General features: G+C 43.6%; 3 protein-coding genes and 1 long non-coding RNA gene across 5 annotated transcripts; all 4 read left to right on the top strand.

The window, feature by feature from the left end:
- The first annotated feature begins 5,686 nt into the window (after positions 1-5,686).
- LOC111947407 lies at positions 5,687-23,210 on the top strand. Of its 2 annotated transcripts, XR_002873226.1 has the most exons (4): positions 5,687-5,983; positions 6,138-6,378; positions 11,914-12,012; positions 22,082-23,210. It is a non-coding gene; the product is annotated as an uncharacterized LOC111947407 (long non-coding RNA). The 2 variants fall into 2 exon arrangements; XR_002873225.1 differs by lacking the exon at positions 11,914-12,012.
- Positions 23,211-39,043: 15,833 nt separating this feature from the next.
- LOC105354027 (voltage-dependent R-type calcium channel subunit alpha-1E) lies at positions 39,044-64,427 on the top strand. Its single transcript, XM_023954606.1, has 24 exons — positions 39,044-39,310; positions 39,391-39,471; positions 40,002-40,055; positions 40,137-40,275; positions 45,171-45,651; positions 45,744-45,857; positions 46,753-46,987; positions 47,034-47,348; positions 47,412-47,468; positions 48,497-48,795; positions 48,903-48,969; positions 49,059-49,187; positions 49,348-49,525; positions 49,756-49,896; positions 50,160-50,313; positions 52,716-52,812; positions 53,729-53,834; positions 53,923-54,030; positions 54,127-54,227; positions 55,996-56,102; positions 56,205-56,373; positions 56,443-56,556; positions 56,761-56,908; positions 62,438-64,427. Exons 16-24 carry the CDS (start codon positions 52,738-52,740, stop codon positions 62,491-62,493), a joined length of 984 nt encoding a protein of 327 aa, XP_023810374.1. The 5' UTR covers positions 39,044-39,310; positions 39,391-39,471; positions 40,002-40,055; positions 40,137-40,275; positions 45,171-45,651; positions 45,744-45,857; positions 46,753-46,987; positions 47,034-47,348; positions 47,412-47,468; positions 48,497-48,795; positions 48,903-48,969; positions 49,059-49,187; positions 49,348-49,525; positions 49,756-49,896; positions 50,160-50,313; positions 52,716-52,737; the 3' UTR covers positions 62,494-64,427.
- A 4,596-nt stretch (positions 64,428-69,023) lies between these two features.
- LOC105357932 (centrosomal protein of 290 kDa-like) lies at positions 69,024-123,500 on the top strand. The gene is made up of 19 exons (XM_023954605.1): positions 69,024-69,200; positions 79,256-79,414; positions 86,135-86,284; positions 87,284-87,399; positions 87,467-87,569; positions 87,729-87,959; positions 96,091-96,264; positions 96,375-96,486; positions 97,049-97,254; positions 98,353-98,504; positions 98,960-99,071; positions 99,335-99,790; positions 99,865-100,029; positions 100,405-100,509; positions 101,860-102,129; positions 112,217-112,602; positions 120,775-120,976; positions 121,327-121,462; positions 123,391-123,500. Exons 1-18 carry the CDS (start codon positions 69,126-69,128, stop codon positions 121,438-121,440), a joined length of 3,288 nt encoding a protein of 1,095 aa, XP_023810373.1. The 5' UTR covers positions 69,024-69,125; the 3' UTR covers positions 121,441-121,462; positions 123,391-123,500.
- Positions 123,501-123,605: 105 nt separating this feature from the next.
- On the top strand, positions 123,606-140,625 carry LOC101167767 (centrosomal protein of 290 kDa). The gene is given in 6 exon segments (XM_023954607.1): positions 123,606-124,289; positions 124,816-124,958; positions 125,060-125,087; positions 125,089-125,216; positions 128,900-129,023; positions 133,679-140,625. Coding segments are annotated over 6 exon segments (702 nt in total). The 5' UTR covers positions 123,606-124,079; the 3' UTR covers positions 133,748-140,625.
- The last annotated feature ends 3,554 nt before the right edge of the window (positions 140,626-144,179 follow it).

The raw sequence follows: 144,179 nt of genomic DNA, 5'->3' as shown, positions 1-144,179 counted from the left end.
ATTTGTTAAAATGTGTTTTTTAGCAATACAAGGAGTTATGAAAATTATATTTAATAATTCTCCTTCTACTTCGATGGCACTCATGTCACCAAGCACGCAAAGTGACGGTGAAGCCGTGATTGAAACTTTAAGCCAGACTGATAGATCGGCACATACCTGCTGCCAGAGAACCTGGACAGGTGTGCAGAACCACAGTGCGTGCATGTAACTATCGGGTAGATTACTGTCACAGTGCTCACAAATGTCTGAGTTACTGAGACCCATCTTGAACATCCTCTGTCCAGTGTAGTAAATTCTGTGAAGAGTTTCAAATGGATTAGCTGCAAATTTGGACTTTTTGTCAGTTTAAAGGTGTTTAGACAAAATTCTGACCAGAAGTTTTCATCTGTGCTGATTCTCAAATCATCCCATTTTGATATTGGAAGTGAAATATTATTATCTAAATTGCACAAGACTTTGTACATTTTGGAGAGAGTTTTATTAATTGAAAAATTAATCAAAAAGGTAACTACTTCTGGTAGCTTTAAATCGTTGTGTCTGTATTTAAACTTTTTAGTAATAATAGATTTAAGTTGCTGCAATTCCAAGAAGTTATTTATTCCATGTTTGTCTTGTAGTACCTGGGGTGTTATGAATCTTCTGTCAATAATTAAGTGCTCTAGTAATGTTACCCCCCCTGCTTGCCAAGCTGGGAAGTGTAAAATTTTTTTGTTTACTAGGATATCTTGGTTGTTCCAGATGGGTGTCATTCTGCACGGTTGAATTGACGAGTTACATATTTTAAGAAATTCCTACCAGGCTGTTAAAGTGGCTTTTATATTAATACTTTGGAAACAGTCCTGTTTTTTAACTGTTTGGCTAATAAATGGAAGGTCTGACAGGTTGATCTTTCCACATAACGCCTGTTCCAAGTTTAACCATGAGTTGGTTTCTGGATTATTTTTTAACCATTTTACGATGTATTGTAATCTATTTGCAAGAACATATTTGTGGAAGTTAGGTAATTCTAATCCTCCACAGCTTTTTGCAGATTTTAAAGTTTTTAGACCAATTCTTGCAGGCTTATTGTTCCATAAAAAGCTTGATATGGATGAGTCTAGTATTTTGAACCATTTTAGTGTCGGTTGTGTGGGAATCATTGAGAAGAGATAATTAACTTTTAGTAAGATTTTCATTTTAACTGTGGCTACTTTGCCCATAAGGGACAGAGGCAGGTTGGTCCAGCGTGTTAGATCGTCCTGTATGTTTTTCAGTAATGGGGTGTGGTTTAGCTGCACCAGTTCTGATAATTTGGGGGAAAATAAATACCTAGATATTTGATGTTGCCTGATTTCACTGGTATCGTGAGTCTTTGCTCCGCATTACTGTTCAGTGGTAATAAAACAGATTTATTCCAATTAATGGAGTAGTCTGATATGGAGGAGAATTCATGAATAATTGTTGCTGTTTTATTCACAGAATGAGAATTATTTGAAAACAGTAATATGTCATCTGCATAGAGACTAATTTTATGATGGCTGTGTTTGGTTTTTATTCCTATAATGCTCTCATTCTGTCTTATTGCTGCAGCTAGAGGCTCAATAAATATAGCAAAAAGAGAGGAAGAGAGTGGGCAACCCTGTCTGGTTCCTCTTCCGAGAAAAAAACTGTTGGAAGTCTGTTTATTAGTTCTAACTGATGCATTGGGGTTATGATATGATATTTTAATCCAATTGATGAATGATTTTCCAAAACCAAACCTATGGAGGGCTCGAGTTCTCCAGCAGTCCGGAGGAAACCTCAAGCTTTGCCAAGCCGCGCTTTTACCTCCAGCCGCGCCACAAGCCGCTTTCCTCTCCAGCTGCCCACCAAACCACACCAACTTTCCTGGAAGGAAAATAAAACTCATTTCTTACATTTCACCAATCCTCGTCCTCACTCTGGGTTTCAGCATCTGGGTCTGTCAATCCTTCAAGTCATGACATTAATATATCCATGCCAATCTCTCTACATTAACCCAAAGAATGTCAAAAAATTTAACTCAGTTATTTATAAATTTATTTGGAGAAATAAGACCCATTACATCTCAACTTATTAAGGAATATAATTTGGGGGTATAAAGACGACTGATTTTAAATCAATGGTCGGAACCCTTAGAATAAAATGGTTAAAAAACTTTATAGCAAATCCTGACTCAATATGATTTCATATTCCCAAAAACATCTTCAAAAAAGTAGGTGGATTACATTTTTTGCTGAGATGTGACTTTGAAATTTCCAAACTTTCTATAAAGATTTCAGAATTTCACAAACTAGTACTTTTCCACTGGAAAATGATATTCTGTCACAATTTCCCCCCTCACTGCGCCCCCCTGTGGAACAACAGAGTAATTACCACACACAGGAAGACAATGTTTCATCAGAATTGGTTTGACCACAAGATCTTTTTTGTAAGTGATATTCTTGATTCAAATGGAGAAATTTTTCAGTTAAGAGAATTTAAAAGGAAATATGATATTGAATGTTCAACCAAGGAATTTCAGAAAACTTACAGAGCAATTCCAGTTGCTTTAATACATTTAATAAAAAATACAATATTGTCTTCCTATGTTCAAATTAAACTTCTTAGTAATAGGAGACATAAAACTCAGTTGGAAAAATTAGATAATAAATATCTAAACAAATTCTGTAAAAATAAAATATACCATGACTTTAATAGAAAAGTGAAATATAAAATAACTGAGACACCCGTCACATCAAGTGCTCAACTATGGAAATTCATAGAATGGTCAGTGATCCCCAAAATTAAAGAAATGAGGAAATGCGATCCAAAGATTCTGGCAAAATTTCATAATTCTGTTAGTCAAAAAATTAACAACATACAGTTCACAGAAAGAGATATTTTGTTTTATAACATTAAGTTGCCAAAAGAGACAGCAAAAGTAGTGAACATCCTCCTGATTTTGGGAAAATATCATATTCATAAGAAAAAGTGGAAATAAGATCGGCTGAATTTACTGTGCTTTAAAAATGAAGTCAGACTGTATTTATCCTCATTGAAATGTATTCACAACTCAAATCCTTTCATTGATGACATTTGTAAATCTGCTACAGAATGGTTACAAATCTAGGGTCCAGAATGTTGATTGCCTTGTATTTGAATTTATGCTGAAAGATTTTTTTGATTTTTTCATATATGTATACATTCTTGTTTTTTTTTTATCTTTGTTTTTGTAAAGAGCTGTGGCTTGCATCATTGTGTGGTTGTGTCTGCGAGAGTTTTGTAATGATTATTTAAAAAAAAAAAGACACCCCTACAAAATGGTGACGGCACTATATAGGGGTTAGGGCGGTAATTCGGACACAGGGAAAGTTTTATTTTGCGCTCCTCAAAGTTTCCCTTTCTTATTTCTATTAAATTACAAAAATCAAAATCAAAAAATAAAAATAAAAAATTACAAAAGCACATCAAAAGCATATCATATTATTTGGAGTAGTTTCTGGTGATAATCTATTTGATTTGACAGTCAATAATTTGTTAATATCTGGGAAATTTTTCATTCATAAGAGCAGATTCTTAAAAACCAAACCATTATTCATTACATTTCAATTCAATTTCAATTCAATTTTATTTGTATAGCCCAAAATCACAACAACAGTCGTCTCAATGGGCTTCGAAGTAAAACATGAACTCAAAAGGATCACGAATACAAAGAGTGCAATAGGAAAATACTAAAATGAACTAACAAACTGACTAAGCTATACTGGCATCCCTGCCCTTAGACCCCCTTCGCGGTTAGGAAAAACTCCCAAAAAACCGTAATCCGGAAAAAACGAAGAAACCTCAGGGGTGCCCACATGAAGGAGGGATCCTCCCCCAGGACGGACAGGCGATTTACCAGAACTCTTAGAGAAGAATTAACTTATCTAAATCTACAACTACATATATAAAAGTCCAGCAGACGAGCTTCATCCAGCCGTGGTTATCGGGACAGTCAAAGGCGCGAGTCGAGCCGGAGACAGGAACCACAGCCAGGTGTAGGAGCAGGAGCAAAGGCGAGGTAAACGGTCAGGAACTGGAGCACGGATGAGCCAACTGGAGTCTGGAAGCACTCCCACTCCCCAAGGAGGGGAGAGGGAAAGACGGACAATACATGAATCACTGTACCAAACAGAAGCATGGAGAACTAAATGATAAATGATGATCAAAAATAGAGGAGAGGAAGGGTAGAAGTAGAAAACAGACGGGCCGGCTCTGTCCTGGACTGCTCCCTGGACTCCATCGAGGAGGTGGGTGAGAGGAGGATGTTAACCAAGCTGACATCGATCATGGACAACCCCTCTCACCCGCTGTATCAGACTGTTTCAGACCTCAGCAGCTCCTTCAGTGGCAGACTGCTGCACCCACGATGCAAGAAGGAACGCTATCGCAGGTCCTTCATCCCAGCTGCTATCAGGCTGTTCAACACCAGCCTAAGTAAATAGTTTTCATAGTTTTTGTTTTTTATTCACTGTACAAAACTGTATATACAGATGACCTCTAAATACCTGCACATCTCTTTCCCTGTTTATTTATCAGAACACTCTTACTTTTGTATATATTCTTTCAAATGTGTGTCTGTCTAACTTGTCATTAATGTCTGTACATACTTGTGCCAAACTCCATGCTACTGTGACAAGGAAATTTCCCATTCGTGGGATTAATAAACAAATCTAATCTAATCTAATCTAATCTAATCTAAAAGAGAAGAGGACAGAACCCCGGAGCACCATAGTTACCCCAGCTTCAACTTCTAGCAGCCTTTTAAAAGAAATAGTTATTATTAAGTTTAATTTAAACAAATTAACATTAAGTTAAATAATCTCTGAATACTAACTAGTCTGACAATAAGCCTGTCCACAGAGGAATGTTTTCAGTCTAACTTTGAATGTAGAAACTGAGTCGGCCTCTCTTCCATGAGCTGGGAGTTTATTCCATAAAACAGGGGCTTGGTGGCTAAACGCTCTACCTCCAACCGTACTTTTACTAATTCTAGGAACCACAAGCAGTCCTGCATTTAGTGAGTGAAGTGTTCTCATTGGATGGTAAGGGACTATGAGGTCCTTAATATAGGACGGGGCCATTCCATGTAAGGCCTTCTAGGTTAACAGGAGGATCTTGAACTTGATTCTGGAATCAACTGGGAGCCAATGGAGTGAAACCAACACAGGAGTGATGTGATCTCTTCTGCTGGTTCCAGCTAACAATCTAGCTGCTGCGTTCTGAACAAGCTGGACACTTCTTAGGGAACTCTTAGGACACGCTGCTAACAAGGAGTTACAGTAATCCAGCCTCGACGTAACAAATGCATGGATGAGTTTTTCAGCATCACTCTTAGAAAGTAGATTTCTGATCTTAGCAATATTCCGCAGGTGAAAAAAGGCAGTTCTGCACGCCTGAGATATGTGAGCCTTAAATGACAAATCCTGGTCAAATAAAAATGAAAAATTTCACAAAGAGATCAGTTTATATTTTAAATCTCTGAACGTAATGAAAAACAAAAATGCAATAAAACTGTGTATTTTGATTGACAATCACATGCTGTATGACAATCCCTAGAATTTTAAACTACAATTCATTTTTTTATTTGTTTTTCTTTTTTTTCTTCTTTGTGTCGTTACTATGTGTATGTAAAAAAAAAAAAAGATAGTGAAGAATAAAAAAAAAATACGATGTGTATGTGTTTGCTTGAAGAACAAAGTTTTATTTTGCCCCACAACCTAACCTGTATGTCTCGTTTGTTCATTCTGAGATGTGATTTGTTGTGTTATCTGTCTGTATAATGATCCATCCAATCAGAGATAAGTGGGCGTGTCTCAGAGGAACGATTGAAAAATCTTTTCACAGACGGGCAGAGAGAGTCAGACCTTGGTGAGGAGCGGAGCTGACGCTGAAATGAATGCTTGTTTGCTACGATGTTTTTCAGAGTCAACTTTCTGTTCAGAAATGGGGAAACCGTTGTCATGTAAGCAATGATTTTTTCTAGATGTGTTTACTTTAAACTGCTCGTTTTTTTTATTACAATATATGCAGCAAAATGCTAATTGCGACTAGCTTTAGCATGTCGTTAACTAAACGTTAAGTGTGACGTGTTGTGTTACTTTTTCACTAAATGCTAGGTAAAAACAACCCAAAAAAACGTTCAAAGTTCTAAAGGGACTTTTATGAAATTGACCATAGACGGGTCTTATTTGGACTCTCTGGAAGACCGAGCACACCGTGCCGCTCGTCTGAGCCGATCCCAGCCTCCAGGCCTCAAGAGATTCCCGCCTCTTCCTCTGTCCTGCACAGTCAGATTATGCCGCAGAGTTTGTCTGCAGAGCATTTTCCCCGCCAACAGTTGGCGTGACCATCAGCTACGTGAGTACCTGTACGTTGTATTTCCCTGCTCGTTAGGGTGTGAGGACCCTCTTTGGTTTTTGGCCACAACGCAGCCGAGCATCAGGGAACAGGGGAAAAAAAGGGGGGGGGGGACTGAACAAACCCTTTTTTTCAGTGTAAGGAACTTTTTTCCCACCATTCCTTGGTTAACGTAAGATATATATATATATATATATATATATATATATATATATATATATACACATTTCTTTTAACCATGTGTGTGTATATTCATCAGTTACAAGGGATGGGTGTTACATCTGTGTTTTTAGTTGGTGGAATCCATTCTCACCCAAGAACCTGGTGGGGAACAAATAATAAACAAATATAATGTGGAAGCAAAGCTTTGACAGATGAAACCAGAAGAGAACCGGTTCACATACTGGCTGCTGAAATGACAGAGAAGAATTGGTCATCTATCATTATGGCTTAGTGGACTCAGTGTATGATTAACATGTCATTCTGATCTTTAACAAATGCAACTCAGACATTTGTATATCAAATCAAATCAAACTTTATTTATAAAATGGCGTTTCTCATGCATTTTGTGCAGCTCGAAGCGCTTTAACACACAATATTACAGTAAAAACCCAATCCACCCTTCACCCTTCCCACTCCCCTCCGTTAAAACATATGACCCATGGAATAATGACTATGTAACTTTAAATAAATAAATAAGCAAACAAACAAACAAGTATGTCTTGGCTCTGCTGTGAGGAAACGGTATTTGGGAATCCTTTCATACCAGGAGCCAGCCTGGCCATTGGAACATCTCCACAGTGCCCACCCAGACTGGGACAACACTGGGGTCCACTTCACAGCCGTCAAGCTGCAAAGTTAGTCTCCAGCTGCCCCAGCAAGGGCAAGAACTGCAGCAACAACCACCGACCAAACCGGCAAGCCCTAGAGGAAAACATCCCCACAAGAAACACTGGGGCTAAAATCATGAGAAGATACTAAAATTAAAGACATAAGATCTATATAAGAACATAAAATTGAGAATAAGATGCATACAATAAAAATAAATGCATAAAATAGCCTATACTAAAACTAATAGAATAAATTAGCAGTTAAAATCTACTAAAAGCTAAATTAAAAAGGTGGGTCTTGAGCCTCTTCTTAAAAACCTCTACAGTCTCTGCGGCCCTGAGGTTCTCCGGCAGGCCGTTCCACAGACGAGGACCATATGGCAGAACGAAGCCTCACCATAAGTTTTGGTCCTCACCTTAGGAGCAACTAAGAGGCCAGAACCGGAGGACCTCTGGGTCCGCGAGGGCTCATTTTTTAAAAGGATATCATTTAAATAAGAAGGCCCAAGACAATAAAAACATTTATAAACCATTCAAAGAATTTAAAAACCAATCCTGAAACGCACAGGGAGCCAATGCAGCGATTTTAAAACCGGTCTCATGTTTTCCCGCCCTCTGGTCCTCGTCAGAACTCGTGCCGCTGAGTTTTGCAATAGCTGTAGATTTGAGATTGACTTTTTGGGTAAACCAGAGAGCAGGGCATTACAATAATCTAAACGACTGAAAATAAAAGCATCAGCTAGGGATGGGTATCGTTAAGGTTTTAACGGTACTACTACGCTTATCGATACTGCTTATCGATCCGGTATTTTAACGGTACTCTTATCGATACTTTTTAGGACGAAAAATAAACAAATAAATAACAAATTGAGAACATAAAGTGTTTTATTTCCTCATTATGCAACATTGTTTTTTTTTTAACAAAACATTTTATTTTATACATGTGAATGTTCCAGACAGTAAGACATTAAATAATTAATTTCATTATTTTCATTCTTTATAAGCCCGATATTTCCTTTGAACATATTTCCTTCTTTTGTCCATTTTCCACAACCTTGAACAAATTTTCTGTCTGTCAAACACCCAGAGTTAAGTTAAGTGAGATGATAGAAACAAATTCCCTTTGATGCAGATTAGTTTCTATTTATTTATTTATTTTTAAACCCAACAAATTATATTAATTATGCATGACGAATATCATTAGTTATTAATTATTATTAAGTTTTAGGGAGCAGCCGTTAGTTTGTTGCGGTTCTGGAATCATAAACGCTGAGTGTAAGGCCCACCTCTCTACCTGTTCGTTGTTCGCTCCTCATGCACCCCCCCCCCCCCACCCCCCCCGCGCAGCGTGTTCACACACAGCTCAACGTACGGACATCGTTTAATTAACCATTAATTTTACACGGAAATGGGTGTTCTTAGAGTATGGGGGATAAAAGGATTTTTTGGGGGGGGGCGCTCACGTGTCCCCTACGAAACCACCACGGACTGTGTGCGCTGCCTTGTCTTGTGTGTGTGCGCGCGCGGCGCGTACTGTCTCAACAGCCCCGCCCCCCGTGCACACAAATAGGCAGACAGACCTCTCCTGTTCAGCGAAGGCAGCGAAATTAACATAATTAATTAAAAGAAAATTGACTGACTTGATGAGTTACATATGCCAGATAACGTTTTTATTTTGTGGGACACAAAAAATAAAGCGACTTCTCCAGTACCGATAGCAGAACCGTTTAGGTCAGATCTTAACAATACTGCGGTCTTGAAGAATGTGGCCCCGGGGCGCGTTCAATACCAGGGCTCTGTACCCAACCCTAGCATCAGCACCTCTGTGCTGGCAAGAGAGAGGAACTGGCGGACTCTGGCAATGTTTTTGAGATGATAAAATCCTGTCTTAATGACATTTGTAATGTGTGGGATAAAATTGAGCTCAGAGTCAAAAAGTACGCCCAGGTTTCTCACACATTGATAAGGTTTAAAATTATGAAGATGTGGTAAAATCACCTCTCTTTTCTTCAGAACCGATGATTAGAACTTCATTTTTGTCCTGGTTGAGCTGTAAGATGTTTTCTGCCATCCATGACTTTATATCTAAAATACAGTTTAAAAGATTGTTAACAGGTTCAAGGTCATCAGGAGACACGGCGATGTAAAGTTGTGTATCATCAGCATAGCTGTGAAAGTCAACGCCATGTCTCCTGATGACCTCCCCAAGAGGCAACATATATAAATTAAACAGTATTGGCCCTAAAATCGACCCTTGGGGAACCCCACAACTTATTTCATGGATTCCTGAAGAGCACGTATCCATACTTACATAAAAGTGTTTCCCTGTAAGGTAAGATTAAAACCACTTAAGAACATTTCCAGAGAGGCCCACTAGACTCCTAAGTCTGTCAAATGAAATCTGGTGATCTACTGTATCGAAAGCGGCACTAAGATCCAGTAGCACCAGAACAGAACATTTCTGTGAGTCATGGTTTAATATAAGATCATTAACGATCTTACTCTGTACTATGGTTTGTCTTAAAACCAGACTGATATTTTTCTACAATTTTTGGGGCATTTAAAAGCTCATGCAGTTGAGTAGCGACACTTTTTTGTATAATTTTACTTAAAAATGGTAAATTGGATATGGGTCTAAAGTTATCTAGATTTATTGGATCTAATTGGCTCTTCTTCAGAAGGGGCCTCACCACCGCCGTCTTACAGGCAGAGGGGAAGACTCCAGTCTGAAGAGAGCAGTTAACTATGTTTAAAAGCTCTGACTCAAAGAATCTATAAAATGTTTTCAAAAAGTGAAGTGGGAATGGGATCTAAAAGGCAGGTTGTAGCAGTGTGCTTGGGATACAACTCGACCAAGCATCTCCGCATCAACCAAGACAAATCTCCCCAGTGTCTTCTGGTAAAAACAACGCTGGTTGTCTGTTAAGATTAGTGTATGGCATGTGTAACCCACATGTTTTCCTGGCACTGTCCCTTTAACGAAACACACAATTTTGGGAACTCTCGCGAGACTTCCGAACGTGACAACACACTCAACTTCCGTGTTTCATTGAGTTATAAATAAGTGGCGGGGATGGTTTACAGGAGGCATACATTCGGGAGTTATCAGCAATACCCTTGCTACTAGGGTTGTGCCGATGGACGATATCATCGTCCATCGTGATGGGTGACTGACATCCCGATGGAGAGACCACCATCGTGATGCCACGCCCCCGCCACGTTGCGCGTTGACATCATAAGCCGCGGTTACATGTACAAAATATCTTGATGGGATCAGTGGTCGGATTAGTATCCAACCGTGTAGATGGGCCCAGAAAAATGTTTTCAGAATATAAAAACGTTCACTAAGGTCACAATTTCGGTCGGAATAAATCATTCGCACACGCGCAGTATTCGCACATGCGCAGTTTGAAAACCGGAAGAGGATACAACTTCCGCCGAGCGGCTTTTTTTCCAAACTTTATTGAAGGTAACAATTCAATACAAAACGATAACAGCACCGAGCGGCTATATACATTGACATGTCAGCTCGGTAAAATACGAGACGATCTTCTAAACGTGCTTTTAATAATGTTACGGTTATTATGAAACACCTGTTCGCTCATCATTTGAATTTTAATCCGTGTGGTCAGTGCTTTTTCTGAACGTAGCCAGGATTAGCTAACACGGGCTAACAACATTAGCTTTGGATGGTGCTGCATCCTGTGAATAACATCAGCCTTTATTTAGTCGGGACACGACTGGAAACACAAATCCACGTGATTGATTGAATGTTTTCTAAGGACTGAGCGACATTTCTGCTTTGTGTCCGCTGTGTGTGCTGACGATCCGAACTGTGCTCAGACACACGTTTAGACCCGGTTCTGAGTTTGATAGCTCGTACCCCTAGAGCTGAGGGACGGATCGCAGTCTTAAATCTCCCACACATACCGCTCATGTACCCCCCCCCCCCTTCCCATCAAACATAAAGCTGTAAATCCGCCCTCCGCCGGTCCACTTCGCTAGTTAAGTGCGGGAGCGGACCACTTCTTTTCTATTTTGCTTGTTACTTTTTCTGTTAAAGTCACTTCCCTCAGTTTATACTGGATCATCGCGGATTAACCATTAGTTGGGAAATAAAATGAAAAAAGCAAAATAACGAATAGCAGTTATATAAGAACGAAAAATGTAAAAAATACCCCCCCCCCCCCCCCCCCCCCCGACGATGTCATCGTCCATCCCGATGGTTGACAGCAAACATCGTCAACGGCCAAATTAGGGGACATCGCCCAACCCTACTTGCTACACAACGCCTTGCGTCAGACAGCCTTCTAATTCGACTTCCAACTTTCGTTTTTCTCACGCTGCAACTGGTGAGTGACACAGTTTTCTTTTGTATGTGTGCGAGTCAGCGGGCGCCAGCTGATCTCACAGCTGATCCCGGTTTGAGATCATGTAAACAAAACAAATTGTTTTGAAAAATATAAGAACTGTTTATTTTAAAATCAATTGTGAGTACTCTAAACGAACAGAACTAATAATCATGCGCATGTTAATTATTATGAATTGATGATTATGAATTATGTTGTGGTGATTACATTGTTTCTGATCAGAAATCAGATCAGAAAATCACAGGAAATACGCATATTTGGAAAGCTTTTGTCATGAACTTATTTTTAAAGCATAATTCCATGTTTTAAATAAGTATTTGGTCCTGTTTATACAGGCCAGGTTTTTTTCCATCGGGAGGAATCCTCTTCCCATCTGCTGATGGCGAGCTAACAGAGCCCACCTGGACCAAAAGCCAACTGTCCCTACTAACGCGGTAGGATACAATCACATGAACCCTCATCAATAACTTTATCGGCATTGCTCAAGCACCAATCATTGGAGCTAATTCAGCTGACTCCAAAGAGTCTTTCTGAATCACCCAAAAAGGGTGAACTTGTTGGACACTGGACTAAAAAAAATATATATATATATATATATATATATATATATATATATATATATATATATATATATATATATATATATATATATATATATATATATATATATATATGTATATATATGTATATATATATATATATATATGTATATATATGGTTATTTTGCATTGTACATATTGTCTGTCAATTATTTTGTTGTTTGTTCACTGTAAATACATAAACTTCAAATCAGCTGAAGGAGTCCTGTGTGATTTTGCATCTCCACATTTCCTCGCTGAGACGAATCTGCCCAGTCTAATGTATCCTTAATCAAAAGTGTTACACATGGATGAAATGTTTGATCTTATAGCATTGATTTGACCCATGATGATGACATGGAGGACTCGTTAAAGTCTGTTTGTTAATTGTTTTAAAAAGAAATTTGGGGTTGTTTTTATTTTCTGAAATGATTTTTGAAAAATAGGAGGTTCTGGCCCGTTATAGTTATTGTAGATTTTGAGTTCTTTTAAAATGTCTTTATGAATTATTAAATTTGTCTTCCTGCAGTTCTGCTTCAGACCCTTAATGTCATCAGTCTTCCATGGCATTTTAGGAGTGGTTCTTAATGTTTTTTTTTTTTTTTTTTTTTTTTTTTAACTTGTCCTGTCCAACAGCTAGGCAGACAGATGAGAGCTGAGGGCCTCTTGGGTTGGACATATTTTACTTTAACAAGAGGGGTTATTAATCTTCAGACAAACCAAAGGTATGTCTGAATAAACCCCTTTTGTAATTGAGGCCAAACTTTATTAATTTCAAACATGTCTGAAAATCTTTGGTGTTGGACCGGACGGAAAAGGAAAGAGGGGAAGAAGAAAGAGGGACGTTAGAGAGAGGGGGGGTAGGGGGTGATAATAGGAGGGGAAGGGGGATAAGACCATGAAGCAGCATAAAGCAACAAGTTTACTGGTTGTTAATCATTATGGTAAGGTTCAAATGTAAAAAAAAAACAAAAAAAAAAGGGCGGAGCCTGTCCACACAAACACTCAAATGTTATAAACACACCTGTTAGTTGCAAAAATGTCCACCTGTCGACATGTACACAAAACAGATAGTGTTCACACGCATACTTATGCCTTAAAACCAACTAGTGTGAAATATTTCAGTCATTCAGTCTGTTGAGCTGACACCTGTGCTCAGGTGAGTGTTTATGTTCTTCTAAAATGGATGGTGGAACGTGAAAAGAAGGAGGGAGAGTGCCCAGCCATCCCCACCCCAAGACCCCCACCGCACCAGCAGCGGCAGCCGGATTCCCCCCAACACCACACGGGAACCGGCAGGGAACAACCGCCGCCCGGGCGACCAAGCCCGCCACCCAGGCCAGGGCCAGCAGGGCCGCCGCAAGGCCCCCAGAGCCAGAGAGCAGGGAGGCACGGAGGGAAAGAGGGCGCCGCCCCAGCCCAACCAGGAGAGCAGCCCCCCCGCCGCGCCGGGAGAACCCAACGCAGGGCCCCACCGGAGAAGGACGCCCACAGCCCCAGACGAGCACCCCACCACCACCCAGGAGTTCCGGGCATCCCCCCGCCCCAACCCCAGGTACGGGCCAGGACCCCCCAAGGGAGACCCACTCCGCACTCCAGGCAGCCATCCGCCCGGCCAACGGTTGGTCCAGGGAGGAGCGAGGCAGGGGCCCGCCGCCCCCGCCCAGGAGGGGGGAACCCCGGGGAAAAAAGAGGGCCCACAAGGGGTGTTGTAAATATGGCCCGACCAGGCTCGGCCACAGTTGGAAATTTGGCGGGGCCCAGCACTCAGGAGCAAGGACCAGAACCCACCCCCCAGGGACACGAACACCCCCGGCTCAGATGTAATGTGAACCCCCCCACCGCGCGGAGAGAGCACCGCCGGGCCCAGGAAGCCAGCACCCCGGGGACACAGCCGCCGTTGCAAAGGGGCCCGTACCCCCCACCAGGGAAGAGGCAGGGGACAGATGGTCCTAGGTCCCACCTTCCTTGCAAAATGTGTGTGCGTGTATGTGTGTTTGAGAGAGTGTGTGTGTGCATGTGTGTGTGTTTATGTTGGGATGTATATATTGAGGGGGGAGGGGTGTGTGTACTAAGGGGGGTGCGGTTAAAATTGGCGGGTAGGGCACTAAGGGGACGTCTCCTGATTACTCACAGTGACGTCCCCTCACCCTCCCCACCAAGGGGCCCTAAATGTCTAAGGTGCGGTTAAAATTGGCGGGTAGGGTGCCAGGAGGACATCCGCTGCTTGCTGGCAGTGATGTCCAAGCACCCCCCCTACCAAGGGCCCTACATGTCTAAGGTGCAAATAAAACCGAAAGAGGGGGGGCCCACTCCATACGGCAACCACAGGAGGGGGGTCACTGCCTAGTAAACCCCCCCCCCCCCCAAGGCTCATCGCAGGCTAAGCCCCCCACCCCCTCACCCTATTATGAGGTTATATGAGGAAGGGGGTAAGTTGGGGACAGATGATAGACTGTCCCCCGGTGGTCAAACAGCCGTCCCCCGCCCCCCCCCCCCAGCAAGGGGGCCAGGCCCACCCAGCCCCGGGGCCCCACCCCCGGAGGCGCAGACACCCCAGGCCCAGCACCACCACCCCCACACAGAGAGAGGGGAGCCAGAAAGCGCCGGCCCCCCCCGGAGCAAGCCCAGGCCCCCACCCCCAAACGCCGGCCCTAGAAGAGCTCTGGTCAGGCCTCGACGGGACCGAGGCAGCCAACCGGCCGGGGAAACCGCCGATGGCCTCAGCGGAGACCCCGACCCGTCAACCCCCCCTGCCCCGTACCAATAGTGGCCCCCCCCCTCCCCCAGAATGCCCCCCCACAGGACAGGGCCGACAAGACCCCCACCCCACCCCCAGACCCCGCAGCCGAAGCGGATGACACCCAGAGCGACCGGGGGCCCCAAGAGGGTTGTCCCGTCCCGCCCCAGAGCCAGGGAAGGGCCGATCCCAGCCCCAGGTGTAGACGGGAAGCCCATCCAGCGCCGCTGGGCCCCCCCCCCGAGCAGCGCCCCCCGCCAACCCCCCCCAGCACAGGCAAAGGGACCACCCCCCCAAGCCAAGCCAGACCACCACCCCACCCCCCCCACCACGCACCCCCACACCCAAGCCCAGAGGACCACGCAGCGCCCCAGGCCGCCCCACCCAGGCGCCGGACCCGACCCCCCGACCAACGGAGCCCCCACCACCCCCGGCCAGGCACCGGAGGCCCCGACCCCCACCCCGGCCCACGGCAGAAGGGCAAGGAGCAGCGACGACCATGCCCCCCCCACCCCCTAAGTCACGGAGTTAGCTATGGGAGACCAGAGAGACCGAATTCTTTCAAAGTTACTTGAACTTTGGGCTGACATTTTTTCCAAGCTGATATGATCAAGCAGCAGATTTCTGTGTTGACTTATATTTATATTTTTTTTGCTTTTCCAATTTATTAAAATAGTTTTTTTAGCAATGCAAAGAGTTATGAAAATGATAGAGCCTAATCCTCCTTCTACATCGATGGCACTCATGTCACCAAGCACACAAAGTGACGGTGAAGCTGTGATTGAAACCTTAAGCCAGACTGATAGATCGGCACATACCTGCTGCCAGAGAGCCTGGACAGGCGTGCAGAACCATAGTGCATGCATGTAATTGTCGGGTAGATTACTGTCACAGTGCTGACAAATGTCTGAGTTACTGAGACCCATCTTGAACATGCTCTGTCCAGTGTAGTAAATTCTGTGAAGAGTTTTGAAATGGATTAGCTGCAGATTTGGATTTTTTGTCATTTTAAAGGTGTTTAGACAAAGTTCTGACCAAAAACTTTCATCTGTGCTGATGCTCAAATCCGCATCCCATTTTGTTGTCGGAAGTGAAATATTGTTATCTAAATTACATAAAAGTTTGTATATTTTGGAGAGAGTTTTATTCATTGAGAAATTGATCAGAGTGGTAACTACATCTGGTAGCTTTAAATCGTTGTCTCTGTATTTAAACTTTTTAGTAATAATTGATTTAAGTTGCTGATATTCCAAGAAGTTATATATTCCATGTTTGTCTTGAAGTTCCTGGGGAGTTATGAATCTTCTATCAATAATTATGTGCTCTAGTTGTTTTATGCCCCCTGCTTGCCAAGCTGGGAAGTGGATAATTTTTTTGTTTATGAGGATGTCTGGGTTGTTCCAGATGGGTGTCATTTTGCACGGTTGAATTGATGATTTTGATATTTTGAGAAATTCCCACCAGGCTGTTAAAGTGGCATTTATATTAATACTTTTGAAACAATCCTGTTTTTTAACTATTTGACTAATAAATGGAAGATCTGACAGGTTGATCTTTCCACATAACGCCTGTTCCAAGTCTAACCATGAGTTGGTTTCTGGATTATTTTTTAACCATTTTAAGATGTATTGTAATCTATTTGCAAGAAAGTAATTGTGGAAGTTAGGTAATTCTAATCCTCCACAGCTTTTTGCAGATTTTAAAGTTTTTAGACTAATTCTTGCAGGTTTATTGTTCCATAGAAAGCTTGATATGGATGAGTCTAATGTTTTGAACCATTTTAATGGCGGTTGTGTGGGAATCATTGAGAAGAGATAATTAACTTTGGGTAAGATTTTCATTTTAACCGTGGCTACCTTGCCCATAAGGGACAAAGGCAGGTTGGTCCAGCGTGTTAGGTCGTCCTGTATGTTTTTCAGTAATGGGGTGTAGTTTAGCAGCACCAGTTCTGATATTTTGGGGGATAAATAAATACCTAGATATTTTATATTGCCTGATTTAACTGGTATTGTGAGTCCTTGCTCCGCATTACTGTTCAGTGGTAATAAAACAGATTTATTCCAATTAATGGAATAGTCTGATATAGAAGAGAATTCATTAATGATTGTTGCCGTTTCATTTACAGAATGTATATTACTTAAAAACAGTAATATGTCATCTGCATAGAGACTAATTTTATGATGGCTGTGTTTGGTTTTAATTCCTTTAATACTCTCATTCTGTCTTATTGCTGCAGCTAGAGGCTCGATAAATATTGCAAAAAGCGAGGGGGAGAGTGGGCAACCCTGTCTAGTTCCTCTTCCAAGAAAAAACCTGTTGGAAGTCTGTTTATTAGTTCTAACTGATGCATTGGGGTTGTGATATAATATTTTGATCCAATTGATGAATGATTCTCCAAACCCAAACTTATGGAGGGCAGCAATGAGGAACTTCCAATTTACTCTATCAAAGGCTTTTTCAGCATCCAGTGATAGTATAGTCATTTCCTGGTTTTTGATGGTGGCAAAGTCTATTATGTTAACGAGTCTGCGGACATTGTCATCCGAGTGTCTGCCTTTGATGAATCCAGTTTGATCAAAGTCAATTATGTGAGGAGTGACTTTTTCTATTCTCTGTGCTAGTGCTTTGCAGATAATTTTTACATCTGCATTAATTAAAGAAATGGGGCGATAGCTTGAAGGACTCGTGGGGTCTTTGTCTGGTTTTAGAAGAAGGATAATGTTGGCAGAGTTCATGTTAGGTGGTAGAGATTGGCTTTCATTGATAAATTTTACCGTTTTATAAAACGTTGGTGCCAGTTGTTCCCAGAATTCCTTATAAAACTCTGCAGGAAAGCCGTCAGGCCCTGGTGCTTTACCATTAGGCATAAGTAACAGAGCTTCATGAAGCTCAGACAACGAGAGCGGAGAGTCTAAATTTGTGATTTGATCTTCGTTTAACTTGGGCAGGTTTATATTGTTGAGAAATGAGTTGATGCTTTGTTCTGATGGATTGATCTGTGGAGTGTATAAGTTTTGATAAAAGTCTTTAAACGCATTATTAATTTTTACCGGGTCATGGGTGACATTCCCTGTTTGGTCCATAATCGAAGTGATTGTTGATTTTTCTTTATTAATTTTAAGCTGATTAGCTAGAAATTTGCCAGATTTATTTGAGTTTTCATATCTTTCCAGTCGAAGCCTTTGTATCTGGAATTGTGTTTGTTTATTGATGATGTCATTTAACTGCAGTTTTAAATTTTTCAGGTCGCCCAGTATGTGTTCCTGTGCAGAAGCAGCATAAGCAGTCTCCAGAGTTTTTATTTTATTTCCTAATTCTAATAAATCTGCTTTCTCCTTGCGTTTTTTATGCGTTGAATAAGAGATGATTTTCCCTCTCATGACTGCTTTTGCTGCTTCCCAAAGAATACTTGGTGATATTTCAGAAGTATCGTTGAATTCTAAGAAGGTTGCCCACTCTTTTTTAAAGAATTCAATAAATTCCTGGTCTTTTAACAGAGACGTATTAAACCTCCAGGTTGAACCCGAGGGTCTGGGTACTTCCCTTGAAATAGTAACAGAAACTGGTGCATGGTCACTGATAATAATTGGATGAATGTTGGAACTTTTAATTTCTTTCAAAAGGGAGTTACTGACTAATAAATAATCTAAACGAGATTGTGAATGGTGAACTGGAGAAAAAAAGGTGAACCCCTTAGTGCTTGGATGACATGAGCGCCAAGCGTCGCAGAGACCCAGATCATTCATGTACTGCTTTAGAATACTTGCAGACTGCCATGTACGCTGGTTTGCTGCTGTGCTGAGTCTGTCAAGTTCAGGGTCCAAAACAAGGTTGACGTCTCCTCCTATAATGATTGTGGAGTCAGAGTGAACTGAGAGTGAGGTGAAGAATCTGTGAAAGAAGGAAGAGTCGTCAACATTCGGGCCATAGATGCTGGCGATGCAAAAGTCTTTATTCTGAATGGATATATTAATGATTACAAATCTGCCTTCTGGGTCAGTAACTGTATCCTTATGAGTAAATGTAACATTTTTATTAATCAAAACTGCAACCCCTCTTTGTTTGGAGTTGAAACTGGCAGAATACATAGCTGGATACTGGGAACAGCACAGGAGTTGACCAGCTGATAAAGATAAATGGGTCTCCTGCAGCAGAGCTATATCTGCTTTAAGATCATTCAGGTGATTTAACACTTTCAATCTCTTTGGCCCAGAACCAAGTCCACGCACATTCCAGCTAACGATGTTAAGACTGCTCATAGCTGTTCTAACCGGGAGAGTGCAAGGCTAAATAGTGCGTGTGCCCGTCCGTGTGCGCGTGCCCGCTGTGCGTACCTGCTACACTGACAAGCGCTATGCGTTGTGGGTGAACGTGTCTTGGCTATGAGCTGCATGTTACGTGCGTCCTGTGTGAGCCTAAGTGAGGTTTTTGCAGTTTATCAACGTGTGTGTGCGGGATCGCGTGTGCATGCTCTTATGCGCGCTAGTATGCGCGCGCGCCCGTTCCGTGCATAAATAAATACTCACCATGGTTGCGTTGACTTTACCTGATTCACATATGAGGACATGGGAAGGGGGGGGGACAAGAGAAAAGAGAGAGGGAAAGAGAAAGAACAAAAAACAAAAACAACGAAACAACAACAGAAACATGAATGTGAGAGAAAGAAAAAACACTTTTCCTGAGAGGTGTGGATTATTGATGATCCGATTATTTCCTAGTTAAATAAGTTTGCGGGTTTCTTCTGGGCAGCGCAGATGTCAGTGCGCCTCAGAAAGCCTTCAGCACAGCCAGGGTGTTACCTCTGGGTCCCGGAACAGCTTGCCATTCACAAAAAGTTTATCAACAGCAACCACCGCACGGGCTCCAGCAGACAGGTGCTTCCTCCTCAGCGGGAAGAGGATTTTCCGACGGCGGAGGATCTCGCCTGGAAACTGATCATTCACGCTGTAATGTGTGTCTTTCAGCTCGCGCCCTCTGCTTTTTACCTGCATCTTTTGTTTATAATGTTCAAATTTAGCAACAATAGGACGGGGACGCTGATTGTCCGGCCTTTTTCCTCCGAGCCGGTGAACCCTGTGGAAGGAGATCTTCTGGACTTCTTCCTTGGGGAGTTTCAGGTGGACCTCTATAAAGGACTTAACAATGTTCTCCGGGACTTCCCCTGCCTCTTCTGGAATCCCTGCGAACACTAGATTGTCCCTCATGCTCCTCGCCTGAAGATCCAGGAGGGTTTCCTTGATGGATCGGTTTTCCTCAGAGAGACGGGCGGTGTCGTGGCCCAAGATCTTCACGGTCTCTCTGAGGGCCTGGTTCTCCGCTGCGAGCTCCTGCACCTGCTGTTGGCTGAACTCCAGAGACTCTCGCAGACCTTGGAATTCCTTATGGAGGATCTCCAGCAGATTTAAACGGCAATCAAGGCTGGAGAGCCTTTTATCAATTGAATCCAGGATATCACTCATGTTGCTGCCTGGGGAGGAGGCAGCCCCCGGGGAGTCTTCGGGACGGTTGCGTTTGGTGGACGGAGTGGCGGTGTTGGATTTCTTCATGAGGCAGGTATTGAAACACTCGTCGATGTAATTCTCCAGATCCTCCAGGTCCTCCAGGTCATCCAGGCTGGCAAATGCTTGACAAACTTTTTCAGATTTTTATTTTTTAAACTTTCTGGATTATTTAAATATGGCGGTGTAATTAAATAAATCAAAAATGTTTGTTCACAACTTACGCGCCGCCAAGTAAACTCACCACACTCCTCTCGTCGGCTCTCGCGATACTACAGCATCACGTGCCAATATGATGTTCTGAGGTCCATTCAAAACAAATGTTTTTGTTTTGAATGGAGCCACTGCATCTTTGGAAGACTGAAGTCTGTTATTAAAATGATCAAAAATAAAATCACTGGGTGCAGGTAAAATCTGAGGAGTTTGCTTAAAAATATTAATAAAACTTGCAGCCACTTCAGGAGTTACATACCGTTTCCTCACAGTTCTCACTGAGGTTCTCATCTTAAACACGTCTATCGTTGCATTTTCCCCAACGTGTTTTCAGTGTGTCTAAGACTAAATCTTGTCACTCCCACATATTTAAAGTTCAAGCCCCGTTAGCTGTCACACATGTACGTGTGGGACATTTATTCTCCTCAGCTGCCCCGACTCCCGCGGGAGCGGTGAGCTGCCCTAACAGCCGTGCATAAACCGTTTGTGGTCGGGGTGACACGCCGCCGCGCGCTTAACCAAAACCCTCCGGGTCTGTGCGACCCAGAGAAAAGTTCAGCACAGACTGCATGTATTTAGAAAATTACGAGCGAATAAATACGTTCTAAAGGAAAGTAAGGAACTCGTTAATGTGGTCCGGGGAGGGAGGAGGCTGTCGGGTTTCCTGCTTTCAAGCCCCGTCATTGTCACGCCCCCCAAGAGTCATATACCCCACTGTGGTTGGTTGGTCAGCTCCGCGCACGTCAATAAAAAAGTGTCTTTCATACAAACTGGCAGGCCGAATTAAAATTGAACTTTCATATTGAGGCAGGGGCCGCAAAATATCATCTTGGGGGCCGCGAGTTTGAGATCCCTGCTGTAGACTGTGGCACTGGTACACTCGCAGCAGGTCGGAAGAACGAATCAATAGTTCGCTTACCTATAGCTCAGACGTGCGCACATATCAGGTTGTGATGATATTTGTCTCCGTTTCCTTCCCACAGATGTTTACGCGCGTGTGAATATCTCTAAGCCCCTCCCCCACTCAGTGGCATTCCCTATTCTTCTCACACGCATTAGACCCATGACAGAGGCATCACGCGAGTGTGTGCTCGCGTTTCATGAATATGTGCGCGAGTGTTTGCCTGCGTGCGTGTGGGCTCGCGTCTCATTGATTATTTCATTGATCATTGACGTGCCCCTTCTATGTTTAATGTATTAAAAAAACGAAGGGTGGGGGAGGCATATTGACTGGTAGCACATGTGCGACTGGATGTAAAGTTTAGTCGCACACTCTCAAATTTTGGTCGCAAAATGCGACCATTTGGTCGCAGTCTGTAGAAATGCTTTCTAAGCCTTAAATTCTTCAACAGTGCATTTATGAATTTGATTTGAGGTGTTTAGGGTTGCTTTATCATTTATTATAGAAAAAGGGAAAAGAACATGCATGTGTTTTCCTTGAAAGTAATGTCTTTCTTTTCTCCTCTTTCTAAAGGACCAGCAGCAGCGTGGACGGCCTGCTGCCAGAGGTAAGAAGAGCAGCAAAGGTAAGGGCTGTTCTCCTTCCTGCATCTGTTGTGAGGTTCAGCCAACGCTCTGACATCACAGCTTTTTATAGTCTTTTTTTAAAGTGATGACATCATAACTAATCCAGGTCCTAAAATACAGGGCTGTGATGACTTGTTATGACAACGTGTCACAATGTGTCATAACGTGTCATCACAGCCTTGTTTTGTTATGACGAAATATGACATCACTGATGACATCAAACTCATCAAGCAAAATGTCATTTGACTCCATCATATTTTTTAATATATATCACCCCGACTTTCTAAACTTTAATTGGACAGACTGCAGTTCAAGTACTAGATCCGCAATCAGAGAGCATTTGCTGTTCAAGGTTTTTAAAGCCTTTATTTTAGAACAGTTTTTAAGAACTTCCATGATGAGTTTCTTTAGAAGAACTGCGGTGAACATGGGCTTTCTTCAGGAGGGCCAACTAGATTGTTTGCACCAAGAAAATGACAGTTTACGTCACAGGATCGAAACTCTTCGTGGCACTTTGGGTAACAGCAAAAAGGTGGAGGAAATGCACAAAGACGTCGACAAACGGAAGAAAGCGGCCTCTAAACTGAACAAAAGTTTGAAAAAAGAACTTGACAAACTAAGTAGGCAGCTTCGGATTCAGATCGATTTGGAAAACAAATGTAAACGTTACCAGGACAAGATAGAAACGCTCAACCGCATGAATGAAATGTATCAAAGACAAACGACAAGCGTCATAGAACAACTGTCGGACAAGACAACCCTGGAAAACAAACTGAAGGGGCTGAAAGCCAAGGAAGCGCTTTTGAGAAACAATAAACTCCAAATTGAGAAAGACTTAAGGTGCGCTGACCCTTCACAACACAACGGTTTCAAAAAGATCAAAGAAAAAGAAGTTTTAGTCCAACAGTTAGAAGAGGAAACAGAAACTCTTGAACAAATGCTTAGAGAAATGCAGGTTTCTGTCCAGGAAAAGGAAAACTTGACCAAACATTTGATTCAAAGAGGTTCATTGTGTCTATAAAATTACACTGCGTATTTAATTTATTTTTTATCAGACACTGGTTTGTTTTGTGATGTAAAACGTACCGACATGTTTCGGTGGAATGTCTTCCACCTTCATCAGGGTCGTCATCAGGTGGTGGTGTGTGATGTCTTTAAAAAACAGCTGATTGTGACGGAGGCGGAGTCACCTGTCAAACTTTGACAAGTGACTCCGCCCCTTGATGTCCGTTTTTTGCTGGAGGATATTGCTCCAGGTGTGGGAGAGCAGGAAGGCCCCCTCATCCCTGTTCATGGAAGTGTGGGCTCACTTTCTTATCTCCACCGCCTCCCTGATCCATCTGCGGTGTCTGTTGTCTTCAGTGCGGAGGACTTTGGCCTTTTCCCAGTCCATGATGTGGTTTTCCTGCTTGCAGTGGTCCGTTATGGCTGATTTCATATTTTCTTGTACTGCCTGATGTCGTTTGGCGCTTGTTAGTATTTTATTTGTTTCCTTTTCACATTATTTTTGATGTTCCATTTTTCTTGTGATGAAGGTGCGTCCTGTTTCTCCGATGTACGTTTTATTGCTGGTGTGACATGGGATTTCATAAATGACGTTGCATTTCTTATTTTGTTCGATCTTGTCTTTCGGGTGAACAAGTATTTGCCTGAGTTTTTTATACGGTTTGACTGGGGTGCTGATGTGATGTTTTTTCATAGCCCTTTGGATGCGTTCTGTCATTCCTCTGATGTACGGCAATGTAACCATGCCTTTGTTTTCTGATTTCTTCGTTAGATTTTTCTTCCCTGCTTCCTTGTATTTTTTCTGCTCCACCTGTGTTTGTCCCTTTTTTATGGCCCTTTTTTATGGATATTGACATCTGGTAAGTGCATTTTGTATGTGTTTTTTCTCCTCCGTTTTGTCTTCCCCCTCCGTTACCAGTTCTGCGGGATCAAATAAGGTTCTTACGACAGATATTTTGTGAGTGGTAGGATGTTCTGAGGTCCATAATAAATATTGATCTGTGTGAGTTGGTTTCCTGTGTATTTTTATTTTTATGTCCCCGTTTTCGGTGTGCGTGATGTTTATATCCAGGAAGTTGATGGAGTTGTCTTTCTCCTCTTCATGTGTGAACTTGATTTGTCCCGTATCGTCCATGGTGTTCAGGTGGTCTGTGATCTCTTGCGTGTGTCCTGTTTTGATCTTTTCCAGAATGTCATCGACGTAGCGTTTCCACAAGGTTGGACGGCAGTGCTCTGGTGCGGATGTTATTGCTTTCTTTTCCAGGTCTTCCATGAAAAAGTTGCACATTGTGGCTGATAGTGGGTCGCCCATGGGAAAGCCTTCCTTTTGTCTGTAAATTGTGTTACGGAATTGGAAATGCGTGGATGTAGTGATTAAATGGAGAAGTTGTGTAATGTCGTTTACTGTGAGATTTGTGCGTTTACTGTGAGATTTGTCTGCTGTTAACTGTTCTTGGACTATTTGCAGTGTGGCTTCTACTGGAGTCCTGGTGAATAATGATACTACGTCATGTGAAATGAATATTTCGTTTGCTTCCATTTTTGTCTCTTTAGGTTCCTCTGCCAACTGTTTTGCATTTTCACAATGGTAGTCTGTGTTTCCTAGGAGGGGTTTCAAAATATCGGCGATGAATTTGGAGAGGTTGTATGTTACTGATCCCATGCTGTCTATTATGGGCCTCAGTGGTGCTCCAGGTTTGTGTATTTTTGGAGTGCCATAGATCCGGGGGATGATGTTGGCTGTTGGTATGAGGTGGTTGTAGGTTTGTTTGTCTATTTTCTTTTCGTCCTGTAGCTGTTTCAGTATAGTCTTCAGTTTTTTCTTCTTTGCTTCTGTGGGGTCTTTTTTCAGGGCCTCATAGGTGTTCCGGTCATGAAGTATCTCATCCATTTGTTTTTCATATTGTTCTGTGTCCAGGATGACTGTGGTTCTGCCTTTGTCCACTGGTAATATTGTGATTTCTCTATTGTTTTTCAGATTGTGGATGGCTGCCATTTCTTTTTTGGTTATGTTGCTTGGTGGTAGTTTTGCGGTTTTGAGGATGCCTGCTATTTCATTGCGCAATGCTGCTTTTTCTCCTGGGTCATGTATTCTTTCACCTGCTAATTCAGTGGCTGAATTGATGGATTCCTCATGTGGGATCTGCTTTGGGGTTATGGCGAAGTTTAAACCGTATGATAATACGCTGCGTTCAGCTTCGGATAGAGTGTGTTTTGATAGATTGCAGATCCATTTGTCATCTATGGTGTTTTTGTGTTCTTGCTTTTTTGCTGCTTTGGCTATTAGTTTTTCAAGTTTTTGCTATGTGGCGTGTTTTTGTTTTTTCATACTCACTGTTGTGCACGTTGCGTAGATGTCCTCTCAGGTTTTGCTCCGTTTCTTTAAGCGAGTGTCTTTGTGTGAAGTCCTGTAGTTCCCGTTCCAGCTGTGTTTCCAAAATGTTGATCTTGTTTGTTGTGCACCGGATTCTTTCTTTGGCCAAAGCTATGGAGAGAAATTAGACTCAGTCGGATTTGTGCGTGCGTAATTCTTGATTTGTGCGTAAATTAGGATCTGTGTATGCATATTCTTGCTTTGTGCGTGCGTAAATTTGGATTTGTGCATAAATTTGGATTTGTGTGTGATTTGTTACTCACATAATACGTTTTGTGTATAAGTTAAAAAAATATAAAATGAAAAAAATACAAAATGCGCTGGATGGGCTTCCCGTCTACACCCGGGGCTGGGATCGGCCCTTCCCTGGCTCTGGGGCGGGACAGGCCAACCCTCTTGGGGCCCCCGGTCGCTCTGGGTGTCATCCGCTTCGGCTGCGGGGTCTGGGGGTGGGGTGGGGGTCTTGTCGGCCCTGTCCTGTGGGGGGGCATTCTGGGGGAGGGGGGGGGGGGCACTATTGGTACGGGGCAGGGGGGGTTGACGGGTCGGGGTCTCCGCTGAGGCCATCGGCGGTTTCCCCGGCCGGTTGGCTGCCTCGGTCCCGTCGAGGCCTGACCAGAGCTCTTCTAGGGCCGGCGTTTGGGGGTGGGGGCCTGGGCTTGCTCCGGGGGGGGCCGGCGCTTTCTGGCTCCCCTATCTCTGTGTGGGGGTGGTGGTGCTGGGCCTGGGGTGTCTGCGCCTCCGGGGGTGGGGCCCCGGGGCTTGGTGGGCCTGGCCCCCTTGCTGGGGGGGGGGGGGGGACGGCTGTTTGACCACCGGGGGACAGTCTATCATCTGTCCCCAACTTACCCCCTTCCTCATATAACCTCATAATAGGGTGAGGGGGTGGGGGGCTTAGCCTGCGATGAGCCTTGGGCGGGGGGTTTACTAGGCAGTGCCCCCCCTCCTGTGGTTGCCGTATGGAGTGGTTCCCCCCTCTTTCGGTTTTATTTGCACCTTAGACATGTAGGGCCCTTGGTAGGGGGGGTGCTTGGACATCACTGCCAGCAAGCAGCGGATGTCCTCCTAGCACCCTACCCGCCAATTTTAACCGCACCTTAGACATTTAGGGCCCCTTGGTGGGGAGGGTGAGGGGACGTCACTGTGAGTAATCAGGAGACGTCCCCTTAGTGCCCTACCCGCCAATTTTAACCGCACCCCCCTTAGTACACACACCCCTCCTCCCTCAATATATACATCCCAACATAAACACACACACACATGCACACACACACTCTCTCAAACACACATACACGCACACACATTTTGCAAGGAAGGTGGGACCTAGGACCATCTGTCCCCTGCCTCTTCCCTGGTGGGGGGTACAGGCCCCTTTGCAACGGCAGCTGTGTCCCCGGGGTGCCGGCTTCCTGGGCCCGGCGGTTCTCTCTCCGCGCGGTGGGGGGGTTCACATTACATCTGAGCCGGGGGTGTTCGTGTCCCTGGGGGGTGGGTTCTGGTCCTTGCTCCTGAGTGCTGGGCCCCGGCAAATTTCCAACTGTGGCCGAGCCTGGTCGGGCCATATTTACAGCACCCCTTGTGGGCCCTCTTTTTTCCCCGGGGTTCCCCCCTTCTGGGCGGGGGCGGCGGGCCCCTGCCTCGCTCCTCCCTGGACCAACCGTGGGCCGGGCGGATGGCTGCCTGGAGTGCGGAGTGGGTCTCCCTTGGGGGGTCCTGGCTCGTACCTGGGGTTGGGGCGGGGGATGCCCGGAACTCCTGGGTGGTGGTGGGGTGCTCGTCTGGGGCTGTGGGCGTCCTTCTCCGTTGGGGCCCTGCGTTTGGGTTCTCCCGGCGCGGCGGGGGGGCTGCTCTCCTGGTTGGGCTGGGGCGGCGCCCTCTTTCCCTCCGTGCCTCCCTGCTCTCTGGCTCTGGGGGCCTTGCGGCGGCCCTGCTGGCCCTGGCCTGGGTGGCGGGCTTGGTCGCCCGGGCGGCGGTTGTTCCCTGCCGGTTCCCGTGTGGCGTTGGGGGGATTCCGGCTGCCGCTGCTGGTGCGGTGGGGGTCTTGGGGTGGGGATGGCTGGGCACTCTCCCTCCTTCTTTTCACGTTCCACCATCCATTTTAGAAGAACATAAACACTCACCTGAGCACAGGTGTTAGCTCAACAGACTGAATGACTGAAATATTTCACACTAGTTGGTTTTAAGGCATAAGTATGCGTGTGAACACTATCTGTTTTGTGTACATGTCGACAGGTGGACATTTTTGCAACTAACAGGTGTGTTTATAACAATTGAGTGTGTGTGTGGACAGGCTCCGCCCTTTTTTTTTGTTTTTTTTTACATTTAAACCTTACCATAATGATTAACAACCAGTAAACTTGTTGCTTTATGCTGCTTCATGGTCTTATCCCCCTTCCCCTCCTATTATCACCCCCTACCCCCCCTCTCTCTAACGTCCCTCTCTCTTCTTCCCCTCTTTCCTTTTCCGTCCGGTCCAACACCAAAGATTTTCAGACATGTTTGAAATTAATAAAGTTTGGCCTCAATTACAAAAGGGGTCTATTCAGACATACCTTTGGTTTGTCTGAAGATTAATAACCCCTCTTGTTAAAGTAAAATATGTCCAACCCAAGTGGCCCTCAGCTCTCATCTGTCTGCCTAGCTGTTGGACAGGACAAGTTGAAAAAAAAAAAAAAAAAAAAAGAATCTGTACAGAGAACAAAAGAGGGTGGAAAAAGAATATGAAGCAGCAAAGACTGAAATTAATGCTGTTCGAGCCAGCACTAGCAAACTGAGGGAGGACAATTACATTCTAACCAAAAAACGTGAGTCCTCACAAAAACGTGTGCAGAAAATGACAGAAAAACAGCCAAACCAGGGGGCTTCAAATGTAAAAGAGCCGGTTTTGAAGAAAAGTGTTTCACCAAGCAAACATTTGAAAGAAAACCCTCCACCGAAAACCCCCAAATTGAAAAGTCCTGATCCTGTCTTAGAAAGCTCATCTGATGACGATTTAACCCTCGATGACATTTCAGAGCTTCCTTTTGACACTCCTTCCCTCAGTGACTTCTGAATTCAGCAAACTGATATAAAAGACATTTTTTTAGTTTTATAGATCAGTTATATAGTTGTTAGAAGACTCAGACTCTTTGTTTTAGTTAACTTATGGGCTGTTTTATATTGTTTTATTTTCACTTGACTTTTATTGTATGTTTTTACTGTGTATTTGTCATTAGCTTAAACTAGAAGTAGGTCTTTTACATCTCTATTTTTGTTTTTATGGTAATATTCTGTTTTACTTTAGGAAAATAAATTAAATCAGTAAATTCAAATTAGTGAACCATAATGTACTTTGTTTAATAGGTATCAGTATTATTTAGATGTAGGAATATCTTTGATTAATGTTTAGATGTTTGTATTTGATGGGGGGGGGGGCATGTGTTTGAATTGGATCTCTTTGTGATGGGCCCCTGAGCAGGGGAGACTGGGGCCGTTATTGGGACGATGAGGAGGGGGGGGGGTCAGCCTAAGGGGGGGTACTTGGCAATGGCCCCCTCCCATGCAACCATGGGAGAGGGCCAAGTTTTAATTGCACCTTAGACATGGGGGGGGGGTGCTTGGACATCACTGTGAGAAATCAGGCGATGTCCTCTCAGTGCCCTCCTCTCTAAAAATATTACTGCACATTACCTAATAAAATCAGTTAAACATTTCACTTTAAAATAACTGAGTAAATATGAAAGCTCTCAAATCAGTCAAAAGACAGGAATATTCAGTATATCTACTTAATATTTACGATTCCATTGCAATAAAGTGACTTGGCACAAATGGAATTCAAATGGAGTAGATGTAACTCAAATACTGTGTAAACTACATAGAAAATATATGTAAAACAATTGCGTTGATCTACCTGAAACCATTCACAGGAGATAACTTAAAAAATGAGACCAAGAAAATCTATTTGACACTCTAAGTAAATATGTGCATTACTTAATTAAATCAGTGAAATATTTTTACACTTTGAAATATTGAGTAGATATGAAAGGTGTCAAATCAGTCAAAAGATATGATTATTGAGTATATCTGCTTCATAGTTTCAATTTCATATCAATCAAATGACTTGGCACCTCATTCATACTTCCAGTTAACACCTACGGTCCCTTTGACCGTCACTAGGACATTCATACTCATTCACACAGCAGTGGAGCATCACTGATGAAGTGTCTTGCCCAAGGACACAACCACAGCTGACTGGGGAGAGCGGGGATTGAACTGCCAACCCTTTAATCATTGGATGGCCTCCTCAACCGCTTGAACCATCCATCCATCCATCTTCTTCCGCTTATCCGGGACCGGGTTGCGGGGGCAGCCGTCTAAGCAGAGATGCCCAGACTTCCCTCACCCCAGCCAATTCCTCCAGCTCCTCTGGGGGAACCCTGAGGCGTTCCCAGGCCTAGCAGAGAGACATAGTCTCTCCAGCGTGTCCTGGGTTTTCCCCGGGGCCTCCGCCCAGTGGGACATGCCCGGAACACCTCTCCAGGGAGCCGTCCAGGAGGCATCCAGACTAGATGCCCGAGCCGCCTCAATTGGCTCCTTTCGTTGTGGAGGAGAAGCGGTTCTACTCCAAGCTCTCCGCGGGTGGCCGAGCTTCTCACCCTATCTCTAAGGGAGCGCCCCGCCACCCTACGGAGGAAGCTAATTTCAGCCGCTCGTATTCGGGCCCTGGTTCTTTCGGTCATGAGTCAGAGCTCATGACCATAGGTGAGTATTGGAAGGAAGATCGACTGGTAAATTGAGAGCTTTGCTTTTCGGCTCAGCTCTCTCTTCACCACAACGGACCGATACAGCGACCGCATAACTACGGACGCCGCTCCGATCCGCCTGTCAATCTCACGCTCCGGTCTTCCCTCACTCGTGAACAAGACCCCCAGATATTTAAACTCCTCCACATGGGGTAAGGATACTCCACCCACCGAGAGATGGCAAGCTACCTTTCTCCGGTCAATAACCGTGGCATCAGATTTAGCGGTGCTGACCCTCATCCCAGCCGCTTCACACTCGGCTGCAAACCGCCTCAATGCATGCTGGAGGTCCTGGCTCGATGAAGCCAACAGGACAACATCATCTGCAAAAAGTAGAGAGGAAATCCTGTGGTCCCCAAACCAGATCCCCTCCAGCCCCTGGATGCGCCTAGAAATTCTGTCCATAAAAACTATGAACAGAACCGGTGATAAAGGGCAGCCCTGCCGGAGCCCAACGTAGACCGGGAACAGGTCTGACTTACTGCCGGCTATGCGAACCAAGCTCCTACTCTGGTCATACAGAGACCGGACAGCCCTTAGTAAGGCTCCTCGGACCCCATACTCCCAGAGCACCCCCCACAGGATACCACGGGGGACGCGGTCGAACGCCTTCTCTAGATCCACAAAACACATATGGACTGGATGAGCGAACTCTCACAATCCCTCCAGCACCCTAGATAGGGTGTAGAGCTGGTCCACTGTTCCACGACCAGGACGGAAACCGCACTGTTGTTCCTGAATCCGAGGTTCGACTATCGGACGGATTCTCCTCTCCAGTACCCTGGCATAGACTTTCCCAGAGAGACTGAGGAGTGTAATTCCCCTGTAGTTAGAACACACCCTCCGGTCCCCCTTCTTAAAGAGGGGAACCACCACTCATGTCTGCCAGTCCAGTGGTATAGTTCCCGACTGCCACGCGATGCAGCAGAGACGTGACAGCCAAGACTGCTTAAACCACTGTCACCCAAATAAAACATCGTACCACGTCTACTTTCGTTATGTGGTTATTTCTACAGCCGAAAAGCACATTTTGAAAAAAGAGTGAATGCTCGATCAAATTTCTTTAACTCATTGACACAACATTGAGACATTCATCAACCTGGAGGACAAAGTTTGGCCGGTACTTGTTAAGGCCGTTGAGTTGGCGACTGAAAAAGTCGTGGCGGCCTGAAACTTTCAAGTTTTTACACGGGTGCTCCCACCTGGCATGAGAATGGATTATGACTCTAGTCCCAAACTGTCTCCAAAAAATGTCAAACAACATTTTGAAATGATACAAAATGTTCCAAGTGGTATAACCTATAAAATATGTATATGAGTAACATAAAGTAGCTGCTGCAATGTCAATTGAATTCAAATTTATTAATATAAAACTATTTATTTTCTTCAGTTAGCCAAAGTGCTGTACAGCATAAAACAAGGAAAAAATTCAGACTGATTGATAAAACAAAAATCTTTTTTAGTACAAATTAATATAAAACATTAAAGCACTACAATAAAAAGTAATAAGTACAATTAAAACAAAGATTGTAATATAGAATATTAAGCACTCAAATACATCAAAATCAGATATAAAAATAATATATATAAATAAAATGAAAAGAGAGCCAATAATTTAGCCAATAAAATAAAAGTCACACATTAATCAGAGAGGAAATTAACGAGCTAAGCTAGTTTTGACTCTAAAACAAATATGTTCGTTATAGTCATATTTCTGAATTGATATTTATGCTCACGCTTGTCCTCTTAAACTATGGAAGCAAATGCAGTATTGTCCCACATTACTTATCGTGGTATCAGGTTGACAGTTGTGTCGAGGACCCGGCTATCCTGCTGTCTAGGGTTGGGCGATGTCCCTTAAATTGGCCGTTGACGATGTTTGCTGTCAACCATCGGGATGGACGATGACATCGCCGGGGGGGGGGTATTTTTACATTTTTCGTTCTTATATAACTGCTATTCGTTTTTCTGCTTTTTTCATTTTATTTCCCAACTAATGACTAATCCACGATGATCCAGTATAAACTGAGGGAAGTGACTTTAACAAAAAAAGTTACAAACAAAATAGAAAAGAAGTAGTCCGCTCCCGCATTTCACTAGTGAAGTGGACCGGCGGAGCGCGGACTTACAGCTTTGTGTTTGAGGGGAAAGGGGGGGGGGTGCTTTGTTACATGAGCGGTATGTGGGAGATTTAAGACTGCGATCCGTCCCTCAGCTCTAGGGATACAAGCAACCGAACTCAGAACCGGGTCTAAAAGTGTGTGTCTGAGCACAGCTCGGATCGTCAGCACACACAGCGGTTTGAGCTTCAAAGCAGAAATGTCGCTCAGTCCTTAGAAAACATTCAAACAATCACGCGGATTTGTGTTTCCAGTCGTGTCCCGACTAAATAAAGGCTGATGTTATTCTTACATGTTTACGTGCAGCCAGTAAGCAGCACCACCCAAAGCTAATGTTGTTAGCCCGTGTTAGCATACTGCTAATCCTGGCTTCGTTCAGAAAAAGCACTGACCACACCACACTGATTAAAATTCAAATGATGAGCGAACAGGTGTTTCATAATAACCGTAACATTATTAAAAGCACGTTTAGAAGATCATCTCGTATTTTACCGAGCTGACATGTCAATGTAAATAGCCGCTCGGCGCTGTTTAACATTGTTTTGTATTGAATTGTTACATTCAATACAAAACAAAGTTTGAAAAAAAAAGCCGCTCGGCGGAATTTATATCCTTCCGGTTTTCAAACCCTACTGCGCATGTGCAAATGATTTATTCCGACGGAAAGTGTGACCTTAGTGAACGTTTTTATATTCTGAAAACATTTTTCTGGGCCCATGTACACGGTTGGATTCTAATCCGACCATTGATCCCATCAAGATATTTTGTAAATGTAACCGCGGCTTATGGTGTCGACGCGCAACGTGGCGGGGGCGTGGCATCACGATGGTGGTCTCTCCATCGGGATGTCAGTCACCCATCACGATGGACGATGATATCGTCCATCGGCACAACCCTACCGCTGTCGCTCAATCTGTCTTGTCCAAGCGGTCTCACTGCTGTTAGATGTGACTTGTTTAGGTTAAATTTATTAAGTTTAGGTGGATTTCTAATACAATTGAGTTACATTTTAATTACAATTAAAGCCGCAAATGGCATAGTATGGCCCTTAGACGCAACCCGCCTTGCCCGCCCAACTCTACGCATCACCGCTGCCCTCACCGCCCTCAGTCAAAACTGCATATGCTAACAATGCTAGCTGTGCTAATATGGCCAAAAGTGCTAGCATTGCGATCAGCATCAGCTCAGTTAGAAAAACACTTTCAGTGAGATACTAATTATGCTAACATGCTAATTTTGCTAATATGGCTAAAAGTGTTAGCATTGCGATCATCAACTCTCACAAAAACAGTCTAAAATGCTAATTATACTAACTATGCTAGCAATGCTAATGTGGCTAAAAGTGCCAGCATTGCGATCAGCTTCATCAACTCTCAGAAAAACACATTGCTTAAAATGATAATTATGCTAACTATGCTGATACGGCTGGGGGGTGAAGCATGGGGCAGGACTCCCTTGGTTGGGATTTCGGGGGGTGCCTGGAACCTCCTGGTGGTGGTGGGATGCTTGTCTGGGGCTTGGGTTTAAGCTGTGAAAGGATAATTACATCGGACTTCCACCGCTCCCACGACATTTCAGAGGGCATAGCGAGACCACAGGGGTCTCCGTGGATGGTTCTCCCCAGCGGCAAACCCAAGAGGAAGCGAAAACAAAGTATGCAAAGACGAAGCTGCAGGGGTGGCTGCTAGCGCGGCTGAAGAGACAACCATTTAAGCTGCCTCTCCCCAGCCTTTTCCTCTCCAACACCAGATCCATTTTGAACAGAATTTACGAACTGAGGCTGAACAACGCAACCAACAAGTGTTTGAGACTGCTGCGTCATATTAATCACAGAGACTTGGCTGAATCCCTCAATACCGGACTCTGCTATCGAGCTAGCATGCCGCACGGCCTACCGCCACGACAGGAACGGGGACTCCGGTAAGAGCAGAGGAGGGGGGCTATGCATCTACATCAACAACAACTAGTGCAGGAATGCAACGACTGTAGACAGCTACTGTTCCCAAGATGTGGAATATCTGACTGTTAAATGCAGTCCCTTCTACATTCCGCGTGAGTTTACCGCCGTCATGGTAACGGCCGCATACATACCACCCGATGCTAATGCTTGCGTAGCCATGGAGGTGCTGCACAATACAATTACCACCCAGCAGAACTTTCATCCTGACGCATTGCATATTATAGCCATGGCCGGAGGGCGCTTCACAACAGCTGCAGGATTGCTTTGAGGACATAGACTGGAATGTGTTTGCACACCAGGACCTTGAGGAGCATACTTCATCCGTGCTCTCTTACATCAACTTCTGCATTGACAACGTCCCCGTGGTCAAACGTCACAGGGTGTACTCCAATCAAAAACCCTGGATGACTAAAGAGGTCCAGGCCCTGCTGAAACACTGTGATGTTGTCTTCAGATCCAGTGACAAAGCGCAATGCAAGTGCAGCCAGGGCGAGCCTGAAAAGGAGGCATCAGGGAGGCGCAGGCAGCTTAGAAGAGGAAGATTGAGGACCGCTTCAGAGACAACAACACACGACAGGTTTAAGGGTGTGAAGAGAGTGCCAAGCTTCTAGTACCTTGGTGTGCACATTGATGAAGACCTCCAATGGAGCTCAAACACTAAAGAGGTAGTGAAAAAAGCCCAACAGCGTCTTCACTTCCTGAGGATCCTCAGGAGGGTCAACCTGAAGAGAGAGCTGCTGGTTGCCTTCTATTGTTGCTCCATTGAGAGTGTATTAACATACTGCATCTCTGTGTGGTTTTCAAGCTGCACCATGGCACATAAGAAGGTTCTACAGAGGGTCATAAACACTGCCCAAAAGATCATCGGCTACCCTCTTCCCTCACTGAAGGACCACTACAGCACTCGTTGTCTTGGGAGGGCAAGCAACATAATGAAAGACTGCACACACCCAGGACACCGGTTGTTTAAATGGTTGCCCTCTGGAGAAAGACTAAGGGTGCTGAGGTCACGGACAAACAGACACCTGGTTGAGTTTCTTGGAGGAGGAGGAATGTAGAGTCTGTATATACACCTTGTGTGCATTTGCATATTTGTATATATATTTGTGTACATATATATATATATATATATATATATATATATATATATATATATATATATATATATATATATATATATATACACACACACACACACACACACACACACACACACATATATATATATATATATGTATATATATATATATGTGTGTGTATACACGAATAAAAAAAAAAAAATGCCCCTCTCACCCTCCGCGGGTGGTTTTTCCTCCAAGCTTGGGTCCTCTACCAGAGGCCTAGGAGCTTGAGGGTCCTGCGCAGTATCTTAGCTGTTCCTAGCACTGCGCTTTTCTGGACTGAGAGGTCTGAGGTCTTTCCAGGTATCTGTTGTAGCCACTCCTCCAGCTTGGGGGTTACTGCCCCAAGTGCCCCAATTACCACAGGCACCACTGTCACCTTCACTTTCCAGGCTTTCTCCAGTTCTTCTCTGAGTCCCTGGTATTTCTCCAGTTTCTCATGTTCCTTCTTCCTGATGTTCCCATCGCTTGGCACTGCCACATCCACCACAACGGCTTTCCTCTGTTCTTTATCCACCACTACAATGTCTGGTTGGTTCGCCATTACCATCCTATCAGTCTGGATCTGGAAGTCCCACAGGATCTTTGCCCTCTCATTCTCTACCACCTTCGGAGGTGTTTCCCATTTTGACCTTGGGGTTTCCAGTCCATATTCTGCACACATGTTCCTTTCCCATTTTGACCTTGGGGTTTCCAGTCCATATTCTGCACACATGTTCCTGTTTATTATTCCACCCACTTGATTGTGGCGCTCCATGTATGCTTTACCTGCCAGCATCTTACATCCTGCAGTTATGTGCTGGATTGTTTCAGGCGCCTCTTTGCACAGCACACCTTGGGTCTTGTCTGGTGTGGTAGATCTGAGCCTCTATCGCTCTGGTGCTCAGGGCTTGTTCCTGAGCTGCCAGGATGAGCGCTTCAGTGCTGTCCTGCTGTCTAGCCCTTTCTAGCCATTGGTAGGACTTCTTGATATCAGCCACCTCAGTTATGGTCCGGTGGTACATCCCATGCAGGGGTTTGTCCTCCCATGAGGATCTGTCCTCCAGCACTGTATCCTCTGCTCTCCATTGCCTGAGACATTCACTGAGCACACTGTCAGTTGGGGCCTTGAGCTTGATGTACTCATGCATCTTGGATGTTTCATCCTGGATAGTGACTTCTACGCTCACTAGTCCTCGGCCTCCTTCCTTGCGGCTCGCATACAGTCTCAGGGTGCTGGATTTGGGGTGGAACCCTCCATGCATGGTGAGGAGCTTTCGTGTTTTAACATCCGTGGTCTGTATCTCTTCCTTTGGCCATCTTATTATTCCTGCAGGGTATCTGATAACTGGGAGTGCGTAGCTGTTTATTGTCCGGGTCTTATTTTTGCCATTGAGCTGGCCTCTCAGGACTTGCCTCACTCGTTGTAGGTATTTAGCTGTTGCAGCTTTCCTTGTTGCCTGCTCAAGGTTGCCATTTACCTGTGGAATTCCAAGGTACTTGTAGCTGTCCTCAATGTCTGCTATTGTTCCTTCTGGGAGTGAGACCCCTCCTGTGTGGACTACCTTGCCTCTTTTTGTCACCATCCGGCTGCATTTCTCGAGCCCGAATGACACCAGTGCTTCAGGTATGGGCATCTGGCTGTATCTCTTAGGTACTTGCTTTCTCATTGTACCTCTTTGAGCCTCTGTCAGCCTACTCACATCCTTCCGAGTTGCCTTGATTTTAGCCTCTAACCGTTACTTCCATGGTGGGTACTGTTTTCTTCCATGGTTGCTCTTATAGCCAAGCATCTCAAGGATCACTGCTGCTGAAGTGTAAACCAGTTCATTGGTTTCTGTGATGGTTGTGGTAGGAATTGCCCTCAATGCTTCATTCACAGTTTCCAGTAGACTTTCAGGCGGTACATCACTTAACCGTTGCCTAGTCTTCATTGTGCTGGTGTCGGGGTTGCCTAGTCTTCATTGTAGACATGATCTTGTCTTTCAGGTCAGTTGCTGCCTCGCTCAGCGGAATTGTGGTTGTTGGGGCTGTGTACCCAATCTCAGGGTGGGAGTGTGGTATAACCTCCTCTCTGACCTGTTCTGGCTCTCCTGTGGCATTGTATTGTATCGCTTCAATCTCAAGTTGTGATAGGAGTTGCCGCTTGTGGATGTTAGTACGCTGGGCTACCAGTTGTTTGGCAGTTAGCCTTGATTGTGGGTTTCGAAGCATCCATTCATTCCACATTCTCTGCATGTAACCCCTCTGGGTGGGATTACTCGAGTAGTAGCATTCTAACAGAACCTTGTTTTCACATCTAGTCCATTTCCGTCTTGTTCCAGTAGCCCACTTTCCATCAGGGTGCTCTGGTCCCTCAGCACCTGACGCAGACCTTGTTTGGCTGGGCGACGTCTGAGCCGGCATGACATGTGGTTCATTGTCTCTCATGTTGTGAGGTAGGCATCAGCGTTAAGGGTCTTGCCCAAGGACCCTCACTGGGTGATGTTAATTGCCCGTCATTGTTATGGTAATTGCCTCATTTCCATGGTAATTGCCCCATTTCCGTTGCCATTTTTCCATTACCATTAATTGTTCATTCCGCCCTGGGAATCGAACCCAGGTTTCCTGCATGACAGTCCTGCACCTTACCAACCGAGCTACCCAGCCGGTATAAATAAATATATATATATATATATATATATATATATGTATATATATATATATATATGTATATATATATATGTATATATGTATATATATATATATATGTATATATATATATATATATATATGTATGTATATACACATAAATATTTATATATGTATACATTTTTTTATACTTTTTGCGTGTGTAAGATAATTGTAGTTTTTTTTCTTTTCTTTGCACCAATGTGGGACAGTTTGCAATTTTGTTGTACTGTTGTACCAAATGTGATTGTATAAAGACAATAAAGCTCTATCTTATCTTAACCTAATAGTATTTAATAAAACAACAAAAACATATAACTCTGCCAGAGTGTATCTTTTGCAACACTGCCAGTTCCAAGCCTTGACAAAGGGTATGTTTCTTGTTTTTCTATGCTGTCACATCTAAGCACTGCTCTGTTTCCCCTCTGCCAGCTCTGTAGTAGGTAAATAGATCATGAAGATCTCCTGTGACTGTCCCATCGTTTTTGAGAGATTATTTATTTTTACAGAATGGTTCTATTCTCTGAACTAGCACTTTGTTGACGGTCCCTTGGCAGGCGTGTCGCTGCTGTTTCTCCATTTACAGCTGGAAGAGAACAATTCCACGTGTGAGTTAAAGTGTTGTGTTTTGAGTTAAAGTGTTGTGTTGTGAGACATATTTATTTTGTGTTGTGTTTGGAAATCTGAAGTCTTGTCTTGTGACCCTTCTGGGCCACCGTAGGGATGTACCCGAGGAAGTTAAACACAACTCGTTTACACCAGGGTCCTCGTTCATCTTATTTTGTGTTATCCATCCATCCATCCATCTTCCTCCGCTTATCCGGGACCGGGTCGCGGGGGCAGCAGTCTTAGCAGAGATGCCCAGACTTCCCTCGCCCCAGCCACTTCCTCCAGGTCCTCTGGGGGGACCCCGAGGCGTTCCCAGGCCAGCCGGGGGCTCCGCCCAGTGCAACATGCCCGGAACACCTCTCCAGGGAGGCGTCCAGGAGGCATCCTTGAGTTTTCCTTCTCTCTGTTGTGTGCTCTGTTCTCATGTTCCTTTTTTCCAGGGTCTTCAAAACTTTGGCTTGTCCAGCATTTTAGGCAGCAGACAGGAGAAGTTGTGTCCTGCTTTTTCTGGCTTAGATGATGAAGACAACGACAAAGACGAGCTGTCACAAACAGAGGTGCGTTCCGTTTCTTTTGCTATGAAAAATCAAAGTTCCTTACAGACCTGGACTCCGTCTTTGCTCCGTCTTTCTCACAGCTGAGTGATTGTGAATCAGACGATCCACTTAAGGACCGTCATCTGGAACTGGCTCATCTTGGAGGAGGTCTGCAGTACAAGGTAGACCTTTTTACAGCTTTAGTCTTCTGTATTGTGTGTTTCCTGATACTGATTCAGAAAGCTTTGCGCCTCCATTTGCATGTTTTTTTGTGGCAGGACAGTGAAGGCAGCGCTGCAGCTCCAGCTGAAGAGAGGAGTTTGGCTGTAAAAGGACAGCAGAAACACCAAGAACCGCGTTACCACTCATTCATTTTGTTATACATTCGTACTAACCTTATGATTTTATTTCCAGTGCATGATCTGTTAGTTATGGCATGCTAAGACCCCCCCCTACCTTGCCGTCTGTTCATGGACATCCCCCCTCATCCCCCCCCCCCCTCCCTTCCAGAGCTTGCACTGGCGCTGCAGAAGGCTTGGTTGTGTGCTTGTGCAATCCACACACTACTTGGTCTTGGTTGTGTTTTTGAATATCCGTCAGTCTGCCTCAGCTTCTGAGACTGTGTAGTTCTCTCTCGTTTCCCACGCTTCACCGTTTTTATGTTAGAAAACTTTCTCACCACTGAGTGAATTGTGTGTGTGTGTCAATGCAGGAGTCTGAGACCAGTAAAAACATTGAGGAGGCTCATTCCTCATTGGATGTCAAGGTAATCTGGACTCTACTACCGAGTCATACATTCAACTCTTTGACAGTGTAACTTTTAAACCGATTGAAATGTTGTGACTAGGAGCTGTCACAGAAGGTTCTGGACATCAGCGACCTGTCTGGAACCATGAGCCCAGTGGACAGAGAGGAAAGAGTGGGAACGGGAGAAGAAGAAGGCAGAGGAAGAGCAGCGCTCCAGGCCGGTATTCTGTTGTTTTAAGGTCTCTGTGGAAATGGAGATAGAGATCGCTTTCACTATGATAGAAATGTATCCCCAGTTAACTCTTTCTTTATACCCCTCTGATCATCTTTGGATCTGCTTTCAAAGTGTTCCCAGTGGTCTTTTCATGATGATGATGCTGTTTTTAGACATAATCCAGAAACCTGTGTTGTTTTCTAGGACATAGTGAGACATGGCATAAACTTTCATAGTTATGCTGATGACACCCAGTTATATGTGGCTGTGTCTCCTGATGACATGGGACCCATTGATGACCTTTTAAGTTGTGTTTTAGATATTGAAACATGGATGGGAGAGAACTTCTTAAAGCTAAATCAAGACAAAACTGACATTTTAATTGTTGGTCCTGAAGCTGAGAGAGAAAGGGTCCAATCCTATTTATCAACTTTTAATCTGAATGTGTGCAATAAAGTAAAAAACCTCAGTGTGATTTTAGATGCAGATCCTAACTTTGAAGCACACGCAAACCAAGTTACAAAGACTGCATTTTATCATCTTAGAAATATTGCTCGAGTGAGACCCTTTCTCTCACAAGCCAGTGCTGAAATATTAATCCATGCTTTTATAACTTCTTGGATAGACTATTGTAATGCTCTTCTTTCTGGTGCTAAGAGAAATACTATAAACCCGCTGCAGCTTGTTCAAAACTCAGCTGCACGCCTTTTAACCAGAACCAGAAAGAAGGAGCACATTACTCCAATTTTGAAGTCTTTGCACTGGCTCCCTGTCAGCTTTAGGATCGATTTTAAGGTTCTTTTATTAGTTTATAAAAGTTTACATGGAACTGGATCCTCATTTTTATCAGATTTACTTTTAGTCTATGACCCTCCCAGAGCCCCTCAGGTCCACAGGTGCAGGTCTGGTAGTGGTCCCAAAGGTCAGAACTAAAATTCACGGCGAGGCCTCCTTTCAGCACTGTGGGCCTCGCCTGTGGAACAGCCTGCCTGAGGACGTGAGGGCTTCAGCCACTGTGGAGGTTTTCAAGAAAAAACTTAAGACACATCTTTTTAGTAAAGCTTTTACATAGTTTTTACTTGTCCACATGTTTATTTGATTTTATAAATTTTTATTTTAAAGGAGGGATGTGTATGTGTTGGGTTTTTGCGTGTTTTTATTAATTCATTTATTTTATTATTATTTGCTTTTATTATTGATTTGATTTGATTTGAAATGGTTTATTTCAAGCAATCAAATAGAAATAATACACAAAAACAATATAATCATCAGTTATACATTCATACAGTAACTAATCAAACTTAGGATAATTAGACATAATTAATAAATATTGCTTGAAAGGGAGTGGAAGGAAGCGAATTTATATAATCCCAGCCCGTTATACTATAACCATTTTATTACATGATTTATCAATATCCGGTTCCTAGGTTTTATCAGACAGAATTAATAATCATAAGGTATCAATAAAGCACATGCCAAAGATGAATTACTTAAGTACTACGTCAAAAATAACTATTTTAGAAATCAACATGGCAAATGCAGCATCTGAAATATATGCAAATTATGTTACTTTTAAAAGTCATGCTTTAAAACATAATACTATATCAGTAAAATAGACACAACACTGTTTCAGGAATTTTCATAGCAAAAATTTCATCAAGTATCAAAAGTTAAAAACGTGTGCAAAATTATGCTACATTAGGAAAGATTTTTGAATCAATTTATCAATTTTAGGAGCTAGTGAAGTACTATCATCAAAAGTCAATCAATTTAACAATTTTCAAAGGTGATTAATCAATTGTTTTACTCTTTTTGTATTTTTTTTTTTTTTTTGTATTTTTATTTTATTTTTTTTATATAATAAAGTAATGCTGTGGGGGAAAAATAAAAAGGGTCCATAAACTGTCGAATTGTCCAAGGTTGGCATTTCTTCTTTTACTGATAACAGCCGATTTTCTGGGTTTAAACAGTTAATAGTTTTCTTCCATGTTATGTCTGCAGACATTAGATTCAGGTCCATATCCTTCTTCAGCTGATATCAACTGCGGTGAAAGTTGAGGTCAAGTTGTCTGCATGTCAGAACTCTGCTGTTATTCAGGTTACGTCAGACATACAGAGAAAGTTATGATTCCAGGTGTCATATTTCTTGAAATTATTTGGCTCTTTGATTTGTTACTCCACGTTGTTTCAGACAACCGTAATCAAGCACTTCTCAAAGTCCTTCATGGTGTTCACGACCAGAACCTTGGCCCGGTCCTCTCGACCGAGCGGTTTGACGTAAATCCTGCAGCCTTTAACCCAAGTGTTCTCAATCTACGCTTCCTGAGAAGCCGTGCATGTTTTGAGATTTCAGCATTCCTTCTGGTCAGATGGTCGTTCAGATAAGCAGCCGAACCTTTCAGTTGTTTCCTTTGGTTCATCAAAGCTAGCTTGTGTTTGTGATTCACAAACCTGATGAGGATCGCTGGTTTATCCGTCTCCTTTCTCCTGGAGAGCAGGTGGCAGGTCTCGATGGTATTGAGATCCAGGGAAATCCCTTTAGATGTGAGAAATGAAAGTATTTGCTGCTCCAGCGACGCTGCACCGAACTCCGTATTAGAACTGCTAGCTACGCTAGCATTAGCAGTGCTAGCTCCAGCTGCATTTAGCTTCGCTCGAGGCTTGATTGGTACTCCAGTGAGAATGACATTATTCATCCTTACTTGCTGTTCCACATCGTCCAGTCTTTTCTCCAGAATCTCGACCCGGTTTTCTCGCTGCTCGTTTTGAGCCCGAAATCTTCGGAACTCTTCCATCATCTCCCAGAGCGGTGTTAGCTTAGCCGACACTTGATCCATAAAACTTTTCAGCGTTTCTTGAATAATGTCAAGAGACTTTTTGAGCTCTTCATATTCCTGGGGTTTCTTCGGGGGCATGGTCAGCTATCTTTTTTGGAGAAAATCAACTTTTTAAGTAATTTGAAGATAGTTGTATTCGCAGAGAGGCACGCCACGCGTCCTGCCCGTAACCCGGAACTGGATTATTACATTCTTTTTACTTTGTTTATTATTTTAACTATTATATATATATTTTTATCTTATTTGTTTTATTCTTTCTTTGGGAAACACTTTGAGATGCTATGAAGCATGAAAAGCGCTAAATGAATAAAGTTTAATTTGAATTTGAATATTTTCTGCAGAGCGACAGGAGTTCATTGAAAAGTTCATTGAAAAGGGGGGCCGTTGATGCGGAGCAAACCCGCGCCCCCCTCCCATCACCCCTAACTGAGAGCTGTCTGTTTTCACTATTGACTGTATAGCAGAACTGGACGGACTGCGTGTGACGTCATCCGTGCAACCCACCTTACTTCTGGTTCCAGCCAAGTTTAGTCATGTCAGTCGCCGTTTCCCGCTATACGTCTGTCGCCATGTTGGAACCAGATGTCCTCAGTAATCCTTGATTGAGATGTCGATCTGAGGCCGTTGGAGGGCTGCGTCCTTCAAGGGCCGCGGTCTTCCCGGGCGCCGTTGGTCGGGTCCTTCGTCGAGCGGGTAGGTCTGATGGTAACTGCTGTGAATTTGGACAAGTCTAGCCTTTAGATAATTCCAGCCATTACATTGGTAAATGTCCTGTCGCCTAGCAACTGGGAGTCCTAAACAGAAAGCAGTCGTGAACCAGGCATGGAGCTCAAAGTTTTCCTGGCTTATTTGATCCAACTTTTCATCTTGGAGGTTTTAAATATAAAAAGGCGTAATTATTTCCGTCTCCAGGTCCCGCTTCACAGCCCGCCATTACTGTCAGAAAATCTCTGGGTTCGGCCGCAATGCATCTTGGGAAATGGACAGCATAGAAAAATACACCGGACCAATTCTTAAAATCATGAAAAAGAAGGCCGTATTCGTTGGCCGCATTGGTAGGAGTCGTCGAGTTTGGACAGCACTTGTGGCGGCGCCGTGACTTCAGCAGCCTTTAAATGCAGCCCAGGAAGAACGCTGCCCTCCAGTCTGGACTCAGCATGGTCTACATTTCCAATGCCACCACTCTCCAATCAGGATTGAGCATGTCAGAAGGCCACACCCCAAGCATTGAAGGCGGATTCGGGAGAATCTGTTAAATGCTTCAAACGTTCACCATGAGGCCACCTGCTTTAATTGAGGATTGATCTGATTGCTGCTCCCAGGGGGGAGGGGTCACTCAGTCCAGTTCTTTTATACCGTCGATGGTTTACACCAGGGGTTCTCAAAATGTGGCCTGGGGGCCAATGGCGACCCACGGTAAGATTTTGTGTGGCCCTCAATAAAAGAGAGCCAGAGCAGGTTCCTTTGAGGAAAAACGTGTTGGCGAGCAGAAAAGGCGTTTTCAAGCTAAGTGGACAAATACTTACTTTGTGGTACTTAATGGATAAAGCCCAGTGTCTGATGTGCAAGCAGGTAAATGCAACGCTTAAAGAATTCAATATAAATATTCACTGTGTTACAAATCATAAAAACACTAAGACAAATGTACCGGCGAGGAGTACAGCAATAAGCTCCAACAACTACAACGGGGCTATGCTGCACAGCAAAAATGGCTGAATCCAGTGAAGATGTGACAGAAGCTGATAGCTACTTTGAGGCTTTGGCCCAGCAAACTAAGCCCTTCAGTGACGGGGAGTTTGTAAAAGAATGTATGCTGAAAGCAGCTGACATTGTTTGTCCAGAGCAAAAGAAAGTCTGTCAAATGATACAAATACTAGACGAGTAGAAAACATCTGGAGGACTAATTCGATTTCAGCTGTTCTAAAGGAAATATAGAAGAAGTTCTACAAAGTTGAACATTTCTCGGCTGGAACATTTACTTTAGATAATGCTCTGTTCGGTTTTATTTTAAGTTGACATGTTCAAATTGTTGTGCTTTTGAAAATGCTGAACGTTCTGCCCTCTTTGTTTTGCTTCTTTTTAGGCACATTTTGAGCTGAGACCAAGAGCCTCCCATCCAGAACATTGACCGACTCGTTCTCCATCAGGCCAGCCCAACCCCGTCTCAGTCCTCCCTGTCCGAGCCCCATGTCCTCCATCCGCAGAAGGCCCACAGCTTCCTGCAGAGGCCTGAAACATCTCGAGGCCGACCGGCCAGGAATGTAGAGGAGAGCTCTTTCAAAAAACAAGAGAGCCGCGAAGACTTGGAGCCAAGGATTAGCCAGAAGAAAACCAGCATGGGAAAGAAAGAAGACTGCAAGATGGCGGAGAACAGAGAGACAAGTTTTAGAGAAAGGAAAGAGTCTTGAGAGGAGAAGGAGGGACGCCGAGCTAGTGGTAGAGGAGGAGAAGGAGCCCATGTTGAAGGAAGAGGAGAAGAGGATGCATCTCCTCAAGGAGGAGCTAGCCAGAGAAGAGCAGCAAGAAGAGAGGAAGCTGAGGCTAGAAAGTGATGAAAGGTTTAGGTGTGCCATGATGTCCGCTGTTACGTCCATTCAGGTCAGACTCAACCGTTCTCTGTCGTGAAAGTGCTCACTCTGGGTGTTTTTGTGCCCAGGACTCTGCAACTCCTGTTCCACAGGAGAGAGGGGGAGGCGAGGTTGAAAGAGGAGAGCAGCCGAACACTGGAGGAGCTCAGGGAGGACAGGCAGAAGCAGCAACAGAAACTCAAGTGAGACTCAGACGTTTCACCGCACACGCGCAGTAACCAAACACGTCCAGAGGTTTAAACATGCCTCTGTTATGCTCCAAATCACAAAGATCACACCCTCAATAAGTCCCCAAAGACCCCCAAATCCAGGATCTGCACCCTCAGGCTCCGCCAGGGCCACAAATAAACTTTCACTTTAACCCCCCCTTTTTTTCAAATAACGTGTGTTTTCGTCCCATGAAGCGCATCAGGTGACAGAAAGCAGATGAGATGAGGGAAACTTTCTTCAAGTCGTTTGCAAATAGTAGCCGCCCGTTTCCCTCCGCCAGGCTTCTGACTATGGTGGCCGTTAGGGTCAAACAACCCGTCAGTTTTGGAGTTTACTGAAGCAGAACATCTTGACACGTTTTTGAGGCCGTGTACCACAGAAACATTAATCGAGTTTAGTCAGCGGAATTCATCCTCAAGGAGCAGCAGATTTGACGGTGGATTATTATCATTATTGTCTGTTATTGCTGAAAAGTCAAGGATTTTAGAAGCGCCAGACGGTCCAAAAATATGGTGAGAGTCACATAATTAGCACTGATTTAATTTGAATTTGTTATTTTGCACATTTCTGGCTGAGATGCTCCAACAACAATAAAATGAACGAAGTATGGTATTTTTTTAATGGCTGATGACATCACACCATCTACTACTACATTAGCGACATTGAAATGATCTGATGAGATTCATGGTGTCTTTTATTTTGAGAAGTCATGTGACCCTCTGTTTAAAATGATGAAATATTTTATGTTTAGAAAACAAAAACAATGTTTTTTATGCATAAACATCAACAGATCATTTCTATTTATCATAATTGTAAGAATAAGATAAATACTAAATGGCGCATAATAGTTTAGCACTTTTTTCCTAGGCTCAAAGCGCCTTACAGTCACAAACGGATTCACATTCTGATGGCGGCTTCACAGCCGAACTCTGGCGCCAACCTTCCACCAGAGGCAGGGTGGGGTTCAGTGTCTTGCCCAAGGACACTTCAATACACGAGGTGGCCAAGGTGGGAGTTGAACATCAGAGGTCGACCGCCCTACCTCTTATTTTTCTGAAGGGTGACGTGAGACTGTGGCTTCAAGGAATCAAGCCGTGTGGAGGTCTGCAGACCCCCGCCATAAACCCTTATAACTCTGGTGTGCTCAGGGAGGATAGGGAGGCCATGCTGATGGAGCTGTGCGCTGCTCTGGAGGAGGAACGAGCTGCGGCACGTGAGGAAGTGGAGGCTCGGAAGAAGCAGGACATGAGCGTTTGAAGGTGGAGGCAGAGGAGGAGCTGCAGGCAGAGGAGTCCAGACTCCGGAGGGAGGCGGAGCAGAAAATGAAAGCTGTACAACAGGAGGTGAATGAGTGTGAGGCTGGGAGTCAGATTCTTCTTTACTCTAGGCTAAAACTGAACCCAAACAGTCAGAGGGGGCGCTGGCATCATTGCCAAAACCAGGAGGTCCTGCTGCAGACTAAAGTATGTGTAAGAGGTTCACGTCTGCTCAGAGCAGAACCCCCTCCTCACCCTCTCTCCTGTCAGGCACTAGATCTGAAGAGGAGGAGAAGACGGCTGGAGGGAGAGGAAGTGGATTGCCAGGTCAGGGCAAGGCAAGTTTATTTGTATAGAACAATTCGTACACGAAGTAATTCAAGGTGCTTCACAAAACAGAAAATTGCATCAAAATCACGATACATCATAGAAATAATCAACGTGAAATTTACTTTAAAAGAAAAAAAAAATTTGAAAATTGATTTAAAAATAAAGGAAGGAAAGGAAAGAAAAGTGCAGATAGGACCTTCCAGTCATATACACGGCTAAACAGAAATGTTTTAAGTCTAGATTTGAACATGAACACAGAAGAGGCCTGTCTTACGACTTCGGGGAGGCTGTTCCAGATTTTAGCTGCAGAATATTGAAACACTGATTCCCCTTGTTTAGTTCTGACTCTGGGAATCAACAGGAGGCCGGCCCCTGAGGTCCTCAGAGTACGAGATGGTTCATATGGCACTAACATGTCAGAGATGTACTTTGGTGCTCGGCCATGGAGAGACTTGTACACAAGCAGAGCTGCTTTGAAGTCTATTCTTTGAGGTACAGGGAGCCAGTGCAGAGACCTGAGCACAGGACTAATGTGATCATACTTCCTGGTTCTGGTCAGGACTCCAGCAGCAGCATTCTGGATGTAATGAAGCTGTTTTACAGCTCGTTTGGAGAGGCCGGTGAGCAGGCCGTTACAGTAGTCTAACCTACTGGAGACAAATGCATGGATAAGTATCTCCAGGTCTCGCTTTGAGATTATGTTTTTGATTTTGGCAATGTTTTTCAGGTGGTAAAATGCCGCTGATGTTACTGACTTGATATGGCTGTTAAAGTTCAGGTCAGAGTCCATGATTACCCCAAGATTTCTGACTTGATTTGAGGGTTTAAGAGACAGAGAATGAAGGTAGCTGTTGAGACTTTCTCTTTGTTTTTGTGGGCCAAAAATAATAACTTTGGTCTTGTTTGAGTTTAGCTGGAGAAAGTTGTTCTGCATCCACGCACTGATCTGTTGGAGGCAGTGGCCCATATTCACCTGTTGTCAGTGACACAGGTGCTAACTTTACCCCATGTAATTCCAAACGCAGTTCGGCCATCCGCATTGCCTCACCCGTTCTGCTCAGACTTGACCCAGTGTGATCCGCGACCACGACCAGCTGAGAGAGGAGCTGCAAAGGGGGGAGGAGCAGACGGCCCAAGCCCGGGACCTCATCCACAGACTCCGAGAGGAGAGATATCGAGGCAGGGAGGAGGAGGATAAGCTGAAGGGGGAAATAGACAGAGCCAGGGAGGAGAGCCAAGGAGGACAAGGAGTGGCTGGAGGGCAAGGTGGCACTGCTGGAGGACAGATGCAACTGCCTGGGTCGCAGAGTCAGGTGCTGCACAGGTCTCTGAATCATCTTTGTCTCCCTCCCTAAAAGAGAAATTATTAACCCCTTGATGCCTGAATTTATTCACCGCAAGGTCATCATTGCTGTTTTTGCTTTTGAGTAGATGCTACCAGAAGATGAGTTTGGAGCAGAAGTGGTTTCATGCGTATTTGCATCGCGAGGCATCAAGGGTATAAAGAGTTGTGTGGTTGAGAATCCCACAATAAAGCAAAATGCTTCTTTTATGTCTTCAAGGCTTTACATAGTTTCTTCCTTTTAGTGAGCTGGAAAAGCTGGAAGCACCCAGCGCTCCTCCTAAACCAGAACCAAGCAAAAAGGAGGCAACAGCTCCCTCTAGTGACCAGACGGTGGTCTGCAGAGGCAGGCCAGAGACGAGGTACACGGGCAGGTACAGGAGCACGGATGAGCCACCTGGAATCAGATGAGAAGCTTAATTTTAGCCTTAAACACTGCTTAGTTTGAACAGAAATGGAATGAAATGATGACGGTGATGATGATGAGGTGTTGTCACCGTTTCTCAAACCTTCACGTGGGTTCGTCTCTATAAGGGTTCGGCAGTACATCTCCTCTCACGGAGCGTCCATCCAAAAGACCAAACTCTTCCTGGAGAAGGAGAGCAGCCGGCTGCAGGAGCGGCAGGCAGCTCTGCAGGCGGCCCAGGCCAGCTCGTCTCAAGGCCATCGTCTTCTGGGGGTCACCGAGGAGGTGATGAGAAGCCTTCAGCAGGTACGGAGGGGGGGGCGGAGTGGCTGACTGTAAACAAAGGCCTAAAGAGTTCCCTCCTGTTCCGCCCAGGAACAGGAGGGAACTCCTGGTTTGTATGTACCGTTTGTAGTAGTTTGTTAAATCTAGTCTGGGATCTTCTTCTTTATTTCTTTGATCAGTGCCCCATTGACCAGTAGCATCTCCACCATGAAAAGATAAAGAAACTGAATGTTTTCCTCTTTTTCTGCCAGGAATGCTCAAGTGTGGAAGTGGCTGGAACTTTGAGACCTGAATCAAATCCAGTTTGATTTGTAGGAGTGCATTTCATTCCATATTGGGAAGTGTTCATAAAGCAAACTTCACTAAGCCAAAGGAAAAGTCCTTTTCGTCAGGTACTATTTTGCAGAGTTTTTGAGGATGTGGAGCCAGTGAAATGTGTGCTCAAACACACAGCAAGAAAGAAAAATCTAGTCTGTGCTGCCCCTCAGAATAACAATAAAACCGCTAAGACACAAACTTAATTATGTTACCAGTGTAATTATAGACTAAAAGGCAGAATGTTGTAGATAGAAATAGAGGCTTTTGTCAAAAACTTCAAGGAAGTTTAAGGTTTTCTGGTTAATTCTGCATTTCTTCCCTCTCTTCCTTCCATCAGGGCATCCCACCGTCCCAGCCAAAGTCCTCTCCGTCCTCAGTGCCATTCGTCCCTCACACGCTGTGAGCCTCCCAGATCAACTCTGGAACTGGACCCCTCAGGGCGGCTCGAAACCCGCCCCTCCCATTAGCACAGGGCCCTCCAGACATCTCAGGTCTGCACCTTTGGATCTGCCGCTTCCCTCCAAACCACCTACCTACCCACCCACCCAACAACCTACCTACCTACCCACCCACCTACCCATCAACCTACCTACCTACCCACCTACCTACCCACCCACCTAACAACCTACCTACCTACCCACCCACCTACCTACCTACCCACCCACCCACCCAACAACCTACCTACCTACCCATCCACCTACCTACCCACCCACCCACCCAACAACCTACCTACCTACCCACCCACCCAACAACCTACCTACCTACCTACCCACCCACCCAACAACCTACCTACCTACCCACCCACCCAACAACCTACCTACCCACCCACCCAACAACCTACCTACCTACCCATCCACCTACCTACCCACCCACCCACCCAACAACCTACCTACCTACCCACCCACCCAACAACCTACCTACCTACCCACCCAACAACCTACCTACTCACTCACCCAACTACCTACCTACCTACCCACCCACCTACCTACCTACCCACCCAACAACCTACCAAAACCTACCCATCCACCTACCTACCCACCCACGTACCCAACAACCTACTTAACTACCCACCCACCTACCTACCTACCTACACACCCAACAACCTACCTATCCACCTCCGCTTCGCATCAGACGGTTCAGGCTTCCACCCACCTACCCAACAACCTACCTACCTAAACCACCCACCCAACAACCTTCCTACCGACCGACCTACCTACCTATCCACCTATCTCTACGGACAAATCGCTTTCCGGATGGAAAAATTGACTATAATTGGTGAACTTTCACTTTATTTTCTATATTTCACCATGATCGCTTTTTCTATGGACGCAGCTATCTTGTCTTCCCGACCAAATTGACCAATGATGGGACGTTTTAGTTGCTTTTGGATGCTGTTGCTTTTGTATGTACCGTTTGTAGTAGTTTGTTAAATCTGGTCTGGGATCTTCTTCTTTATTTCTTTGATCAGTGCCCCATTGACCAGGAGAACCCCCCCCCCCCCCCCCCCCCCCCCTTGTAGATTTTTTTGATCTGACCGCAGAATAACCGACCACACTGATCAAAACTGAAGCATTTGAATACATTCCTCTATGTAATTTTTATATTTCCTAATTATAATGATTTAGTTCAGTTTTGCTCAAAAAAATATTATTGACATTAATTATAGTTATTAAGTATTTGGTGGTTTGGTCCCACACTCCTTTAAAAAATAATGTTTACAATGTTTAATTTTGTTTGTATGTTTGTTTTGATATTTCCCAGATTACTAAGTATTGGTGTTAAAGAATTGATGTATTATGTTATAGAAAGAGAGTTTAAAGCAGATCCCATATTTTGCTGTAACTATAGTTTGAGAAAACAGTATTTCTAAAGCAGAATTGTTTCAAATAAATGAGGTACTTTTATAGAATATCATAGTTACTGGTGTTCTTTTTGCCATTTGGGGCTTTGATGTTACTATATTTTAGCAATTGTATGTTTTGCAGACTTAAGGAAAAGCTTAGATTGTAGGATTGTGTTACTTTTAGCAATTATCCAAATTCTTTTTTAGAACCAGCAAGTCCTTAATGCCGATTAAAACTAGGGGTTTGAATTTTGATGAATCATGATGCTCCTATTAGTCTTAGTTTCTTGATTTAGAAGTGAATAACTAGCTGCCAGAATGTACCAGAATGCATCTAAGACCATGTACTTTTCAAAAATTTCGCCCCGCGGCCGCCATATCACTCAAAGAAAAGTTCAGGGATTTTATCTTTGCCTCGCTTTCATCCCTGGTTGATGCGTAGCCCCTGTCTATACAGTGAGCATGCAGGTAAAGTAATGCTATTGTAATTTGTTGCAAATATGCGTTTGGGATTGTATTAACAATCCAATCTTTTTACATTTTCACAAAAAATGCAAAACTTTACACAAAATTCTGTAAATAAGCTGATTGTTTTATTTTGCTATCCTTCAAAAAAGTTAATGACAGAGAGACGGGCGGACAGACGTTCCATTTGCTAAAAACTGCAGAAAGCTTTGCCTTAAACAAAAATATCAACCTGTAAACAAACATGAGAACAGCAAACATGCACTTTAGTCCTTTTCTATGTAAAATCAAGGATGTTTTTCACAAATATCACAATTTTATCTACTGGAATTAAAGAAAAAGTATTTTTATTTTCTCACTTTTTATATCTTCATTTTTCCACTGACACCTCTGAAGTTATACTTAACTCGGTGTTTTGGTCTCAGAATTTTTCTCACTCAAAGAAAGAATGATGCACTTAGACGATGGTCGTCTAAAATAATATTTAATTTTTATATGTAAATGCTGCTCTCCTCAATTGTCAGGAGTAAAAAAACAACCTTACTGTGTCTGTGTGGCAACTAAAGACATGTATGTTCTTTCCAGTGGAAGGATCCACTATAAGGAGATGTACAAAGTTGTTCGCACTATCTCACCTCCTCTGGGCTTTGGAAAGAACTGCCCCCACAGGGTGGCATGCAAGGTTTGGTTCCCCCCATGTCCACCAACTCCCCTCAGCTTATTTCATGTGGGATCCTTCCTTGATCCCTCCTTTCTTTTCCGCCATCCCTGCTTGACCTTTGGGGTCGTCCTCCTCGGGTTAAAGACGTGACTGTAGTCTCGGGGTACTAAGACACAGGATGCCCCGTATCCTATCATAAACACATTTACTGCTAGATAAAAGCTTTGGGGAAAATGTTGAGGAATTTGAGGGAATTCTGTGTCTTCCTACCCTTTTGGATCTGGGGGTTCAGGTTGTGTGATCTAGTGAAGCTTCCTGCAGAGGTAAGTATGGATATTGGAACCAGATCCATTGAGGCTGTCATTCCTTTGCTCCTCCTGTCCACTGAGCTCCTGTTCCCCAGTTTCTATGCTCGGTTCTCGGCATAGAAAGGTTTTTATCTCTCCTGCTTAACTCTTTCCTTATGTGTGATGCCTGAAATAATCCTATCTCTTGTATCTCTTTCACTCTTGTCCCTTTATTTACCCCTCTACCCCTCCTGTGCTTCTTTCCTGCCCCATCCTTTGGGAATGCACCCTCCCAAATGCCTCTTTTCTTTTCCATGTTTTCCCTCTTCTCTCCTCCTCATCATTTTCATCTACATGGCTTCCTGGCACCCACAGTTGCCGCATCCATTACACTGACATGTATGAGATGTTGACCAACATGTCGCCACCTCTAGGCCTGGGCAAGAAATGCCCCTCCAAGGTGGCATATAAGGTAGACTAAACACTAGAGACAGCCACTGCTTTGTGATCTAACCCACAGAGAAGATGGTTTGCTGCCTTTATCAATAAACATTTACTATCAAATTGATCTTATTTCAATCTTATTTTACTTAAACAATTTTGAGTTTCGAGTCATTTCTGGCCCTAATGTGTTCACCTTTTCCTATCAGAGACTTGTTCTGATGAACATGCCTGTGGATGACGACATGAGCGTCCACTTCACATCCACCCTCATGGCGCTGATCCGCACCGCCCTCGAGATCAAGATTGCCAGAGGTTAGTGTGGACACCTTAAATTATTTGCATATTCACCTCTAAAAATGTGTTCCAGTGTGAGAACATGTCTTTCACACTTGGCTTTTAGGAGGAGAAGATAGAAACCAGATGGATCTGGATCTGCAGAAGGAGATCGGCGTTATTTGGCCTCATCTGTCCCAGAAGGCGTTGGACCTGCTGGTCCCGATTCACAAAGGTAACATCTTTGCAGACGTTCAGAACAATTAACTCACCACTGAAAAAGAATAGTTCTGATATGAAATAGTCTCATTCTTTTTTCTTTTCTGTGCAGCAAGTGACATGACCATAGGGAAGATCTATGCTGCCATGATGATCATGGATTACTACAAACAAAACAAAGCCAAGAAGTTGCGACAGCAACTAGAGGAACAGGTATTTCCATTTTATTAAATTTTATATTGCAACTTTTATTTTCTCTTTTTTTAAGCATCTGGTTGTTTTAACAGACTTATCTAGAAGTCCATGACAACTCAGTCATGACGGACAAGGAGGAAACACCAGATTAACGCTCAGGTTTTCTGGATAACAGAAAAAATCTATTATATAATTTAATTTAGAACAGCTTTACCCAAAGTTGCAGCAAGACATGACAAAAATCAAATGAGAAAACCAGTAAAGCTTTTACAAAAAGGGCTTTTGAAAAAACATTCCATTCTATGGTAATCCATAGGATAATAATAAATAATGAATAATAATGAGAAGCCCAGAAGGCTTCTTAAACGGAATCTTTTCATAAAACAAAGAGTCGCTGAGAGGCTGACGCTGGGTCTGATTGTTGAATGAAACTCTCAAACAAATCATGAAGCACAATGAAGTTCGTATTTTGAACTTTTAATAGTGAAAGGGGTAATTAAATCCACTTATTATAACATGATAGAAAAAAGCAAAGAATCAAGAAAAAACACACAAAAAGGTGAGTTAAATCTACTTGATGTTGCCACCAGGTGATTACCGCCAATAATACTATAATCCAAACAAAAAAAATATTCAATCCCCATAATAAAGACCTAACTTAATTCATGGCACCTACAGTCAAAGTGTTTCATTATTAGAATACGCTCAAAGCACATTTTCTGATCCTCTGCTGCAGAACAGTGTCTGTTCAAAGTTCTTAAAGTGTATAATTGCAAAGACATTTTTATGTGATTCTACACCAATGTTTGTATTTGCTGGTAGCACCAAAGGTGCTCTAAGTGCTACAATTGACCTACTTGTATTAATAATCCAAGTAAATCTGCGGCAGCAGGAGGATCTGAATCAACACGAAGTGTATTTTATTTTGAAAGGAGCTTGTATTTGCTGATGTGAAACGTAAAAGAAAAAATACAACAATTCAATGATTGTAAACTAGCTAGTTTACAATCTAGTAAAACAGCTACAATTTGTGGATGAATACCTTAAGGGCCACAAAAGTATAAATAAAGGTGAAGTGGGAATCTGCAGCTCTCACTCGTGTAAGAAACTGGTCCGATTGGTCCTTTGAAAGTCGCAGACCCCGGCCCTAAAAAGAAGAAATGGCTTAACCTCTTAGGACTCAAGCTAATATTTGAGCTAACCTTCCGCCCATGTGGGGCCCAGTTACATAGAATTAACTGCTATGAGAATATAAGCCAAAATGTCAGGTCTGCAGAGGTTAAAGGCAAATAGAGCCACGAAGCAAAACTGCAATTTCTATCTACAAAGACATGGGTTTGAGCCGACTGTTAGTTTTTAAATCAACTGGTGAGATTTGTGGGTCTGGATTGGACTGATGTTCACGTCCTGCACAAAAACACAAACCAGACCTTTTCCTAATTATCTTTTACCTTTTTAAGAGTGCTGACCGTCCCAATTTTGCTTGACAATGGCATTGTCGTCCATCCATCCTATTGACCTGTCAGCTCTGAGCTACACGAGTCAGCTTTAGGTTTGTCAAAGACATGAAAAACGGAGCAAGTTCTGCAGCTTTTATAGTTCTTCTCAACAGTATGTCTGGCAAAGAGTGAACGCCTGCAAATATCTGTGAGTCAATAAAGGTTTTTTTTGTTTTGAATTGCGTCTAAGGGTTTGATCAAGCAGCAACTAAGAAACTTTCTGCCTTCATGATATGTTGAGTCAAAACAAACAAAACTAGGATGGATTTCTCTTTTTCCTCTCATAGAAACACGCTCCCATGTTCCAGCGAATGGATGCATCTTCTCTTCCTCAAGAAATCCTATGCAATGTGAAGTCTCTGTCGTTCCTCGGGCACAGCGCTGGATCTGCTCTGTAAATTCTCACCTTTTTTTCTCCTAACTGCTGTTTTCACCTCTGGTGTTTGGTTTTTTCTGCTGCAAGATGTCCCACCCTGTTCTTGTTTTGTGCCCACAGCACCAGAGGAGGGTTTGTGGCGCTCAGCCCAGTTTCCCCCCAGGAAATGTTTGTGCAGCAGTTGCCCTGCTCCCGGCAGGAGAAGGAGGAAGAAGAGGATGCGGACTACCGTTCCCCCTACCACCCCTACCGCCACCGTCTTCACTACCATCAACATTTGCACACGCTGGTGAATCCCTCGCTGCTTTTTGTCCGCATCACTCCATTTTGATCCTAAATGCAGCCTCCACCTGTGCAGGTGCCAGAGGTAGTGCAGTACAACCAACTGATGCAGCAGACACTCAGTAAATCACCTCAGCGCACTGCATCAGTTAGAGCATCTTCCATGCCGAGACTGGCTATTGACCCGCAGGTAATTCAGAATGATCACCTTCATAATTTCTTTTATGCAGCGAGTAACACTATGAAAAGGAGAAATTCAGAAGTTCTCATCTTCTCCAGGTTCGTCTATCGCCCTGATAGTTCCTGCCGGCAGCAATGGAACTAAATGATTGGATCAAACGGCAGCAGTGAAGGGAATGTGACCAATATTTCTGTCTGTTTCTTATGCATGAAGCCCGGATTGTCAGCAGACACCAAGTCCATGAAACGTTCCTTCTCCACCATCGGAGACCAGTGTGTGAACGGCCTCTGGCAGGAGCAGCACTCTCTGGAAAGAATAAGTCCAGACGCCGCCTACAGACCCCGGCAGAGGAGCTTTAGAGGTCAGTTCCCTCTTTTTCTGACCCGTTAACCACTTGACCATCATAATGGTTAGATACTTCTGCAGACGGAGGTTTGATGGTTACAGTAAAAACTCAGCTTTAGTCAGAATCATCAGTTTTAGGCTGACATGGAAACTCTACAACAGCTCGAGTGACGTTATCTTTTAGGGACATGCTCTGCACTTAATTCAATTCAATTCAGTTTTATTTGTATAGCCCAAAATCACAACAACAGTCGTCTCGATGGGCTTCGAAGTAAAACATGAAATCAAAAGGATCACGAATACAAAGAGTTCAATAGAAAAATACTAAAATGAACTAACAAACTGACTAAGCTATACTGGCATCCCTGCCCTTAGACCCCCCTTCGCGGTAAGGAAAAACTCCCAAAAAAAATGGATTCTGGAAAAAACGAAGAAACCTCAGGGGTGCCCACATGAAGGAGGGATCCTCCCCCAGGACGGACAGGCGATTTACCAGAACTCTTAGAGAAGAATTAACTTATCTAAATCTACAACTACATATATAAAGTCCAGCAGACGAGCTTCATCCAGCCGTGGTTGTGGGGACAGTCAAAGGCGCGAGTCGAGCCGGAGACAGGAACCACAGCCAGGTGTAGGAGCAGGAGCAGAGACGAGGTACTCGGTCAGGTACAGAGCAGAGACGAGCCAGAGGCAGGATCCACAGCCAGGTGTAGGAGCAGGAGCAAAGGCGAGGTACTCAGTCAGGTACAGAGCAGAGACGAGCCAGAGATGAGCCAGAGGCAGGATCCACAGCCAGGTGTAGGAGCAGGAGCAACGGCGAGGTAAACGGTCAGGAACTGGAGCATGGATGAACCAACTGGAGTCTGGAAGCACTCCCACTCCGCAGGAGGGGAGAGGAAAAGAGGGACAATACATGAATCACTGTACCAAACAGAAGCATGGAGAGCTAAATGTTAAATGATGATCAAAAATACAGGAGAGGAAGGGTAGAAGTAGAAAAGAAAAGAGGACAGAACCCCAGTGCACCATAGTTACCCCAGCTTCAACTTCTAGCAGCCTTTTAAAAGAAATAGTTATTATTAAGTTTAATTTAAACAAATTAACATTAAGTTAAATAATCTCTGAATACTAACTAGTCTGACAATAAGCCTGTCCAAATAGGAATGTTTTCAGTCTAACTTTGAATGTAGAAACTGAGTCGGCCTCTCTTCCATGAGCTGGGAGTTTATTCCATAAGACAGGGGCTTGGTGACTAAACGCTCTACCTCCAACTGTACTTTTACTAATTCTAGGAACCACAAGCAGTCCTGCATTTAGTGAGTGAAGTGTTCTGATTGGTTGGTAAGGGACTATGAGGTCCTTAATATAGGACGGGGCCATTCCATGTAAGGCCTTATAGGTTAACAGGAGGATCTTGAACTTGATTCTGGAATCAACTGGGAGCCAATGGAGCGAAACTAACACAGGAGTGATGTGATCTCTTCTGCTGGTTCCAGCTAACAATCTAGCTGCTGCGTTCTGAACAAGCTGGACACTTCTTAAGGAACTCTTAGGACACGCTGCTAACAAGGAGTTACAGTAATCCAGCCTCGACGTAACAAATGCATGGATGAGTTTTTCAGCATCACTCTTAGAAAGTAGATTTCTGATCTACCCTCTCCTGACCCCCCTCCTGTGGTTGCCGTATGGAGTGGGCCCCCCCTCTTTCGGTTTTATTTGCACCTTAGACATGTAGGGCCCTTGGTAGGGGGTGTGCTTGGACATCACTGCCAGCAAGCAGCGGATGTCCTCCTAGCACCCTACCCGCCAATTTTTACCGCACCTTAGACATTTAGGGCCCCTTGGTAGGGAGGGTGAGGGGACGTCACTGTGAGTAATCAGGAGACGTCCCCTTAGTGCCCTACCCGCCAATTTTAACCGCACCCCCCTTAGTACACACACCCCTCCCCCCTCAATATATACATCCCAACATAAACACACACACACATGCACACACACACTCTCTCAAACACACATACACGCACACACATTTTGCAAGGAAGGTGGGACCTAGGACCATCTGTCCCCTGCCTTTTCCCTGGTGGGGGGTACGGGCCCCTTTGCAACGGCGGCTGTGTCCCCGGGGTGCCGGCTTCCTGGGCCCGGCGTTGCTCTCTCCGCGCGGTGGGGGGGGTTCACATTACATCTGAGCCGGGGGTGTTCGTGTCCCTGGGGGGTGGGTTCTGGTCCTTGCTCCTGAGTGCTGGGCCCCGCCAAATTTTCAACTGTGGCCGAGCCTGGTCGGGCCATATTTACAACACCCCTTGTGGGCCCTCTTTTTTCCCCGGTGTTCCCCCCTTCTGGGCGGGGGCGGCGGGCCCCTGCCTCGCTCCTCCCTGGACCAACCGTGGGCCGGGCGGATGGCTGCCTGGAGTGCGGAGTGGGTCTCCCTTGGGGGGTCCTGGCTCGTACCTGGGGTTGGGGCGGGGGGATGCCCGGAACTCCTGGGTGGTGGTGGGGTGCTCGTCTGGGGCTGTGGGCGTCCTTCTCCGGTGGGGCCCTGCGTTGGGTTCTCCCGGTGCGGCGGGGGGGCTGCTCTCCTGGTTGGGCTGGGGCGGCGCCCTCTTTCCCTCCGTGCCTCCCTGCTCTCTGGCTCTGGGGGCCTTGCGGCGGCCCTGCTGGCCCTGGCCTGGGTGGCGGGCTTGGTCGCCCGGGCGGCGGTTGTTCCCTGCCAGTTCCCGTGTGGCGTTGGGGGGATTCCGGCTGCCGCTGCTGGTGCGGTGGGGGTCTTGGGGTGGGGATGGCTGGGCACTCTCCCTCCTTCTTTTCACGTTCCACCATCCATTTTAGAAGAACATAAACACTCACCTGAGCACAGGTGTTAGCTCAACAGACTGAATGACTGAAATATTTCACACTAGTTGGTTTTAAGGCATAAGTATGCGTGTGAACACTATCTGTTTTGTGTACAACCTTACCATAATGATTAACAACCAGTAAACTTGTTGCTTTATGCTGCTTCATGGTCTTATCCCCCTTCCCCTCCTATTATCACCCCCTACCCCCCCTCTCTCTAACGTCCCTCTCTCTTCTTCCCCTCTTTCCTTTTCCGTCCGGTCCAACACCAAAGATTTTCAGACATGTTTGAAATTAATAAAGTTTGGCCTCAATTACAAAAGGGGTTTATTCAGACATACCTTTGGTTTGTCTGAAGATTAATAACCCCTCTTGTTAAAGTAAAATATGTCCAACCCAAGACGCCCTCAGCTCTCATCTGTCTGCCTAGCTGTTGGACAGGACAAGTTAAAAAAAAAAAAAAAAAAAAAATTTCTGATCTTAGCAATATTCCGCAGGTGAAAAAAGGCAGTTCTACACGCCTGAGATATGTGAGCCTTAAATGATAAATCCTGGTCAAATAAAACCCCAAGGTTTCTAACTGTGGAATTGGGGGCTATACTTACACCATCCAGGGAGACTATCTGAGCAGACAGAGCATCTCTGAGGTTTTTAGGACCAAGTATAATGACCTCAGTTTTTTCTGGGTTCAAGAGGAGGTCATTGATTGTCATCCAGGTCTTGATGTCACTGATGCAGGCATTCAGTTTCTCTATATGGTCATTCTGGTCAGGCTTCATGGATAAATACAACTGCGTATCGTCGGCATAACAATGAAATTTAATGCTGTGTTTCCTGATTATGTTTCCTAGGGGTAGCATATAAAGCGTAAACAGGATCGGTCCCAAGACTGAGCCCTGTGGGACTCCATAGTTGAATCGAGTGCACTGAGAGGAATGGCCATTTACATTAACGAACTGATACCTATCAGACAGATAGGATTTAAACCACTGGAGAGCAGATCCTCTGATCCCTATGTCCTGCTCTAATCTATGGAGTAAAATACTGTGGTCGATAGTGTCAAAGGCTGCACTGAGATCTAACAGGACCAGAATAGAAAGTAGTCCCTTTTCTGAGGCCAATAACAAGTCATTAGAGACTCAACTAGTGCAGTTTCCGTACTGTGGTAGGGTCTAAACCCGACTGAAAGTCTTCAAAGTGGCTGTTGTCCTGTAGGTGGCAGTAAAGCTGCTTAACTACAACTCTTTCATACTCATAAAATCACATCATAAAGAAAAAGGCTCAACCTTACATTTATGGTTTCTGCTTCTTTGTTTTTCCTCTCGTTTTCCATTCATAAAAACCTGTTTTACTTTATTTAATAATTCACGTCTCATGTGATTGTGTCAATGTTTGATAAATGGTGTTTATTTTTGAATCCTAGAAAGTTTGCACATGTAGAACTGTCTTATTGCTCGAGCGATTTAATCATTACCCCAAAGCAAAACTGTTTTTAAAACATTTTCATTCATCTTTGACAAACAGATGATCCACAGCTGATCTTAGCCACACATTTAAGAAATGTGTACTAAGTCAGGTTTACTGGTGACATTGCACGTTTACATGTGATCATCTTTACCTCTAAACTGCTCCTATTTAATGTCTGTAGCCAAGCATAAATCAAAGAACATCCTCCAAACTACTAAAATGAATGTCATTTCCTACCATTACTTTTTTCTTATAAGCTGTTTTTGCTTCTTTGCCTTTTGTCTGCTCCCTTTGACGACCACCACAGTCCATCATCCATGTTCTCAATTCACGTATTCTGATTTTGGTTTCCGTTGGCTGGCCTTCCTGGTGCAACACTCTGCATTTGTCTGGACTTGGAACCGGCACACCAAAGCCATGGATTGTTTCTTGTGGTTGTTTTGCATAAAAGCTTGTTATTTTCCACAATCTCAGCAACAACAACAGTTTAAACTCTTGTCTTAGTCTTTAAATTAAGATTTAAATGGTAAATGTCGTAGACTTAAATTGTTCTTTACTACCTTCTTAAAAGGCACGGTAACACTTTATATTAAGATTCCTTAACAAGCTTTGTTAACACATTAACAAGCATTATAAATGAATTTATAGGGTGTTAGTAAGACATTTATTATTACAATAAGTCTAATAAGGTTTATTAAATCACTTAGTTAACACATTTAGAAGCATTATTATTACAATGTTTTTAAGATGCTAATGATGCATTTATTGATATTATAGGTTCCTGACAAATGTGTCAGTGTTAATAAGCTTAATAAGATTTATTAACAACCTTTGTTAACAAATTAAGAAGTATTATTATTGTTTGGGGTTCTAGTGAGACATTTAATAGCATTATTAGTTGTTTTGCCTGCGTCTCCTGATTCACAGCGACTTGAAAAAAGAAATGCTCAGAAATCAATTTGGAGCTTAATTTTCTTTATAAATGTCCTCCATCATCAGAATCAAAATGCCACAAGAACATGTTAAAAACACAAAAAATACAGTTTTCATTGGAGGGGGTCTTTAAAAAAGAGGTTCTGATGCCATTTCTAAGCAGTTTCATTATCAGGAATGACACTTTTCAAATACTTAGTGTGGTCACCCTCAAAGGTGTTAAAACTCTTTGGCAGTAAAGCAGATGACATTTTTCACAGACCAGCAGTTCTCTGCCTGAACTCTTGCTCTGTGTTTGACGTGCTGACAGGTGATCGCGTCGGTCAGTCCTGTCAACTCGGCCTCAGAAACTGGTACTCCACGTAACCGCCGCCAGCTTCCTCAGACACCTTCCCGCCCGCGGCCTCACATCTCCTACTCCCCTCTTGTCTGCCGAGCCTCCACCTCCCCCACAGCTCCAGCCCCCACAGAGGAACAAAGCCCCCCTCCCGATGGGCCCAGCGACTCCACAGAGACCCCCTGGAGGACTGACAAGGACAGCAGACCCCTGTCGGCGGGTCAGAGCTCCCCTGAAGGCGGCGGCTCAGCACCCAGCCACTCCTCTCCACACCGCTACACCTCAGAGCCCCACCTCCCGTTTCACAAGGAGTCCAGCCCAGCTGAAAGACAGGAGACCCTCACCTTTGAGACCGCCATCGCCACCACCCTGGGTCGGACACACGCCATAAGCTCCGCCCCTCAGCTCAGACACTCATGGCAGGTTCCGAACGGGCATTTCCGTAAGCCCTTGGCTCAGGCCAACCCGGCTGACGGCAGTGAGTTGCTCAGTGACACAGATGAAGACGACCTCTGCTAAAACTCTGAGGACCTCAGAGAAGCTGGAGCTCTCAGCAACAGTAGCACCAACCTGAGGGCTGAGCAACGCCGCACTTCATCTGGACAAGTGACCCCGACGGACGGCGTTCGTGTGTCTGCATTGCAGCTGAAGGACGGCCGTATGTGGCAATGAAACCTGTTTACATAGGTGTGCTGTTAACAGAACATGTGCCAAATAAAGAGGCGGATCGTCCCATAACCCCCCCCAGCAACCCACAGTGTGACTGTTATTGATGGTGACAAAGTCCAGGATGTTCAGATCATTGAAAGTAGAGCATCTAAGTGATCATAGACTAATGAGATGAATGTATTCTGTTCCCATGAGGAAGCTGTTGTTGCTGTGCAGTTGTGTAAAAGCAGACATTTAACCCGATTGTGCCGACTCACACGTGTGGCAGACCGCCAATCCCTACAGGTTCTGTTTCCAACAAGAATATCCACGCGATACCTGGGCATTAAAGCGGCCGTCATCCAGAAATAGCCAGTACCGAATGTGAATTTGTAGATCTAGATTGAGCTGGAGTTGATGCTGTGCATTTGTGGAAGACAGAGGAGGGGTGTCACTGACATCGTGAATATTAGTGTGTGTGTGTGTGTGTGTATATAGTGACTTTAAAGGTTTCTTATAAATGTTTACGTTGGACACACGTGTCCCATCCTCACAGGCCAGACGGCTCGATGCGACGTCAGACTGGTTCCTCGGACTGATCTGCTCTCTCTGAGCTGAAGAACAGTCGTTTCCTTAGAATGTGAAAGGATTGACCCCGTGTGTCGTCACGTTTGTGTTGGATAATCATTTTACACGTGATGTCAAAGTCGACAAAAGCCATGTTCTTCCTGTGCATAGAGCCAGACATGGGAGCTCTTCAGGATGTGTTGCCTTCTTTCATGTGACGATTGATGAGATGTTGTTTGTAAAACTATATGTACCTGATGCACCTGAAGCTTCATCAAAAATCACCGCGACGCCATCGTCTGCTTTGTAGCTGCTCCTCAGCTGGCATTACTGTAACGTCTGCAGTGTCCCTGTCTGTGCATGGTCATGACGGCAAAGGATGTAGAGGATGCGTTTAGTGTCTCCATGATGTTCCTCCCAACAAAAACCCACAAGCAAGAGGAACATTTTTAATTTCCAGCTCTTCTGTGAGACAAATTGGACAAAATGTATATTTGTATGACACGCTAATGAAATGCCAACACGGGTCTCTGAAATGTGCTGGGCACCATTTTTATCCAGCTAGCGGCTGTCGTCTGTAAAGAAGGTGGGACTATTTTCAGTGTTTAGGACTCAAACGGACGTCCGTCTGTGCCTGGGGAAGCTCAACCAAAGATTTCCCTTCCAGCTTGGATTTCATAGATAGAGGAGCTTCCTGGCAAATATGTAGTATAGACTGTGCCAAATAAATTCATGTTTCACCTATTGAGCATTTAGTTTTTTGTGGTTAATCATGACATACGTGGTCAAATGATTATTAAAAGTGTTTCGTGACATTAAACTAGATTTATTCCAAATATTTGTGCTTGAAATGAAACAGGAAAATTATGTTTGAGTTATATTATCTTGGATAAATGATTATTACAAAATCTTTTTTTTTACTACATTTTCATGATAAATTGAAAAAGACTTAATGCAGGTTCTCTTCATTTAGAAATAGAGCTTTTTAACATCTAATTCAGGAGTGTCAAACATACGTATCCGGCCCGCCAGATGGTTCAATCCGGCTCAGTCATGAAGATTGAAAATTATAAGAATGTTTAAAAAGAAAAAGCACGTTTTTGCTGCTGCGGCAGGGGTCTTGGTGTGGGGGTGGCTGGGCGCTCCTCCTCCTTTTCACATTCCACCATCCATTTTAGAAGAACATAAACACTCACTTGAGCAGAGGTGTTAGCTCACCTTTGCACTAATAGTTTGCATGATTGAATGAATGAAAGATTTCACACTAGTTGGTTTAAAGGCATAAGTATGCGTGTGTGAACACTGTTTTGTGTACATGTTGACATGTGGACATTTTTGCAGCTAGCAGGTGTGTTGATAACATTTGAGTGTGTGTGTGGACGGGCCCCGCCCTTTTTGTACTACATTTGAACCGTACCGTAATGATAAACAACCAGTAAACCTGTCTGCTCTATGCTGCTTCATGGTCTTATCCCCCCCCCACATCCCTCTCTCTTCTTCCCCTCTTTCCTTTTCCGTCCGGTCCAACACCAAAGATTTTCAAACATGATTGAAATTCATAAAGTTTGGCCTCAATTACAAAAGGGGTTTATTCAGACATACCTTTGGTTTGTCTGAAGATTAATAACCCCTCTTGTTAAAGTAAAATATGTCCAACACAAGAGGCCCTCAGCTCTCATCTGTCTGCCCAGCTGTTGGACAGGACAAGTTTAAAAAAAAAAGGGTTGAAGTAAAGTCCTGAGCTTTCCAGGAAAAAACACATGCTTGGCCTCTTGAGTTCAGCCTTAGCCATTTACTGGATGGACTCTGAAAGGATGACAGTGTCTTGAGAATCAGATGAATCAAAGTATGATGGTTCAGACCGCTCAGAAGATTGTACCATAGGAACAGAATCTGAACATTGACAGAAGAACATCAGACAAAAAGAGGACATCAAACAAGTTATTTTATCCAAGAAAATTGAAAACAAAATTCACACAAAGCAGTGGCATATTTGATGGTTAACACTCAAACAGAAGGATCCTTAACTACATCCTGAAACACATCATCATCCAACTCTGTCCCAAAGCTGTCAACAACCTTTACAGCTTCAGTCACAGCAGGGACACCACATTTTGCTAATGCAAGAAAAAAAACATGATTGTGTAAACCAGATTCATGAAATAATATTCTTCAAATACCAAGATATCTAGGTAGTCTGGGACAAAGAACATCCATGAATCAATGTATGAAGTAGGACTAAGGAGAAAAAACTCATTGCAGAAGCTACATTATGTAGTACATACGTTCTTGTATGGATGTGCATAAACCAAAAAGGGTTCAGATGCTCCATTCACACCAGCCGTGGATATAGCGGTTTCAGAAAGGCGCATTCAGCCTTTGGAGGCAGCCCGCGACTGGCGGATTCATAAACGTGCTCAGCGACGCATGAACGGGAGATCTGAGCGCAGAAGCCCAGAATTCAGGTTGACATGCATTTGCAAAGACTTTTCAATGAAAGTAGCTGCTTGAACTTGATTCTGCCGTGGCTGGTTCGAATGCACTAGGTCAAATCTCCCACAGCCAACACAGGAGAACAACGTCGCAGAGTCAGGTGCCGATTAACAAAACTTTAACCCGAAATGCAACCGTGGACTTCCGGTTCCGGGTTACACAGCAGGACGCGTGGCGTGCCTCTCTGCGAATACAACTGTTTTCAAATTACTTAAAAAGTTGATTTTCTCCAAATAAGAGAGCTGACCATGCCCACGAAGAAAACCCAGGAATACGAAGACCTCAAAAAGACTCTTGACATTATTCAAGAAACGCTGAAAAGTTTTATGGAACAAGTGACCGCTAAGCTAACGCCACTTTGGGAAATGATGGAAGAGTTCCGAAGATTTCGGGCTCAAAACGAGCAGCGAGAAAACCGGGTCGAGATTCTGGAGAAAAGACTGGACGATGTGGAACAGCAAGTAAGGATGAATAATGTCATTCTCACTGGAGTACCAATCAAAACCGGAGCGAAGCTGACAGCAGGAGCTAGCACTGCTAATGCTAGCGTAGCTAGCAGTGCTAATATGGAAATCGGTGAAGAGACTCTGGAACAGCAAATACATTCATTTCTCACATCTAAAGGGATTTCCCTGGATCTCAATACCATAGAGACCTGCCACCTGCTCCCCAGGAGAAAGGAGACGGATAAACCAGCGATCCTCATCAGGTTTGTGAATCACAAACACAAGCTAGCTCTGATGAATCAAAGAAGAAATCTGAAGAGATCTGCTGCTTATCTGACCGACCATCTGACCAGAAGGAATGCTGAAATCGCCAAACATGCACGGCTTCTCAGGAAACGTAAGCAGATTGAGAACACTTGGGTTAAAGGCTGCAGGATTTACGTCAAACCGCTCGGTCCAGAGGACCGGGCCAAGGTTCTGGTTGTGAACACCATGAAGGATTTTGAGAAGTGTCTTATCACGGTCGTCTGAAACAACATGAAGTAATAAACCAAAGAGCCAAATAATTTCAAGAAATATGACGCCTGGATTCCTCACTTTCTCCATACGTCTGACGTCACCTGAATAACAGCAGAGTTCTGACCTGCAGACAACTTGACCTCAACTTTCACCGCAGCTGATATCAGCTGAAGAAGGATATGGACCTGAATCTAATGTCTGCAGACATAACATGGAAGAGAACTAGAAACTGTTTTAAACCCAGAAGATCGGCTGTTAATCAGAAGAAGAAATACCAACCATGGACAATCAACAGATAATGGACCCTTTTTATTTTTCCCTTACAGCATTACTTTATTATAAAAAAAATAAAAATACAAAATAAATAAATAAAAAAGTAAAACAAATGATTAATCACTTATTGAAAATTGTTAAATTGATTGACTTTTAATGATATTACTTCACTTGCTCCAAAAATTGATTCAAAAATCTTTCCTAATGTAGCATAATTTTGCACGTTTTTAACTTTTGATACTTGCTTTGCTATGACTTGCATGACTGCCTCGGGCTTTAATCCACAACATCTTTACAGAATGATCTAGATAAAGGAGGTTTTTGAACACCTGAACAGAGCTGTTCTATCTTCAGTTTGCTCTTTCAAATGTCACAGAACAAAAAGTCTTTCTCTTTTAGTGCAGGACAGTTAAAAAACCTTCCTAAAATGTTAACTGAAGGGACGTAATTTTATCACTTAGATTCAATTCAATGTTATTTGTATGGCCCAAATTCACACCAACAGTCGTCTCAGTGAACCGGTAATTGTAAGGTAAACATAGAATCAAAAAGGATCATAAATACAAAGAATTGTATATATATATATATATATATATATATATATATATATATATATATATGTATATATATATATGTATATATATATATATATATATATATATATATGTATATATATATATATATATATGTATATATATATATATGTATATGTATATATATATTGAAGGAATTTATTTTTTGTGGTTCTCATTTCTCCTAGGCTTTTATCTTATCTTTATTTCATTGAAGGTTTCCTTCAGGTTTACTGTGTGTGGTTCCTTTGAAATTTCAAAGGGGGCTTCCTGAACATTGCATGTGTAAAGAGGTTGTGACTCATCGACTGGGCTTCGGGGCGGTTTTTGTCTTGGAGTCCCTTTTGTTTGCTTAATTGCCTCTCCTCTGCCTCAGTTCGTAAAGCTGTTGAAGTTCAACAGTCTCCAGACCCTCCAGATCTCTGTAAGGTTCCGTCTGTTTATCACGATTTAAGTTCTGTGTTTTGTAAGGTACGGGCCAAATCTCTACCCCCCCATCACCCTTATGACTGTGCCATCGATCTTCTGCCGGGGACCCAACCCCCTAAGGGGCATATATACCCCCTATCACCGCCTGAACGAGAGGCTATGGACTCGTACCTGCGGGAGAGTTTACAGGCGGGGCTCATTCGACCTCTTCCTCGCCTGCTGTGGCGGGTTTTTTCTTTGTGGGGAAGCGAGACGGGGGTCTGCGACCCTGTATTGACTACAGGGGTTTGAATAAGATCACCGTACGTAACACCTACCCCTTACCCCTGCTGCACACTGCATTTGACCTGCTGAGTGGGGCACGTATGTTTTCTAGGTTGGACCTCAGGAACGCATATCACCTGGTCCGGGTGAGAGAGGGTGATGAGTGGAAGACGGCGTTTAACACTCCTAGTGGACAATTTGAATATTTAGTTATGCCTTTTGGACTTACTAATGCTCCTGCAGTATTTCAATCTTTGATCAATGATGTTTTGAAGGACATGTTGAACAAATTTGTGTTAGTTTATCTGGATGATATTTTGTTTTTTTCACCTGACCTAGATTCTCATGTGCAGCACGTCAGAGCCGTCCTCCAGCGCCTCCTAGAGAACCACCTCTACTGCAAGGCCGAAAAATGCGAACTCCACACTACGCGGACTCGGTTCTTGGGGTATGTGGTCTCTCCTGGGCAGGTCCAGATGGACGACTCTAAGGTTCAGGCCGTCCTGGAGTGGCCGGTTCCCTCTGGTAAGAAGCAACTTCAGCGCTTCTTGGGGTTCGCCAATTTTTACAGGCGTTTTATCAGAGGTTTCAGTGGCATTGCTGCACCCCTTCATAGGATTACGTCTGATAAGGTGCGTTTTGTTTGGAACGAAGAAGCTGAGAGGGCTTTTAGTGAACTGAAGAGACGCTTCTCTACGGCCCCTATACTGACTCAGCCTGATCCCTCCAAGCAATTCATTGTGGAGGTGGATGCTTCTGAGTCTGGTGTGGGGGCTGTGTTGTCACAGAGAGCGTCCGATAACAAAGTTCATCCCTGCGCGTATTTCTCCCGCAAGCTCACTCCTGCGGAGAGAAACTACTATATAGGGAACAGAGAACTTCTAGCTGTGAAAGTGGCCCTGGAGGAGTGGCGCCACTGGCTGGAGGGGGCTGAGCAGCCGTTTCTAGTTTGGACTGACCACAAAAATCTTGAGTACATCCGGTCTGCCAAGCGCCTCACTCTCCGCCAGGCTAGGTGGACTCTGTTCTTCGACAGGTTTGATTTCACCCTCTCCTATCGACCGGGAAGTAAGAATACCAAACCGGACGCACTCTCCCGTCAGTACCAACTGGAGGAGGAGGAGAGACCTGCTGAAGACACGCCTGTGCTCCCATCCCGCATGGTGCTCGGAGCCACCCGCTGGTCTCTGGAGCGACAGGTACAGGCTTCCCTTCCAGATCCTGCCACTATCCCCGCCGGCTGCCCGGAAGGCCGACTCTTTGTGCCATCGTCTCTTCGAACCATGGTATTGAAGTGGGGGCACTCTTCCAGACTGGCCTGTCATCCAGGGGTTACAAGGACTGGTTTCCTCATTGCCCAGCGGTTCTGGTGGCCCTCGATGTCTTCTGACATACGTGCTTTTGTGTCAGCCTGTCGTGTTTGTGCTAGTGTCAAGACCCCCAGGACTCCCCCTGCCGGTCTACTCCACCCTCTACCTGTGCCGTCTAGACCTTGGTCCCATGTTGCTATGGACTTCATCACCGGATTACCAGTTTCTCGAGGTAAAGCGGTTATCCTCACTATAATTGACCGTTTTTCTAAGTTAGCCCATGCCATACCCCTACAGAGACTTCCTTCAGCCAAAGAACTAGCCACCCTGGTTTCACAGCACTTGTTTCGCCTTCATGGCCTTCCTCTGAGCATCACGTCGGACCGGGGCCCACAATTCATTGCAGCCTTCTGGAGGGAGTTTTGCAACCTCCTCGGGATCAAGGTCAGTCTGAGTTCTGGTTTCCATCCTCAGACTAACGGCCAGGTAGAGAGGTATAATCAGGATCTGGAGACATCGCTGCGAGCCATGTGTGGAAAGAACCCCAAGACCTGGTCTTCGCAGCTCCCATGGATTGAGTACGCCCATAACTCCCTGGTCAACTCTACTGGGTACTCTCCCTTTCAGGCAGCCTATGGCTTTCAGCCTCCCTTGTTCCCACACCAGGAGCAATTGGCGACCTCCTCGGGGCCAGCGGCGTTTGTGAGACGATGTCGTCGCACCTGGAGCAGGTTCCGGCTGAAGCTCCTACGGAACCAGGAACGTCTCGCTATGGTGGCTAACCGGCGACGGTCTTTTGCTCCAGACTACAGGGTGGGAGACAAGGTGTGGCTGTCCACGTCGGATATCCCGCTGAAGGGAAGATGCAGCCCAGATTCATCGGTCCTTTTACCATCTCTCGTATCATCAACCCTGTGGCCGTGAGACTGGACCTGCCTCGCTCCATGAAGGTGCATCCGGTGTTCCACGTTAGTAAGCTAAAACCTGTTCGGGACTCTCCCCTGCAGCCAGATCCCACTCCCAGTCCTGCTCCACGGATGGTAGGCGGTGGTCCGGTCTACACTGTCCAGGAGATCCTCGCCTCCAGGAGGGTAGGACGTGGCATCCAGTATCTGATCGACTGGAAGGGTTACGGTCCGGCAGATCGCCAGTGGGTGCCTGCACGCCACATTTTGCGACCCCACGATGATCGCTCGCTTCCATCGCCTCCATCCAGATCAGCCTCGTCGGGGTCCGTCTGGTAGCCGGACTTAGGGACGGGGGTTCTGTCAAGGAAAGCCTCCTGCTGCTCAGCTGCACTCCTCCTGGAGGCCCCTCCTCCCCTCCCTGCTCTCAGGTGTTCACAGCTGGTTCTCATATGCTCCTGATTTGTGCCCTTCTTAAGTTGCTCTGAACCCTCTGTCATTGTCGCAGCGTTGTGGTTTGCTGGCTTCTCTAGCTTTGCTCTTGGCATTAAAAGCCCTTTCGAGTTATTTAGTTGTGTGTCTTTCCTGCACCTGGGTTCCTCCTTGGTTCCCCGTCACAAGCACAGCCATTAGGTTGTTCTTTTGGCATGCAAAAAGGACGAGCCAAGTGGCTGCGCAAGTTTTCACTATTTCCCCTCACCTCTGTCACTTCTAGTAAGAGGTCACCACAGTTTGGTTTTTCTTTTTTGGCTGATATTTATCGTTCATGCACAAGTTACACTTCTTTACCGACATAATACTGAAATGTTCAAGCAAAGAAATCATGTGGTCAAAGTCATATCTTCAACCCACTACTGGTCAAGCATACTTGGTACTGCCCCAAAATCTCCTTTCTGCATTTTCCACATGGTATACTTGTAGCAATCAACAAAGCGCACTCTGTCATTATTGTTCTTGTACTGACTATTCACCTGGCATATTGCCCGTTTCCCTTTGCCAGATATGGGAGCTTGTCACCAAACACGGTATTCCTTTTTCGCCTTCTCAGCTCCCGCATGTACCTGTGCAAGGTTTTTTACTGATTCCGGAAGCTCCCAGTGAATTTTGCCTGGGTTGAAAGTTTGATGCAGTTGGCAACAACAAACCCACAAACATTGGAGATTGCAGGAAACCTGTCAGTCCCAACTTGTTCCATGCGCGTGCCCTTGACATCAAAGTGTAAATGCCGCATGATATCTTTAAAGTGGTTTCTGACCATAGTTATTTTAGATTAGTGGATTTCCCATTTTCGCCAACCATCTTGCATCTTGCGTTTTGCATGGATGGAAGTTTTATCCCCCCCTCACAAGGAGGATGGCAATGAACCCCATTCGTTCAGGGAGGGCTATGAACCAGCTGTCATCTTCTGTCTGATGTTCATGCTGAACAACACAGTCACGAATAGTCTGAAGCATGTTCAGAGTGAGGAAACACAGGAAACTCTGTAAGCGAGTCGACACCGTACTTCTGACCAAAGCAGTTGGCTCTTCCTCAGCAGTGTAACATTCAATTGGGCTGTGATGGAGAGGCCTCCCAACCTGTTCTTCATGCCACATCGTGCCATCTTTTGCTTTTTCTGTTGGCACAGTGTGTCTCCTCTCTGTCGTCCTCTCTTTTCTGATGGCAATGAAATCTCCTCATCTGTGATCTGATTTCTGAGATCTGAGCAATGAAAACCTTCAGCAATGTAAAGATATATTTTGTTATTTATTTTAATTTTTTTGTTTTGTTTTTTTATTCTAGTTGAAACTATAAATTCCAAAACATGTCAAATAGGCCTCCTTTGCCTCCCCAGTCCAAGAAACATGTGGTTAAATTAAATGACTAAATTTTTCATAGGTGTGTATGTGAGTGTGCCTGGTTATTTATCTATGTGGCCCTGCAATGGACTGGTGACCCATCCAGGGTGTACCCCTCCCCAGTTGCTTGTGACTAGCTGGGATGTGCTCCAGCAGACCCCTGTGATCCTGACCAGGATGAGCAGGCACAGAAAATAAATGGATAGACAACTGCTAGAATCAGCAAATGAGAACAAGATGTTCATGAAATCTTATCAAAAGAAATATCAGTCTGAGTCCAGCTAAAGGACTATCTCTTCTCCCTCAGAGTCAAATGGGTTGACTTGCTCCAGGATCATTTTCAATGTCTGCTCAGGGTAGTAAAAATAAGGCATCTTGGTTTTTCAGATGACAAACTGGGAGTCAAAGTTTGTCAGAGCTTGGAGGCTCTTTTGAAGCAGAAAAACCTCCCCCACCTTGATCTGAGTAAAGAATGTGGTTAGCTAGGACATGTCTTCATCCAGATGATCGGGTAGTTGCTGCTGCATTTACAAATGAAAGGTGGCTAATTGAAGGCTGTTGAATAAGTCATTTCAAGCCACCCAGCCATTTGGCTGTGCTCTGGACGCTGCAGGGGGAGTGAAAAATCCTGGGCGTTCTAGTGTTAAAGCACTTCGCGGAACCGTCCGAAGTCAGGCTTCCACAGCGTGCATTAAAAAGTGATAATGCACACTTGGTCGCCCATTACCCCTTATTTAATAAATGAGACTGCAGATACTTTGTCACCTTTCCGGTAGCCTTGAAGCCTGACACCCATGAAGGAGCAGGAGGCTCCGTCTTTATTTATACAGACACGTAACTTTGCGCTGCACAAAATAGTTCCTAAACAAAACATTTAGTGATATTCATCGAAATCTAACAGTGCGCGTTGATGTTTGGTGCTACGGAGTGAAAGAGAACAGTTATAAAAAGTTTCCTCCAGAAACCCTTGAAGTCTGAACACAGGACCAGCAGAAAAAGTAAATTATCAGCAAAGATTAATGTGTTTAATGTGTTTATTATAGTTACCTCACGCACCATATGCTGAACCTTAAAAAATAAAAATAAAACACCGTGCGGTGATACGGTTATTGTCATACCATTATGTACCATTATGCCTTACTCACCCACCAATCTTATCTCTGCTCTTTTGGCACTGAGCAGCATCACTTCTTTGTCTTCTTTTAAAAGCTGCTATCATTTTTGTTTCCAAAACATCGTAACCATGGTTCAAACTTAAGTACCTTTAAAGTCCTTCTCCAACTATCTTTTGATCTGTTGACAAAGCATTTACAGTGGTCTTTTAATTATAAATGTGTCTTTTTTAGCCAAAATAAAACAAACATGTCGTTTTCTAGGACATAGTTTCTGCAGAGCTGCTGTAGTTTATCTGAAACTTACCTCTTAGGTGAGAGCGGGTCTGTTGGCACAGAGCAGGCCCGCCCCCCTTCCCTTCCCAGTTGCTGAGAGCTCTCTGTTTACATACTCTCCCGCTAGCTTAAACGCACTGCAGCTAACATTACCAGTGCAACAAAAATGGTGAGCACTATTGGAGTGATTCAGCCGTGCAGTTTAGATCCAGATTCCAGCTCAGATGAGGAAAATCTATTTGGATCTATTAGTCTGACAGTGGATGCATCAGAATGGAGCAGAGCAGGGTGACTTTGGCCCGCCTATTATAGCTTCTACATCATTAATAAAAGCTTTTTCCAACTGTATTTTTTCGTCTTCTACTGTGTCATAACAAATAACTAAATACTCAGAAATGCAATTTTAAGCTTAATTGTGCTAATATATGTCCTCCATAATCAGAAAAGAACATTTTATAATGGCGGCAGTTTAGCTCAGGCGGTAAAGCAGGTCATCTTAACAACCCCATCGATCCCAGCCCTCCCTAGCCAGCTGTCGCCCAGGGGATGGGTCAAATGTGGAGAACAGTTTCCCCATTGTGGGATAAAACAAAAGTAAAAAAAAAAAAACGTAAACACCAAAAACACCCTTTTCATCGGAGTGGGCCTTTACATTTAGTAGACGAAAATTGCACTCTGTTCAATCTGCTAAGTAAAAAAATGCTGAAGAATGCAATAATTAAACTAGAGCCAGCCATGAATAATAACATTACAGTACCCCCCCCCCCCCCCCCATATTTGCAGGGGTTAGGGACTATATACACTCATGAATAACATTAATCTGCAAACAGGAGAGCCCCCCCACCCCTACGCCGAAGATTGTCAGTGTCTGATTTGTACTCATTACAAACCCTTCTGAAACATTTCTGATGCTTTGTAAAACATTTATTAAAAAACACTGCTCAACATAAAGATTTTATTTTATTTTTTTAAATTCAGAGCAATAGACGTTGGGTACTTTAAAACGTACATTAGGAGTGTCACTCTGGGCCCTAAAACCAGGAGCAGTTAAGGGCGAGAGGTCCTGCAGTGGGATTTTAGTGTCAGGCACGACGCCACAGTCTGGCAGCAGCATGTCTTCCAGAAGAGGCCAGTTTCATCCCCTTCCTTCATCCGGATGATAATTATTCTCCATGATTATATTCCTCAGCGTTTCAGGATATTTTCCGTCCGCTTCTGAGTCAGTTGATGCCATTTCTCTGTGCAGAGGCACAAACTTCAGCTATAGTGATTTAAGAAGCGGTAGAACCAGCTGTTGGAGGCCAACGGGCCAGCGTGCTCTTCATCTCCACCACCCTTCCTCAGAAATTTTGCAGCACCTTCCTCAGATGGAAAAGTTTCACACAAGCAGTTGACTAAGCTTTTCTGATGAATTTTAGGAGTCACGTGACCGAAAAAAACATCTGGGAATACGTGAAACCACAAATAGTGAAACGTGAATAAGCGGTACTGTACTAGGACTATTTCAATTTGGCTTAAACTAAATATATTCATTTTCAACATCTGTCTTTCATCCAAAGAATTAATAAGAACAATTCTGAGATCCTCCGTCCTGTGATAGTTTACAGGAAGCATTTCATGAAAAGAACATCCTCTGTTTTGGTGTTTAATCTCATTACTGAGTGAAAACACTGAAACACAAGCTTCACACAATGGCTACGTTCACACTGCAGGCTGAAACGACCCAATTCCGAATTTTTTGCCCCTAAGCGGCCCAATTCCGATCTTTTCATGACAGTCTGAATGACACAGATCCGATCTTTTCAATTGCGACCCAGGCCCCGTGGGTTTGCCGTCCTGATTCCGAATTGTAGCCGTTCTTTTCAATTGCGACCGCCGTCTGACCGGCCAGCCGACTTGATTCCGAACTGTACGTCATCGACACGCAACAAACGTCATCATTTTGCGTTGAAGTAGGCGGGAACGAGAACGTAAACATCAACCATGGTGGACGATGCTGCTGAGATCAGTCAGTGGAAGGGAAGGGAGGTCACTGATTGGATTAATATTTGGGCTGATCGCTCTTTTCAAGCCAAACTCCAGGGCTCTGATCGCAACTGGGCGGTTTTTGAAAAAAATTCCAGCTAAATGGCAGAGCGTGGTGTTGAACCTTTACCGCGATAACTTTTTTTTCTTTCTCCCCTTTCCAACCGTGCTCAGAAGCGCGGGGGACCCAGGCGATCCTCCTCCTCCTCCCTGTTCTGATCCTTAGATTCTCTAGAACGGGTTAATAAAGAGTCCATAGCATTTATTCTGGGGGAAACCTTCTTTTATTACCGTCCTCCGTAACACACAACATGAATGCGCCCACACTGCCCCCCCCTATTCTCTATCGCGGCACGCGCTTGCACACACGCGGGCGCCCGGCCCCAACACATACACATTCCTCTTCCACTACAGTGGGTACAGACGATCCCGACTCCAATGCCTTCTTAAAATGAGAAGATTGTAATTGTGCTGCTCCTTCGTGAAAATAAATTTAATATTACAAAAAGAGCTCCGCTTTTGACAACACTGTTGTTGACATCCATTGTTAACGTTGGCTCCGCAAACAACAAGTGACGTCGTTCACCGTTGAGTATTCTTCTGGCTTCTGCGCATGCGGGTCTCGTTTGGGTCTTGTCACGGTCACACTGGAGATCACAAAAGTTCGGATTTACTTGGAAATGTGAACGGTCTAGCAAACAATTCGGATTTTTTCAAAAAATCCGAATTGAGCATTAAGCCCTGCAGTGTGAACGTAGCCTTTGTTGGTGTTGATGTGAGCTGGAAGACTTGTCAGTCAGTGAGCAATTCCCGTTTCAGACCACTGAAAGGTCACACCACCAGCTCGGAGTAGAACCACTTCCCTTCACTATTTACTGAGGCTGAGGGGTGAGATGCATTTTTTTTAACAATTACTTCGTATTATTTATTTTTTATGTTTTTCATACTTGTGAATTTCATCTATTTTTCTGTTTGGAAGAAGAAAATTCTGTTTTCTCATTTATGCCAGCATTGACAGCATTCCATAGTAATTACTAGTACTATGTGAATGTGAACAGACATTTTAGTGTTTGGGTTTTTGAACATCTGAGTTTTCTCCTTAAATGAATTTTTAAAATTAAAAAGTCAATCGAGTTACATAAAGAAAAGCTTTTTAAACAGAAGAAAGCGCACAAAAATATTTAATTCAGAATAGGGACACTGGCTCTTTCCGAATTCCCACCCCTCCACCCCTAAAGTCTGCTGGACTTTATATATGTAGTTGTAGATTTAGATAAGTTAATTCTTCTCTAAGAGTTCTGGTAAATCGCCTGTCCGTCCTGGGGGAGGATCCCTCTTTCATGTGGGCACCCCTGAGGTTTCTTCGTATTTTCCGGAATCTGTTTTTTGCCAGTATAGCTTAGTCAGTTTGTTAGTTCATTTTAGTATTTTCCTATTGAACTCTTTGTATTCGTGATCCTTTTGAGTTCATGTTTTACTTCGAAGCCCATCGAGACGACTGTTGTTGTGATTTTGGGCTATACAAATAAAATTGAATTGAAAAAAAAAATTGAATCCCCATCCTCAGGTTCCAAAAAGAAACAGAAAGCATCTGCTGGTTCCAAGACGCCAACATCCTATAGACTTCTATAGAGAAATAAACAGCTAATACTCAGTCATTATATTTTTTAAAATACCCGTTTTTGGTAAATGGTAATGGGACAATTACCATATCAGTGGCAAGCAATCAACATCACCCAGTGAGGGCCCTTGGGCAAGACCCTTAATGCTGCTGCCTCCCGAGCGCGGCTCGTCTGCAACTCACCGCTCCCCCAGGGGATGGGTCAAATGTGGAGAACTTCTTTCTGTCACACACTTAGGTGTCACCTAGGTGTGTGACAGAAAGTGGGACTTTGTTTCTTTTCTTTTGCTCTTATTTCATGTAGCACACTTTCAGGTGGTAGGGGTGAGGACTTCCGACAAGCAGGAGAAGGAAGAAATAATTTGAATGAAGAAATACTCAGAAATGCAATTTCATTCAGATCGACTCGAACCAGTCACTGCTTACTGACTATTTCTGGTTCCAACATGGCAACATCCATATCATGAAAAAATGGCGGCTGAATGGATTTCATTTGGTTGAAGCTGGAATTAAACCTTTTTTTTATGGGTGACATCACACTCACTGTCCAGTTCTCCTAGACCAGTGTTTTTCAACCAGTGTGCCGCGGGAGATGGTCAAGTGCGCCGTGGGAAATTGCCCTCATTCACTGATCTAAAAACATTTTCCATCTCCAGGATTTCAGCTCTCTGTTCATCCAAACAGGTCCTGATAAAACACTGAGTAGTTAGGAATATAAAAGATCATAAAATACTTTTTTCTTTGTGTTTATTTAATTATATTAAAGACATTTTGATAAGAATGACGCGATTTAGCTGCAGCTATAACTGTGTAAGGAAAAGTCCCGCCCTTTACTGACTCCACCAATCATTCTTGAAGGCTTAATCACATGTCATCAGTCTGACCAATCAGAAGTGCTCAAAGTCTTCACTTCCTTCTTAATTCTGCTGATAAAGTCGCTCAGTTCTAACAAAAATACCAGCTAAAGCTCTTCTTTAGCGGTGTAGCTTTCCACAGAATCCGGTATCAGACCGTGGAACAAGAGAACAAAACAATGAAGCTCAGAGACGCTAGTCTTTCTGCCCTTTTTCGGCAGTTTTCACACTACATCTCCCATGATGCATTGGCTTAAAGGGACAGCGCACAATGAGTCGTCCTTGTGAAACGTCTTGAAACCGCAAAAAAGAAAAAGTTTCTAAATTTTTGTAATTTAACTTTTATTTCATCTCTTAGGAAAAACAGCTGCAACTTCCTGCTTTTCTGCCACAATTATCACAAAAATCCATGTGAGATTTCGCGCGCGGGGGGGGCTGTCGATCAATACAGACCATGAATTTCTGCTTTTTTTATTTTGAATGCTGGTGTGCCGCGGGATTTTTGTCAAGGTTAAAGTGTGCCGTGGCACAATACAAAAAACACTGTCCTATACACTCAATGGGTCTACCTTATTTTACACACTAACTTTGCCTGTTTTTGCATCGTCATTACATTGAATTCTACCCTGTTTTTATCAGACTGTAGATGTCAGCGGTGAAACAGGGCGGTCGGATTCAGACCTCAAGTCCCAAATACATGAACTGATTGGAAGAAATGAAGAACTGAGACAGGAACTGAAGGCGGCTCGGGAAGAGGCAACCAACAGCTACAGTCGGCTCATGAGAGCCGAAGAAAAGGTATTTTCACGTGTTGCCTGTGTGTTTGAGGTGAATTCTATTCACTGACTTTCTAACCTTAAAGTGCTTCCTTTTCGGTTTGTACAAAAGTAAACTGCTGTGGATGGCAATCAAAGCAGTTGTTAAGTTAATTTGATTTTTAACTCTTTAGCAATTATGTCTTTTGTGAAACACATCAGAGTAATTTTACATGTGGAAATCGTTTTCCGGAAAATTGCTGAGCTGACAGTGTTTACTGGATGAAGACTAGTGAGAAGATGGACGCAATAATCCTCAGGGTTGGAGGTTTTCACAAACTGTTAGTTCTGTACTGTACTTATTTTGGACACATGTTGACACAGCGGATACACGTGTGTGTTGCAAATAATGTTAAATGACTAATGAGAAACATGTGTCTTTAAACACCGCCAGCAACATGTTTGTTGGACTGAGAGGGGAAAACTTTGTCCTGCACTCCAAGACCCACTCCAAAGAAAACTGTGTTTTTACCATGTTTTTGTTTATTTTTTTTCTCACAACTTTTTATTTAAAGAATTAGTCATGACAACACAGCAACTTCAATAATACAAGTTACGTTTTCCTTATAAAAAGACAAAAAGCAAAAAGGAAATAAAATAAAAAAAAAAAAAAAAAAAAAAAACTAAACTGTATTGTATGACATTTCACTCAAAACAAATATCTGCACTCAAACAAATAAAAATTATAATTACATAAAACAAAACTTAACAACGAACATTGCTTCTCTTACATTATACCATCACAGCTCTCCTTTTCAAAAGCTTTTAAACTGAGGTTGCAAAATTCCGTGCGGTTGAGATCAAAAATCTGTTGAATCATCTATTAGTTCTAATTTTTGAATATAATTAATAAAGGGTCCCCAAATTTCCTCAAATAGGTGTTGTTTGCTTTTATGGATATACATTATTCTTTCCAAAGGAAGGCAATACAACATTTGTTTTAGCCACTGATTTATGCTAGGTCTGCTCATGTTTTTCCAAGCCTGTGCAATACACCTTTTAGCCGTTAAGAAACTGATATCAATAAATGTACTCTCTGTATTACTAAAATTATGTTTCACTGGATATATAGTCAAAAGAAATAGGGTAGGGCTCAATGTAAGTTGTTTTGAGATTATTTTTTCTATTGTAATTTTAACTTCTTCCAAAAAGATTTGTATTTGGTGACATTCCCACATGCAATGCTTCAATGTGCCTTTAAAGCCACATTTTGCACAAACATCTGGTATGTTCTTATTATATTTATTTAGTTGCACTGGTGTCGTATATAAACGCATTAACCATTTAAATTGTAGTATTCTCAGTCGACTGTTAATAGACATGGAATGAATCTTACAACATCCCCTTGTCCAATCATTTTCATTAATATTGAGTGATAAGTCATCATTCCATGATTTTAATTTACCATTTGATTTCTCTGATGTATTAGATGTCAATAAGTTATAGAGGTCCGAAATTATGCCTTTTCTTAATTTGTTTTTCATCATCTGGGTTTCCAGCTGTGAAAGAGGAATTTTGTTAAGACTCTTTTGGTTTGCATTCACAAAGCTTCTTAACTGAAGATATTTAAAGTAGTGTTTTTTATCCAGGTCGTACATAGATTTTAGCTCCTCAAAGGACATAAAGGTATCAGACTGTGAGGGGTACAAATCTCTAATTGTTCTAAGTCCTTTGGATGCCCACGTTTTAAACGTTGTATCCATTCTTCCTGGTACAAAACACTGGTGACCCCAGATTGGGCTGAATTGTGATAAAGAATTTACTTCTTTTAAATAGTTTTTGACCTCAAACCAGACCTTTATCATGTGTTTCAAGAAAGGATTTTTGATTTGTCTTTGTAACTTTCTTATTTTATCGGAGTATAAGAACGACGGTAAAGGTATTTTTAAATTGTGGGACTCCATTTCCACCCAATGTGGATTATTCTCATTAGAGAAGTAAAACATAATGGAGCGCAGATGTGTAGCCCAGAAGTAATGCTTAAAATTAGGGCATTTTAGCCCCCCTCCATCAAATGGTAAGTATAGTAAAGTAAGACGGAGTTTAGGTTTTCTGTTGTTCCATATAAAGGCTACTGTGATTTTCTTTAACCAAGCAAATAATTCTAGAGGGGGTGCCAGAGGGATATTTTGGAACAAGTATAGCAGTTTTGGCAATACGTTCATTTTTAGGATATTTATTCTTCCCATTATAGTTATGGGCAGCTTCATCCATCTGTCTATTGAATCTTTGATTTTTTCTTTTAAGTAATCATAGTTACGTTGGACAACTTGATCCAGCTTTGGTACAATTACCACTCCTAAGTATTCAAAATGTTCAACTACTTTAAAGTGAGATGTTTTGGAAGTGGGGTTTTGCCTTTCCATAGAATTTAGCATTAAAATTGAGGATTTTGCATTATTCACTTTATATCCTGAAATACTTCCAAATATTTGAATCACTTCCAGCACTGCTGGGATTGATGAAGTAAGGTTACTCAAATATAAAATGACATCGTCTGCAAACAAAGACATTTTGTGTTCAGTGGGTCCTATTGTGATTCCAGTTATCTGTGTATGTGCACGAATCGCTGCTGCAAATGGTTCTATTGCTAAAGTAAAAGCAAAGGAGAGAGAGGACATCCTTGCCGACATCCTCTCTTAATTTTAATTGGCTTAGAGAAATTTCTATTTGTTAAAACTTCCGCTGTCGGGTCTTTATACAAAATCTTGATCCATTTTATAAAGTTGGATCCGCATCCAAATCTTTCCAAGATACTGAAAAGATAGGGCCACTCAACCCTATCAAATGCTTTTTCTGCATCTAATGACAGGAGAGCAGTATCTCTGTTTTCTTTTTTATGAAGAATGATATTTAAAACTCTTCTCACATTATGAGATCCTAGTCTTCTAGCAACAAAGCCATTCTGATCTCTATTTATTATATGTGGCAGAACGTTTTGGAGACGCCTTGCTAACAATTTGCAAATAATTTTAAGATCAGAATTCAGTAAACTAATAGGCCTCATATTCTCGCATTTGTTAGGTGGTTTACCTGGTTTTGGCAGTAATGTGATAAGGGCTTGATTCATGGAGAGTGGAAGACATTCTTTTTCAAATGCCTCAGTAAACATTTCCAGTAGGGGTGTTAGCAATTTATCCTTAAATTTTTTATATATTTCAATCGGAATACCATCTGGACCTGGACTTTTTCCTGATTTCATGTTTTCAATAGTTTGTGCGACTTCTATGTTATTAAACTTTAAATTCAAATGGATCTTATTCTCATTTGAGATAACTGGAATATTCAGCCTATTTAGGAAACTATTAATGTCAGTAGGATTGCAGTTCCCTTGAGCGTCATACAGTTTCTGGTAATACTCTCTAAAGGCGTCGTTGATATCTTTTGGATTGACTAAGTTTTGTTCATTTTTTGTGATACATGTGATAGAGGTTTTAGTTTCCAGTTGTTTTATTTGCCATGCCAATAATTTTCCAGCCTTGTCACCTTGTTCATAAAATGTTTGTTTTAACCTTAAAAGGCTTGATGCAGCCCTGTTACTGGACTGTTTGTCATATTCTGCTCTTAGGAGTAATAACTCTTTTTTTGCTTCCAGATCCCCATTTTCATAAATTTTTTGTTGTGTGTGTTTTATTTTGTTCTCTAGTTGTGCAAAATTTTGTTTGTCTTTCTTATTTTTATAGCTTGTGTAACTAATTATTTTTCCTCTAAGAAATGCCTTAAAGGCATCCCATCTAATGCAGGCTGAAGTTTGATCTGTGTTGAAGTAGAAAAAGTCATCTATTTGTTTTCCTATGTATTTAACAAACTCTCCGTCCTGCAGCCATTTGTGTTGGAATCGCCATCTAGGAGGGTCGCTGGATATTTTTTCATCCCTGTATACTAGGCAACATGGAGCATGGTCCGAAATTACAATATTGTCATATGTACATTTTTGGATTTTGGACATCAATTCAGAAGAAATTAGGAAATAATCTATACGTGAGTAGGTTTGAAATGTTGCAGAATAGCATGAATAGGCCTTGGTTTGCTGATTTAATTCCCTCCAAATATCTAGCAGTTTTAGTTCTTTCATTGATCTCAGAATACTCAGTCTACAGTTGTTATGAGTTTGGTCGGTTCCTGTGGATCTATCCTGGCTTGGATTTAAGGTACAGTTAAAGTCCCCAGCTATTATAAATTGCCCGGGCAGCGCTGAAAGTGTAAGGAACAGGTCTTCGTAAAACTTAAAATCATCAGAATTAGGACCGTAAATATTAACCAAATTTAATGTTTCCAACAATAATGATCCTTGTATTATTAAATATCTACCCCTCTTGTCTTTAATCACATTTCTGACATGGAATGGTACAGATTCATGAATAAGAGTCATCACTCCTTTTGCTCTGGAAGAAAATGCTGAAGCAAATACGCTCCCTCGCCACCTTCTTCTAATAATTTTTTCGTCTTCCTCTAGAAGATGGGTCTCCTGAAGAAAGACTATTTTGGACCCCATATCTTTTATTTTGTTTATTACTTTTTTGACCTTTTTGAAACATTGCAATCCCCTGCAATTCCATGTTACAAAGTTTAGATCTACTCCTTGCATTAATTTGGACAGATCAAAGTATTTATTTGCATTTAGAGTAAATTGTCTCTTGAAAAAAAAAAAGAGATCTGTATTTCTTTTCAGCTGCTGTGAAACTTTCACATAATACAATGAACATTTTTTAAAGAGAAGCCTAACTAACCTGGATATAAGAGAACATATCCAAAACACCAAACTTGAACACCCGTTACCCCATTTACCCAACTGAATGGGTTTCCCTCCCCCCACATTGTGTCTCCCGCCATGGCACGTACCTGATCCTCTCTCTGGGAGGAGCAGTCTGCCCATGTCACTCAAATCGAACATTAACGCCACTGCTGGTCGTGCCTTGACCAAAAATAATTTTTCTACGCTGCTAATTTTCACTTAATGTATACAGTTGTAGAAATTGTTTCAAAAAATATTATTAATTAAGAAAAAGAAAAATTAAAGGAAGAAGAAAAAAAGTCACTCAGATGTTTCCATATTGGAATGCCAATTTTCCCGTCCCGTTACCTGTTTCTCACAACTGTTGAGAGAATAGTATGTCAGATCAGAATCACTTTCACTCGGAGTTCTGGATCTTCTTGAGAAACTCTCGAGCCTCTGTCTGTGTTTTAAAGGCGTGCGTCTTCCCCTCGTAGGTCACCAGTAACTTTGCTGGGTGGATCACTCCGTGCTTTATCCCCAATCTGCGCAGATCCTCTCGAACCGAGTCGAACTTTTTCTGAAGCTGGTGCACTCCCGCAGCGAGTTCCGGGTAGAATCGGATCCGCTGCTCCTTGTAGCGAAGATCCTTTTTGGCCCGCGCCGCAGAGACAACAGCCAGCTTATCCTTATAGTTAAGGAATCTCATGATGAGAGTGCGAGGTGGAGCGTTGCCGTCTCTCCGCGGTCCGATTCGGTGCGCTCTTTCTATGGTCAGCGGAGTCTGAAGCATTTCGGTGCCGAGCGCCTCTGGAAGCCACTTTTCCAAGAACAGGCACGGGTCCTGTCCTTCAGCTCCTTCTGGCAAATTGACAAGTCTTAAATTGTTCCGCCTTGATCTTGATTCCAAATCTAAGACTTTGTCCTCCAGAACCTTTCCTTTGGCTTCCAGTGCGCTCACCTTGGCCTGCAAAACGCTGATGTCGTACTCCGTGTTGGAAATGCGCACCTCCGTTTGTGTCACTCGTTCAGCGCAATCATTCAGTTCCTGTTTTGTCTTCGACTGCCAATAAAAGTTTGTCAAATCTTGTAGAAAAGTCTGTCTTCATGGAGGTCACAACAGACAGTATTTTATCCACCTTGCTGCTTTCCTCCTCGCGCGTCTCCGCCATTTGGACAGTGGCAGCGTTAGCCTTCTGCGCTTCCCCTCGAAGACGAAACTCCGTTAACTTGGGTTGCTTAGAATTTTCAGTTGTTTCTTTTCCAGTTTTAGGTTTTTTAGGCATTATTCCTTCATTCCTCTTGTAATTTAGTTTTGGATAGCAGCAAGTAAAGTTCTTGGTATAGCACGAGCTGCAGAGCGGCAGAAAACACGACTTTTCACATGGCCGCCATAACCGGAAGTCATGTTTTTGTTTATTATTCTGATGATGGAGGACACATGTCAAGAAAATTGGCTTCAATTGCATTTCTGAGTATTTCTTTATTCGAATCACTGTGAATCACGAGCAGATGAAAAAAGATTTTTAATGTCACCACATCAAAAACCGCTAGAGGGAAGAAAGCTCTTTGGACTTAAGGTGTTTAGAAAGTACCTTGCTGTCAGAACCTGCCAGCCGAGGCCGTTTTTCAGGCCTTTTTAGCCGTATTTCTGGCAACATGAAGATGATCTTTCTCTGTGAGGCTGATGGCTCATGTCACGGACGCTTGCAGCCTTGCTTAAGGATCAACCAATCACAGAGCGGTGTAGGAAGACCTTTTCAGTGACCACCAAAATCCATGACGTAAACGAGAATGCAATATTTCTCAAAGTTAACATGAATTTTCGTCGGGTGCCGGCTACTTTTGAGGCCCCTGTTGTTTGGCTCATTGGAATTCTGATTATTTTTTTTTAAAAAAGTCACCCTTTCAGTGAAACTTAGGGTGTTGGCATTAAAGCTGGTTGAAAGAGCTTGTTTGGTGTTGTCATCATCTGTGTATTTGTGTCAGGTGAGCCAGCTGAAACGTGAACTGGAGCAGCACAGGAAGTCCGGCAGCAGTGGAGTTGTCCCTCGACCTCTGACCCTTCCTGAGGGCCTGAGTCCCAGCAGCACTGAGGTCATCAGCTCCCTAAATGTATACGCCGTTCGATTGCTTCAGGTCAGCGCCGCTCTCCCAGGAAGCTTCAGACTTACAGAGGCACACACTAGGATGCCACACTGTCGGTTTAAAACCCAAACACGCTACATCGTTGAACAGAATCATGGGGAAAGTGAATCGTTGTACTCCTACTGCTTACTAATATTAAAAGGGTCAAAAACAGGTTGTGGTAAACTTAAGAAGGATTTATTATTTATTGTTTTATTACATTACACTTGGATTAGTATGAGCAAACTGAAAGGTTTGCTTACTGGATCGCAATATATCGCGATATTTCATTTGGCGATACATGTATCAATCTAGAATTCTTTCAGGGCGATATCTCTTTAATTGTTTATGAGCGTCCTTCAGTGTTTTTCACTTAAACCTCTGACCGATAGTTGGCAGCACCGCACACTGAGCCTCTCTGAGCAGCTCCACACCAAACAACCACAAGATCTCGCGAGAACCAGCTTGTGTTAAATATTCAGTCAGCCTTGCAGTTGTTTGTTATATTTATAGTGAAAATTATTTTGTTGTGTAAATCAAACAATGTTGACTGTTCCCTTTAAGAAAGATAAACCATACCAAAAGATAAGCACTATGAATTTGTTTGGGTCAAAGCAATTTGTGTGTAAGATACATTTGCAGTGCTTAAGGTTGGGATCATTAAATAAAAGGAATTTTACCATTTTATTACAATGAAAGGTGTATTAATATTCAGGTCAAGTTTTTTTCTAGGTCAAACTCTTTAAAAAAATATTAAAAATTTTTTCAGGGGTAATATTTTGATGTATTGCGATACATATCGTATATCTAGAGTCTTGCCAATACACACCCCTACTTATTAGCAAATTCAAAAAGAATTTTTCCTATTTCTTGTTGTTTTGTCATGCACAAAAATATCGAACCAAACTAAAAGCGTGACCAAAAAAGTCTAGATTTGTACCTGATTACGGGGCAAGTCGATTGTTGTATCCCTAGCATGGAATGACTTGATGTTGTCACTGGAATGTTTAGGAGCTCGGGAACAAGGAGGAATTAAACAAGAAACTCACTGTAACGTTGGAGGAGTACAAAGAAAAGTTTGCTGTAGTGAGCCATCAGCAGGGACTTCTCTATAAGGAGCATCTAAGGTCGGTTAACTAGAATGGGTTTTCAAATTCAGCCGTGAAAGAAACACACTGTGTTTTGAATTTATAGTGAGAAGGCAGAGTGGCAAAAAGAGAAAGAAACACTCACAGAAATGAAGACCAAGCTGGAGGAACAAAAGCAGGTGGACAGCATTAAAATCCAGCAATTTAAAGTGAGTACAACTCTTTACAAACATCTAAAATCCAAGAGTTTGGTTAACAGGGAGATCAGCTGAGATACACAGAAATGAGCAGAGACGCACACACACCCAGATGGTTTCTGTATCCCAGAGAAAGCTATTTTGTCAGCACTCGCTCATTCCACTCATCAGGATCTGCTAAACACTCTTGAGAAAGAACCAGAGGACATCCGGAGGCAGCTGAGCGAAGCTTTTCGTAAGGTGACAGTGCTGACGGTGAATGAGATGAAGCTGACTCGCCGCTACACCACCCTGCTGGAACAACAACAGCACCTCCGCAAGGAGAACAGCAAACTGAAGGAGGAGAGCAGCCACATGCGGGTGTCCGTCATTCAGAGGATCGGCCACCTGCAGCGATACAAGGTAGCCATCATTAGATTATCCCTCGTCCAAACAGAGTGGGGTTTCCTAAAAAGGTTGGAATTATTCCGTTGCTATCCACAGTTCTGTATCTTTTTAACTTTGATATCTTGTTCGTGGGTAATTTAAACCTTTATATATTGTGAAACCATACCAAAGTAAACTAAACCTGTCATCGGTGAGCTCTTTGATCATCTGCTTTCATCTCTTCCCCTCTGTGTGAAGCTGATCAGTAATAGCGGGGTGTTGTTTGACTTTCCCCACCATTTAGATCCAAGATGTAAGTAGTATTTCTTGGATTGAAGCGAAGAGAGGTTTTTTTTTTCATCAGAAACTATTTTGGCAGCAGGCTTGGAATTCTCTTTTTCTTCTAAACGTCTGGAGACGGTACGGGCTCCTGTCAGGTTGCGGCACAGAGAGATTCACAGGTATCTACGGTGCCATCTCAAACAACCCCCCCCCACCAGTGCCTTTCCTGTTCGTCCACCCATTATCCGACTCTGAGCTTGCTGCTACACTGTGGTGGTCTTTAAAAAAAGCCTTACATGTGCTGCCCCCCATCTGAGGCTGAACGGTGATCTAATCCCAGCATGTGCTCCCAATATTGATCAGTTTTCTTTTCACGTTCTCTAACAAAATGTAGTCTCTGAGCTTTATTGTGAACAACAGGCATGTTTTTTTTTATTGGATTACTCCGGTGCTGTTTACTGTCCATGAGCTGTTGCCGCTTGTGAGGGATCGAGCGGCCAATGAGGACAACAGAAGTTTATCAAAAATGAAAGTTTTAATTTTTCTCAAAAAATGTAAAAAGATGAACAAACTGGGCCCTTAAAAGAGGTCAACAGAAACATAATTAACTCAGGCAATAACTTTAACTTAACCAACTGAACAGACCACGTAACAGAAACAAACTGACCTAACCAAAGACACAACAGGGGAACATATATAGTGGCTGATCAGACCACTTGAGAAACATGGGGGGGGGGAACTAACATGACTACAAAAGACATTTAACAAAGAATATAAAGACAAGACTAAACACAACACTTAGTCTCCTAGTGAAAGAGAAAAACATCAAAAGCTGAACAAAATGAATAATGACCAACAGAAGCAAAGCAAATAAACATTAAATAAGTCCATTAGTTTCTCCCCTGGAGGCTTCTGTAGATGGCGCCTGCCCAATTGCCTGGCTGGAGTATTTAAAGGCTGTGAAGACTTGAGCTCCTCCTTTGCCAGTCCTCACAGCACAGCTCCAGGAGCAGAACCTCAGCCACACCCGTAGCGACCAGTAGCCCCCTCAGCACTGGCAACTCAGAACAGGTGACATCAATTAAACAAACCAAAATAAGTAAACTAAACAAGTGTACATGTGCTAGAAATGATTGAAAATAAATAAATGTATATTTTAACTCAAAGAAATGTGTGCATTTATTTAAGAATAAAGATTCTGTAATAATGAAATTAAAAAGAAAGTGTGCAATGCTGAAGGGAGGTTACCGCCATGTTGTTTGTGGGTGTGGCAGGGTATTCTGCCATCACACCGCTGCAGTCATTTCCCCGGCTTGGTCTGTTGTACAGCACGTCTGTTTTTCAGATCTAGTTGTGAACGTGGTGAACTTTGCCTGGTGTTAATTTAAGAGGACAGCCGCTGCTGCTGTGACTTACTGGGGCTCGTTTTTTATTCCCAGATTGATGATGCAGCTGCGCTTCTGCTGCGTTCCCGTTGGTCACTCATGCGTTTGGATCCTATTCCATCTTAGTGAAATCTGACAATCAAATTTATCACTTCCTTTAGCAAGTGGACATGCGTTGCAGACACGCTAAAGAAAGCAGCGCAAGATCTGCTCTTTTGAGCTGCTTTTGTAATTATGTTATGCCAGTTATTCTTTCTCTTTCTCAAATAATATAACGAAATGACCGAGCTGCAGCACTGTAAGCAGCAAAACTTGGAAACATGGTTTATTTTTAAAGGGGCTCAAGTTATATTAGAATTTATATTTTACATCTCTGTCTATTTTTTAGATTAAGTTGTACTTTTATGTTGAAAAAAAAAAAGTATAGTTGGAGATCTTGTGTTCTTTTGTAAAGTTACACTAGAAGGGGTTATATCCTTGTGTTGTTGTAAACACACAAGCTCTTGCTCTATATACACAATTATACCCATTATGCTGTTTGTTTCTCCCCTCATGATTCAGACGAGCCACAACATTTCACCCTTCATAACCCCTCCTGCCTTCAGAGTTGAATGTTTTGACAAATGCTGTCTGCCAAAGCAAACAGGCGGCGAACAACAGTACCAAGCACAGGTAACAGATGGTTGGACTCTTCCAGGATGACTCACTCCTTCATCATGCAGCAACATGTAACAGGATCTTATGACCTCTCGCAATTTCTTTAAGGTCCATATAAGTGGTGGCGTTTGCATCAGGTAGGCTCAGGTCATCAGTTCCCAATGCCCTTTGGTTTGGTTATTTGACCCTGAGGCGGGTTTTCTTCTCAAAAAGCCAACTGGACTTCTCTTTTTTCTTGAAGACTTTACATTTCTTGTCCAAGAAGCTTCATCTAAACTCAAACTCAGACTTTATTTATTTATATAGCGCCTTTCATTTTGGTTAAAAACACAAAGCGCTTAACATAAAAACAGATAAAACAGTCATAAAAAATGAAAGTTGTTCAAAACAGAAAACAAAGGACAATCCCACAAAGAAGGTACCCCTCCCTCACCACCCCCCGCCCCCATCCCCACCCACCCAGTTACCCCAGTAGAACAGTGAACAGAAACAAATAACTGCAGTTGAAGAAGGTCTGGCTTGGTACTGCTGTGAGGAAACGATATCATGGGGATCCATTCATTCCATGGCCCAGTCGGACCACAGGGGCCATTACCGCAGCGCCCGCCCAACACAGGGCAGCCCAGGGCCCCATCCATGGCTATTAGACCACAGAGTGGGACCCCAGCCCGCCCAACCAGAACGGGCACCACAGCAACGGCACGCCCTACAGGTCAAGCTGGTGGTGCCCAAGAACGATGGATCCCCCAGAAGAAACACTGGAGTAAAAAACATCAGAATAAAAAATAAAAATGATCATAAAATAACAACAATAAAAATAGAAAAAGATAAAAAATAAAATAAGATATAAGAATGTTAGTAATTAAAAAATAAAAAACGTCAGTGATTAAAACATAACCTAAGTATCATTGGTAAAATAACAATAAAAATAATTGCATATTAGAAACAAAGATAATAATAGTCCTTACAAGAAAATAAATAAATAAATAGATAAATAAATAAATAAATAAATATGTAAATAAATAAATAAATTAATAAATACATAGATAAAAAATAAAAAAGACATAGGAAATGATCAAAGTCATATAAAAGCTAAATTAAAAAGGTGGTTCTTGAGCCTCTTCTTAAAAACCTCTACAGTCTCTGTGGCCCTGAGGTTCTCCGGCAGGCTGTTTCACAGGCGAGGACCATAATGGCAGAACGAAGCCTCACCATGTGTCTTGGTCCTCACCTTAGGGACAACTAAGAGGCCAGTGCCAGAGGACCTCAGGGTCCGCGAGGGTTCGTATTTTAAAATAATATCATTTAAATAAGAGGGCCCAAGACCATAAAAACATTTATAAACCATTAAAAGAACTTTAAAATCAATCCTGAAACGCACAGAGAGCCAATGCAGCGATTTTAAAACCGGTGTAATGTGTTCCCGCCCTCTGGTATAGTATCAGTCCTAGTATAAATGACCACTTTGTTAATGATGCCTTACAAGCCCTCAGGAGTACACTCGATGTTGTTGCCCCCCTAAAACCTAAGTTCGTCAGACAAAACCGAGTAGCACCGTGGTTTAACGCTGAAACTCGTTCTCTTAAACAAGAAACCCGTAAGTTGGAAAGAGAATGGCGCCGCTCCGGTTCAGAGCAGTCTCTGAATATCTGGAAACATAGCCTATTAAATTATAAAAAAGCTCTGCGTAGAGCTAGAAGCCAGTACTATTCAACCTTAATATCAGAGAATGGAAACAATCCAAGATTTCTTTTTAGCACTATAGCTAAATTAACTCGCAGTCAGAGCTCAGTAGAACCACATGTTCCTGTTTCTCTCAGCTCTGATGATTTTCTTACATTTTTTGATGGTAAAATCTCAAATATTAGACATAAGTTAAATCAAGTTATTCCTACTATCAGCCCAGAACAGGCTGAAGCGGTAGAAATGGAGGCATCCATAGAAACCTCTGTAACATTAGACTGCTTCACTGCTGTGGATCAAGCGGAAATAACATCAATTATTACGTCCTCCAAATCCTCAACGTGTCTGTTAGACCCAATTCCCACTAGACTTTTTAAAGAAACTTTTCCCCTAATTAATGATCCCATATTAACAATGATAAATGCCTCTCTGGAAACGGGTTACGTGCCACAGTCTTTTAAATATGCAGTTGTTAAACCTCTTCTGAAAAAGCCCAGTTTGGATCCTAGCATCTTGGCCAACTATAGACCGATATCAAACCTGCCCTTTATTTCTAAAATCCTAGAAAGAGTTGTAGTTAAGCAGCTTTACTGCCACCTACAGGACAACAGCCACTTTGAAGACTTTCAGTCGGGGTTTAGACCTCACCACAGTACGGAAACTGCACTAGTTAGAGTCTCTAATGACTTGTTATTGGCCTCAGAAAAGGGACTACTTTCTATTCTGGTCCTGTTAGATCTCAGTGCAGCCTTTGACACTATCGACCACAGTATTTTACTCCATAGATTAGAGCAGGACATAGGGATCAGAGGATCTGCTCTCCAGTGGTTTAAATCCTATCTGTCTGATAGGTATCAGTTCGTTAATGTAAATGGCCATTCCTCTCAGTGCACTCGAGTCAACCATGGAGTCCCACAGGGCTCAGTCTTGGGACCGATCCTGTTTACGCTTTATATGTTACCCCTAGGAAACATAATCAGGAAACACAGCATTAATTTTCATTGTTATGCCGACGATACGCAGTTGTATTTATCCATGAAGCCTGACCAGAATGACCATATAGAGAAACTGAATGCCTGCATCAGTGACATCAAGACCTGGATGACAATTAATTACCTCCTCTTGAACCCAGAAAAAACTGAGGTCATTATACTTGGTCCTAAAAACCTCAGAGATGCTCTGTCTGCTCAGATAGTCTCCCTGGATGGCATAAGTATAGCCCCCAATTCCACAGTTAGAAACCTTGGGGTTTTATTTGACCAGGATTTATCATTAAAGGCTCACATATCTCAGGCGTGCAGAACTGCCTTTTTTCACCTGCGGAATATTGCTAAGATCAGAAATATACTTTCTAAGAGTGATGCTGAAAAACTCATCCATGCATTTGTTACGTCGAGGCTGGATTACTGTAACTCCTTGTTAGCAGCGTGTCCTAAGAGTTCCTTAAGAAGTGTCCAGCTTGTTCAGAACGCAGCAGCAAGATTGTTAGCTGGAACTAGCAGAAGAGATCACATCACTCCTGTGTTGGTTTCACTCCATTGGCTCCCAGTTGATTCCAGAATCAAGTTCAAGATCCTCCTGTTAACCTATAAGGCCTTACATGGAATGGCCCCGTCCTATATTAAGGACCTCATAGTCCCTTACCAACCAATGAGAACACTTCACTCACTAAATGCAGGACTGCTTGTGGTTCCTAGAATTAGTAAAAGTACGGTTGGAGGTAGAGCGTTTAGTCACCAAGCCCCTGTCTTATGGAATAAACTCCCAGTTCATGGAAGAGAGGCCGACTCAGTTTCTACATTCAAAGTTAGACTGAAAACATTCCTCTTTGGACAGGCTTATTGTCAGACTAATTAGTATTCAGAGATTATTTAACTTAATGTTAATTTGTTTAAATTAAACTTAATAACTATTTCTTTTAAAAGGCTGCTAGAAGTTGAAGCTGGGGTAACTATGGTGCACTGGGGTTCTGTCCTCTTTCCTGTTTTTACTTCTATCCTTCCTCTCCTCTATTCTTGATCGTAATTTATCATTTAGTTCTCCATGCTTCTGTTTGGTACAGTGATTCATGTATTGTCCGTCTTTCCCTCTCCCCTCCTTGGGGAGTGGGAGTGCTTCCAGACTCCAGTTGGCTCATCCGTGCTCCAGTTCCTGACCGTTTACCTCGCCTTTGCTCCTGCTCCTACACCTGGCTGTGGATCCTGCCTCTGGCTCATCTCTGGCTCGTCTCTGCTCTGTACCTGACCGAGTACCTCGTCTCTGCTCCTGCTCCTACACCTGGCTGTGGTTCCTGTCTCCGGTTCGACTCGCGCCTTTGACTGTCCCCACAACCACGGCTGGATGAAGCTCGTCTGCTGGACTTTTATATATGTAGTTGTAGATTTAGATAAGTTAATTCTTCTCTAAGAGTTCTGGTAAATCGCCTGTCCGTCCTGGGGGAGGATCCCTCCTTCATGTGGGCACCCCTGAGGTTTCTTCGTTTTTTCCGGAATCCGTTTTTTTTGGGAGTTTTTCCTTACCGCGAAGGGGGGTCTAAGGGCAGGGATGCCAGTATAGCTTAGTCAGTTTGTTAGTTCATTTTAGTATTTTTCTATTGAACTCTTTGTATTCGTGATCCTTTCGATTTCATGTTTTACTTCGAAGCCCATCGAGACGACTGTTGTTGTGATTTTGGGCTATACAAATAAAACTCAATTGAATTGAATTGGTTCTCGTCAGAACTCGTGCCGCTGAGTTCTGTAGAAGTTGTAGATTTGAGATCGACTTTTTCAATAAAACCAGAGAGCAGGGCATTACAATAATCTAAACGACTAAAAATAAAAGCATGCATTAGCATCTCTGTGCTGGCAAGAGAGAGGAACGGGCGGACTCTGGCAATGTTTTTGAGATGATAAAATCCTATTTTCACAATGTTTCTGATGTGAGGAGTAAAATTCAGCTCAGAGTCAAAAAGAACGCCCAGGTTTCTCACACATTGAGAAGATTTAAAAGTCCTAAGTTCGGGTAAAATCATCTCTCTCTTGTCTTCAGGACCAATGATTAAAACTTCAGTTTTGTCCTGGTTGAGCTGCAAGAAGTTTTCTGCCATCCACAGCTTTATTTCTAAAATGCAGTTTAAAAGAGTGTTGACAGGTTCAAGGTCATCAGGAGACACGGCGATGTAAAGCTGTGTATCATCAGCATAGCTGTGAAAGTCAACGCCGTGTCTCCTGATGACATCCCCAAGAGGCAACATATACAAGTTAAAAAGTATTGGACCCAAGATTGAACCCTGGGGAACCCCACAACCTATTTCATGGACTCCTGAGGAACGAGTATCCATACTTACAAAAAAGTGTCTATCTGTGAGATAGGAGCGAAACCGGTTAAGAGCAGTTCCTGAGAGGCCGACCCGACTCCTAAGTCTGTCAATTAAAATCTGGTGATCCACTGTATCAAAGGCGGCACTCAGATCCAGCAGCACCAGAACAGAAAGTTTCTGCGAGTCATAATTATGTCTGAGATCATTTAAAATTTTTAAAAGGGCCGTCTCAGTACTGTGATTTGTCCTAAAACCAGACTGACATGCATCCTTGGGACTGCACCAGTCCACTAGATGTGGACTGGTGCAGTCCCAAGGATTCACCTTCAGAGTCATTGTAATCACCCAGAAGCCCTTCTTTGTTTTCTGAGTCCTATGATTACATGTGTAGATGAGTGGGAAGTCGACTTGGGATTATTGAAAGAGCTGCATTGTAAGTAGAAAAAAGATGATTGCATAATCCTTCCTTTCTGTTGATTGAGAGCTGTGTCTCAAACCAATGATCCTCTTTGTCCAAAATGTGCACATCACTTACCATCCTCAAAGGAGTGACCTTTGTCTTTTTAAATGCAAATGGGCTCCTGAATCCTGTCCCAATGAGCAGGGCTTCTGATGTAGAGCCAAGTGTTGGTAGAGTGGTTGTTTGGTTTCTCCACAAAATGAGTGCGAACATTCCTTACTGTACTGAACTGCATATGCGATGTTGCTCTGTTTGTGTCTGGGTGCTTTGGCCTTGAGGTGGACCAGCCTCTGTCGCGGAGATGCCTGTGTTTACAATGACCTGGATGAGTGGGAGTCTCCACAAATGGTAAATGATCACTGTGCTTTGGGATTGTGTGTCTCTCGTTTTCATCTGAAGGAAACGGCTGCATATCAGATAGCAGCTCTGCAGAAGGCCTTGGACGATAGCGTGCCCCTGTCAGAACTGGAGAGGGCGAACAGACAGTATACAGAGCTAACCATCAAATACAGAGACGTACTGCAGAGGGACAGCTGCCTCATACAGAGATCTACCAACCTCCAGCATTTGCAGGTAAGTATTTGACCTCCCCTTCTACTTGTATATGTCTGTGGAGTGTTTGTTATTTTCTGAACCCCCATTATATGCAAGCGAGTAAGGTTATGTCTGTTGTGTGTGTTCAGAGTGAAAATGATTCCCTGCAAGAACAAATCAGTGCCATGATTAAAGAACTGGAGATCACAAAGGAGAAACTCAATACCCTGGAGCAAGCATGGGAGAAAGTCAACACAGTTGGTAAACAAGAGTGAACCTCATGTGTTTTTCTCATTTTAATCTCTGCCATAAACAAACTGGTGAAGAGACTGGAGCTCTCAGGCAGAAGTTCGGTCTTCTCAAGGCTTCACTTTTATCAACAAAGGATCTGCTGGGATGTAACTCGGAGCACAGGCTTCCCGGAAAGTCCTGCAGTTTGCGTTTTTTTGTCAGGTTTGATTTACTCCATCATCCAGCATGCATCCACTCCTCTGTCACAGTAAATGATAATCCAGATAGCTCAAGTCAATTTGGCTTTCTAGTGACCCATTTTGAGATTTGTGTTGTGGTGAGTATTGATATGACAGTCCTGTCTCTGAGTTAAGGGCAAACCGTAAGAAGTCATCATATTTGAAGAGGATTATATCAAATTATACTTTAAGAAAAGCAATGACTTCTGCAGGGTACAACAGTCACATCTGAATCAGATTAAATTACCAAGAAAGTTTAATGGCTTTGACATTTTACAACACAAAATCGAACAAATGGAGATTTATGGATTCTGGCCTGCACATGGTTTTTGTTGTAATTTCACTGTCTCCAGGTGCAGAAACAGGCCTAGATAAAGAAGGCAAGGCAACAATCAACAATGAAATGGTCTCTGCTGCGAGAAGGATCACCACTTTAGAGATGAAGGAGCTGAATGAGAGGCAGAGAGCTGAGCATGCCCACAAAATGTACGAGCATGTGAGGAACTCCCTGAAGCACGTGGAGGAGCGCAACTTGGAGCTGGAGTCCAAATTTGCAGAGGTAGGAAACTTAAAAAGGAGACGTAAAAATGTTTAGGGAGCTAAATTCTTGCATTGTAGCCTAAAATATCTATCTTTGTTTGTAAAATAATTTCAGTATTGTTGTTATGCATCATCCAGAACCTATGGGATCAGATTTCTATGTCAACACGTTGGTTTGTGACTAATGCCACAGACACACAGGGCACATGATGCATGTTCAAGAATGCACTAAATGAGAGTTCTGAAACGTGCTCAGGGAGGGGCTTCTTCCTTTATTTCTTGTTTTTTCTGTTTACCAGGACATGTCTGCCATGTACAGTTGGAAGAAGCTCAATGTGAATTATCCAAACAGTGTAAATTTCACATATCTTTCTCCAGGCTTTTTTATTCACAGCTCTATTCCAATTCATGAAAGACTTGGTGTCATGTAATTCCAGCCCGGCATAAATGCAATCATTCATTTGTAGGCCGCGGTGCAGAGCCAGAGCTGCCAAGCTATGACCGGAAGATTACAGTTTCAGTTCCTGCCGTGCCCACCCATTTGTCAAAGTGTCCTTGGGCAAGACACTGAACCCCACATTGCTTCTGGGGGTTAATAGCTGGTGCCAGTGTAGTGAAGCCGCTGCCGGTGTGTGTGTGTGAGTGAATGGAACTGAGGCTGTGCAGTGCTTTGGGCTGTCTAAGAAGGTAGTAAAGCGCTACTCTAGTATACGCCACTTACCATTTTCTCCATGATCAATTTCCAAACGGTTGGCACTTCCACAAATTCAAGGAGACATCTTCCATACGTCACTACCAAGTCTGAGTCCCTGATTTGTCAAAGTTCAACGCGTGTTCAATGGCCACACGTTTAGCACATGGAGCCCAAACACAGTCGTAGAAACGTGTAGCTATGCCTACACAATATACACGAGGGTTTTAAACACAGTTTGACTTTACACAGACTTTTCATCGGAAGTGACTGCTTGACTGCACATCCAAGGGCGTTTTGGTACACAGCTTAACAAAGCTTAGAAACTGGACTGTTGTTTCTGTGTTTGCTCTTGATGTTTTCTTAGATAAAGCTTGATTCTACAATGGCTTTTATCAAATCCTTTCTTTGCTTTGTTTTGTTTAGTTGACCAAGATGAATGCTGAGGCCCAAAAGACTGAGCGAGAGCTAAGAGATGAGTTGCCGCAAAGCATCGGCAAAGCTGTGAGCGATGCTGACAGGGCCAGGATCGCAGAGCTGGAAAAGGCTGAGGTGGAGCTCCGGACTGAAGTTTCAAAGTATGTCCGAGTATCTCGGTATTAAATCGATCAATATGCTCTTATCACGAAAAGCAAGCTGTGTTGAAAACTACGCAAGCGTTCCAGTCATTAATCTGGTGATACATTTTAAAAGTTAGAGTTGTTTGTTGAGTCTGGTTTTTTAGATAAGTTCTCCTGGCTGTGGTTTTGATGGGAGAAGCTGGAGAGTTTTTCTTGGGCTATAATCAACCTTTGTTTTGGAATCGTGAACATAAAAGCCTCTCAGCATATTTCTTTCCCTGTTTGTAAAAAGTAAAAATCTGATCTTAGTGCAGAAGTACTGATTATAGATCCATGTTCTCAAAGTAAAATAAGCTTTTCTGTGCTTTTGGATCAACACAATCCCCTGTGTCTGTAAATCATTCGATCAGAGACACCTATTGTTTTCTGTTATTGCTTAAGTTGCACTCAACATGTCTTATTCTTTTTGACAGGCTTCAGGAGGTGTCAGAAGTTGCTTTGACTCAGGTTGCTGCTTTACAGGCCAAACACAAGTCTAAAGATAAAGAAGTAGAAACTTTGAAGACACAAATACTAGATTATCAGGTACGTGAAGTTGTTTTTTTGCTTGGGGCTCTACTACACCAAATGACCAATAGAAACCACATCTGTTAAAGACCCTCTCAGATGAAAATGGTGTTTTTAACATGTTGTTTTGGCATTTTTTCTGTTGATTGAGGACATATATCAAGAAAATTAAGCTTAAAATTGCATTTCTTGGTATTTCCTTATTTAAAATCGTTGAGAATCAGGAGCAGACAAAAGAATACTGTTTGAATTGCAGTTATTAAACTACAATATCTTCTCAGTCACAGTCAGATGAGAAGGCTCTGATCGCAAAGCTCCACCAGCACATTGTTGCTCTGCAGCTCATTGAGTCGGCAGCTCTGGAAAAACTGGATTCCTCCACAACCCGCATCCAGCAGCTGGAGGCCCACATCCTAAGAGCTGAGCACTGTCTGGACGCCGCCGAGCGCTTCCTTTTTCTCGCCCGCCAAGAGGCCAAGAATCGCTCGAGGCATCTGAGGCAGACCATCCAGTCACTACGAAGGCAGTTTGCTGGAGCGCTGCCACTTCCTAAGCAGGAGAAGTTTTCTGTAGCCATGCTGCGACTCCACGAGGATAGAGTGAAGGCCCAGGAGGAGACGAAGAAAGCTGAGGAGGAGAAGCGGAGGGTCCAGGGAAGAGCCGAGGAACTGGAACTGAGACTTCAAGGCCTGCAAGGGCTCATGTCAACTCTGAAGGATGCAAAAGGAGCACAGAAGGTTTGTAGAAAAAACATATGAGCCTATTGACCTATCTTATGCTCACTCTTTAAACAAGTATGCTATTTACACAGGTAACTGAGTGGCACAAAAGGATGGAGGAGGCTCGACTGCAGGAACTGAGAAAAGGAAGGGAGCTGGTATTCCAGAAAGAGGAGATCAGGTACCTGAAGAACCTTGTGGGAGAGCAGGACCAAACCATCCGCTCACTGGAAGAGGAAATTGTTCAGCTGCAAACAGTGAGAAAATAAAAATCTCCAGACATTTTAAACTGGCTAAAACCTACTTTGTTAAGATATAGAATACTTTGGCTTTATTTCATTACCAAGAACCTCTTTAGTTCAAGGTTCAAGGTTAATTGCCGTTTGCACACACAGTACATTGGAATTTTTCTTTGGCATCTCTCAGGTCAGGGTGAATATAGAGCAAGACAAAATTTAAGAAGAGAACAAAATTAGATTTAAAAAAGTACTAAGTATGAAATAAAAATAAATAGGAATATTGCAGCGTCCCAACCTTTTCAGAAGAAGAATTATTGCGCATATGTGGAGTTAAATTCTGTTAAGAGTTTTAGAAGCAGGCTTTTTAACAGTGATTTACTTTTCGACATTAAGCTTAACGAAGAGCAACAGCTTGCAAGAGACCAACGGGAAGTGGAGTTGGAGCGCCAACTGGAGGACTACGAGAAGCACCAGAGTGAGATCGTCGGCAGTGTTGAGGTAAAGCATCGCTTACAGCTGCTTAAATCAGTGGTTTTTCACCTTTTTGGAGTTCACGTTAATTTCACTTGATTAAAAATCACAAGGGACGCCAGAGAGCAATATTGTTACAAAATAAATAAATATAGTGCTGCAATACAGAAGTGCTCCCTGGCTGTATCACGCTTCATTTTGTGTGGTTTCGCAGCTGTCCCTTGTACAGAATGGGTTCAGGTCGCCAGAGTTGAATAAATCTTCATCACAATCAAATCTTCATTTACCTTCTATATTACTAGACTTTTTTCTGAAAAGGTTTGAACTCTGAGAGTTAGAACAAGAGAGAAAAGTGTGAAAATGTTCACGTCTGTCTGAGAAAAGTGTATAAAGTGTGTAGTGAAGAGTTTGACAGCCTCAAAACGCCTATAATCCAACTTTGCAGATTTCACCCATCGAGAGACATTTATGGAACGTATCCCCTGCAATAAACAGTAGGGCTGCGTATCACCAATCATTTCCAAAATTGATTGGATTCACCTGGATCGATCAGATTGTTTTGATTCTTTCAATCCATTTGGATACAGTATTACATGGGTTCTCAAAAGGAGAAGCTCCAACAAAAATGCGCAGATCATTAACATTGTAAAGGTTCTAAACGACCTTGAATCTCAAAAATCAATGTTCTGCCTCTCCTGGAGGGCATTTCAGTTTGGCCTCTTGGTGAAGCTTGAGCAAAAAACTGTGCTTTCCACCACAAGTGGTTACTTTAAAGAATATGTTTCCATAAAGGAGTTTGGAAAATTCATGCCTGTGAGCATATAAAGCTGTTTGTTTAGTCAGCAATGTATGTTTAGGTTGAACGAGCGTTAGCATTAGCCGTCCAATGGGAAATTCCATTATACAATAGCATCGTGTGTGGCTTTTGGCTTTACTGCTGTTATGTGTTAGGTCACTTTTATGGATCGATTCTTGATTTATTAAGCTTGGATCGATTTAGATTTATTATTCGATTTTATCAACCCAGCCCTAATAAACAGGGGAACACTGTAGTCTGTATTGTCAATACACAGTCATTCCTATTAAAGTGTCTTGAATAAGAATCAAATAAACCAGAGAAAAAAGTATTTTATGATCATTCATATCCCTAAAATCTCAGTGTGAAACTGGATTGGATATGTTTAGACTGATAATGATAAATGTTTCTTAGAACAATTAGCTAGACTTTCCTGACAAAAAAATGATAAGCAAGTCATCTCGGACACTCAAGCCACTTGCAAAAGATTAAATGAGGCACAGTATTTACTATTCTTTCTGAAACATGTCATTTTTTTCTGCAATTCAGGTTTTTAAACTCAACTACTTTTTGATGTTTAGAAGTTGAAGGAAAAGGAAGCAGCTCTGCGGACTGCAGAGCAGAACATCTTATCCAGGGACAAAGTCATCAATGAGCTGCGTCTTGGTCTCCTAGCCACTGCTGACAGAGGCCGCCTGCCGGCAGACCTTACCAGAAAGGAAGAGGGTCAGTCAGATACCCAGCATGCCTTCATGGTGGCCCAACAGACCATCACAGACCTGCAGGGACGACTGGAAAAGAAGGAAGACTTGCTCAGGAAGTACCAGAACCAGCTGGCTAAAGCCAGACAGGTACAACGACACAAGATGAAACGAGATCTGAAATAACCTTAAAGTCCCTCTATGACAATGAAAAAAAGGAATTATTCATGATTATGGTTATGTAGTTTTTAACCAAAATCATACAACCTAAATGTCTTAAAAAGCCATATTTTGTGTTTTTCTAAAGCCTGTTTCTAAAATCTCCTCTAAATGGGCGTGGCCATTGGTGCTGAGCTGAGTAGCCCCGCCCTTGATCCCCCCCTTTCTTCAAGCTGTGTCTTGCATGAGTGAAGAACTTGACACGGGGGGGGGGGGGGGGGGGGGGGGGGCGCAAAACTTTTTCTTTAGCAATAAAGAAATGGTAAAAAGTGACATCTTTTTGATTTCAAATTAACACGTTGTTATGAGCAATATGTGGGATGACAAAATGAATGTGTGAACCACACCAAGAAGAAGTTTGATAAGATCATGAATATGCTTTGAATTACATTATAATTTAGGCTACATTGCAGCAACAAGCAGCACTGGCTGTGGCTCAGAACTGATTTGATGCTAGCTCAAGCAGATTGTTGAATTACCTTACACAGCAAATAAAATGAAACACAAGAAAGAAAGGGACTATTTACATGTAGTTTTCCAGATACATGCGGACCCAAAGGAAGGGTTGAGTTTAGGATTAAGGGTTACGATTAAGGTTAAAAAACCAAATGGTTCTTGAGCGCAGCTGTTTCTGCAGCTGACCGCTCCTCCAGGGGATGGATCAAAACACTTTTCACACACCCAGGAGCGTGACAACTGTTGGGACTTTAACTTTAAGTTTAATTTTAATTACGTGCAGTCAACAAGAAAATCCAGCCTTGGATGCATTTAAAAGGCATGCGGGGAACGCAGCGATGTGCCAATCTTTTGTACAGCCACACCTGAGCTTGTGCACGCTGGACAGGGCAGATCGGGGAGCTTGTGCAATTTGCAAGCCCTCCTGGGCCGTTGTGACATCAAAAAAGCTCATTTATTCAAATCAAGCATCTCTGCGATAGTTTGATTGACAGCAATTTAAAAGGAGAAATACTCAGAAATGCAAAAATGAAAGGATTTAATATTACATTTCTTCTCTTTTATAAGAAAAATGCCACACATACATGTCAGAAACTCAAAAAACATGATTTTGATCGGTTTGGGACTTTAAGGGAATATTGAGGGGTTTTATTTTTACCTCCTTTGGGTTTATGTGACAGCAGATGGAGAAAACTCAAGTTAGTTAATGTTTTTATTTTACTAAATTCAATGCATTTAATATTCATTCTATGCTGCATTTGCATTACTGCTTTGTAATGTTTTCTTTATAACGCCTATAAAAAGTTACAAGGAATTCCAAAACATGTGAACTGTCTGCACCAGTACTGGATGAATATTTTTACTGAAACATGGCCATACATCCTTGATTGAGACATGAGCAAACCTACATGAAGGCCTGTCTGGCAGGAGCCGGCTCTCCCTTCACCCAGGTGTGTTTGGAATCAAAGCATTTCCAGAAAAGTCTAGCCCACTGTTATGCATCAGTTCTGCCATTTCACAAGTGTAAATTATAATGATGTAGAACCCTACATCATCCCACTCTCTGACTGTTTGAGTGTTAAGGGCATACATGGTCAATATTTTTAATCCTTTGTCTGGAATACAGAGTTTCCACTAAAACAAAAGGTGATGCTTTGCCTTTAATTTTCCCTCCAGATGTCTTGAATGATTCTTAGAACATTTTCTTTGTGAGAGAAAACCCTTAAATCTGCTCAAATCTTTCATTAAAAAGCATTTTTACACATTTTCCTTAATCCCACTTTTCTCAAAAGATTAACTTTTCTTTAACAGTTTTTGCAGTCATGGTTACACTCACCTTTCAGAATCAGCATTAAAGCTACGGGACAACAGAGATTATAAGGTGATTACATTATTTTTAAAAGAAGTCTGTTCCTTTTCAATCTGTTTTCATAAAACCTATTTAAGAGTATCTATAAAAAAAACAAAAAGCTTTACATTTTTTTCCCTTTTAATTCTCCTTTTCACTCTCATTTTAGATCTTGTTTCTGGTCTGAAATACAGCCCTTCAGGCCTGTGTGTTAAAATCATTTGTAGTTTATCAGTTCATTGAATTTAAAGACCAAGTCCCATAAAAATCGGGGTATAGGTGTTTTTGACGTGTTCTCGTGGCACTTTTGTGATGATGAAGGAAAATTCTTAACCCTTGTGCTGTCTTAGATGACCCCACCCTTACATTAATGTACCTACCATGACAAGGGTGGATAAAGGTGGAGAGATTTCATGTAATCCATGGACACCAGTGAGGTTCACAAATCATTGAAGAAAAAACGTTCAGAGCACTGTCTAGTGGGTCTAGATGACCCAACTCCCAATGTTAAAGTGCCTAGGATAGAACAAGGGTTACGAAGATTAACCTCAAACTTGCATTGCTAGCAGAAGATTGCATAAGCATCTCAGGAACTGGGGACGGGGTTACTCTGCTCTAACAGTCATGCCCAGAACTCAGACGCTTTTCTGATAAACTATTGTCACTCTGCAGAAACTATGTTTCAAAAACGTTTTTTGGGGGGTAAAAACGGCCTAATCCTAATTTAAAAACCACTGGAGCAGAGTGAGACTTTAACCCTGCTGTTATGTTCCGGGTCAAATTGACCCGTTTTAAAGTTTTGAACATCTAGGAAAAATAGTTAAAAGTATTTTTTCAGCATGAAACTTCTTCTGCTTACCTTAATTAGCGTAATCAACATATATTATGAAAATGGTTCATCTCACATATATGCAACCCCCCCTGCATGTTTATATCACATAGATTATGTTCGGGTCAATTTGACCCGGCAGTCAAACTGGAGGTACAAAGATGTCTTATAATTTTTAGTTTTCCTTTATTTGCAGCTGTGAGACATATTTCAACCCAATCACACACACACACACCCACACACATAGACACACACACACAGGTGCATAGTTGTTATGACTTTTGACAGGAACCATTTATTTTCTCGCGGGAAAACTCAACCCACATTCAGTGGACACTCAACAAGGGAAGGGCAAAACATATAAAAGATTCTCTGCATGGGAGTCCTTCCAACATTACACTCTGTCAGGCAGACCTTTAGAAAATGAGCAGCAGAAGCAGAACGATGACAGTCCAGGAGGCTCTGGAAGTAATCAATGATCATGATCAGAAGAAGACTATCTTGAGCTAAATTTTGATTCTAATGATTCTCATTTTGAACCAGATGAGAAAATTTGCTATTCCTGTTCCTCCAAGCAAGACATTCATATCAAAGAATGGTGAAGTACATTGGTCTTCATCCCCAAATATGCGTCAGACAAACCTGTCTGCAGAAAACATAATAAAGACAGTGCCAGGGCCCACTAGGATGGCAGTGGCCATGTCAATTCATTCATTCAATCTAATTCAATGCAACTCAATTCAATTCCAGTTTATTTGTAAAGCCCAGATTCACAGCAACTGTTGTCTCAATGGGCTTCGTATCAGTAATTGAAAAAGTAAAACATAAAATAAAAAGGATCATGAATACATAGAATAGGTAATAGGAAAAAATAAATTGAACTAACTAAACAGACTAAACTAAACTAACATCCCTGCCCTTAGACCCCCCCTTCGCGGTAAGGAAAAACTCCTAAAAAAAAACGGATTCCGGAAAAAACTAAGAAACTTCAGGGGTGCCCACATGAAGGAGGGATCCTCCCCCAGGACGGACAGGCAATTACCAGAACTCATAAAGAGGAATTAGTTTATCAAACGCTACAACTACAGCTTCATCCAGATGGAGTTGGGGGGACGGCCGGGGGCACGAGTCGAGCCGGAGACAGGATCCAGGTCTAGACAAGCATGACCTGTGCGAAATGTGCAAAATGAATTTGCACAAAGCACAGTGTAATGACTGGTCACTCTTGTGCTGTGTATATGTACACACACACACAATTTCATATTGCGATTGCTTGTGTCATGGTCGGACTACTAGGGAGACCCAGATGCTGGAACCCGGAAGAAACTCAGGAGGCGATGTATAATCAGGATGTTTAATAAGGGAAAGTAAGTGGACGTCATGGACGCTGGAAACTGCTGGGAGCGGCGGGGGAGAGCACCAAGGACGATGCGGGACAGCCGGTGGCGAGGTGGAGCGCCGAGGACGGCGTTCACAGTCTGTGACGTGGTGGAGCGCCGAGGACGGCGTGACCGGCTTGAGGCGAGGCGTGGACGCTGAGGACAGCGTAACCAGCTTGAGGCGAGGCGTGGACGCTGAGGACAGCGTAACCAGCTTGAGGCGAGGCGTGGACGCCGAGGACGGCGTAATCAGCGTGGAGCGAGGAACCAGCGTGACCGATGGAGAGATGACCTGAAGGCAACGAGACAAGGGTAAGTACAAGCTTGGATAACTAGAGCGAGAGTTACTTAGCTAGAGGCCAGGCGTGATCACCGGAGTGAGTAACAACGGACTGGCGTAGTATGCTGGGATGGATCTCCTTAAGAAGGTCTGCCAGGTGATGAGATGATGCAGGTCAGCTGGTTCCAATGAAGGAGCAGGGAGGGGAGGGGTAGCAGCCGGGGGAACCGTGACAGTACCCCCCCCTCAACGACCGCCTCCAGGCGGTCCCGGACGACGATCAGGGTGGTCCCGAAAGAAATCGTCTATGAGGGAACGGTCCAGAATGAGGGAGCGGGAGATCCACGAGCGCTCCTCCGGACCGTAACCCTCCCAGTCCACCAGAAACTGGAAACCGCGCCCCTGGCGGCGGACGTCCAACACCCTGCTGGCGGTGTAGGCAGGGGCGCCGTCGATGACCCGGGCGGGCGGAGGGGAAGCGGATGGCGGGCACAAAGGACTCTCCCAGACGGGCTTAAGCTGTGAAACATGAAACGTCGGGTGTACCTTAAGTGCCGCCGGGAGCCGCAGTCGTACACAGGAGGGGTTTATGACCCTCTCGATGGGGTACGGTCCAATGTAGCGTGGAGCCAGTTTGCGGGAGGTGGCCTGGAGCGGTATGTCCCGTGAAGACAGCCAAACCCTCTGTCCCGGTTGGTAGGAGGGACTCTCCACCCTGTGGCGATTAGCGATCATGCAGTTCCTCTCTCTAGTGCGCAAGAGGGCGGCCCTGGCCTGAGTCCAAATACGCTGGGCGCGTCGCAGGTGATGCTGGACCGACGGGACCGCCAAGTCCAGCTCCTGGGAGGGGAACAAGGGGACATACCGGTAGCAGAAGACGGATGGCTGTTGTGGGCATACTCGATCCATGCGAGGAATGAAGACCAGTTGGAGGGGTTCTGAGCGGCCAAACAACGGAGAGCGGCCTCGAGCTCCTGGTTTGCACGCTCCGCCTGCCCATTGGATTGGGGATGATGACCGGATGTGAGGCTAACCGTGGCACCCAGAGCAGAACAGAAAGCCTGCCAGACCTGTGATATGAACTGGGGCCCGCGGTCGGAGACAATATCACTGGGGATGCCGTGATGCCTGAATACCTCTCGAACCAAGACGTCAGCCATCTCGGTGGCCGTGGGCAGCTTGGGAAGGGGAATGAAATGGGCAGCCTTGGAAAAACGGTCGACTACTGTAAGAATGACGGTGTTATCTTGAGAGGCCGGCAACCCAGTGATGAAGTCCATGGCGAGATGGGACCAGGGCCGCTGCGGAACGGGTAGCGAATGGAGGAGACCAGCAGGCAGTTGGAAGACTTAGAGCGGGCGCAGACGTCGCAGGCCGCAACGAATTCCCTAACGTCCCGAGCAATGGAGGGCCAGAAAAATCGACGTTGCACGAGCTTAAGGGTTCTATGAATGCCGCCATGACAAGCAATACGAGACGTGTGCCCCCAAACCAGGACATCCGAGCGGAGGGAGGAGGGGACGTAAAGAGTTCCAGGGGGGGCTGGAGGATGGTCAGGTTCCTCTCCCTGAGCTTGGATGACCCTGCTTTCAATGTCCCATGTCAAGTTACCCACAATACATGTGGGGGGAATAATGGGAGAGCTGTCCTGGTCATCCCCTGAACCAAACAAATGTGAGAGGGCGTCAGGTTTAACATTCCTGCTACCCGGCCTGTAGGTGTTAGTAAAATCAAATTTATCAAAAAAGAGGCACCAACGGGCCTGACGTGAATTAAGGCGTTTAGCTGTACGCAGGTAGGCGAGATTTTTATGATCCGTCCAAACGATGAACGGATGTTCAGCCCCCTCGAGCCAGTGACGCCACTCCTCTAGGGCGAGTTTAATGGCGAGGAGTTCGCGGTTTCCGACGTCATAGTTTCTCTCCGCCGTAGAGAGCTTCCTAGAGAAGAACGCACATGGTTTCAGTTTCCCTGAGTTAACCTCCCGTTGGGAAAGAATCGCTCCCACACCAGAATCGGATGCGTCGACCTCGACAACGAACTGCCGGAGAGGATCAGGTTGTGACAGAATGGGAGCGGAAGTAAAGAGGTGCTTGAGTGTAGTGAATGCGGATTGAGCTTCGGGGGTCCAGATAAAAGGTTTAGTAACGGAGGTGAGTTGAGTCAAGGGAGCGGCAATGCTGCTATAGTTCCTTATGAAGCGACGGTAGAAATTTGCGAAGCCGAGGAACCTCTGAAGTTGTTTACCGGAAGTGGGAGGTTCCCAGCTGGTGACGGCCGCGATCTTGGCCGGATCGGGGCGAATGTTACCGGAGTCTATGATGAAACCTAGAAATGAAATGGTGGGTACGTGAAACTCGCACTTTTCCGCTTTAACATACAGTCGGTTCTCTAAAAGCCGTGAGAGAACCTGACGGACATGGTGGGTGTGTTCATCCAGATCGCGTGAATAAATAAGGATGTCGTCAAGGTACACAAAGACGAAGCGGTTCAAAAAATCACGAAGAACGTCATTAACGAGATTCTGGAAGGTAGCAGGGGCGTTGGTGAGCCCAAAAGGCATCACCAAATACTCGAAATGACCGAGTGGGGTGTTAAAGGCGGTTTTCCACTCGTCCCCCTCTCTCATGCGAACCAAATAATAAGCGTTACGGAGGTCTAACTTGGAAAAAACTCGAGCCTCCTGAACAGAATGTAGAGCAGAATCAATGAGCGGAAGGGAATATTTATTCTTAACAGTAATTTGATTGAGGTCGCGGTAATCAATGCAAGGGCGCAAAGTTTTGTCCTTCTTCTGGACGAAGAAGAACCCGGCACCGACCGGAGAAGATGAGGGGCGAATATGACCAGCCGAGAGGGCTTCCTGGATATATTTTTCCATGGACAATTTCTCAGGGCCTGATAAATTAAATAGCCTCCTCTTAGGCAGCGTAGCGCCTTTAACTAGTTCAATGGAACAGTCGTACGGCCTGTGGGGAGGAAGAGAACCAGCCCTGGTCTTACTGAAAACAGTCCTAAGATCGTGATAGCACGGAGGAATTTTAGAAAGATCGATCTCCTCAAGATCTGGATCACAACAAGGAGAAACCGAGGGAATGGCGGAACGAAGACAATTAGCCATGCAGGTAGTGCTCCAGTTGGTAACGTGGAGATTAACCCAATCGAACTGGGGGTTATGAGCGCGAAGCCAGGGAAACCCTAGAATTATGGGAGACTGGGGGGTCTTGGTAATGTAAAACTGAATGAGTTCGTGATGATTACCAGACGTGATGAGACGAACGGCCTTAGTACGGTGGGTTATGTGAGTGAGGACCTGACCTCCTAAACCAGCCGCCTTGACAGGGAGATCCAAAAGTTCTGTGGGAAGGTTGAGATCAGAAACCAGGAGGTCATCAATAAAACTTTGTTCTGAACCAGAGTCAATGAGAGCTTTACCCTCGAAGGTATTTGACAAAAAACTTAGCTTGACAGGAATATATAAAAAAGAACTCTCAGTGGCGAGAGAAGATGGACCCGCCCGCGGCCTGTCATCTAATGGGGGGTTCGGGTGTTTAAACGAAGCTTACACTGATGAACGAGGTGACCGGTTTGGCCGCAATAGAAACACGCCCCCTCATCCCTTCGTCTCTGCCGCTCCTCCGGAGTGAGCTTAGAATGTCCAATCTGCATCGGTTCCTCTGCGGATCGTCCGACAGAATCGTGAGACATAACATGAACATAGTTAGCAGCAGGGGGTGGAGGAGAAACACTGGCGAAGGGTCTCTTGTCTTGGCGGGGGCGCGCGGCATGACGTTCACGGAGACGCACGTCAGACCGCAAGGCCGCGGTGACGAGCTCTTCAAAAGATCTAGCCTCGGGTTGCGAACATAAATGATCTTTGATCGAATCATTAAGGGATTGGTAGAACACCCCTTTAAGGGCTATATCCGACCAACCCGCCTCCACGGCTAGAATCCGAAAGTCTATTAGATGGTCACTCACGGATTTGTGGCGTTGTTTGAGGGCTAGCAGTCGGCGGGTGGCCTCCTCCTCCTTGCGGGGTTGATCGAAAACCAGCCGGAACTCTCCTAAAAAGCGGTCAAAAGGGATTTGAGAGATGGGATTAGCAGTCAGGTAAGCCTGTGCCCTTTGGAGCGCTTTACCCCGGAGAGAGTTCACTATAAGGGTGATTTTGCTGTGGTCTGCATGATAGTGCCGAGGTGCCTGCTGGAAGATCAAACGACATTGCAGGAGGAAACCCCCGCAGGCTCCTACGTCACCCAGGAAAGGCTCAGGAAGGAGCCGGATGTTTTCGAGAGCTGTATTGTCTGTAGCGGGGCCCGGGCTTCCGGTGGCGGAACCCGTGTTGCTGGCTGTGGCGTTAGTAGGTCCTCGGGAGGTTAAATCCATCAGAGCCTGAGAAATACCGTCCAAGCGACGGAAAAGGTCCTGCTGGGCGGCGGCCATCTGGTTGAGGGATTCAGCTTGCCGTCCCAGAGCGATGCCTTGGTGGGTGACGGCCAAGCGGAGTCCTTCCGGGTCAGCTGGGTCTGGGTAATGGCCAGTCCGTTCTGTCATGGTCGGACTACTAGGGAGACCCAGATGCTGGAACCCGGAAGAAACTCAGGAGGCGATGTATAATCAGGATGTTTAATAAGGGAAAGTAAGTGGACGTCGTGGACGCTGGAAACTGCTGGGAGCGGGGGAGAGCACCAAGGACGATGCGGGACAGCCGGTGGCGAGGTGGAGCGCCGAGGACGGCGTTCACAGTCTGTGACGTGGTGGAGCGCCGAGGACGGCGTGACCGGCTTGAGGCGAGGCGTGGACGCTGAGGACAGCGTAACCAGCTTGAGGCGAGGCGTGGACGCTGAGGACAGCGTAACCAGCTTGAGGCGAGGCGTGGACGCTGAGGACAGCGTAACCAGCTTGAGGCGAGGCGTGGACGCCGAGGACGGCGTAATCAGCGTGGAGCGAGGAACCAGCGTGACCGATGGAGAGATGACCTGAAGGCAACGAGACAAGGGTAAGTACAAGCCTGGATAACTAGAGCGAGAGTTACTTAGCTAGAGGCCAGGCGTGATCACCGGAGTGAGTAACAACGGACTGGCGTAGTATGCTGGGATGGATCTCCTTAAGAAGGTCTGCCAGGTGATGAGATGATGCAGGTCAGCTGGTTCCAATGAAGGAGCAGGGAGGGGAGGGGTAGCAGCCGGGGGAACCGTGACAGCTTGTCTGTTGTTCGTGATTTTGTTTTTTTCTGGTTTACAATACATGTATGTAAAACAAAATGTCAAGATAATGTTTCAATGTTATGTAAAACTATTGTATTTTATAGGTTAGTCTTTCAAAAGTAATACAGTAGTGAAAAATAAAAAAAAAGTTAGAGCATGTATATTTTTAAGCAAAACGAGTGAATTAGCTAATAATTGAACCACTTCCTGTGAAAGGTACGGAACACCATTTCACTAAGTTTTTGAAAGAATAATTGGTAATGGAGTTAGTAATGAAATATGCACTGCTTGTTAGGATTTTTTGGGCTTCAGGCATTTTTAATTAATAATACATGCACCGGGTCAAATTGACCCAGGAACATCATCTCTGTTCCTCACAAATAAACATAACAGGAGGGTTAATGTTACTCAGACATAATTCTGGAATTTTCTTAATTTCCTCAGCGGAGCGGTTTCCATTTTATTTTTGAATTCACTTCTCATTGTCTCTCTGTTCCTTACTCATGTGGAAATTAGGATCAGGACGAAATGATAAAAAGACATCAGGACGAGTTGAGGATGTTGCATCAGAAGTTGGACCTAAATACAGACGCCTCCCTGGATCGTTTCAAACAGACAGCCATGGTGACTGACATCCCATTTTCCAAATACAAGTCTGAAATCAGAAAAGTCAGGGGACTGCTTCTCTTTGTCTTTGTTCAGGAGTTGATGAAGAAGCCGACCATCAGGCTGCCGACCTCTCAGCACCTGGAGCGGCTGGCTGAGTTGGAGCAGACTGTGACGGAACAGGAAATTTCTCTGGGCTCCATCACAGAGAAGCTGAAAAAGGCGTCTGCTGAGCTGGAGAAACAAGGAATCACCATGGAGACACAAGCTAGGAAACACAAGGATGACACAGCAAAGTCAGTAGATTCCTTCTACTGTTTATTTGTTCTTTTTATCATGCTTTACTGCAAATGTCTATATTAAAGCAGAAATGTTTAATTTGGTTTCTGAACGTAGAGATTTAAAGAATGACATTGAAATTGTTGCCTGTCCTAAAATTCTTTCAAATGGATGTAACTCTTGTAAAGAGAGTTTGCACTGCAGCAGGAACCGCTGTGAGATGGTTCAGCTGCTTTACCTTTCTGGGTTCAAAAGTCCCACATGAAGTCATGTTTGACATGTTGACTGCCTTTCATATCTGATGTGCACCAACTGCAAAAACAAGGAGGAGTTTTCAATATTTTCCCATTAAATGCCACACATCTGAGCTAACCTGACCTCTCCCAGCAGAAATCCCCACGCAGATAAAGTTTAAGAGAGTGTAACATCTCACAACCAGTGTTGAGCACAGCAAAATATTCAAAATAGTATTTAACAAAAAAGGATAGAATGGATTGTTACCATATTGTCAGAGTTTTGGCTCCTCATTAAGGGGGCTGAAATAATGCAAAATAGCACATTTGTGAGTTTATAGGGGGGCAATAGGATGAGGCCTGCTACCTCTACACATTTTGTTCTTGTTAAAACCCAGAAGTCATTAAAAACCTCTGTTTATTATTCAAAAATAATTCTGACAAAATGAACAGGTTTGTGCAGAGCTGAGAACATGCAACGGTCCAAAGCATAAACATGTTTTACAGTTTTCTAACTCATGGTCACTGATGATAAAGGTTTTGGATTCATCTTTTTCAGTCTTTTAAGAAGAACGTGGTTTGCTTGATGCCTCTACGCCGCTCAGCGTTTAAACTATGCAGGGCAAGAAAGATGGACCAAAATCCTTTTTTTCTGACATTTGCTGAAAGTAATTTTAAAACAGTTGCAGAATGTTGGACAGCTATGGATTTAAAATAACTATAAATCTTAATAAACGTATTTAATAACTTTCTTCTTTAAGATGAATGCGATACAACTCTTTGATTTAAAATGCAGCTGGGCTTTGTGGTGTAATAATGGGGAAAAAAAGGGCGCAAATGCAATTTCTCTAACTGCTTCTTTGTGTTTTTGAAAAATAACTTAAACAAGAAGAATCCATATAGATTTAAAATTTGTATGAGTCAGCAGATTTTAAGGACATCTAACTATGAAAACTGGATGCTAACCGAAGCAGTGCAGATGTTAGGGCCAGAACATCGCTTTGCATTTTGTGATTGCTGACCCTCAAGTTGATTCAGCCAAGCTGCCCTCTTAACATGTGTGCTATGATTCAATGCTTGAATATTTAGCTTTTCCCCCCCTTCTTAGCAGGCTCAAGCAGACAGCATCGTGTCGCAGATTGGGTTTGCATTTCCAACGTGCTGCAAACGTCACAGCTATGGTGCAGAAGCCAAGTGCAAGGCGCTTCTTGGCAGCTTGCTTACGGAATAGTAAATTAGTTTCCAAAAGGGATAAAAGGAAATCCGATTAAAGATGGTTTGCTGAACTTCAGTAGTACGGTGGGATGTAGGACACAAACACTTGAGGCAGAAAGGAACAGAGTCGTAAACATTGCAAATGCCATGTAGCAGGACTCAATAATGCTGCATAAATATGACTTTTTTTTTTAAGAACGTGCATCTAAATGCTTCGGTGGCATATGTTTTGTTTTGTTTTTTTTCTTCTAACTTGTCCTGTCCAACAGCTGGGCAGACAGATGAGAGCTGAGGGCCTCTTGTGTTGGACATATTTTACTTTAACAAGAGGGGTTATTAATCTTCCAGAGGTATGTCTGAATAAACCCCTTTTGTAATTGAGGCCAAACTTTATTAATTTCAACCATGTTTGAAAATTTCGGGTGTTGGACCGGACGGAAAAGGAAAGAAGGGAAGAAGAGGGAGGGATGTTAGAGAGAGAGGGGGGTAGGAGAGTGATAGTGGGAGGGTAGGGGGGATAAGACCATGAAGCAGCATAGAGCAGACAGGTTTACTGGTTGTTTATCATTACGGTAAGGTTCAAATGTAGTACAAAAAGGGCGGGGCCTGTCCACACACACTCAAATGTTATCAACACACCTGTTAGCTGCAAAAATGTCCACATGTCGACATGTACACAAAACAGATAGTGTTCACACACGCATACTTAGGCCTTAAAACCAACTAGTGTGAAATCTTTCATTCATTCAATCATGCAAACTATTAGTGCAAAGGTGAGCTAACACCTGTGCTCAGGTGAGTGTTTGTGTTCTTCTAAAATGGATGGTGGAACGTGAAAAGAAGGAGGGAGAGTGCCCAGCCATCCCCACCCCAAGACCCCCGCAGCAGCAGCAGCAGCAGCCGGAATCCCCCCCCAAACGCCACACGAGAACAGGCAGGGAAAAACGCCCCCCGGGCGACCAAGACCGCCACCCAGGCCGGGGCCAGCAGGACCGCCGCGAGGCCCCAGAGCCAGAGAGCAGGGAGGCGCGGAGGGAAAGAGAGCGCCGCTCCAGCCCAACCAGGAGAGCAGCCCCCCCGCCGCGCCGGGAGAGCCCAACGCAGGGCCCCACCGGAGAAGGACACCCACAGCCCCAGACGAGCACCCCATCACCACCCAGGAGTTCCGGGCATCCCCCTGCCCCAACCCCAGGTACGAGCCAGGACCCCCCAAGGGAGACCCGCTCCGCACTCCAGGCAGCCACCCACCCGGCCCACGGTTGCTCCAGGGAGGTGCAAGGCAGGGGCCCGCCGTCCCCGCCCAGGAGGGGGGGGGACCCCGGGGAAAAAAAGGGGGCCAACAAGGGGTGTTGTAAATATGGCCCGACCAGGCTCGGCCACTGTTGAAAGTTTGGCGGGGCCCAGCGCTCAGGGGCAAGGACCAGGACCCACCCCCCAGGGACACGAACACCCCCGGCTCAGATGTAATGTGAACCCCCACCGCGCGGAGAGAGCACCGCCGGGCCCAGGAAGCAGGCACAGGGGGACACGGCCGCCGCTGCCAAGGGGCCCGCACCCCCCACCAGGGGAGGGGTAGGGGACAGATGGACCCAGGTCCCACCTTCCTTGCAAAATGTGTGTGCGTGTATGTGTGTTTGAGAGGGTGTGTGTGTGTGCATGTGTGTGTGTTTATGTTGGAATGTATATATTGAAGGGGGAGGGGTGTGTGTACTAAGGGGGGTGCAGTTAAAATTGGCGAGTAGGGCACTAAGGGGACATCTCCTGATTACTCACAGTGATGTCCCCTCACCCTCCCCACCAAGGGGCCCTAAATGTCTAAGGTGCGGTTAAAATTGGCGGGTAGGGTGCTAGGAGGACATCTGCTGCTTGCTGGCAGTGATGTCCAAGCACCCCCCCTACCAAGGACCCTACATGTCTAAGGTGCAAATAAAACCGAAAGAGGGGGGGGCCCACTCCATACGGCAACCATAGGAGGGGGGCCACTGCCAAGTAGCCCCCCCCCCCCCCAAGGCACATCGCAGGCTAGACCCCCCACCCCCTCACCCTAATATAAGGTAATATGAGGAAGGGGGTAAGTTGGGGACAGCTGGTAGACCGTCCCCCGGTGGTCAAACAGCCGCCCCCCAGCCCCCCCGCCAGCAAAGGGGCCAGGCCCACCCAGCCCAGGGGCCCCACCCCCAGAGGCGCCGACACCCCAGGCCCGGCACCACCCACCCCACACAGAGAGAGAGGAGCCAGAAAGCGTCCCCCCCCCCCCCCCCCGGAGCAAGCCCAGGCCCCCACCCCCAAATGCCGGCCCTAGAAGAGCTCTGGTCAGGCCTTGACGGGACCGAGGCAGCCAACCGGCCGGGGCAACCACCGATTGCCTCAGCGGAGACCCCGACCCGTCAGCCCCCCCGTCCCGTACCAATAGTGGGCCCCCCCTCCCCCCCAGAATGCCCCCCCCACAGGACAGGGCCGACAAGCCCCCCACCCCACCCCAGACCCCACAGCCGAAGCGGATGACACCCAGAGCGACCGGGGGCCCCGAGAGGGTTGTCCCGTCCCGTCCCAGAGCCAGGGAAGGGCTGATCCCAGCCCCAGGTGCAGATGGGCAGCCCATCCAGCGCCGCTGGGCCCCCCCCTCCGAGCAGGGCCCCCCGCCAACCCCCCCCAGCACAGGCAAAGGGACCACCCCCCCGAGCCAAGCCAGACCACCCCCCACCCCCCCACCACGTACCCCCACACCCAAGCCCAGAGGAACACGCAGCGCCCCAGCCCGCCCCACCCAGGCACCGGACCCGACCCCCTGACTAACGGAGCCCCCACCACCCCCCGCCAGGCACCGGAGGCCCCGACCCCCACCCCGAACCACGGCAGAAGGGCAAGGAGCAGCGACGACCAGGCCCCCCACCCCCTAAGTCATGGAGTTAGCTATGGGAGACCAGAGAGACCGAATTCTTGGGGTCAGCGTGGACAGGGTTCATTCCATCCGCTACCTAGGTGTGCTGATCACAGAGGACCTCTCCTGGACTGCAAACACCACTGCGGCAGTAGGGAAGGCCCAGCAGCGTCTCCACTTTCTGAGAATACTCAGGAGGAACAACCTGGACAAGAAGCTGCTGGTGACCTTCTACAGAGCCACCATCGAGAGCATCCTCACGTACTGCATCACAGCATGGTATGCAGGATGCTCGGCCGCAGACAGGAAGGCGCTGCAGAGGGTGATCAACACGGCCCAGAAAATCACCGGCTCCCCCCTGCCCAGCCTAGAGGACATTGCTAGCTCTCGCTACACGAGCAGAGCCAGGCAAATCATCAAGGACTCCCACCATCCCAACCACCACCTGTTCCAACTGCTACCGTCAGGCCGACGGTACAGATCCCACAAGGCTCGCACAAATAGACTAAAGAACAGTTTTTTTCCCAGAGCAGTCAACCTCCTAAATAAATGTGAATCCCACAAAAACTGTAACTCGTGCAATATCTGAAGCCAATGTGCAATATTAACAATTCCCAGTGCAATATAATGCAATTTAGAATAGTTATGTAGCTTTGTACATATGTATATTTTCAGTTAAACTCAATTTTATTGTTCTTTAGAAGATTATCTATTTTATTGTTTAAGCAGCTGGAGAGCACCAGAAATTTCGTTGTCACACGTTTCTTGTGTTACAATGACAATAAAGGCTTTCTGATTTCTTTCAAAGTTACTTAAACTTTGGGCTGACATTTTTTCCAAGCTGATATGATCAAGCAGCAGATTTCCGTGTTGACTTATATTTATATTCTTCTTGTTTTTCCAATTCATTAAAATAGTTTTTTTAGCAATACAAAGAGTTATGAAAATGATCCTCCTTCTACATCGATGGCACTCATGTCACCAAGCACACAAAGTGACGGTGAAGTGACGGTGATCGGCACATACCTGCTGCCAGAGAGCCTGGACAGGCGTGCAGAACCACAGTGCATGCATGTAATTGTCGGGTAGATTACTGTCACAGTGCTGACAAATGTCTGAGTTGCTGAGACCCATCTTGAACATCCTCTGTCCAGTGTAGTAAATTCTGTGAAGAGTTTTGAAGTGGATTAGCTGCAGATTTGGACTTTTTGTCAGTTTAAAGGTGTTTAGACAAAGTTCTGACCAGAAGCTTCCATCTGTGCTGATGCTCAAATCCGCATCCCATTTTGTTGTTGGAAGTGAAATATTGTTATCTAAATTACATAAAAGTTTGTATATTTTGGAGAAAGTTTTATTCATTGAGAAATTAATCAGAGTGGTAACCACATCTGGTGGTTTAAATCATTGTCTCTGTATTTAAACTTTTTAGTAATACAGTGATCCCTCGCTATAACACGGTTTACTTTTCACGGTTTCGCTACTTCACGGATTTGCATCGTGCATTGTGTTCTGCATTCTGATTGGCTAAAAAAGTCACTCTGCTTCTTCTCTACCTGTGCGTCAATAACGTTGCAGTTTAATAATTAAATGTACACGTACGTAAAAAAGCTTGTCAAATTTATATTGTGTACGTGCAAATTCTCTTGATGGTGGCATGTCGGTGTATAAGGATGTTTTTTCAAAGAAGAAAAAAGAGCGACAACAACTGCCTTCTTCTCCCGAACAAACACAGCTGCACCACGGGCTTCAGAAGAAAACACTGCAGAGGAGTCAGGATGCAGCGGCTCAGACTGTAGAGAAGTGAGATACACCTGACTCACTATTTGTCCAACTGTACTTAGTATTTTTTTCATAATCATTTAAAATATCCTCCCGTTTAATCCAATTACTCGGGTCGCGGTGGGCGGGGCTAATCTCCGATTTGAAGCCTTCTGTTCACATCAATGATTAAAATTATTATTTGACAGTACAGTACAGAACTTATTTGTTGAAAAAACGTTTCTACAGTACTTTTATTTGTGAAACAAATGCTTGAGCCTGTAAAATGGTTTGTTCTTTCTTTTCAATGTATAATAGAGTATTTAATCGTATAATAATTGTTAAAAAAATAGAGGTTTCTACTTCACGGATTTTGCCTATCACGGGGTCTTTTTGGAACGTAACCCCCGCGATAAACAAGGGTTTACTGTAATTGATTTAAGTTGCTGATATTCCAAGAAGTTATTTATTCCATGTTTGTCTTGAAGTTCCTGGGGAGTTATGAATCTTCTATCAATAATTATGTGTTCTAGTTGTTTTATGCCCCCTGCTTGCCAAGTTGGGAAGTATATCATTTTTTTGTTTATAAGAATGTCTGGGTTGTTCCAGATGGGTGTCATTTTGCATGGTTGAATTGATAGTTGATAGTTGAGTTGATTTTGATATTTTGAGAAATTCCTACCAGGCTGTTAAAGTGGCATTTACATTAATGCTTTTGAAACAATCCTGTTTATTGACTGTTTGGCTAATAAATGGTAGATCTGACAGGTTGATCTTTCCACATAACGCCTGTTCCAAGTCTAACCATGAGTTGGTTTCTGGATTATTTTTTAACCATTTTAAGATGTATTGTAATCTATTTGCAAGAAAGTAATTGTGGAAGTTAGGTAATTCTAATCCTCCACAGCTTTTTGCAGATTTTAAAGTTTTTAGACAGGTTTATTGTTCCATAAAAAGCTTGATATGGATGAGTCTAATGTTTTGAACCATTTTAATGGCGGTTGTGTGGGAATCATTGGTTGAGAAGAGATAATTAACTTTGGGTAAGATTTTCATTTTAACCGTGGCTACCTTGCCCATAAGGGACAGAGCAAGGTTGGTCCAGCGTGTTAGATCGTCCTGTATGCTTTTCCGTAATGGGGTGTAGTTTAGCTGCACCAGTTCTGATAGTTTGGGGGGAAAATTGATACCTAGATATTTGATATTTCCTGATTTAACTGGTATTGTGAGTCTTTGCTCCGCATTACTGTTCAGTGGTAATAAAACAGACTTATTCCAACTAATGGAATAGTCTGATATAGAGGAGAATTCATTAATGATTGTTGCCGTTTCATTTACAGAATATAAATTACTTAAAAACAGTAATATGTCATCTGCATAGAGACTAATTTTATGATGGCTGTGTTTGGTTTTTATTCCTTTAATGCTCTCATTCTGTCTTATTGCTGCAGCTAGAGGCTCAATAAATATAGCAAAAAGAGAAGGAGAGAGTGGGCAACCCTGTCTGGTTCCTCTTCCAAGAAAAAAACTGTTGGAGGTCTGTTTATTAGTTCTAACTGATGCATTGGGGTTGTGATATAATATTTTGATCCAATTGATGAATGATTCTCCAAAACCAAACTTATGGAGGGCAGCAATAAGGAACTTCCAGTTTACTCTGTCAAAAGCTTTTTCAGCATCCAGCGATAATATAGTCATTTCCTGCTTTTTAATGGTGGCAAAGTCTATTATATTAACAAGCATATGGTGGCATATGTTTTTAAATGCACCCAAATGCAATAAGGACACATGCAACACCTAAATAATCTCCTTTATATGTCTCAAAGTGAAGAAATGCCTTTTACCTTCACAATCTAGCTAAAGAAATAAAACGATGAACTGTCTTAAAGTACATTTCAAGCTGAATTGAGTTCCAAATCTTTACCTTTATTTACTTAACCAATAGGAAGCTCATTTATACTTGGTAAACAGATCCTTGTAAATCTGGTCTGAGGCTTGACCTTAAATAAAAAATGATGTGCAGTTTGTAGCAGACAGCTAAAGTAATCGTTGCTTAATATTACCAGGCTGCAATGAAGCTAACAAAAGCGGATTTGTTGCAGACTGGAGGAACATTATACTGCCCAGATGAAAGCTTTGACTGATCAGACTCAGGATCATCAGAGCCAGATGGCTCAGATGGAGAAGGTGATGAACAACATCCGTACAGAGCTGGAAGCACAAAAGGAGGCCAACGCCCGTTCCCCCAGCAACACCATGAAAAACCTGAAGGCACAACTTACCCAGAAGGAGAAACAGCTCAAGGTTTTTATTTTCTGTCTTCTGATTGTTCAAGTCTAATTTCAATGTTTTTTTTCCTCCCAGAACAAATAGCTGAAAGTATGCATGTCACGTCTGATCAGCTGGCAGGTTGACCCTGCTTACACTAACATTCCCTTCAAAACCTGCTCTAGCACATTTTAAGTGCATGTTAGAGTTTTTTGGACATTTTCCAGTTTTGTGCAAACATAATGTTAATCACAAATGTGTGGGAGCCAGGAAGCAGTCCCTGTGGAACTCCCAGATGATGTATTGACTGCAAAATGAGGTGCGACCATTAAATGAATCATATCTTTCACTGGCAGCATCTCTTCCATCCGTGTTTTTTTTCCCAGGCTCTCAGCAAGGCTCTGCTGGAGCTGCGGGCAGAGATGACGTTGGCTGCTGAGCAGCAAGTGATAGCTAGTGCTGCGCAGAAAGAGGAGTCTCAATGTTCAGATGCTGATTGACAGACACACCAAAGACCTGAAGGTGAGGAACAGGGTCACAGCAGCCCGTGTGGTTTTCACTTAACACTGATACCCGATGAAGCTTTGTCAGATTCTTTTGGCCACACAAACAGCAGTGTTGTTTGATTAAACCGCCTCAGTAGGCCACATTTGTTGAAAGAAGGAAAGAGACTGCTCCATGGGTTTGTTTCATTTCACAGCATGTGTGGTCTATAGAAATGTTTGAGTTGGTGGCCAGTGTCAAAGTAGTGAGAAGGCTCTGATCCTGGAATCCCTAGAAGGGATGATAGTTCAGATTCCATACTTAACAACAGCTCTGATTTACAGTCACAGCACAGAAACAGCCTTTAAATGAATGCTAGGCAGCTGTAAGGTGATGTGAGTGAAGCCACAGCAAATCTGCATTCCTTCACCAACAGCATGTTGGCATCTGGATCATCACAGCGGGCACGTATTCCTCTTTTTAATCACCACCTGCTCTGTTCATTGCCAAGTCAAGACAAAGTAAATAGATTTAAATGTATTTTTCACATGGCCTCTGATGCTCTCTGATCTTATGTGATCTGCTCCCAGCTTATGTATATCAATGCACTCATTTAGATGGAGCTAATAAGATACTCCTATCATGAAGGCAATAATGTGACATTTTTTTATGTCTGTTTTATGTCTACAGGCTTTGTATTCTTTTGTCGTACTGCCATTTTCCTTTTTCTTTTTTTGTAAAAAACCAACTTCAATCACTTTTTGATCTATTGTTAAAAACGTTACAAGTAGTCTTTTAATTATGATTATGCAATTTTTAGCCAAAATGGAAAGAAAATATGAAAGAAATACAAATTTGTTAAATTCTGACATGTCCTCCATCATGAGTAAAATACTACAGGAACATGTTGAAACCACCATGTGCATCAGATCAGAGTGGATCTTTTAGCACGGATGTTCCTGGCAGGGTTGGCGTCTTGTCAGGAATAATGCAGTTTGTATCTTGTTACAAGACATTCGATGCTAAAACAAACGCTGATTTGATACAGAAAAATGATATCCTCTACAGTGGTAAACGCTCAATGTTGTTTTCTTCCAACTGAAAGGAGGGGGAGAGCGAGCGCACTGAGGGTGCAGCAGTCTGCGGCTGAACGAGCTGCTCATGGTCCTCACCGTTTCATATGGGGGGGGGGTTGTTCGGGATGCTGGACAGCTTGGTCAGCATCCTCCTCTCACCTACTGAGTCCAGGGGACAGCCCAGGACAGAGCTAGCCTTCTTGACCAGCTTGTCCAGTTTCTTCTTGTCCCTGTCTGGCATTCCACCACTCCAGTGGACCACTGCATAGAAAGGCGCTGATGCCTATGTTGCTGTTTGTTGATATTAATGGCCTGCAGAAGTCCTGGGTTGCAAAAATCATATTGTTTTCTTTCTGACTTTGCCTTTGAGCAAAATTTCCACATTCTCAAAAGTCAACAAAATTTACATGCACCTAGTTCCTGATGAAAATGAATTTTGGGCATTATAAAATAGGATGACATTAAAAAGTGGGAATAAAAACATAAAAAAAATATGAATGGGGCCAACATCTCTTATGGGGCTCAAAACAAAAAAAAAGTATTTAAAAATCCACTAATGGAACCAAAAGAGACATGTTAGGATATCCAAAGGAAGTTTCTAAACTATTATGGGATGGCTGCCATTTTGTGGCAAAGTGTGAAATTTGGCGATATTCACATGTCCCCACTATATGGGAGGGGTGGGGGCCTTTAGTTCCAGCACTCTAAACAAAAATTCACACAGACGCCGCAAGGTTAAGTCGACCTCTACAATCAAAGTCACATTAACCTTTGACCTAGGGAAGAGGTTGCCATTTTCCTTTGTTTTGTTTTTTTCTTTTCTTTGTTTTGTCTCATGTTATCCTTTGTGTAGTTTTAAAATGACATCTCCCTTTCCCGTCTGTTTGAAAGGCACGGGTGCAGGAGCTCAGTGAAGAACTGCTCACTGCTAAGGAGTCTGTGAGAGCAGCCAGAGGCCGGGAACACATCCTGAAAGAGGAAGTGGACAGACTGAACCAAGACTACCAGAGAAGTCAGAAAATCTAGAAAAGACTGCAAGCTGACAAGGACGAGCAAGAGCAGGAGACCCTGCAGCTGAAGCAGCAAGTGAAGAGGCTAACAAGTGCCTTGCAGGTCTGTGTCTGATCCAGACTGATGAGTGAAGAAGCACTGCTTTGTTTGACCTGCAGCACATTATACTCCTTTTACTTGTAGAACCAGAGGCGCAGGGTGACGCGTTCTACTGCAGACACATGACACATCACCAAAACATCATGTGGGAGACAGATTAGGATCCTCTTACTCAAACGCGACATTCCTGTCTTGAAATATGATCAAGATTGAGATGCGCGACATGGAAACCTTGTTAGACTTCTGCAGCGTAGATAAGAAAATAAAACCTCAGATATGGATCATTAATGGAATCTACTAATCGCATTCTCTTAAAGATTTAAGATAAATTCCAGAAAGCTTCTGGGCTGATTCAGTTATTTAGATATTTTTGCAGATCCTCAAAGAAATTCCTTTTTTTCAAAGTTTCTCATGACTCTATCACCCCATCACATACCTTCAAATCAGTGCAGTCTTCCTTTTCCCAGGAAATGCTATTAAAAGACTGCTGTCTGTCTTCACTGTACCTGCCTCAGAGAGATGTGGTGCCATGCCAACAATCTTGGCTGTCTGGCTTCGTTTTGCAGAATCAAGCAGAGCCAGATGACAGAGTGCAGGGCGTCGAGAATCTACAGAACAAGATCAGGAGGCTGGAGGCTGAGCTGCAGAAAAGTTCAGAACTTAAGGAGAATCACGGAAAGGTTCAAACACCAGTTTGCTGTTTTTATGGGCATCCTTTCTTTTTTGCAGTGGCACAACCACAGGAGAAAAGCGTTATGTCTTTCTGTTATGATTGCCTTGTATGGTCCATTTCTGCAGAGGCGTCAGAGGTTCATTTAAGGGAAAGCAACGTGGGGTTTTTGGTGGGAAATTAGCAAACAGATTTTTATTAGCTGTTATTTAATTTATGGAGCTATCTTTGTATGACTAAAACAGCTGCTTTGCAGCAGAGACCAGAGGTGGGCTTGACTTGACTTGAGCCAGTGTATTTAATAGATACCACATCCTCCATCTGTATTTCATTTAGACTTTTGCTTTTGCCTTTGTGCTGCTTTACATTCTTGAACCAGAATTGGAAAAAAATGCCTGGAGACATCCAACACACCTACTCACCTACTGTTGCACTTGTTACAGTTTTCAGAACAAGGCTAAAAGCTACTATACAATGATTTATTACCAGCTGACATATATTCAGCTTATCCGCAGGATTACTTCCCTCTTTGACAGAATAAAGAAGAAATTGTGCGGTGGGAGGAGAGCAAGAAATGGCAGGCCAAAATGGAGAAGGTAAAGAGTTTCCTGAAGGTGAAAGAAACAGAAAATGAGTCCCTGTCAAAGCAGCTTAGCACTCTGAGGGACCTTTATTCCAGGTCAGTGTGTGCATCATCGCCATATAGACACTGAGTATCTGTTGGCTGAGACAACAGATCCTCAACGTCCGACATGCGTGTCCTTTTTTATTCAAATGCAGACTGGAGCAAGAGAAGGCTGCGCTGCAAAAAAAAGCTGAAAGCTCGAGGTGTGACTGCAGACCAGGTGGTGGGGGTGCGATTTACTGAACTGGAGAAGGAGACGGAGGAGCTGAAGAAGAAGAACTCCGAGCTGGAGACAGAGCTGGCATCTATAAAGTATGCATGTATCTTTTCTAAAGCTCTTTCTACTGTCCAGACAGTTTTTATTACTGTGTGGAAGGCCTCAGTCACAACTGCCCCCACGGGTGGATACGGGCTGTCTGTGGGCAAAAAGTTAGCAAACCTGTGCGTGGCACGCAGGTGGCCCGCATGAAATATACAGGGGAAGTAGAAAAAACGCAGGCAGGTCATACTGACCCCTGAAAAAAAGACCTGTGCACTGCACAAGGAGGCCGTTAGTGCTGTTCAAGTGATAAGTGTGCGCTTCTTGAATGACTTAAGAAAGGAGGTAATTAGATGGAGTGTAGTGTGTGTTGGCATCCTACGGACATCTGCATATCACCTGCACACCTCGTTCCTGCAGCATTTGTGCGTGGTAAGAAAGGAGCCAGTGTGTGCACCTCACTAACGACTAGAGCGGCATCAGGGCGTCGTATGACAGCATCAACCATACCTCATAAGAGAGTGAAGCTGACATTATCCTTACTAACTAAACATACACTTACAACATGCACGACCATCATACATTCCGTTTTCATGACATCCCTTGAGGTGGCCATATGAGCCTCAAAGGAACTGCAAGGCACACCTGTGCCCCCTTTAAGATGTGGCGGCAGCTCTCTACAACCCTCCATGCGCCCGGACAACTGAAAGACCTGCAGCACCAGGTCAACCCTCACAGAGGTCCATGTGACTGAGGCATAAGAGATTCTGCCTTCTCCATCCATTCTCTTAGCTGTGGTTACTGACCCAAAACGGTTGTCATCAAAGCAATTTCTGAATTTTTCTTGGGAATTGAGTTTCACTGAGTACAAATCACAGCATTATTGGATTGGACTGTTCAGGTTGAATGTAACGCAGTTTCATTTAAGTAAACATCACACCCTGTCTCGCTTCACTCTGGAACTATACATGCAGAAAGCATGCATGCATTCTTATTTCCCTACATCTCACAGAGGAAATAGTTTAGGTCCAGATATATCAAATGTGGGCTCCCCAGCCTCCTGCTCAGATATCCAATGGTTTGGTGACAGTAGACTGTGTGATGTTCCAGGCACTTCTAATTCTCTGGTTTGCTTTTTGACTCAGCAAACCTGATCCTAGAGAGGTACTCCCAGTGAAGTCTTTCATTCTGACACTTTCATTCAGCATCCAGTGCGGTGTTTGCAGCTGCACTTCAGTATTTGGTCAAGGTTTCAAAAACATATCAATACCAGGTTTTATTTGACTCAGAGGTGAGGGCAAAGGTCAGGAAACTGGTTTTACTGAATCAAAACTGCTGCAGAATTTGACCTTTGCTTAAAGACCCACTCTAATGAAAATCGTGGTTTGGGTGTTTTTAACATGTTCTTGTTGGCAATTTTCTCACGATGGAGGGTAAATACGAAGAAAATTAAGCTTAAAATTGAATATCTGAGTATTTATTTATTCATATTATTGCGAATCAGGAGTAGCAAATGAAAAATGCCGTTTGAAAAAAGAGCTTAGTTGTGACGATTAGTGAATGTAGGGGTGTCGGGGGTAGAGGTTGCTCTGAGTCAACACTCCCTCCCACAATTTTGGAGGCTGTTGGAAAACATAATCTGTCGCTTTGAGATTACTTTCCTTGTTGCATGTTCAATAAAGTCGAGAAGGAGAAAACCACGGGATTCGGCCGGATTAAGTTTAACATATTTATTCCCTAACAATATTTCTAAAAACAGAGTAAAACAAAATAAAACAGATCATCTGGGTTCCCAAAGTTTCAGAGCTTACACAGCGCCGAATTACAAACGTCTTAACGTGTCAGTCTGTTGGGAACAAAGGAAAGTTCCTCCGTCCAGCTGTTTTAACATCTCGGTTTCAGCCTCCTCCTTCGTAGCACAGCATGGTGTCCAGACTCCCCCTCTGGACGCTAGGATTGGCTGGCAGGGAGCCTGCCTACCTCCGTTAGTCCATATTTGGAATTACAGCATTTGGTCCTGGCTTCCTGCTTCAAACGTCCAGGGGGGTTATTTCAAAGACGGACCACTGTCCGACCACCAACGGTGTCCCCATGGGGGTCCAGCACAGCCGCCCGGATCCCTCTCCGCAGGCAGTCAGTCCCAACCCTTTGTCCTTCTCATGCGAGTTGGCACCTCCAGGGTTTCCCATGATTTAAATTGAATCCTGGAGACAATTTAATTCTGGTCCAGGTCAGATCTACAGTTAAGGCTTCCAGATGGTCTTAGAAGATCAAAGACTGTTTTCTCCTGGAGGGTGATGAGTTTGCAGCTGCAGCACGAAAACCTCTTTACATATGCAATTATCAGGAAGTCCCTTTTAATTGAAATGACTGAAACCCACACACAGTAAACCTGAAAGAAAACCTTCAAAGAAATAAAGATAAGATAAAAACCTAGGAGAAATAAGAACCACAAAAAATAATTCCTTCAAGGCGAATTTGTAATGAACTCCTGCTGCTCTGCAGAAACTATGTCCTAGAAAACAATACAGGTTTTGGGATTTTGACTAAAAAAATCATACTTCAAAGACCAGTGAGAACGCTTTTACAACAGATCAAAAGATGATGGGAGTGGGTCTTTAAAATCATACTACTTCATTTACTACGAGAAACACAGAATGTAAAAGTTTAAATTTTGAGTTGACTTTTTTTTGGGTCTAGATTGATTTCATTTATATTTATCCTATCCACACATTTTCTACTAAAAATTGTATTGTCTAAATGAGGTTTAGAGCATGTTTGATATAAAAATGTTTTCTTTTTAACTGCCAAACCGAAGAGTGAGGTGGATTAAAAATGTGCCGTTTATGTTGTTTTCAGTCTGTTTTTGAAATGCATCAAACTCTGTCCATCCAATACCCACAGCTCTAATCATTGTCAGCCAATGTCCACAATGACTGTTCTTCTGGTTCTTCAAACTGAACACAGAAGTACACTCATTAACTTACTTGTGTAAATCTCACCCGGTAAGACAAACTCACCTCTTTTTTTTAATAGAAATATGTTTTTTCTTTTTAAATTTCTTGAGTTAAAGTGTGAGAGAAGCAAACCTTTTCAAATAACAGCATTTTGAATCAAAGCACAAAATAAACAATGATGTTTTAGGTTGATTTCTTAATATATTGAACTGTTGACATGCTTTTTATAGAAACGTGAACCATGAATGGAGCCAATGTGGTATTTCTGGTTAGCAATGGCACGATCTGGACAGACATTTACAAAAATTAGCCGTCATTAACTCTAATGTTAAGTGTAGTAAAATATAATGTGAACTGTCTTTTTTATGTGCATACATCTGCCCTGTTAGACTTAGATTTTATAAACACAGATTAAACATTTGTTATAGAAAATAATTTTAACGATAAACACGCCCTGAAGACCACGTTTGAAGCAGGTTTATGAGTGACTGCGAAGCGAGGAGCAGCCACACACACACACGCACACACACTTAAGCCCTCCTTCCTCAGTTACACAAGTATGTTTGGCAGAGTCATTATGAACTTCCTAAGTCAAAACATCCTGTAATTGTACCTGATGCCAGCCTATGCCAAAGCTTTGCCATTAAAAACAGCCAACCCTCCGTAGCCAAATACCCGTTATGAAAGAAGTCATCACTCACAGCATGCTGTGGCGTATTATGGGATTACTGGAAGTTATGTAACAGAGCAGGACTCTTTCTTTTCATTTGACCACACAGACAGCACCAGGCTGTACCCCGTGATGACGCCATGGAGAGTCTTGTGCTGAGGAACAACATCCTGCAGGACAGAGTCCACTCCTTAGAAAGCCAGATAACCAAAGAGTCTCCATCACGACCCTCCGTGAGTGACACAAAATCAAGATTCTTTTACAGCAGGAAACTGTTTGCAATCATTTCAAACCTCTCTGGATTTAAAAAAATAAACGGAATGTCTTTGTCAATAAAAATGTTGCATGTCATGCAGATAATCTCCAAAGGGAAATAAACCACTTCTGTCTTCAGAGTACTCACTGTAAATTGCTGCTACGGTCTGAGCTATTCGTGAAGTTCAGGAACTCCTACTTGCAAACTGGCTGCCAGTAACTACCTATCATGTTTACCAAGTCTGAACCACGTCAAAGCACACAATGTAACAAGAATAATGTAATCATTTATACAGCACAACAGTAAACACAAAGCCTGTAAAAATAACCTCTTCTTCTTACTGGTTCTGCCGTGACTCAGATTCTAACAGGACTGTGTTAGTGTCATGACATACATTGATAAATGTTAGCTCAGCAGTCATGCATGTGCCGTAAAGCTTGAACTTTGGGGAGAGGCCGTTCGTTTTTGAAATGTAAAGCATCAGAGTTCTGGTGTTTGTTAAACGACCCCTTCTGGCTGCAATGGGGTCTTGTAAAACCTTCAAATTCCTTTTGACCGACTTTTAAAAAAATCAAAAACGAGTGCCTTCAGAAGTTGCATAACACTGTTTTAATGTGTTAATTAAAAAGGAACTTCAAGAGGAATTCTCAGGCAAAATATTTAGCAGAAACTCTGGGAATCTTGGATCAGCGATTGATGCTAAAAACCATGAACTTACGCCAAACGATGTGCATTTAGACATAGCTCTGAGCAGCATAGATGAAGATACAGACACAACAGAGGAGGAGGGATTTCCAGTATTATGCTTCAAGTCTGTATATAAAACGCTCTGTTAGTCATAAATAGCAAAAAATGAATGTCTAGTAGTCATTATTTCCAGCTTGTGTTTTTGAGTATAGCTGGTTAAGACGGTTACATAATTCCCCAACTGGAGCATTCTGACCCACAGTTCTCTTGTTAAACACTCCCAGACGTTAGGCAGGGAGCCTGTTGATGGGGGAGCTGGCAGTCCTTTTGATATTTACCAACACTTGGTGCAATGTGACCGTGGCTCTGCTGCCCATCTGTTATGTGGGGACCCCCTCTTCTGCTGCCATCTGGGTCTATGGAGCCATGGATGATCAACAAACCACCAAAAATATCAATTCAGTCACTAAAAATACTTTCATGATAATTACCAAACGAATTGCATTTGAAAATATACCCATAATATTAAACATTCAAACGCAAAATTATTTTGTTAATGTAGAAATATATTTCAATAAAACTATAAAAACAAGAAGAAAAGAGCATTTTTACACACAATAAATAATTGAACTCTTAATGCTATTACTTATCATTTATTACAACAGCAATACACATTATTTTAGTTAAAGAAATATAGGTTTTATAAGATGAAAATCAATGTAAAGATAATTCAAGTGGTTAAATATGATCACAAAAAAGAAATTTAGGATTAAATACTCTGATGAAAATTATGTTTTTGGTGGTTTTAACATGTTGTCACATTTTTCTGATAGTAGAGGACACATCTAAAGAAAATTAAGCTCAAATTCGCCTTTTGTGATTATTTCTTAATTAAAATCATTGTGAATCAGGAGCAGACAAAAAAATGCCGGTTGAAAAACGACGTAGAAAACACGCTGAGTGGGCCACAAGCTTCCTGCTCTGCTCCATTCTGATGCATCCACCTGCAGACTAATAGATCCATGAACATCTTTGTTTTTCTCAGCTCCGATAGTACTCCCCATTTTTGTTGCACTGCTAAAGTTAGATTTGGGCTGTGAAGGGGCTGTAAGCTAGTGGGAGAGCGTGTACACACATAGCTCTTGGTTATGGGTGGGGGCAGTGCCAATGGTCCTGCCCTCAACTCAGGCACATTTCTAATGAACCTCTGCCGCTCTGCAGAAAATAACACAGGTGTGTTGATTTTGACTAAAAACTGCATAATAATGATTAAATAGATCAAAAGATGATCAGATTGGGACTTTAATTATTTATTCAATACCTTCTGTATCTTGGGACTACACTATACTACACTATACTATATTATATTATAGGAAAAAGTGTATGACTTTTTTTGTCTGTGTGTGATGCTTGCTTTGGCCTGTATAATTGTGTTTCATACACTTTAACACACTTTTCTCCATTCTCCGTTTCCTTTCCTGGTTTAATTGCCTATGACTGACTCTTTAAAGGGGATGATCACATCCTCAGAGGCTTTAAGGCAAATATCTTCTGTCACGTTCGATGTTGAGGATGGCTTGAGTGAAGGGAAAGTTGCAACCCAGCTCTCTGAGGCCTGCAGTTGCTCTAGTAGCCCTGACACTGTTGTGGACACTCGTGACCAACAGAGGGCGCCAAGGCCAAACATGGCAGAAGCTGGAACTCAAATTATCTTTGGAGGTGGAAAGGATGACTGTGCTGAGCAGGACAATTTAAGCCCTGACGTGACAGGAAACTCAGCAGCTGACAAAACAGAACTGAGCACAGAGGCAGGTGAAGATTGTGTGGAGAAAGCTGACAGGAAGGCAGGAGCAAATACTTCAGAAAGTAGAGAAGGCAGTCCAGATGGCTCTGAAGTTTCTGTGCCTCTCAGGGGTTGACATAGCCCAGAAATTTGCACTGGCCCACAGGGCCAGTAGTTTTTGAAACTTACTGGCCCTGCCTGAAAGTTACTGGCCCGACACCGCGCATAGCGGGACCCGCCGCTCCGCAGGTGCTTGCAACTTTAGGGGGGTCCGGGGGCATGCCCCCCCGGAAACTTTTAATATGGTGCAATTTGGTGCATTCTGGTGACATCACTTATTTCTACACTTTTCAATGACTGAAAATAGACCATATCAAACTTAAATCTGCTCTAGTCTGTTTCAGATGTTTTGAAGAGAGCACTGCAGTGTAGTAGGAAACACTAGTTCAGAAGTTTTCATGGTGCTTCTAACGGCAAATATCGCAATAAATCATAAACCTTAAATGTGTTAAAACAATCTAATGGCAGCTTGAACCATTTAACGAATCAAATAAATCCCTTAATGCATTTGACCAATCGAATGGACGCCTTCACATTGTTGACCAATCAGATGGAGCCCTGTTATGTTAGATGTTTGTAACCTATGTCAACGTGGGTCATTTGGAGTATAATTTTTAAACTGGGAATGGTTATTTGGTTATTTTGCTGTTTGTTTATATACCGCAAATTATATCGTTATCGCAATTTTAATCTCTGATATCGCATATCGCGAGTTTTCCTCATATTGTGCAGGTCTAACTGAGATCATTCAGCTAACTAGAAATACTTACTGCTTACAGTGTTGTACTGAAAAACAAAATTAAGTAGTTTAACATTCTACTGCATTTGAGTCTGAGATTCAGGTATTTGGAGTTGCCTTTGATTCTTTGACATTCAGCTTAAAGCTTAGTGGATACAGTTTCATCTTCAATGCATTCATTAAATATCTTGCTGTCCATACTACTAATTATACCCACTACTCCATCCAACATATTCCTATCTATTCCTGCCATGTCTTCCACATCTCTGACATGCTTCAGTCTCTCTTCAGTGACGGTGTCGGATTTATAATCAAATGTAATAATAACCCACTGGCTTGTGCCTTCGTTGTTGCTGTTTAACATTGTTTTGTATTGAATTGTTACATTCAATAAAGTTTGGGAAAAAAAAGTAGTGAGCGCGTGCCGCGTGGTGCTCGGCAGTGAAAGCCGCGCGCGCGCAGGCGGGAGAGAAGGAGAAGTGATCAAAGGTTTCCCATAGAAACCCTTGAAGTCTGAACACAGGACTAGCAGAAAAACGAAATTATAAAGACGAGGTAAATCTACACGTTTTCGCAAAATTTACTTTATTGAAAAAGGTGAAGAATATATAAACCGTTAGATATTTTAGTGGCCCGAGCCGACAAGTGAAAAGTAAAGTCTTGTGGTCCGCACTGCTCGAAAAACAGGACCGGGCCAGCGGACAAATGGCTATGTCGAGCCCTGCCTCTAGAACAGCAAGAACCCCCAGCAACAACAAAAAGCAAGCCTGAGCCTGTGGATCCGTCAGAGAGGCAGGCATCAACTGGGCCGTCGTCTGCACAAGAGGTTACCACAGGCCAAGGCATGTGTCAGAATGAGACTAACAATGTTGTTCGTGGGCCACATGGCAGCAAAACAGAGGACAATGCTGATGCTGGAAACAGGTTGAAGATGCCCCAAAGTGATGAGCAACAGACTGCTGCAGAGGAAGAGGAGGAAGACGGAGCACCGAGGCTGGCAGGAGAAAAGAATCAGGAACAATCCTACACAGCTGAGGCAGGTGTGGAGTGTGGCAGGGCACTCCACAAACCAAAAGAGGATCCTTTCATTAGACAAAAGGCTGAGCAAACACCAAAGCAGGAAAGTAGACACCTTGGAAATCTCCAGATGCTTCTTTAGTCTCCCTGCTGAAGTGGTAGTAGTGTAATAGTGTTAGGCTGTACTGAAGTCCTCTCTGGTGGAGTGGCTTGAACTGTCTTCCCCATGCAGCATCCATATTGCAATTAAGGCTGTTCCATGATCCCCAAAATTAGACAGACTTCTGTGCACTTTGAAGCAGATGTGGTTAACTGGAATCTTTTTTGCATCTTTCCTGGCCTTTAGACTTCAGGACGAGGTACAGGCACAGAGAGACCACGACCTTTCAAAGGAAAACCTCCGACTGGCCTCTGAAAACCTGGAGCAGGCCAACAGGGACCTACCCAGACTCAAGGTACCTTCAGCCCAAATGAGTTTTTTGTTTTACCTTTACTCTAACTGATGCTGATTTGATAAAACAGTGAATAACCGTGTTGTTCCCTCTACTTATAAGACAAAAGTAAATATCCTATATAAAAATATTTGGTTGGTCACAAGAATTCGCAAAAACAAAAGTTAAATATCAGATCTAAAAAAAAAAAAGATTTATTGTACAAAAAAAATTTAGATTTGAAAGCAGATTATTGTTATGTTTTGAAAATTTGTTTCTGGTAGCTGTTAGTTATCTAGCAGTTATAAAAATGTGCATGAAAATGAGTCTGGAACCTCCAAAGAGACTAGATCTGCTAGAAACTGGAAGATGGTGGATTGTTGGATTGAACAAACAAGTAAACAACAAACACATGTAAAGTAACCGCTTATAATTACTCCTAATCATCAATAGACATATTTCCACTTGTACAACATTTACACTTGTACTACACAAACATTGAAGCCAGTAAATATTAGGTTTGTCAAATTATCACTTTTTTTTTGTGGTGGCCCTAATACTCCGTCGTAGATTATTTATCAAATCCATACATATTAATAATATCAAATATCATAGATGAAATGCCTATCGATTAACATAAGGTGACATTATATCATTAAGTAACAACAATGGAATGTTTATTGACTTTCCTCAGAAACAATTGTTGCATTGATCAGGACATTTTCTTCAATATTATCTTTTTATGTATACAGGTACTTTTGTTAAAATCAATGTTCTTGTCATCCTGCAAGCTGTTATCAGTGTAACTGAAAAATCTTAGGTCAAGCTGTTCACAGTACAGAAGTCTCCGATGCTAGTCCTAGTCACAGGTGACTTTTGGAGAACATTTATTTTTGATGTAACTGTTTGCTTCTCACCTCATAAATCCAGTAAATGTCTCAGTTGCTTGAGCAGTTTTCTTGAATCTTTATTTGAATCTGTTATTTGTCTTTTATTATTTATCTTTAGCTCATATTTCTATGACCAAAAGCTTCTCAAAGTCTTCCACAATCATAACCTTGGCAAGTTGTCAAGCCTTAGTTGTCAAAGCAATGGCCCATTTTCTTCTACATTAAAATAGTACAACTAACAGAGGCTTCTCTGTTTGCTTCTCTTTGGGGTCATGGTGGCTACATTTTGTGACAGAAAAATCCTCTCGCTGAAGTTATCAAACATGAATGCTCCCAAACTGTAAACTCTTCTCATTTACTGGTCATCAATTAATGCAGGTTTTAGTTTATAATGTTATCAAAAATCCAACAGCTAAAGACTGGATCAGGGATACCTATGCACTGGAACCAGAACTACAAAATAACTTTATTTTTCTCAGGTTTGTGCAAAAGCAGATTTTTCTTCCTAGGGCTGAGTGTTCACTGAGTGTTCAGGTTTTCTCTGCTTCTCCACAGGATCAAGTGGCACATCTGAAAGAAATGTGCAGTGCACTGAAGAAGGACAAGAGTGAAACCGAGAAGAAGCCGGCTCACATGCGTGGAGTTAGTTCAGTTCATCTCTTTTTTTTTACACGTGTAATCATTGAGCTATGTTCACACCGCTTCACACTGTTGGAGCAGCCACCTCCAATGAAAATTCTATGTAAATAAACAGGCTTCCGTGTTCAAAACTTCCATGTTTACACATGGCTACGCAACTCCTTAAGATCATTTTTGGGCTCTATGTAGAAAACATGCGGCCTTTGAATGTGCATTGATAGTTAAACCAGGTTGAACTTTGACCAATCAGGAACTTTGATTTGGTTGTGACGTATGGATGTCGTCGCATTTTATTTCTAATTGCAAATTAGGTGAAACATATTTTGCATGTACTTGAACTTGTGTCACATCTCCAGTGTGAACATCACTCTATAGTCATTTCTTCCTTTGGTGTGTAGAGTCTACATGCTAAATAGATGAGTTGTCCAGCTTTCTTAGTCTCCTGCCTGCTCAAACATCCTGCATATAGAGTTTATCAGAGTCTTAACTGTGTGACGGTTTCTCTGTAAAGGGATGGACTGTCCAGACGTGCTTTGCTTTTTGCTCAATGACGAATGAAGTGTTCTCAAATAACCAACCTCAGCATTTATGCAGTACAAATACAGAAGATGTACGGATGAACGTTGTGCAGAAGAAATGTACAAAAAATAAAATCCCGCTGATGATTATGTATCATCAACCGATATCCAAAGTGATTTGTGTTCTGTTTTCCTCCAGGCTGGCCAGAGTGGTAAGAAAAGAAAAACTCCCCACAGCTCAGAGCAAACAGCATGAGATGCTTGAATAGCCTGAAACCTCAAGATATTTAAATTGAAGTAACTGGTATATTAAGGGGTGTTCAGTGTCGGGCTTTATATAAAACATTTGATTAACAGGTCAAATGAAGTTTGAAGATGTATGAACTAAACTAAACATAAACTTGTATCTTTAGCCTTAAACACTGCTGGAATGAAATGATGACGGTGATGATGATGAGGTGTTGTCACCGTTTCTCAAACCTTCACGTGGGTTCGTCTCTATAAGGGTTCGGCAGTACATCTCCTCTCACGGAGCGTCCATCCAAAAGACCAAACTCTTCCTGGAGAAGGAGAGCAGCCGGCTGCAGGAGCGGCAGGCAGCTCTGCAGGCGGCCCAGGCCAGCTCATCTCAGGGCCATCGTCTTCTGGGGGTCACCGAGGAGGTGATGAGAAGTCTTCAGCAGGTACGGAGGGGGGGGCGGAGTGGCTGACTGTAAACAAAGGCCTAAAGAGTTCCCTCCTGTTCCGCCCAGGAGGCCCGGGCGGTGGCAGAGCTACAGCGCACGGTCCAAACAAGAAACACGCCACTGCGCAGGAAGGAGGAGCAGCTCCAGCAGCCGGAGACCTCCATGAGTGAGGAGGTCAGAGAGCCTGAATGAGTCAGCACTAGTGGGCGTACAGAGCACTCCAACTCTTTGACCTAGAGGAATACATCACGTCATCTCATGATCATGATGTCAGACAATTTAGAGGCTTGAGTTTAGTTGTGCGCACATTCTTGCTGGTGCAGAGTTGTGTTATCTTTTTTTGTGTGGAAAGTAAGTAAAGATGAAAGCCTAAGGTCCTGTGGCTAATGAGATACTGAGGCAGTGGGAATGATGGTTTTAATTACTGCCCAGGAGCCGTCCATAGGGGGTGATTGCTCAGGAGCATGCCGAGTGTCCTAGGTTGGGAGTTCAGCCTCATGCCAGTCATACTGTGCCTGCCTGCTTGCCTCTGATGCTCACTCCCCTCTCCTCATTCCCACATTGTGTTCATTAGATCCTTTGCTGCAGAAGCTTCACTGCACCTTTGTTATAACCTTTGTCCAACCACTGATTTGGACAAAGGGAGGCAAAACCAGCAACAATTCAACTTTGGATCCCTTTAGAAAGTTTCAGTGATTCCGAAAGAAACCTAAAATTCTCTTGAAATTAAATCTGCAGGCTGCACTAGCATTGTGCAGTGGTTAGGAACCCCATCTGAAATGATATCTAACTCACACAAACTAAAAACGGCATTGTGAAACTGCTGTTGGGACTAAATTCTAAATTGGGACTAAATTCACGCTTCTTTGGCGCTGCAGAGAGGCGGCTGCCTGTTGCAGCGGCTCCGGTTTGTTTAGGACGTTCCGTGTTTTTGTCTTTAGTGTTTATTTTAGTTTTGTTCTTTTTTTGTCTTTTGTCATTCTCTTTTACATTCTTCAGACATCACCATAGCCAACAGCATGGATTTTATTCGCTCCAATCTTCTGTGGCTACTTTTTTTAGTACTCTCGTTACTCCTCGTAACTGAGTGTAAGCCGCACGGCGACAAGTCTTTTGTTTATTTATATTTATAGTTCATTTATAGTTATCACGGGGGACTTTAGTCACGTTAATTTGGACGGGACTCTTACTGAATTAACGCAGTATGTGGAGACAACAAAACCCTAGATCTGCTGTATGCTAATACCCTGGGAGCATTCAGCACTACAGCCCTCTGCGGCGTCCGTCGCTTGCTACTAGTGTGCACGGTGTCGGGCCAGTAACCTTCAGGCAGGGCCAGTAACTTTTAAAAACTACTGGCCCTGTGGGACAATGCAAATTTCTGGTCTATGTCAACCCCGGAGAAACATTCCCAGTGCTTTACTCAGGAGGAGCCTTTCAATCCCAAGACACTAGAATAAGGAAAGGAGTTCATACCTGTCAAAGTATCGCTTTTACAGAGCACCACAAAGAAAACATGTCCAGGATCAAAAACCTTCAAAACGGAAACGGGAGACACACAATGAAAGCACAAAAAACATGGACTACAACGAAGAACTGGACGAGCCATCTCAGGGATATTCTACAGAGCATGAGTGGACTGAAGATAAGGCCAATAACACTCATTTGTCAGGACGACTTTGCCGAACAACTAAGAGCAGAGATTGTTTGTTCGAGTCACTAAGCAAGGCTTCACCAGAAGATAATAAATCTGCTTTTAGCCAAGTGTCTGCAGAGGAGGAAGAGTTAATGTATCTTGAATTTATTTCTGCTGTAACAAAAGATATTTTGTCAAGAGGTCACATCTCTAACAGGGTCATTGACCATGTGATGAAGAGGCATATCGAGATGAATTTGCATAAACTCGATGAGGATAAAAAGCACCACCTCCTGGAAGTGCTGCATAAAGAGCTGGAAGATCCATCCAACACATTCCTCCCATCAAAAGAGGCTGAGATCAGGGAAAATGATGATAACACAAATATAATAATACATGGCTAAAACTGCAACCCCTTTCCAACCAGCAGAGCAACGCACTGTACTTTTTAAAATTTACACGTAGCTATTTGTTAACTGTTATGTATGTTACTTTAGTTTTCAGCTAATTTCTTAGTTTGTTTTCTGTGGTTGTGTGGCTGTTCTGATTTAAAGTATGCCTCTGAAAAGTAGCAACTTAAAAATGACTATCACCAGAAAGTGTCTTTCAATTAGCAATAAATCTTTTACGTCAAAAGGCAGAAATTGAAAACTTTCAAAAGAGAATATGAAGATGTTACCACAGATGTGGAGAAGGAGAAACGAGACATTGACACACTCAGGACTGAAAACCAGGCTCTGCTGGGAGAAATCCAAGCTTTAGAAAGAGTTGTGAAAAGGAAGGCCGAGGCAGAAGCAGAGCTGGGTGGTTTGAGGAACGAAAGCTCCCGTCTTAAAAACAGCGTACAAAGACTGAAAGTAGAGATTCAAATGAAAAAGGCTGAGCTTCAGCGTCATTCTAACCTCATTTGGGAAGGAACTGTCAGCTCGTCGGATCCACAAGCTCTGTTAGGGGCAGTTCGAGAAGAACAGCGTGCTGTCGAGCTTTTAAAAAGGGAAGCCACATACCGGAAGACTCAACTGCATGAATTGGAACTATCTTCAACATTCCAAGGAGGTTTGAGAGGAGAACTGAGGGGCCTGTTGGCTCAGAAAAAGTCAGCAGAGGAAAATAATTCCAGGCTGAAAAAGAAAATCCGACAACTCCAAGAGGAACACAAAGAGGTGATCGAAATACGAGGAGAAGTTGGGGCACAAAGCAAGGCTCTGGATGCATTGAATGCAGAAGAAAAGGAGTTGGAGGAAGCTTATAACAGCAGAAGGTGGCTAGAGGGAATTTGACAAGTTTTTATCGTAGTCTTGTTTAGACCACAAATTATTTGTATGACTGGGGCGAGCTTAGGGATAATGTCGAATATTCCGTTTACACACAATGCGTTTTCTCCCTAAGTACTACTAGCTACGGTCAAAAAATGCCAACCGTTCTCGACTGGAATAAGGTTTCAGGGATTGACCCAGGAATCCTCCTTGAATGTAAAAATAACAAAGTGGACGAGGTCGCCGGCATGCTTATTTCGACAGAAGAATGGGAGGTGTTGACATAAAACCCAGTGACAGTGTGTCAAATGTGGAGCGAAAATCAACAAGATCACATTCTGGAAAGTCAACAACGTCCTCTACAACTTCATCATGCATTAAAACAGAAGCAGATCTGGCTGCTTTAATGGCAAAACAAGAGGTTTTAAAACAAAGACATCAACTGGAAGAGGAGGAAGAACGACTTTGCCAAAGAAAAGAACAACTTAAGCTGGAAGAGGAGATCTGTGCACACAAGGCCAAACTGAAAGTGCTGAAATCACAAAGTATTGCAAGTCAAAGGCTTTCTAAAGCATCAGATGGAATGAACTCCTATTTGGACGGACAAACAACAAGACAAAAAACTCTGGATTGGAAAGCTGACCCATTCGTACCATTTTCACATCAAACAGCTCAACGGGATTATCAGGGTACAGGGACAAAGCCTAAAGAGAAAGCTGTGGGGGCTGAAATTACAATGATTAAAGACCAAAGACATGGAAAAGAAACAGTTCCCTCAGTCCATCCAAGTTTCCATATCCAAGACACCAGAAACACAAACACTGTGATGGACAATCAACAATCAATTTTGGACATAATGAGAAATCAAAATGAAATAACAACGCTTCTGATGAATCAACAACGTGTTTCATCTTAGCCGAAGCGAGATGTACCCATGTTTGACGGAGATCCACTACAGTACCAGCACTAGCAAACTGAGGGAGGACAATTACATTCTAACCAAAAAACGTGAATCCTCACAAAAACGTGTGCAGAAAATGACAGAAAAACAGCCAAACCAGGGGGCTTCAAATGTAAAAGAGCCGGTTTTCAAGAAAAGCATTTCACCAGGCAAACATTTGAAAGAAAAGTCCTGATCCTGTCTTAGAAAGCTCATCTGATGATGATTTAACCCTCGATGACATTTCAGAGCTTCCTTTTGACACTCCTTCCCTCAGTGACTTCTAAATTCAGCAAACTGATATAAGAGACATTTTTTTAGATTTATAGATCAGTTATATAGTTGTTAGAAGACTCAGACTCTTTGTTTTAGTTAACTTATGGGCTGTTTTATATTGTTTTATTTTCACTTTCACTGTATCTTTGACTACCGTGATTTCCGGGTTATAGAGCGCACCTGATTACAAGCCTCACCCACTCAATTTCAAGAGGTAAGTTCACTTATTACATACATAAGCCGCACCAGTGTACAAGCCGCATGTTATAACCAAAACATGATCAGGGGCGGTGTGAGCTTCTCAAAGCAAAGTGCCGCTCAGTCCTTAGAAACCGTTCAAACGATCACGTGGATTTGTGTTTCCAGTCGTGTCCTGACAAAATAACGGCTGATGTTATTCCACATATTTACGTGCAGCCAGGATGCAGATGGCAGCGTTTCCCGCATGGATTTATGTTCATCCAGGCTAAATGTTGTTGTTAGCACATGTTAGCCTTCACCTAACTGTTCTTCCGGCTTTGTTCTGCCACAAAAAAGCACTGACCACACAGATGTGGAAACTCATCAGAAGTTCACAACCATCACAAAACTCTCGTCTCTGCCGCTAACACAGTCTGCTCCTGGTGCGTGTGTGTGCGTCAGTCAGCAGCCGGACACACAGAGAAAGCAGTGACGTCATCGCCCCGCCTCCCCTCTGCTAATGCTTTTTCGAAATGAATATTGTGACATCAGGGGTCGCCACAGCGAACAAGTCGCATGGTAAATTTGGCAATGTTTTACGCCGGATTCCCTTCCTGACGCAACCTTCTCAAACCGGGCTCGGAACCGGCACAGAGGTAGAGAAGGGAACAGGGAGCAGCCCGGAGTCGAACCCAGGTTCCACGGACGGAAGGCGCCGCAAACCAACACGAGCTAAACCAGCTCCCCCAGCTGCTTGTAGGTGTGTTAAAAAAAAATTAGCTTGCTGCTCAAAGTTGGATCACCCATTCACTCTCCGCTCCGAGACCGAAAGAACGTTCAAGGCGGCCGCTAAAAAAATCCACAAATTAGCCGCGTCACTGAATAAGCCGCAGGGTTGAAAGCGCATGACAAAAGTAGCGGCTTATAGTCCGGAAATGTATTTGTCATTATCTTAAACTAGAAGTACGTCTTTTAAACCTCTTTTTGTTTTTATGCTAATCTTCTGTTTTACTAAAGAATAATTTAGTAGTAAATTCAAAATGTAGTAATAATGATAATGAAAAATAGGTATTAGTATAATTTAGATGTAGGAATATCTGTGATTAATGTTTAGATGTTCGGATTTGGGGGTTGGGGGGGGGGGAGGCATCTGGGAGAATTGGATCTCCTTGTGACTGGGGCCCAACGCTGGGGGGGGGGGGGGTTTCTTCACTAATCAGGGGTCAGTGTGCCAGCTGTCCCCGACCTACCCTCTTTCCTCTTACAACCACTTATTGGGACGATGAGGGGGGGGGGGCAGGTACTTGGCAAAGGCCCCCCTCCCATGGTTACTAGATGAAATTGGGCCCCTCCCCTTTTGGTTTTAATTGCACCTCAGGCCTGGGGGGGTGCTTGGACATCACTGTGAGAAATCAGGCGATGTCCTCTCAGTGCCTTCCACTCTAAAAATAATACTGCGCATTACTTAATAAAATCAGTGAAACATTTTACTTTAAAATAACTGAGATATGAAAGCTCAAATCAGTCAAAAGACATGATTATTGAGTATATCTGCTTCATAGTTTCAATTTCATATCAATGAAGCGACTTGGCACCTCTTTCATACTTCCAGTTAACACCTACGGTCCCTCTGACCGTCACTGGGACATTCATACTCATTCACACACCAGTGGAGCATCACTGATGAAGTGTCTTGCCCAAGGACACAACCACAGCTGACTGGGGAGAGCAGGGATTCAACTGCCAACCCTTTAATCATTGGATGGCCTGCTCAACCGCTTGAACCGCTGTCACCCAAATAAAAACATCTTTCCACGTCTACTTTCCTTAAGTGGTTATTTCTACAGCCGTAAAGCACATTTTGAACATAGAGTGAATGCTCGATCAAATTTCTCAAACTCATAGACAGAAACATGCAGGCATTCATCAACCTGGAGGACAAGGTTCGGCCGGTACTTGTTAAGGCCGAGCCCGTTGAGTTGGCGACTGAAAAAGTCATGGTGGCCTGAAAGTTTTAAGCTTTACACGGGTGCTCCCACCTGGCATTAGAATTGATTTTGACTCTAGTCCCAAACTGGCTCCAAAAATTGTCAAACATTTTGACATGATACAAAATATTCCTAGTGGTATAACCTGTAAAATATGTATATAAGTAACATTAAGAATCTGCTGCAATGTCAATTCAATTCAAATTTATAATCATTCATAATATAAAACTATTTATCATCCTAAGTTAGTGCTGTACAGCATAAAACAAGAGAAATTTCAGACTGATAAAACAAAAACAAAAATCTATTTTAGTACAAATTAATATAAAACATTAAAGCACTACAGTAAAAAGCAATAACTACAATCATAAAAGCTATTGCAACAAAGATTGTAAAATAGCACTACTTGCCCTACAAGATCAGTCACTCTCTGAAAACCGGCAGAGGTAGTGATTTTGTTCCGTCTCTGCAGGTCTGAGTAAACCTGATCTCCAGCAAGCAGCACACAATCTAACTCACAACTGTCCCACAGAAACACACTTAACAGTGTGCTTGGCTGCAGCCACCAAAGAGATGGCCATGCACTGCCGCCCACTGTTCCTGCCAAACGGCTCACTGCCTTGTGTTTTGGCGGAAGTTGTTAGCGGGGATGCTAAAATCAATTCGGGTGAGATCATAGATGTGGGTGCCTTGGTTCCCCTGAAGGAGGGCTCGGCTAGGATGACGGCACAGTGCAACATGTGTCTGCTGATACTGTGTGAGAACACGTGTGCCGTCATTGCTGAGAATGGACGCTGGGCTATTACAGACTCCCATTGTCGCAGTCCTGAAGGGTTGGTGGGGTTCCTGACGGAACAAGTGTAGTTTTGTTTTTTGACTCTGTGGGTGAAGTTCATAACTACCTGCAGAGGTCAGTCGAGGGCATTGTGTTGACTCAGTTTGAAATAGTTGGTGTAGTTATCTTTTCTGCTTCAGAAGGGTTTGACCCTTTCTTAGGAAGTCCTACAGAGAGAAACTCTCTGAACCTCTGCACAGAGAGCCTCTTCAAAATGGCGGCTTTTCTGTTGATTTTATCGACAATTGAATCTTTTGGTCAGCTATGGATAATAAATTGACGTCAGCATCTGACAAATGGGAACAAGTAGCCTTTTTGATCTTGGAGCAACTGAGATTTTTTGCTAACCACGCCCACATTCCCTATATATCCGTATCCAATGTTAAGAGGATCCACTCAGATGGGACATGGAGTGAACCCACACACAAAGGAAAATATGGGACTTCCCTCAATGTGTCGTTCTGGACCAAACAGTCTCCTCCACTCAGCCACGGACGCATGCAGAAGATCCTCCAATGTGGGCGTGGTCCATGTGAAAGGAGCCAAACACGTTTCCATGAAGTCCTGTGAAG

The sequence above is a fragment of the Oryzias latipes genome, chromosome 4, assembly GCF_002234675.1.
Source record: "Oryzias latipes chromosome 4, ASM223467v1".
NCBI classification, from domain to species: domain Eukaryota; kingdom Metazoa; phylum Chordata; class Actinopteri; order Beloniformes; family Adrianichthyidae; genus Oryzias; species Oryzias latipes.
Note: the sequence above shows the minus strand (reverse complement) of the source record. Positions and strands in the feature narration are given on the sequence as shown.

What these genes read in the sequence shown, in the direction of transcription:
- LOC105354027 (XM_023954606.1), top strand. Translation starts at nt 52,738, where the DNA reads ATGTACAAAGTTGTTCGCACTATCTCACCTCCTCTGGGCTTTGGAAAG. An exon ending in GACAGCAACTAGAGGAACAG is followed by an intron (nt 54,228 to 55,995) that starts GTATTTCCATTT and finishes TTCCTCTCATAG; the next exon opens with AAACACGCTCCCATGTTCCA. An exon ending in GACTGGCTATTGACCCGCAG is followed by an intron (nt 56,557 to 56,760) that starts GTAATTCAGAAT and finishes TTATGCATGAAG; the next exon opens with CCCGGATTGTCAGCAGACAC.
- LOC105357932 (XM_023954605.1), top strand. Translation starts at nt 69,126, where the DNA reads ATGTGGTCTCTCCTGGGCAGGTCCAGATGGACGACTCTAAGGTTCAGG. An exon ending in GCCACCTGCAGCGATACAAG is followed by an intron (nt 87,960 to 96,090) that starts GTAGCCATCATT and finishes TTTCATCTGAAG; the next exon opens with GAAACGGCTGCATATCAGAT. An exon ending in CACAAGGATGACACAGCAAA is followed by an intron (nt 112,603 to 120,774) that starts GTCAGTAGATTC and finishes GATTTGTTGCAG; the next exon opens with ACTGGAGGAACATTATACTG.